Raw genomic sequence first — 144179 nt, 5'->3', positions numbered from 1 at the left:
CAGGCCTGGAGCCTGCATTTTGCAGTGATGTCAATGGTTCCGAGGGGATCTCTATGTTTGTAGAAGCACTGGCTTTTTTCAAAAAGACAGCTCTCATCTCCTTCCCTATTCTGGGAGGGGGACATAGTGCGATGGAATCCAGAGCTCTTAGCAAGCTACAAATGTGCTCTAGTGCTGAGTGACACCTGACCCTATTCAGAGCTCATTTTGTGAGAGAGTCATTTCATGGAAATCCTTGAAAGATGACCAAGATATAGGAAAGCAGACTCGGTGGGAACAGAAGACTTTGTAGAGCTCATACTTTTGAGTATCCAAAGACTTATTTTTCATGGGCCTTCCCAGAAGTTTTAAGTATGGAAAGTTATGGGTAGGAAATACTTCTGCGATAACACAGTCGACTCTTTCCCTTTGCTTTACCATACTTTGAGACTTTAATCTTACCATCCATTGTTTCATAGAACTGGGCCCTCTGTCTTCTCCTGTGATTGCATCAAGCAAGCCCAAGTTGCCTAAAGCAGAGGATGCAAGAAAGGAGGGCACACCAGTGTCCCCCGTGGGTATGGAAATCAAGAATGTTTTTAATGAGCCCTTCTGCTGAAAGTGTATATCTCAGCCAATCGGTGGAGGGAAAGTTCTTGGATCAGAAATGGATGACCCCTTTCACTGGACTCTACACAATTGGTGCTCACTGACTTCTAGTACAACTGGAGGAACAGCACAGGTGTTGGGAGTGCAGCGCACTGAAGAACTCCCTTATGTATCAACGAAGATATCTGCCATCACATCCTTCCTCACTGTGCCTCTTTCTGTTGGCATCCATTCGCTTTCCTCTTTGATTTATGGCTATTGAAAAGAGTCTCAGGGTTGGAAACTTCACTGCTTGTGTTGATTCAACCTACGTTTCTGCCCCTGTTTAAGGTGCTACCATGCAGCCTTGTGGTTTTGAGAACCCAAAACCAGGAAATATGCACACAAACCCTAAAGGGCCAAAGGCTACCAAAGTTAATCCCAAAGTGAAGCATGAGTGTCCAGCTCCTTCTTAATATGAGACCAAGGTATGGCTGGTTTTGTCACATGCATGGCTAATTGACTCTATGTCCCTTTTCCTTTTCAGTATCTCAGACGGCTCCTTCCTTGAAGGTAATTGCACCTTGCGCTTCTCTTCCTATGACCTACACATTGCAGTAAATACACAGCATTTATTGGATATCATTTTCCCAAACCCATCCAGCATCCCACTGGATTGAGACATTCTCGTGAAACTACAGACATAGAGATGAAGGGTGCCAGGAAGAAGGATGTCAAGACTATTACATCAGGTACATTTTGCACTAGGAGTTCTTTGCAAAGGCGTCTATGGAAACACCTGAAATGTTGGCATTAAGTGAAAACCTCTGAAAGGCTCCCATTCCTCATTCTTTTGTATCCCCCATTGGAAGGGGAGATTGGATACAGAAAAGGCCAATGTCCACCTGGGCATTCACGTTGGTACAGAATTGCCTTTATCAATGTAAGAAAAATACCATTGAAGGCAACCATTAACTCAGTTGTGTGTAAAACCCAAGATCCACCACTGTATTTAGGGATTTATAATCATGAATGAGGAAGCTTAGGCTAAGGTGCTGCAGAGTTTCCAGATGTGCAGTGGACAGCTAGGCGGTAGTGTCAGGCTCCTGAGAGACGGAGGTCCATATTGGACTTGGACACAAAAATAGATGGTGAGCCAGTGAGACATATGAAGAAGCCACGTAAAAACAATCAGATTGCGTGCTACCGTGACACCCAGCATATTCTTTGATGGCTCACAACCACATTGTGCTCTATGCACGGATTTACTCAGTCAGTGACCTCCTCCTTCTGTGTGCTTTATTCTGCACTCACTTAATATGTTACATCACTATACATTTCCCCTCTCCTCTTTCCTATAGAAAAAGTATTGTATTATTAGGACATAGGCAATAACTTCCTCGCATGGTCTCTGAGGCTGCCCATCCAAAGTTCCTCCTTCACGACATTGATGCCATGGATCCTATTCCTATTCATGCCTGTAATAATCATTTTCAAGGGAGGGAATTGAACCCAGGACCTTGACATGCGAAGCAGTTTCTCTACCACTGAGCCTGAACGCCAGCTCTTCTGATTCATTGAGGAGTTTGGCAATTCCAAGGCTCAGGACATCGCACGCCAAACATGAAGAACACTTTCCTCAGTGTAGGCAGCTGAGCAGGACAGAAACCAGATGGTGAACACAAAAACCTGAATCCTGTTCTCTATTTCATGTCCCTTCTGATTGGATAAGTTTTGTAGACTTGTGAAATGATGTCCCGTTCTAGGGACACAGATTTTTAGTTGAATTCACTTAAAAAGCTCTTTGTTCCCTCACACCGACGACTTCGTGTCCTCTACGTGTCTGCATACCTTCCCCCAGTCCAGGTGTGCATCGATATTTTATTGGGCGGTTGCCTTCTACACATTCGCCACCAATTTGGCACAGGCCCCTCGCATTCGATGTACCCAGGGGATTTGTCATGTGGTTCTCGCTACACTGCACATATGAGGCATGAACCTCGGTGTACCCATGCTGCCTTTATGCAATGATGTTTTATGCACGTGATGCTCCCAGTGTTGTCAAGTAAACTAGAAACCTTTCAGAGTGTAAATTGGGCCTCTCTCAGTGTATGCATCCCTGTCCCCTGTCCTTTCAGTCACTTGACACGACTCCAACTGTATTTGTTTTGAGCCATGCAGATGCCATTGAATCATGGTCTCTTTCTCTCCCTTGCAAATCCCTTCCTTGCTGTCACCATTTCCGACCCATGGCTGCCCCCCATGCTCACTCATTGAGACACTGCTCTGGCCCTACCTGCAGGAACACCACCACATCTGAAGTCTTTTATCCACACTAGCACTTACCAGGAGCTCAGTCAACTATCAGGTCAAGTAAATCAAGACTCTTGGCAATGGTGACTGATACCATTGACTGAGGATGGGACCCATAATGTTGTTCCCTGCAATCCAGAAATCATGATGATCCAGAACTAAGGGAATCATCCAGTGGAAAAACAAGTAAATTGCTAGCCAAAGAGCAATGCAAGAAACACCAATCTGTGTACCTAGGAAATTTATGTCAGGTTCATCCAATGGTTTTCCTAATACCTAGCGTAAGATCCCAAGGGAGGAAATCCGGTGGCAGAATGTTTGCCAAGCATGCCAAAGTCCATGGGTTCCATTCCAGGATCACTCACTCACACACGGTAGCAATGTAAGTACTAAAATCAGCATTCAGCTGAAAGTGAAGCTGCACGTAAATGCATGTGTGGGAAAAGAGAAGTGAATTACTGTTAGACCTATGTATTTCCATTAGGACACAGCATCACTGTTCAGGATGTTCTAATTCATTTATGTAAATCTGCATATTTGTCAGCAGAACCACATTTCAATGTGAAGGCAGAGGAAGCGGGCACAACCCTTGGTGGTTCCAAGAAGCGGAAGCCAAAGGTATGTAAACATGTCCATTTCCCTTCCTGGCTACCCAACATTTGCCTTGCTCTACTAATGGACAGTAGGCCCCATGAAATGACCTCTCTGACTATTCTCATCAAGCCGAGATCATCACTGAATCCTTAGGTCTAAAAACACTTGGAAAGTTTAAGAACGTGCAAACCATTTCAGAATTCATGGTACCTTATTGAACTAGTTGCTCCTTAGGTCTGAGGCCTAAAATTGCTTGGTGTTTTCTGCTTCCATTTGGATAACCTCCTTAAATGATCAATGACTTCTGATCAAATATTAGACTGATGTAACAGCTGGTTATTATGATGAACTAATGAAAAACACCAATGGCCACCGAATGGACTCATGTTCAAGGGTGGTCCCTACTTGTGGCCCAAAAGGTTAGGATTATACCACTAGCCTCTAATCAAGGGCCATGGATTTCAAGAGGCCTTGTCTTCAGTGTCTATTCCCCATTAGAGAACTGGGTCAATTCTGGAACACAGCTTCCTGAGCATTCAGGCAAGAGAGCCATGAGAAAATGGGGGAAGGGGCAAGAATAGGAAAGGAAGATGTTAAAATATTACTGTTGGCACAAGAATAGGATCTTGTATCTCGAAGATCCAAGAAACTCCCCCAAAGGACTGCAGAAGTAATAAACAAATTGACAAAAGGAGCAGGATAGAAAATGAATATTTAAAAAGAAATCAAGAAAGAAAAGAACAGAAAGAAACCTGTGCTTTCCCATAGAACCACAGTGAATGTTCGGAGTATGCAATCAGGAAAGCCATTTTCATTCCCATGATATTCTGAGTTGCCCTGCTACATTCTTCCGAACACTTTTTGTGCCTGTCTCCTGGCATATTCAATTTTCATGTACCAGGGGGTCTTGAAAATGTGTACTCAAAATCAATTTTATGCCTTGGTACCCTTTTCTGTCACTGTTTTTTTTTGACTAAAAAGTGCTGCCTACACAACCACATCATTAAGCCCAAGTTAGGTAAATGCAAAATGGAGAAACCTTTCTCTCCCTAATTTTATCATCATATGAGATGAATGGGTCTTCCTCTCAGTAAAAATTTCCCCAAACGTTACTTAGATTGCAAAAGTTTTTGTTCAGCTAAGCAGGCCCAGGTAACGCTGTTCTGTTTCCCTTCAGCATAGCATAATTCCAATTGTCTTACAAACCTACGTGATTCTATCACAAATGTCCTATCATCAGAATGTTGCCAGTGTGTAATGCTGGCTGATATCCGAATTTGTCAGAATGTGTTCCAGTATATTTTAAATATCATTCTCTCCTTTATGCTAGAAAACGTTGAGTCGGGTTAGGTGTTACAGGAGTAGTATGTCTGCGCAGTTTCGCGCATCAGATAGTATGTTTTGGGAGAATGTGTTTCTTCTGTGGTGGCGTTCTCCTTTCAGAGTCAGTAGCCATGTGAAGATGAAAGTTGGTCTTCATGGGGGAGGATATATGGAGATCTCTTTTCAATCGTTCAATTTTGGAAGATTAGACTTGTCTAGTTTGTTAATCCTTACTGACGTGCACAGCCCAAGTGACATGTCTGCTTTAAAATGCTGATTCAGAATCGGTTATTGATATTAATTTTAAATGCTATCAATTTTCATATTAATTTTACCAGAGAGTCTCTGAGATTTGCTCAGGAGAGAGAGTGGATGGTTCCTCTCAGGATACGATTGAAAAGGAAGCACATACTCTGGAAGGTAAGAGCCTTTATATTTTTCATATAAAAAATTACAGTGGACAGCATATTTATTTCAATCCTAAGCAGCAGTCTATTTGAATAGTGGAAGACAGGAATCTACTGAGTAGTGGAAGGTAACAATGGGTACATCTCCTGCCTTTTGAGGGACAGGTAACATCCAGAGTGTCATGAGGTGATTGGAACCAATGATTCAAAACCTGAGCAGACTAAGGTTGGGAAACACTGGAGGGGACAGTAGAAGGTGGATTGAAGAAGGAGCAAAACAGAGTACAGGGAGTCAATGGAGAGAAAAGAATCAAGCAGATGTGCACCGTGAAGGCGGGAAACTCAGATGACTGGCTAAGAGAGAGAAAGAGAGAGAGAGGGAGAGAAGCATATTAGAGATGCCAGAAAGCCTTGTGAGCTTCAGGAACAAACCTGGCATGAGATGTAGTGCCCGTTGTTCCAATCTTCCTATCTTCCTCCTGGTGAGAAAGGCGTTCAGCAACTCAGTCCCAGGTCATGCAGAGCTACCTTGATGGACCACCTGTAAACTGACATGTTCCCACAGCCACAAACAGAATTGAACATCCTAAGAAACGCTGGTATTCTTTGGAGCACCCTCGTGGACTTGGGAAGTGTAGGGTTGGTTATGGATTGACCACCAAGGCGCCAGCCTGACCGAAGATCCACTGGAAAAATTGACTCCTTATACATCTTTGGTTTGGGGGACCTGGTAGAGAGGAGACTGTGGCTCGATTCCTAATAGGCAGTTGAAGTTGAAGAATTTAGGGTTGGACTCCCACAGACTGCATCTCTCCACTCCCGTGGGTCATCTGTTGGGGACCAGGTTCAAGATACGCATTGCAATTCGGCAGGTCTTGAATTCTGCATCTGTAATGGGTTCTAAGGTGATTTCAATGCTCCTGGCCCTCGAGCACATTCTGAGGAGTCAGGGAATGGGCTTGTCCTTAATGTAGCCTCAGTGAAGAGCCATGGGGAGATAGCTGAGGACCAAAGGAGACGAATGGAAGGCCAAGGTTTTGCTTTCATCTCTGAGCATGGCTCTTGACAAGGGGGAAGGTCCTTGTAAGGTTATTTGAGAAAAGGGGGAGTGGGAGAAATCCATACAAGGCAATCAAGTGGACAATCAAGATGGAGACCACCGTAGTCGAGGTTCTTTCTGAAAAGCACAAGGGTAAGGGAAAGGAGGAAGGCAAGCATGAAGTTAGCTAGGTCCATTTGGAGACGGTGATGAGGAAGCAGGGAATGCATCTCAGCTGTCTTCCAATGAAAACTGGGGGTACTGTCTGTCCGTAGATTATTCAAAGTAGAGGAGAATGGTATATGGAGTCAAACTTGAGCAAGTCATTTCCGTGTGCCGCACTTGCAGGCCTGGAGCCTGCATTTTGCAGTGATGTCAATGGTTCCGAGGGGATCTCTATGTTTGTAGAAGCACTGGCTTTTTTCAAAAAGACAGCTCTCATCTCCTTCCCTATTCTGGGAGGGGGACATAGTGCGATGGAATCCAGAGCTCTTAGCAAGCTACAAATGTGCTCTAGTGCTGAGTAACACCTGACCCTATTCAGAGCTCATTTTGTGAGAGAGTCATTTCATGGAAATCCTTGAAAGATGACCAAGATATAGGAAAGCAGACTCGGTGGGAACAGAAGACTTTGTAGAGCTCATACTTTTGAGTATCCAAAGACTTATTTTTCATGGGCCTTCCCAGAAGTTTTAAGTATGGAAAGTTATGGGTAGGAAATACTTCTGCAATAACACAGTCGACTCTTTCCCTTTGCTTTACCATACTTTGAGACTTTAATCTTACCATCCATTGTTTCATAGAACTGGGCCCTCTGTCTTCTCCTGTGATTGCATCAAGCAAGCCCAAGTTGCCTAAAGCAGAGGATGCAAGAAAGGAGGGCACACCAGTGTCCCCCGTGGGTATGGAAATCAAGAATGTTTTTAATGAGCCCTTCTGCTGAAAGTGTATATCTCAGCCAATCGGTGGAGGGAAAGTTCTTGGATCAGAAATGGATGACCCCTTTCACTGGACTCTACACAATTGGTGCTCACTGACTTCTAGTACAACTGGAGGAACAGCACAGGTGTTGGGAGTGCAGCGCACTGAAGAACTCCCTTATGTATCAACGAAGATATCTGCCATCACATCCTTCCTCACTGTGCCTCTTTCTGTTGGCATCCATTCGCTTTCCTCTTTGATTTATGGCTATTGAAAAGAGTCTCAGGGTTGGAAACTTCACTGCTTGTGTTGATTCAACCTACGTTTCTGCCCCTGTTTAAGGTGCTACCATGCAGCCTTGTGGTTTTGAGAACCCAAAACCAGGAAATATGCACACAAACCCTAAAGGGCCAAAGGCTACCAAAGTTAATCCCAAAGTGAAGCATGAGTGTCCAGCTCCTTCTTAATATGAGACCAAGGTATGGCTGGTTTTGTCACATGCATGGCTAATTGACTCTATGTCCCTTTTCCTTTTCAGTATCTCAGACGGCTCCTTCCTTGAAGGTAATTGCACCTTGCGCTTCTCTTCCTATGACCTACACATTGCAGTAAATACACAGCATTTATTGGATATCATTTTCCCAAACCCATCCAGCATCCCACTGGATTGAGACATTCTCGTGAAACTACAGACATAGAGATGAAGGGTGCCAGGAAGAAGGATGTCAAGACTATTACATCAGGTACATTTTGCACTAGGAGTTCTTTGCAAAGGCGTCTATGGAAACACCTGAAATGTTGGCATTAAGTGAAAACCTCTGAAAGGCTCCCATTCCTCATTCTTTTGTATCCCCCATTGGAAGGGGAGATTGGATACAGAAAAGGCCAATGTCCACCTGGGCATTCACGTTGGTACAGAATTGCCTTTATCAATGTAAGAAAAATACCATTGAAGGCAACCATTAACTCAGTTGTGTGTAAAACCCAAGATCCACCACTGTATTTAGGGATTTATAATCATGAATGAGGAAGCTTAGGCTAAGGTGCTGCAGAGTTTCCAGATGTGCAGTGGACAGCTAGGCGGTAGTGTCAGGCTCCTGAGAGACGGAGGTCCATATTGGACTTGGACACAAAAATAGATGGTGAGCCAGTGAGACATATGAAGAAGCCACGTAAAAACAATCAGATTGCGTGCTACCGTGACACCCAGCATATTCTTTGATGGCTCACAACCACATTGTGCTCTATGCACGGATTTACTCAGTCAGTGACCTCCTCCTTCTGTGTGCTTTATTCTGCACTCACTTAATATGTTACATCACTATACATTTCCCCTCTCCTCTTTCCTATAGAAAAAGTATTGTATTATTAGGACATAGGCAATAACTTCCTCGCATGGTCTCTGAGGCTGCCCATCCAAAGTTCCTCCTTCACGACATTGATGCCATGGATCCTATTCCTATTCATGCCTGTAATAATCATTTTCAAGGGAGGGAATTGAACCCAGGACCTTGACATGCGAAGCAGTTTCTCTACCACTGAGCCTGAATGCCAGCTCTTCTGATTCATTGAGGAGTTTGGCAATTCCAAGGCTCAGGACATCGCACGCCAAACATGAAGAACACTTTCCTCAGTGTAGGCAGCTGAGCAGGACAGAAACCAGATGGTGAACACAAAAACCTGAATCCTGTTCTCTATTTCATGTCCCTTCTGATTGGATAAGTTTTGTAGACTTGTGAAATGATGTCCCGTTCTAGGGACACAGATTTTTAGTTGAATTCACTTAAAAAGCTCTTTGTTCCCTCACACCGACGACTTCGTGTCCTCTACGTGTCTGCATACCTTCCCCCAGTCCAGGTGTGCATCGATATTTTATTGGGCGGTTGCCTTCTACACATTCGCCACCAATTTGGCACAGGCCCCTCGCATTCGATGTACCCAGGGGATTTGTCATGTGGTTCTCGCTACACTGCACATATGAGGCATGAACCTCGGTGTACCCATGCTGCCTTTATGCAATGATGTTTTATGCACGTGATGCTTCCAGTGTTGTCAAGTAAACTAGAAACCTTTCAGAGTGTAAATTGGGCCTCTCTCAGTGTATGCATCCCTGTCCCCTGTCCTTTCAGTCACTTGACACGACTCCAACTGTATTTGTTTTGAGCCATGCAGATGCCATTGAATCATGGTCTCTTTCTCTCCCTTGCAAATCCCTTCCTTGCTGTCACCATTTCCGACCCATGGCTGCCCCCCATGCTCACTCATTGAGACACTGCTCTGGCCCTACCTGCAGGAACACCACCACATCTGAAGTCTTTTATCCACACTAGCACTTACCAGGAGCTCAGTCAACTATCAGGTCAAGTAAATCAAGACTCTTGGCAATGGTGACTGATACCATTGACTGAGGATGGGACCCATAATGTTGTTCCCTGCAATCCAGAAATCATGATGATCCAGAACTAAGGGAATCATCCAGTGGAAAAACAAGTAAATTGCTAGCCAAAGAGCAATGCAAGAAACACCAATCTGTGTACCTAGGAAATTTATGTCAGGTTCATCCAATGGTTTTCCTAATACCTAGCGTAAGATCCCAAGGGAGGAAATCCGGTGGCAGAATGTTTGCCAAGCATGCCAAAGTCCATGGGTTCCATTCCAGGATCACTCACTCACACACGGTAGCAATGTAAGTACTAAAATCAGCATTCAGCTGAAAGTGAAGCTGCACGTAAATGCATGTGTGGGAAAAGAGAAGTGAATTACTGTTAGACCTATGTATTTCCATTAGGACACAGCATCACTGTTCAGGATGTTCTAATTCATTTATGTAAATCTGCATATTTGTCAGCAGAACCACATTTCAATGTGAAGGCAGAGGAAGCGGGCACAACCCTTGGTGGTTCCAAGAAGCGGAAGCCAAAGGTATGTAAACATGTCCATTTCCCTTCCTGGCTACCCAACATTTGCCTTGCTCTACTAATGGACAGTAGGCCCCATGAAATGACCTCTCTGACTATTCTCATCAAGCCGAGATCATCACTGAATCCTTAGGTCTAAAAACACTTGGAAAGTTTAAGAACGTGCAAACCATTTCAGAATTCATGGTACCTTATTGAACTAGTTGCTCCTTAGGTCTGAGGCCTAAAATTGCTTGGTGTTTTCTGCTTCCATTTGGATAACCTCCTTAAATGATCAATGACTTCTGATCAAATATTAGACTGATGTAACAGCTGGTTATTATGATGAACTAATGAAAAACACCAATGGCCACCGAATGGACTCATGTTCAAGGGTGGTCCCTACTTGTGGCCCAAAAGGTTAGGATTATACCACTAGCCTCTAACCAAGGGCCATGGATTTCAAGAGGCCTTGTCTTCAGTGTCTATTCCCCATTAGAGAACTGGGTCAATTCTGGAACACAGCTTCCTGAGCATTCAGGCAAGAGAGCCATGAGAAAATGGGGGAAGGGGCAAGAATAGGAAAGGAAGATGTTAAAATATTACTGTTGGCACAAGAATAGGATCTTGTATCTCGAAGATCCAAGAAACTCCCCCAAAGGACTGCAGAAGTAATAAACAAATTGACAAAAGGAGCAGGATAGAAAATGAATATTTAAAAATAAAGAAAGAAAGAAAGAGAAAGAAAGAAAGAAGGAAATAAAGAAAGAATGAAAGAAAAGAAAAGAAACCTGTGGTTTCCCATAGAACCACAGTGAATGTTCGGACTATGCAATCAGGAAAGCCATTTTCATTCCCATGATATTCTGAGTTGCCCTGCTACATTCTTCCGAACTCTTTTTGTGCCTGTCTCCTGGCATATTCAATTTTCATGTACCAGGGCGTCTTGAAAATGTGTACTCAAAATCAATTTTATGCCTTGGTACCCTTTTCTGTCACTGTTTTCTTTTTGACTAAAAAGTGCTGCCTACACAACCACATCATTAAGCCCAAGTTAGGTAAATGCAAAATGGAGAAACCTTTCTCTCCCTAATTTTATCATCATATGAGATGAATGGGTCTTCCTCTCAGTAAATATTTCCCCAAACGTTACTTAGATTGCAAAAGTTTTTGTTCAGCTAAGGAGGCCCAGGTAACACTGTTCTGTTTCCCTTCAGCATAGCATAATTCCAATTGTCTTACAAACCTACGTGATTCTATCACAAATGTCCTGTCATCAGAATGTTGCCAGTGTGTAATGCTGGCTGATATCCGAATTTGTCAGAATGTGTTCCAGTATATTTTAAATATCATTCTCTCCTTTATGCTAGAAAACGTTGAGTCGGGTTAGGTGTTACAGGAGTAGTATGTCTGCGCAGTTTCGCGCATCAGATAGTATGTTTTGGGAGAATGTGTTTCTTCTGTGGTGGCGTTCTCCTTTCAGAGTCAGTAGCCATGTGAAGATGAAAGTTGGTCTTCATGGGGGAGGATATATGGAGATCTCTTTTCAATCGTTCAATTTTGGAAGACTTGTCTAGTTTGTTAATCCTTACTGACGTGCACAGCCCAAGTGACATGTCTGCTTTAAAATGCTGATTCAGAATCGGTTATTGATATTAATTTTAAATGCTATCAATTTTCATATTAATTTTACCAGAGAGTCTCTGAGATTTGCTCAGGAGAGAGCGTGGATGGTTCCTCTGAGGATACGATTGAAAAGGAAGCACATACTCTGGAAGGTAAGAGCCTTTATATTTTTCATATAAAAAATTACAGTGGACAGCATATTTATTTCAATCCTAAGCAGCAGTCTATTTGAATAGTGGAAGACAGGAATCTACTGAGTAGTGGAAGGTAACAATGGGTACATCTCCTGCCTTTTGAGGGACAGGTAACATCCAGAGTGTCATGAGGTGATTGGAACCAATGATTCAAAACCTGAGCAGACTAAGGTTGGGAAACACTGGAGGGGACAGTAGAAGGTGGATTGAAGAAGGAGCAAAACAGAGTACAGGGAGTCAATGGAGAGAAAAGAATCAAGCAGATGTGCACCGTGAAGGCGGGAAACTCAGATGACTGGCTAAGAGAGAGAAAGAGAGAGAGAGGGAGAGAAGCATATTAGAGATGCTAGAAAGCCTTGTGAGCTTCAGGAAAAAACTTGGCATGAGATGTAGTGCCTGTTGTTCCAATCTTCCTGTCTTCCTCCTGGTGAGAAAGGCGTTCAGGAACTCAGTCCCAGGTCATGCAGAGCTACCTTGATGGACCACCTGTAAACTGACATGTTCCCACAGCCACAAACAGAATTGAACATCCTAAGAAACGCTGGTATTCTTTGGAGCACCCTCGTGGACTTGGGAAGTGTAGGGTTGGTTATGGATTGATCACCAAGGCGCCAGCCTGACCGAAGATCCACTGGAAAAATTGACTCCTTATACATCTTTGGTTTGGGGGACCTGGTAGAGAGGAGACTGTGACTCGATTCCTAATAGGCAGTTGAAGTTGAAGAATTTAGGGTTGGACTCCCACAGACTGCATCTCTCCACTCCCGTGGGTCATCTGTTGGGGACCAGGTTCAAGATACGCATTGCAATTCGGCAGGTCTTGAATTCTGCATCTGTAATGGGTTCTAAGGTGATTCCAATGCTCCTGGCCCTCAGAGCACATTCTGAGGAGTCAGGGAATGGGCTTCTCCTTAATGTAGCCTCAGTGAAGAGCCATGGGGAGATAGCTGAGGACCAAAGGAGACGAATGGAAGGCCAAGGTTTTGCTTTCATCTCTGAGCATGGCTCTTGACAAGGGGGAAGGTCCTTGTAAGGTTATTTGAGAAAAGGGTGAGTGGGAGAAATCCATACAAAGGCAATCAAGTGGACAATCAAGATGGAGACCACCGTAGTCGAGGTTCTTTCTGAAAAGCAGAAGGGTAAGGGAAAGGAGGAAGGCAAACAAGAAGTTAGCTAGGTACATTTGGAGACTGTGATGAGGAAGCAGGGAATGCATCTCAGCTGTCTTCCAATGAAAACTGGGGGTACTGTCTGTCCGTAGATTATTCAAAGTAGAGGAGAATGGTATATGGAGTCAAACTTGAGCAAGTCATTTCCCTGTGCCGCACTTGCAGGCCTGGAGCCTGCATTTTGCAGTGATGTCAATGGTTCCGAGGGGATCTCTATGTTTGTAGAAGCACTGGCTTTTTTCAAAAAGACAGCTCTCATCTCCTTCCCTATTCTGGGAGGGGGACATAGTGCGATGGAATCCAGAGCTCTTAGCAAGCTACAAATGTGCTCTAGTGCTGAGTGACACCTGACCCTATTCAGAGCTCATTTTGTGAGAGAGTCATTTCATGGAAATCCTTGAAAGATGACCAAGATATAGGAAAGCAGACTCGGTGGGAACAGAAGACTTTGTAGAGCTCATACTTTGAGTATCCAAAGACTTATTTTTCATGGGCCTTCCCAGAAGTTTTAAGTATGGAAAGTTATGGGTAGGAAATACTTCTGCAATAACACAGTCGACTCTTTCCCTTTGCTTTACCATACTTTGAGACTTTAATCTTACCATCCATTGTTTCATAGAACTGGGCCCTCTGTCTTCTCCTGTGATTGCATCAAGCAAGCCCAAGTTGCCTAAAGCAGAGGATGCAAGAAAGGAGGGCACACCAGTGTCCCCCGTGGGTATGGAAATCAAGAATGTTTTTAATGAGCCCTTCTGCTGAAAGTGTATATCTCAGCCAATCGGTGGAGGGAAAGTTCTTGGATCAGAAATGGATGACCCCTTTCACTGGACTCTACACAATTGGTGCTCACTGACTTCTAGTACAACTGGAGGAACAGCACAGGTGTTGGGAGTGCAGCGCACTGAAGAACTCCCTTATGTATCAACGAAGATATCTGCCATCACATCCTTCCTCACTGTGCCTCTTTCTGTTGGCATCCATTCGCTTTCCTCTTTGATTTATGGCTATTGAAAAGAGTCTCAGGGTTGGAAACTTCACTGCTTGTGTAGATTCAACCTACGTTTCTGCCCCTTTTTAAGGTGCTACCATGCAGCCTTGTGGTTTTGAGAACCCAAAACCAGGAAATATGCACACAAACCCTAAAGGGCCAAAGGCTACCAAAGTTAATCCCAAAGTGAAGCATGAGTGTCCAGCTCCTTCTTAATATGAGACCAAGGTATGGCTGGTTTTGTCACATGCATGGCTAATTGACTCTATGTCCCATTTCCTTTTCAGTATCTCAGACGGCTCCTTCCTTGAAGGTAATTGCACCTTGCGCTTCTCTTCCTATGACCTACACATTGCAGTAAATACACAGCATTTATTGGATATCATTTTCCCAAACCCATCCAGCATCCCACTGGATTGAGACATTCTCGTGAAACTACAGACATAGAGATGAAGGGTGCCAGGAAGAAGGATGTCAAGACTATTACATCAGGTACATTTTGCACTAGGAGTTCTTTGCAAAGGCGTCTATGGAAACACCTGAAATGTTGGCATTAAGTGAAAACCTCTGAAAGGCTCCCATTCCTCATTCTTTTGTATCCCCCATTGGAAGGGGAGATTGGATACAGAAAAGGCCAATGTCCACCTGGGCATTCACGTTGGTACAGAATTGCCTTTATCAATGTAAGAAAAATACCATTGAAGGCAACCATTAACTCAGTTGTGTGTAAAACCCAAGATCCACCACTGTATTTAGGGATTTATAATCATGAATGAGGAAGCTTAGGCTAAGGTGCTGCAGAGTTTCCAGATGTGCAGTGGACAGCTAGGCGGTAGTGTCAGGCTCCTGAGAGACGGAGGTCCATATTGGACTTGGACACAAAAATAGATGGTGAGCCAGTGAGACATATGAAGAAGCCACGTAAAAACAATCAGATTGCGTGCTACCGTGACACCCAGCATATTCTTTGATGGCTCACAACCACATTGTGCTCTATGCACGGATTTACTCAGTCAGTGACCTCCTCCTTCTGTGTGCTTTATTCTGCACTCACTTAATATGTTACATCACTATACATTTCCCCTCTCCTCTTTCCTATAGAAAAAGTATTGTATTATTAGGACATAGGCAATAACTTCCTCGCATGGTTCCTGAGGCTGCCCATCCAAAGTTCCTCCTTCACGACATTGATGCCATGGATCCTATTCCTATTCATGCCTGTAATAATCATTTTCAAGGGAGGGAATTGAACCCAGGACCTTGACATGCGAAGCAGTTTCTCTACCACTGAGCCTGAATGCCAGCTCTTCTGATTCATTGAGGAGTTTGCAATTCCCAGGCTCAGGACATCGCACGCCAAACATGAAGAACACTTTCCTCAGTGTAGGCAGCTGAGCAGGACAGAAACCAGATGGTGAACACAAAAACCTGAATCCTGTTCTCTATTTCATGTCCCTTCTGATTGGATAAGTTTTGTAGACTTGTGAAATGATGTCCCGTTCTAGGGACACAGATTTTTAGTTGAATTCACTTAAAAAGCTCTTTGTTCCCTCACACCGACGACTTCGTGTCCTCTACGTGTCTGCATACCTTCCCCCAGTCCAGGTGTGCATCGATATTTTATTGGGCGGTTGCCTTCTACACATTCGCCACCAATTTGGCACAGGCCCCTCGCATTCGATGTACCCAGGGGATTTGTCATGTGGTTCTCGCTACACTGCACATATGAGGCATGAACCTCGGTGTACCCATGCTGCCTTTATGCAATGATGTTTTATGCACGTGATGCTCCCAGTGTTGTCAAGTAAACTAGAAACCTTTCAGAGTGTAAATTGGGCCTCTCTCAGTGTATGCATCCCTGTCCCCTGTCCTTTCAGTCACTTGACACGACTCCAACTATATTTGTTTTGAGCCATGCAGATGCCATTGAATCATGGTCTCTTTCTCTCCCTTGCAAATCCCTTCCTTGCTGTCACCATTTCCGACCCATGGCTGCCCCCCATGCTCACTCATTGAGACACTGCTCTGGCCCTACCTGCAGGAACACCACCACATCTGAAGTCTTTTATCCACACTAGCACTTACCAGGAGCTCAGTCAACTATCAGGTCAAGTAAATCAAGACTCTTGGCAATGGTGACTGATACCATTGACTGAGGATGGGACCCATAATGTTGTTCCCTGCAATCCAGAAATCATGATGATCCAGAACTAAGGGAATCATCCAGTGGAAAAACAAGTAAATTGCTAGCCAAAGAGCAATGCAAGAAACACCAATCTGTGTACCTAGGAAATTTATGTCAGGTTCATCCAATGGTTTTCCTAATACCTAGCGTAAGATCCCAAGGGAGGAAATCCGGTGGCAGAATGTTTGCCAAGCATGCCAAAGTCCATGGGTTCCATTCCAGGATCACTCACTCACACACGGTAGCAATGTAAGTACTAAAATCAGCATTCAGCTGAAAGTGAAGCTGCACGTAAATGCATGTGTGGGAAAAGAGAAGTGAATTACTGTTAGACCTATGTATTTCCATTAGGACACAGCATCACTGTTCAGGATGTTCTAATTCATTTATGTAAATCTGCATATTTGTCAGCAGAACCACATTTCAATGTGAAGGCAGAGGAAGCGGGCACAACCCTTGGTGGTTCCAAGAAGCGGAAGCCAAAGGTATGTAAACATGTCCATTTCCCTTCCTGGCTACCCAACATTTGCCTTGCTCTACTAATGGACAGTAGGCCCCATGAAATGACCTCTCTGACTATTCTCATCAAGCCGAGATCATCACTGAATCCTTAGGTCTAAAAACACTTGGAAAGTTTAAGAACGTGCAAACCATTTCAGAATTCATGGTACCTTATTGAACTAGTTGCTCCTTAGGTCTGAGGCCTAAAATTGCTTGGTGTTTTCTGCTTCCATTTGGATAACCTCCTTAAATGATCAATGACTTCTGATCAAATATTAGACTGATGTAACAGCTGGTTATTATGATGAACTAATGAAAAACACCAATGGCCACCGAATGGACTCATGTTCAAGGGTGGTCCCTACTTGTGGCCCAAAAGGTTAGGATTATACCACTAGCCTCTAATCAAGGGCCATGGATTTCAAGAGGCCTTGTCTTCAGTGTCTATTCCCCATTAGAGAACTGGGTCAATTCTGGAACACAGCTTCCTGAGCATTCAGGCAAGAGAGCCATGAGAAAATGGGGGAAGGGGCAAGAATAGGAAAGGAAGATGTTAAAATATTACTGTTGGCACAAGAATAGGATCTTGTATCTCGAAGATCCAAGAAACTCCCCCAAAGGACTGCAGAAGTAATAAACAAATTGACAAAAGGAGCAGGATAGAAAATGAATATTTAAAAAGAAATCAAGAAAGAAAGAAAAGAACAGAAAGAAACCTGTGCTTTCCCATAGAACCACAGTGAATGTTCGGAGTATGCAATCAGGAAAGCCATTTTCATTCCCATGATATTCTGAGTTGCCCTGCTACATTCTTCCGAACTCTTTTTGTGCCTGTCTCCTGGCATATTCAATTTTCATGTACCAGGGGGTCTTGAAAATGTGTACTCAAAATCAATTTTATGCCTTGGTACCCTTTTCTGTCACTGTTTTCTTTTTGACTAAAAAGTGCTGCCTACACAACCACATCATTAAGCCCAAGTTAGGTAAATGCAAAATGGAGAAACCTTTCTCTCCCTAATTTTATCATCATATGAGATGAATGGGTCTTTCTCTCAGTAAAAATTTCCCCAAAGGTTATTTAGATTGCAGAAGTTTTTGTTCAGCTAAGGAGGCCCAGGTAACGCTGTTCTGTTTCCCTTCAGCATAGCATAATTCCAATTGTCTTACAAACCTACGTGATTCTATCACAAATGTCCTGTCATCAGAATGTTGCCAGTGTGTAATGCTGGCTGATATCCGAATTTGTCAGAATGTGTTCCAGTATATTTTAAATATCATTCTCTCCTTTATGCTAGAAAATGTTGAGTCGGGTTAGGTGTTACAGGAGTAGTATGTCTGCGCAGTTTCGCGCATCAGATAGTATGTTTTGGGAGAATGTGTTTCTTCTGTGGTGGCGTTCTCCTTTCAGAGTCAGTAGCCATGTGAAGATGAAAGTTGGTCTTCATGGGGGAGGATATATGGAGATCTCTTTTCAATCGTTCAATTTTGGAAGACTTGTCTAGTTTGTTAATCCTTACTGACGTGCACAGCCCAAGTGACATGTCTGCTTTAAAATGCTGATTCAGAATCGGTTATTGATATTAATTTTAAATGCTATCAATTTTCATATTAATTTTACCAGAGAGTCTCTGAGATTTGCTCAGGAGAGAGCGTGGATGGTTCCTCTGAGGATACGATTGAAAAGGAAGCACATACTCTGGAAGGTAAGAGCCTTTATATTTTTCATATAAAAAATTACAGTGGACAGCATATTTATTTCAATCCTAAGCAGCAGTCTATTTGAATAGTGGAAGACAGGAATCTACTGAGTAGTGGAAGGTAACAATGGGTACATCTCCTGCCTTTTGAGGGACAGGTAACATCCAGAGTGTCATGAGGTGATTGGAACCAATGATTCAAAACCTGAGCAGACTAAGGTTGGGAAACACTGGAGGGGACAGTAGAAGGTGGATTGAAGAAGGAGCAAAACAGAGTACAGGGAGTCAATGGAGAGAAAAGAATCAAGCAGATGTGCACCGTGAAGGCGGGAAACTCAGATGACTGGCTAAGAGAGAGAAAGAGAGAGAGAGGGAGAGAAGCATATTAGAGATGCCAGAAAGCCTTGTGAGCTTCAGGAACAAATTTGGCATGAGATGTAGTGCCCGTTGTTCCAATCTTCCTGTCTTCCTCCTGGTGAGAAAGGCGTTCAGGAACTCAGTCCCAGGTCATGCAGAGCTACCTTGATGGACCACGTGTAAACTGAAATGTTCCCACAGCCACAAACAGAATTGAACATCCTAAGAAACGCTGGTATTCTTTGGAGCACCCTCGTGGACTTGGGAAGTGTAGGGTTGGTTATGGATTGATCACCAAGGCGCCAGCCTGACCGAAGATCCACTGGAAAAATTGACTCCTTATACATCTTTGGTTTGGGGGACCTGGTAGAGAGGAGACTGTGGCTCGATTCCTAATAGGCAGTTGAAGTTGAAGAATTTAGGGTTGGACTCCCACAGACTGCATCTCTCCACTCCCGTGGGTCATCTGTTGGGGACCAGGTTCAAGATACGCATTGCAATTCGGCAGGTCTTGAATTCTGCATCTGTAATGGGTTCTAAGGTGATTCCAATGCTCCTGGCCCTCAGCGAACATTCTGAGGAGTCAGGGAATGGGCTTCTCCTTAATGTAGCCTCAGTGAAGAGCCATGGGGAGATAGCTGAGGACCAAAGGAGACGAATGGAAGGCCAAGGTTTTGCTTTCATCTCTGAGCATGGCTCTTGACAAGGGGGAAGGTCCTTGTAAGGTTATTTGAGAAAAGGGGGAGTGGGAGAAATCCATACAAAGGCAATCAAGTGGACAATCAAGATGGAGACCACCGTAGTCGAGGTTCTTTCTGAAAAGCACAAGGGTAAGGGAAAGGAGGAAGGCAAACAAGAAGTTAGCTAGGTCCATTTGGAGACTGTGATGAGGAAGCAGGGAATGCATCTCAGCTGTCTTCCAATGAAAACTGGGGGTACTGTCTGTCCGTAGATTATTCAAAGTAGAGGAGAATGGTATATGGAGTCAAACTTGAGCAAGTCATTTCCCTGTGCCGCACTTGCAGGCCTGGAGCCTGCATTTTGCAGTGATGTCAATGGTTCCGAGGGGATCTCTATGTTTGTAGAAGCACTGGCTTTTTTCAAAAAGACAGCTCTCATCTCCTTCCCTATTCTGGGAGGGGGACATAGTGCGATGGAATCCAGAGCTCTTAGCAAGCTACAAATGTGCTCTAGTGCTGAGTGACACCTGACCCTATTCAGAGCTCATTTTGTGAGAGAGTCATTTCATGGAAATCCTTGAAAGATGACCAAGATATAGGAAAGCAGACTCGGTGGGAACAGAAGACTTTGTAGAGCTCATACTTTGAGTATCCAAAGACTTATTTTTCATGGGCCTTCCCAGAAGTTTTAAGTATGGAAAGTTATGGGTAGGAAATACTTCTGCAATAACACAGTCGACTCTTTCCCTTTGCTTTACCATACTTTGAGACTTTAATCTTACCATCCATTGTTTCATAGAACTGGGCCCTCTGTCTTCTCCTGTGATTGCATCAAGCAAGCCCAAGTTGCCTAAAGCAGAGGATGCAAGAAAGGAGGGCACACCAGTGTCCCCCGTGGGTATGGAAATCAAGAATGTTTTTAATGAGCCCTTCTGCTGAAAGTGTATATCTCAGCCAATCGGTGGAGGGAAAGTTCTTGGATCAGAAATGGATGACCCCTTTCACTGGACTCTACACAATTGGTGCTCACTGACTTCTAGTACAACTGGAGGAACAGCACAGGTGTTGGGAGTGCAGCGCACTGAAGAACTCCCTTATGTATCAACGAAGATATCTGCCATCACATCCTTCCTCACTGTGCCTCTTTCTGTTGGCATCCATTCGCTTTCCTCTTTGATTTATGGCTATTGAAAAGAGTCTCAGGGTTGGAAACTTCACTGCTTGTGTTGATTCAACCTACGTTTCTGCCCCTGTTTAAGGTGCTACCATGCAGCCTTGTGGTTTTGAGAACCCAAAACCAGGAAATATGCACACAAACCCTAAAGGGCCAAAGGCTACCAAAGTTAATCCCAAAGTGAAGCATGAGTGTCCAGCTCCTTCTTAATATGAGACCAAGGTATGGCTGGTTTTGTCACATGCATGGCTAATTGACTCTATGTCCCTTTTCCTTTTCAGTATCTCAGACGGCTCCTTCCTTGAAGGTAATTGCACCTTGCGCTTCTCTTCCTATGACCTACACATTGCAGTAAATACACAGCATTTATTGGATATCATTTTCCCAAACCCATCCAGCATCCCACTGGATTGAGACATTCTCGTGAAACTACAGACATAGAGATGAAGGGTGCCAGGAAGAAGGATGTCAAGACTATTACATCAGGTACATTTTGCACTAGGAGTTCTTTGCAAAGGCGTCTATGGAAACACCTGAAATGTTGGCATTAAGTGAAAACCTCTGAAAGGCTCCCATTCCTCATTCTTTTGTATCCCCCACTGGAAGGGGAGATTGGATACAGAAAAGGCCAATGTCAACCTGGGCATTCACGTTGGTACAGAATTGCCTTTATCAATGTAAGAAAAATACCATTGAAGGCAACCATTAACTCAGTTGTGTGTAAAACCCAAGATCCACCACTGTATTTAGGGATTTATAATCATGAATGAGGAAGCTTAGGCTAAGGTGCTGCAGAGTTTCCAGATGTGCAGTGGACAGCTAGGCGGTAGTGTCAGGCTCCTGAGAGACGGAGGTCCATATTGGACTTGGACACAAAAATAGATGGTGAGCCAGTGAGACATATGAAGAAGCCACGTAAAAACAATCAGATTGCGTGCTACCGTGACACCCAGCATATTCTTTGATGGCTCACAACCACATTGTGCTCTATGCACGGATTTACTCAGTCAGTGACCTCCTCCTTCTGTGTGCTTTATTCTGCACTCACTTAATATGTTACATCACTATACATTTCCCCTCTCCTCTTTCCTATAGAAAAAGTATTGTATTATTAGGACATAGGCAATAACTTCCTCGCATGGTTCCTGAGGCTGCCCATCCAAAGTTCCTCCTTCACGACATTGATGCCATGGATCCTATTCCTATTCATGCCTGTAATAATCATTTTCAAGGGAGGGAATTGAACCCAGGACCTTGACATGCGAAGCAGTTTCTCTACCACTGAGCCTGAATGCCAGCTCTTCTGATTCATTGAGGAGTTTGCAATTCCCAGGCTCAGGACATCGCACGCCAAACATGAAGAACACTTTCCTCAGTGTAGGCAGCTGAGCAGGACAGAAACCAGATGGTGAACACAAAAACCTGAATCCTGTTCTCTATTTCATGTCCCTTCTGATTGGATAAGTTTTGTAGACTTGTGAAATGATGTCCCGTTCTAGGGACACAGATTTTTAGTTGAATTCACTTAAAAAGCTCTTTGTTCCCTCACACCGACGACTTCGTGTCCTCTACGTGTCTGCATACCTTCCCCCAGTCCAGGTGTGCATCGATATTTTATTGGGCGGTTGCCTTCTACACATTCACCACCAATTTGGCACAGGCCCCTCGCATTCGATGTACCCAGGGGATTTGTCATGTGGTTCTCGCTACACTGCACATATGAGGCATGAACCTCGGTGTACCCATGCTGCCTTTATGCAATGATGTTTTATGCACGTGATGCTCCCAGTGTTGTCAAGTAAACTAGAAACCTTTCAGAGTGTAAATTGGGCCTCTCTCAGTGTATGCATCCCTGTCCCCTGTCCTTTCAGTCACTTGACACGACTCCAACTGTATTTGTTTTGAGCCATGCAGATGCCATTGAATCATGGTCTCTTTCTCTCCCTTGCAAATCCCTTCCTTGCTGTCACCATTTCCGACCCATGGCTGCCCCCCATGCTCACTCATTGAGACACTGCTCTGGCCCTACCTGCAGGAACACCACCACATCTGAAGTCTTTTATCCACACTAGCACTTACCAGGAGCTCAGTCAACTATCAGGTCAAGTAAATCAAGACTCTTGGCAATGGTGACTGATACCATTGACTGAGGATGGGACCCATAATGTTGTTCCCTGCAATCCAGAAATCATGATGATCCAGAACTAAGGGAATCATCCAGTGGAAAAACAAGTAAATTGCTAGCCAAAGAGCAATGCAAGAAACACCAATCTGTGTACCTAGGAAATTTATGTCAGGTTCATCCAATGGTTTTCCTAATACCTAGCGTAAGATCCCAAGGGAGGAAATCCGGTGGCAGAATGTTTGCCAAGCATGCCAAAGTCCATGGGTTCCATTCCAGGATCACTCACTCACACACGGTAGCAATGTAAGTACTAAAATCAGCATTCAGCTGAAAGTGAAGCTGCACGTAAATGCATGTGTGGGAAAAGAGAAGTGAATTACTGTTAGACCTATGTATTTCCATTAGGACACAGCATCACTGTTCAGGATGTTCTAATTCATTTATGTAAATCTGCATATTTGTCAGCAGAACCACATTTCAATGTGAAGGCAGAGGAAGCGGGCACAACCCTTGGTGGTTCCAAGAAGCGGAAGCCAAAGGTATGTAAACATGTCCATTTCCCTTCCTGGCTACCCAACATTTGCCTTGCTCTACTAATGGACAGTAGGCCCCATGAAATGACCTCTCTGACTATTCTCATCAAGCCGAGATCATCACTGAATCCTTAGGTCTAAAAACACTTGGAAAGTTTAAGAACGTGCAAACCATTTCAGAATTCATGGTACCTTATTGAACTAGTTGCTCCTTAGGTCTGAGGCCTAAAATTGCTTGGTGTTTTCTGCTTCCATTTGGATAACCTCCTTAAATGATCAATGACTTCTGATCAAATATTAGACTGATGTAACAGCTGGTTATTATGATGAACTAATGAAAAACACCAATGGCCACCGAATGGACTCATGTTCAAGGGTGGTCCCTACTTGTGGCCCAAAAGGTTAGGATTATACCACTAGCCTCTAACCAAGGGCCATGGATTTCAAGAGGCCTTGTCTTCAGTGTCTATTCCCCATTAGAGAACTGGGTCAATTCTGGAACACAGCTTCCTGAGCATTCAGGCAAGAGAGCCATGAGAAAATGGGGGAAGAGGCAAGAATAGGAAAGGAAGATGTTAAAATATTACTGTTGGCACAAGAATAGGATCTTGTATCTCGAAGATCCAAGAAACTCCCCCAAAGGACTGCAGAAGTAATAAACAAATTGACAAAAGGAGCAGGATAGAAAATGAATATTTAAAAAGAAAGAAAGAAAGAAAGAAAAGAACAGAAAGAAACCTGTGCTTTCCCATAGAACCACAGTGAATGTTCGGAGTATGCAATCAGGAAAGCCATTTTCATTCCCATGATATTCTGAGTTGCCCTTCTACATTCTTCCGAACTCTTTTTGTGCCTGTCTCCTGGCATATTCAATTTTCATGTACCAGGGGGTCTTGAAAATGTGTACTCAAAATCAATTTTATGCCTTGGTACCCTTTTCTGTCACTGTTTTCTTTTTGACTAAAAAGTGCTGCCTACACAACCACATCATTAAGCCCAAGTTAGGTAAATGCAAAATGGAGAAACCTTTCTCTCCCTAATTTTATCATCATATGAGATGAATGGGTCTTTCTCTCAGTAAAAATTTCCCCAAAGGTTATTTAGATTGCAGAAGTTTTTGTTCAGCTAAGGAGGCCCAGGTAACGCTGTTCTGTTTCCCTTCAGCATAGCATAATTCCAATTGTCTTACAAACCTACGTGATTCTATCACAAATGTCCTGTCATCAGAATGTTGCCAGTGTGTAATGCTGGCTGATATCCGAATTTGTCAGAATGTGTTCCAGTATATTTTAAATATCATTCTCTCCTTTATGCTAGAAAACGTTGAGTCGGGTTAGGTGTTACAGGAGTAGTATGTCTGCGCAGTTTCGCGCATCAGATAGTATGTTTTGGGAGAATGTGTTTCTTCTGTGGTGGCGTTCTCCTTTCAGAGTCAGTAGCCATGTGAAGATGAAAGTTGGTCTTCATGGGGGAGGATATATGGAGATCTCTTTTCAATCGTTCAATTTTGGAAGACTTGTCTAGTTTGTTAATCCTTACTGACGTGCACAGCCCAAGTGACATGTCTGCTTTAAAATGCTGATTCAGAATCGGTTATTGATATTAATTTTAAATGCTATCAATTTTCATATTAATTTTACCAGAGAGTCTCTGAGATTTGCTCAGGAGAGAGCGTGGATGGTTCCTCTGAGGATACGATTGAAAAGGAAGCACATACTCTGGAAGGTAAGAGCCTTTATATTTTTCATATAAAAAATTACAGTGGACAGCATATTTATTTCAATCCTAAGCAGCAGTCTATTTGAATAGTGGAAGACAGGAATCTACTGAGTAGTGGAAGGTAACAATGGGTACATCTCCTGCCTTTTGAGGGACAGGTAACATCCAGAGTGTCATGAGGTGATTGGAACCAATGATTCAAAACCTGAGCAGACTAAGGTTGGGAAACACTGGAGGGGACTGTAGAAGGTGGATTGAAGAAGGAGCAAAACAGAGTACAGGGAGTCAATGGAGAGAAAAGAATCAAGCAGATGTGCACCGTGAAGGCGGGAAACTCAGATGACTGGCTAAGAGAGAGAAAGAGAGAGAGAGGGAGAGAAGCATATTAGAGATGCCAGAAAGCCTTGTGAGCTTCAGGAACAAACTTGGCATGAGATGTAGTGCCCGTTGTTCCAATCTTCCTGTCTTCCTCCTGGTGAGAAAGGCGTTCAGGAACTCAGTCCCAGGTCATGCAGAGCTACCTTGATGGACCACCTGTAAACTGACATGTTCCCACAGCCACAAACAGAATTGAACATCCTAAGAAACGCTGGTATTCTTTGGAGCACCCTCGTGGACTTGGGAAGTGTAGGGTTGGTTATGGATTGATCACCAAGGCGCCAGCCTGACCGAAGATCCACTGGAAAAATTGACTCCTTATACATCTTTGGTTTGGGGGACCTGGTAGAGAGGAGACTGTGGCTCGATTCCTAATAGGCAGTTGAAGTTGAAGAATTTAGGGTTGGACTCCCACAGACTGCATCTCTCCACTCCCGTGGGTCATCTGTTGGGGACCAGGTTCAAGATACGCATTGCAATTCGGCAGGTCTTGAATTCTGCATCTGTAATGGGTTCTAAGGTGATTCCAATGCTCCTGGCCCTCAGAGCACATTCTGAGGAGTCAGGGAATGGGCTTCTCCTTAATGTAGCCTCAGTGAAGAGCCATGGGGAGATAGCTGAGGACCAAAGGAGACGAATGGAAGGCCAAGGTTTTGCTTTCATCTCTGAGCATGGCTCTTGACAAGGGGGAAGGTCCTTGTAAGGTTATTTGAGAAAAGGGTGAGTGGGAGAAATCCATACAAAGGCAATCAAGTGGACAATCAAGATGGAGACCACCGTAGTCGAGGTTCTTTCTGAAAAGCAGAAGGGTAAGGGAAAGGAGGAAGGCAAACAAGAAGTTAGCTAGGTACATTTGGAGACTGTGATGAGGAAGCAGGGAATGCATCTCAGCTGTCTTCCAATGAAAACTGGGGGTACTGTCTGTCCGTAGATTATTCAAAGTAGAGGAGAATGGTATATGGAGTCAAACTTGAGCAAGTCATTTCCCTGTGCCGCACTTGCAGGCCTGGAGCCTGCATTTTGCAGTGATGTCAATGGTTCCGAGGGGATCTCTATGTTTGTAGAAGCACTGGCTTTTTTCAAAAAGACAGCTCTCATCTCCTTCCCTATTCTGGGAGGGGGACATAGTGCGATGGAATCCAGAGCTCTTAGCAAGCTACAAATGTGCTCTAGTGCTGAGTGACACCTGACCCTATTCAGAGCTCATTTTGTGAGAGAGTCATTTCATGGAAATCCTTGAAAGATGACCAAGATATAGGAAAGCAGACTCGGTGGGAACAGAAGACTTTGTAGAGCTCATACTTTTGAGTATCCAAAGACTTATTTTTCATGGGCCTTCCCAGAAGTTTTAAGTATGGAAAGTTATGGGTAGGAAATACTTCTGCGATAACACAGTCGACTCTTTCCCTTTGCTTTACCATACTTTGAGACTTTAATCTTACCATCCATTGTTTCATAGAACTGGGCCCTCTGTCTTCTCCTGTGATTGCATCAAGCAAGCCCAAGTTGCCTAAAGCAGAGGATGCAAGAAAGGAGGGCACACCAGTGTCCCCCGTGGGTATGGAAATCAAGAATGTTTTTAATGAGCCCTTCTGCTGAAAGTGTATATCTCAGCCAATCGGTGGAGGGAAAGTTCTTGGATCAGAAATGGATGACCCCTTTCACTGGACTCTACACAATTGGTGCTCACTGACTTCTAGTACAACTGGAGGAACAGCACAGGTGTTGGGAGTGCAGCGCACTGAAGAACTCCCTTATGTATCAACGAAGATATCTGCCATCACATCCTTCCTCACTGTGCCTCTTTCTGTTGGCATCCATTCGCTTTCCTCTTTGATTTATGGCTATTGAAAAGAGTCTCAGGGTTGGAAACTTCACTGCTTGTGTTGATTCAACCTACGTTTCTGCCCCTGTTTAAGGTGCTACCATGCAGCCTTGTGGTTTTGAGAACCCAAAACCAGGAAATATGCACACAAACCCTAAAGGGCCAAAGGCTACCAAAGTTAATCCCAAAGTGAAGCATGAGTGTCCAGCTCCTTCTTAATATGAGACCAAGGTATGGCTGGTTTTGTCACATGCATGGCTAATTGACTCTATGTCCCTTTTCCTTTTCAGTATCTCAGACGGCTCCTTCCTTGAAGGTAATTGCACCTTGCGCTTCTCTTCCTATGACCTACACATTGCAGTAAATACACAGCATTTATTGGATATCATTTTCCCAAACCCATCCAGCATCCCACTGGATTGAGACATTCTCGTGAAACTACAGACATAGAGATGAAGGGTGCCAGGAAGAAGGATGTCAAGACTATTACATCAGGTACATTTTGCACTAGGAGTTCTTTGCAAAGGCGTCTATGGAAACACCTGAAATGTTGGCATTAAGTGAAAACCTCTGAAAGGCTCCCATTCCTCATTCTTTTGTATCCCCCACTGGAAGGGGAGATTGGATACAGAAAAGGCCAATGTCAACCTGGGCATTCACGTTGGTACAGAATTGCCTTTATCAATGTAAGAAAAATACCATTGAAGGCAACCATTAACTCAGTTGTGTGTAAAACCCAAGATCCACCACTGTATTTAGGGATTTATAATCATGAATGAGGAAGCTTAGGCTAAGGTGCTGCAGAGTTTCCAGATGTGCAGTGGACAGCTAGGCGGTAGTGTCAGGCTCCTGAGAGACGGAGGTCCATATTGGACTTGGACACAAAAATAGATGGTGAGCCAGTGAGACATATGAAGAAGCCACGTAAAAACAATCAGATTGCGTGCTACCGTGACACCCAGCATATTCTTTGATGGCTCACAACCACATTGTGCTCTATGCACGGATTTACTCAGTCAGTGACCTCCTCCTTCTGTGTGCTTTATTCTGCACTCACTTAATATGTTACATCACTATACATTTCCCCTCTCCTCTTTCCTATAGAAAAAGTATTGTATTATTAGGACATAGGCAATAACTTCCTCGCATGGTTCCTGAGGCTGCCCATCCAAAGTTCCTCCTTCACGACATTGATGCCATGGATCCTATTCCTATTCATGCCTGTAATAATCATTTTCAAGGGAGGGAATTGAACCCAGGACCTTGACATGCGAAGCAGTTTCTCTACCACTGAGCCTGAATGCCAGCTCTTCTGATTCATTGAGGAGTTTGCAATTCCCAGGCTCAGGACATCGCACGCCAAACATGAAGAACACTTTCCTCAGTGTAGGCAGCTGAGCAGGACAGAAACCAGATGGTGAACACAAAAACCTGAATCCTGTTCTCTATTTCATGTCCCTTCTGATTGGATAAGTTTTGTAGACTTGTGAAATGATGTCCCGTTCTAGGGACACAGATTTTTAGTTGAATTCACTTAAAAAGCTCTTTGTTCCCTCACACCGACGACTTCGTGTCCTCTACGTGTCTGCATACCTTCCCCCAGTCCAGGTGTGCATCGATATTTTATTGGGCGGTTGCCTTCTACACATTCGCCACCAATTTGGCACAGGCCCCTCGCATTCGATGTACCCAGGGGATTTGTCATGTGGTTCTCGCTACACTGCACATATGAGGCATGAACCTCGGTGTACCCATGCTGCCTTTATGCAATGATGTTTTATGCACGTGATGCTCCCAGTGTTGTCAAGTAAACTAGAAACCTTTCAGAGTGTAAATTGGGCCTCTCTCAGTGTATGCATCCCTGTCCCCTGTCCTTTCAGTCACTTGACACGACTCCAACTATATTTGTTTTGAGCCATGCAGATGCCATTGAATCATGGTCTCTTTCTCTCCCTTGCAAATCCCTTCCTTGCTGTCACCATTTCCGACCCATGGCTGCCCCCCATGCTCACTCATTGAGACACTGCTCTGGCCCTACCTGCAGGAACACCACCACATCTGAAGTCTTTTATCCACACTAGCACTTACCAGGAGCTCAGTCAACTATCAGGTCAAGTAAATCAAGACTCTTGGCAATGGTGACTGATACCATTGACTGAGGATGGGACCCATAATGTTGTTCCCTGCAATCCAGAAATCATGATGATCCAGAACTAAGGGAATCATCCAGTGGAAAAACAAGTAAATTGCTAGCCAAAGAGCAATGCAAGAAACACCAATCTGTGTACCTAGGAAATTTATGTCAGGTTCATCCAATGGTTTTCCTAATACCTAGCGTAAGATCCCAAGGGAGGAAATCCGGTGACAGAATGTTTGCCAAGCATGCCAAAGTCCATGGGTTCCATTCCAGGATCACTCACTCACACACGGTAGCAATGTAAGTACAAAAATCAGCATTCAGCTGGAAGTGAAGCTGCACGTAAATGCATGTGTGGGAAAAGAGAAGTGAATTACTGTTAGACCTATGTATTTCCATTAGGACACAGCATCACTGTTCAGGATGTTCTAATTCATTTATGTAAATCTGCATATTTGTCAGCAGAACCACATTTCAATGTGAAGGCAGAGGAAGCGGGCACAACCCTTGGTGGTTCCAAGAAGCGGAAGCCAAAGGTATGTAAACATGTCCATTTCCCTTCCTGGCTACCCAACATTGGCCTTGCTCTACTAATGGACAGTAGGCCCCATGAAATGACCTCTCTGACTATTCTCATCAAGCCGAGATCATCACTGAATCCTTAGGTCTAAAAACACTTGGAAAGTTTAAGAACGTGCAAACCATTTCAGAATTCATGGTACCTTATTGAACTAGTTGCTCCTTAGGTCTGAGGCCTAAAATTGCTTGGTGTTTTCTGCTTCCATTTGGATAACCTCCTTAAATGATCAATGACTTCTGATCAAATATTAGACTGATGTAACAGCTGGTTATTATGATGAACTAATGAAAAACACCAATGGCCACCGAATGGACTCATGTTCAAGGGTGGTCCCTACTTGTGGCCCAAAAGGTTAGGATTATACCACTAGCCTCTAATCAAGGGCCATGGATTTCAAGAGGCCTTGTCTTCAGTGTCTATTCCCCATTAAAGAACTGGGTCAATTCTGGAACACAGCTTCCTGAGCATTCAGGCAAGAGAGCCATGAGAAAATGGGGGAAGGGGCAAGAATAGGAAAGGAAGATGTTAAAATATTACTGTTGGCACAAGAATAGGATCTTGTATCTCGAAGATCCAAGAAACTCCCCCAAAGGACTGCAGAAGTAATAAACAAATTGACAAAAGGAGCAGGATAGAAAATGAATATTTAAAAAGAAATCAAGAAAGAAAAGAACAGAAAGAAACCTGTGCTTTCCCATAGAACCACAGTGAATGTTCGGAGTATGCAATCAGGAAAGCCATTTTCATTCCCATGATATTCTGAGTTGCCCTGCTACATTCTTCCGAACTCTTTTTGTGCCTGTCTCCTGGCATATTCAATTTTCATGTACCAGGGGGTCTTGAAAATGTGTACTCAAAATCAATTTTATGCCTTGGTACCCTTTTCTGTCACTGTTTTCTTTTTGACTAAAAAGTGCTGCCTACACAACCACATCATTAAGCCCAAGTTAGGTAAATGCAAAATGGAGAAACCTTTCTCTCCCTAATTTTATCATCATATGAGATGAATGGGTCTTCCTCTCAGTAAAAATTTCCCCAAACGTTATTTAGATTGCAAAAGTTTTTGTTCAGCTAAGGAGGCCCAGGTAACGCTGTTCTGTTTCCCTTCAGCATAGCATAATTCCAATTGTCTTACAAACCTGCGTGATTCTATCACAAATGTCCTGTCATCAGAATGTTGCCAGTGTGTAATGCTGGCTGATATCCGAATTTGTCAGAATGTGTTCCAGTATATTTTAAATATCATTCTCTCCTTTATGCTAGAAAACGTTGAGTCGGGTTAGGTGTTACAGTAGTAGTATGTCTGCGCAGTTTCGCGCATCAGATAGTATGTTTTGGGAGAATGTGTTTCTTCTGTGGTGGCGTTCTCCTTTCAGAGTCAGTAGCCATGTGAAGATGAAAGTTGGTCTTCATGGGGGAGGATATATGGAGATCTCTTTTCAATCGTTCAATTTTGGAAGACTTGTATAGTTTGTTAATCCTTACTGACGTGCACAGCCCAAGTGACATGTCTGCTTTAAAATGCTGATTCAGAATCGGTTATTGATATTAATTTTAAATGCTATCAATTTTCATATTAATTTTACCAGAGAGTCTCTGAGATTTGCTCAGGAGAGAGCGTGGATGGTTCCTCTGAGGATACGATTAAAAAGGAAGCACATACTCTGGAAGGTAAGAGCCTTTATATTTTTCATATAAAAAATTACAGTGGACAGCATATTTATTTCAATCCTAAGCAGCAGTCTATTTGAATAGTGGAAGACAGGAATCTACTGAGTAGTGGAAGGTAACAATGGGTACATCTCCTGCCTTTTGAGGGACAGGTAACATCCAGAGTGTCATCAGGTGATTGGAACCAATGATCCAAAACCTGAGCAGACTAAGGTTGGGAAACACTGGAGGGGACAGTAGAAGGTGGATTGAAGAAGGAGCAAAACAGAGTACAGGGAGTCAATGGAGAGAAAAGAATCAAGCAGATGTGCACCGTGAAGGCGGGAAACTCAGATGACTGGCTAAGAGAGAGAAAGAGAGAGAGAGGGAGAGAAGCATATTAGAGATGCCAGAAAGCCTTGTGAGCTTCAGGAAAAAACTTGGCATGAGATGTAGTGCCCGTTGTTCCAATCTTCCTGTCTTCCTCCTGGTGAGAAAGGCGTTCAGGAACTCAGTCCCAGGTCATGCAGAGCTACCTTGATGGACCACCTGTAAACTGACATGTTCCCACAGCCACAAACACAATTGAACATCCTAAGAAACGCTGGTATTCTTTGGAGCACCCTCGTGGACTTGGGAAGTGTAGGGTTGGTTATGGATTGATCACCAAGGTGCCAGCCTGACCGAAGATCCACTGGAAAAATTGACTCCTTGTACATCTTTGGTTTGGGGGACCTGGTAGAGTGGAGACTGTGGCTCGATTCCTAATAGGCAGTTGAAGTTGAAGAATTTAGGGTTGGACTCCCACAGACTGCATCTCTCCACTCCCGTGGGTCATCTGTTGGGGACCAGGTTCAAGATACGCATTGCAATTCGGCAGGTCTTGAATTCTGCATCTGTAATGGGTTCTAAGGTGATTCCAATGCTCCTGGCCCTCGAGCACATTCTGAGGAGTCAGGGAATGGGCTTCTCCTTAATGTAGCCTCAGTGAAGAGCCATGGGGAGATAGCTGAGGACCAAAGGAGACGAATGGAAGGCCAAGGTTTTGCTTTCATCTCTGAGCATGGCTCTTGACAAGGGGGAAGGTCCTTGTAAGGTTATTTGAGAAAAGGGGGAGTGGGAGAAATCCATACAAAGGCAATCAAGTGGACAATCAAGATGGAGACCACCGTAGTCGAGGTTCTTTCTGAAAAGCACAAGGGTAAGGGAAAGGAGGAAGGCAAACAAGAAGTTAGCTAGGTACATTTGGAGACTGTGATGAGGAAGCAGGGAATGCATCTCAGCTGTCTTCCAATGAAAACTGGGGGTACTGTCTGTCCGTAGATTATTCAAAGTAGAGGAGAATGGTATATGGAGTCAAACTTGAGCAAGTCATTTCCCTGTGCCGCACTTGCAGGCCTGGAGCCTGCATTTTGCAGTGATGTCAATGGTTCCGAGGGGATCTCTATGTTTGTAGAAGCACTGGCTTTTTTCAAAAAGACAGCTCTCATCTCCTTCCCTATTCTGGGAGGGGGACATAGTGCGATGGAATCCAGAGCTCTTAGCAAGCTACAAATGTGCTCTAGTGCTGAGTGACACCTGACCCTATTCAGAGCTCATTTTGTGAGAGAGTCATTTCATGGAAATCCTTGAAAGATGACCAAGATATAGGAAAGCAGACTCGGTGGGAACAGAAGACTTTGTAGAGCTCATACTTTGAGTATCCAAAGACTTATTTTTCATGGGCCTTCCCAGAAGTTTTAAGTATGGAAAGTTATGGGTAGGAAATACTTCTGCAATAACACAGTCGACTCTTTCCCTTTGCTTTACCATACTTTGAGACTTTAATCTTACCATCCATTGTTTCATAGAACTGGGCCCTCTGTCTTCTCCTGTGATTGCATCAAGCAAGCCCAAGTTGCCTAAAGCAGAGGATGCAAGAAAGGAGGGCACACCAGTGTCCCCCGTGGGTATGGAAATCAAGAATGTTTTTAATGAGCCCTTCTGCTGAAAGTGTATATCTCAGCCAATCGGTGGAGGGAAAGTTCTTGGATCAGAAATGGATGACCCCTTTCACTGGACTCTACACAATTGGTGCTCACTGACTTCTAGTACAACTGGAGGAACAGCACAGGTGTTGGGAGTGCAGCGCACTGAAGAACTCCCTTATGTATCAACGAAGATATCTGCCATCACATCCTTCCTCACTGTGCCTCTTTCTGTTGGCATCCATTCGCTTTCCTCTTTGATTTATGGCTATTGAAAAGAGTCTCAGGGTTGGAAACTTCACTGCTTGTGTTGATTCAACCTACGTTTCTGCCCCTGTTTAAGGTGCTACCATGCAGCCTTGTGGTTTTGAGAACCCAAAACCAGGAAATATGCACACAAACCCTAAAGGGCCAAAGGCTACCAAAGTTAATCCCAAAGTGAAGCATGAGTGTCCAGCTCCTTCTTAATATGAGACCAAGGTATGGCTGGTTTTGTCACATGCATGGCTAATTGACTCTATGTCCCTTTTCCTTTTCAGTATCTCAGACGGCTCCTTCCTTGAAGGTAATTGCACCTTGCGCTTCTCTTCCTATGACCTACACATTGCAGTAAATACACAGCATTTATTGGATATCATTTTCCCAAACCCATCCAGCATCCCACTGGATTGAGACATTCTCGTGAAACTACAGACATAGAGATGAAGGGTGCCAGGAAGAAGGATGTCAAGACTATTACATCAGGTACATTTTGCACTAGGAGTTCTTTGCAAAGGTGTCTATGGAAACACCTGAAATGTTGGCATTAAGTGAAAACCTCTGAAAGGCTCCCATTCCTCATTCTTTTGTATCCCCCATTGGAAGGGGAGATTGGATACAGAAAAGGCCAATGTCAACCTGGGCATTCACGTTGGTACAGAATTGCCTTTATCAATGTAAGAAAAATACCATTGAAGGCAACCATTAACTCAGTTGTGTGTAAAACCCAAGATCCACCACTGTATTTAGGGATTTATAATCATGAATGAGGAAGCTTAGGCTAAGGTGCTGCAGAGTTTCCAGATGTGCAGTGGACAGCTAGGCGGTAGTGTCAGGCTCCTGAGAGACGGAGGTCCATATTGGACTTGGACACAAAAATAGATGGTGAGCCAGTGAGACATATGAAGAAGCCACGTAAAAACAATCAGATTGCGTGCTACCGTGACACCCAGCATATTCTTTGATGGCTCACAACCACATTGTGCTCTATGCACGGATTTACTCAGTCAGTGACCTCCTCCTTCTGTGTGCTTTATTCTGCACTCACTTAATATGTTACATCACTATACATTTCCCCTCTCCTCTTTCCTATAGAAAAAGTATTGTATTATTAGGACATAGGCAATAACTTCCTCGCATGGTTCCTGAGGCTGCCCATACAAAGTTCCTCCTTCACGACATTGATGCCATGGATCCTATTCCTATTCATGCCTGTAATAATCATTTTCAAGGGAGGGAATTGAACCCAGGACCTTGACATGCGAAGCAGTTTCTCTACCACTGAGCCTGAATGCCAGCTCTTCTGATTCATTGAGGAGTTTGCAATTCCCAGGCTCAGGACATCGCACGCCAAACATGAAGAACACTTTCCTCAGTGTAGGCAGCTGAGCAGGACAGAAACCAGATGGTGAACACAAAAACCTGAATCCTGTTCTCTATTTCATGTCCCTTCTGATTGGATAAGTTTTGTAGACTTGTGAAATGATGTCCCGTTCTAGGGACACAGATTTTTAGTTGAATTCACTTAAAAAGCTCTTTGTTCCCTCACACCGACGACTTCGTGTCCTCTACGTGTCTGCATACCTTCCCCCAGTCCAGGTGTGCATCGATATTTTATTGGGCGGTTGCCTTCTACACATTCGCCACCAATTTGGCACAGGCCCCTCGCATTCGATGTACCCAGGGGATTTGTCATGTGGTTCTCGCTACACTGCACATATGAGGCATGAACCTCGGTGTACCCATGCTGCCTTTATGCAATGATGTTTTATGCACGTGATGCTCCCAGTGTTGTCAAGTAAACTAGAAACCTTTCAGAGTGTAAATTGGGCCTCTCTCAGTGTATGCATCCCTGTCCCCTGTCCTTTCAGTCACTTGACACGACTCCAACTATATTTGTTTTGAGCCATGCAGATGCCATTGAATCATGGTCTCTTTCTCTCCCTTGCAAATCCCTTCCTTGCTGTCACCATTTCCGACCCATGGCTGCCCCCCATGCTCACTCATTGAGACACTGCTCTGGCCCTACCTGCAGGAACACCACCACATCTGAAGTCTTTTATCCACACTAGCACTTACCAGGAGCTCAGTCAACTATCAGGTCAAGTAAATCAAGACTCTTGGCAATGGTGACTGATACCATTGACTGAGGATGGGACCCATAATGTTGTTCCCTGCAATCCAGAATTCATGATGATCCAGAACTAAGGGAATCATCCAGTGGAAAAACAAGTAAATTGCTAGCCAAAGAGCAATGCAAGAAACACCAATCTGTGTACCTAGGAAATTTATGTCAGGTTCATCCAATGGTTTTCCTAATACCTAGCGTAAGATCCCAAGGGAGGAAATCCGGTGGCAGAATGTTTGCCAAGCATGCCAAAGTCCATGGGTTCCATTCCAGGATCACTCACTCACACACGGTAGCAATGTAAGTACTAAAATCAGCATTCAGCTGAAAGTGAAGCTGCACGTAAATGCATGTGTGGGAAAAGAGAAGTGAATTACTGTTAGACCTATGTATTTCCATTAGGACACAGCATCACTGTTCAGGATGTTCTAATTCATTTATGTAAATCTGCATATTTGTCAGCAGAACCACATTTCAATGTGAAGGCAGAGGAAGCGGGCACAACCCTTGGTGGTTCCAAGAAGCGGAAGCCAAAGGTATGTAAACATGTCCATTTCCCTTCCTGGCTACCCAACATTTGCCTTGCTCTACTAATGGACAGTAGGCCCCATGAAATGACCTCTCTGACTATTCTCATCAAGCCGAGATCATCACTGAATCCTTAGGTCTAAAAACACTTGGAAAGTTTAAGAACGTGCAAACCATTTCAGAATTCATGGTACCTTATTGAACTAGTTGCTCCTTAGGTCTGAGGCCTAAAATTGCTTGGTGTTTTCTGCTTCCATTTGGATAACCTCCTTAAATGATCAATGACTTCTGATCAAATATTAGACTGATGTAACAGCTGGTTATTATGATGAACTAATGAAAAACACCAATGGCCACCGAATGGACTCATGTTCAAGGGTGGTCCCTACTTGTGGCCCAAAAGGTTAGGATTATACCACTAGCCTCTAATCAAGGGCCATGGATTTCAAGAGGCCTTGTCTTCAGTGTCTATTCCCCATTAGAGAACTGGGTCAATTCTGGAACACAGCTTCCTGAGCATTCAGGCAAGAGAGCCATGAGAAAATGGGGGAAGGGGCAAGAATAGGAAAGGAAGATGTTAAAATATTACTGTTGGCACAAGAATAGGATCTTGTATCTCGAAGATCCAAGAAACTCCCCCAAAGGACTGCAGAAGTAATAAACAAATTGACAAAAGGAGCAGGATAGAAAATGAATATTTAAAAAGAAAGAAAGAAAGAAAAGAACAGAAAGAAACCTGTGCTTTCCCATAGAACCACAGTGAATGTTCGGAGTATGCAATCAGGAAAGCCATTTTCATTCCCATGATATTCTGAGTTGCCCTGCTACATTCTTCCGAACTCTTTTTGTGCCTGTCTCCTGGCATATTCAATTTTCATGTACCAGGGGGTCTTGAAAATGTGTACTCAAAATCAATTTTATGCCTTGGTACCCTTTTCTGTCACTGTTTTCTTTTTGACTAAAAAGTGCTGCCTACACAACCACATCATTAAGCCCAAGTTAGGTAAATGCAAAATGGAGAAACCTTTCTCTCCCTAATTTTATCATCATATGAGATGAATGGGTCTTCCTCTCAGTAAAAATTTCCCCAAACGTTATTTAGATTGCAAAAGTTTTTGTTCAGCTAAGGAGGCCCAGGTAACGCTGTTCTGTTTCCCTTCAGCATAGCATAATTCCAATTGTCTTACAAACCTACGTGATTCTATCACAAATGTCCTGTCATCAGAATGTTGCCAGTGTGTAATGCTGGCTGATATCCGAATTTGTCAGAATGTGTTCCAGTATATTTTAAATATCATTCTCTCCTTTATGCTAGAAAACGTTGAGTCGGGTTAGGTGTTACAGGAGTAGTATGTCTGCGCAGTTTCGCGCATCAGATAGTATGTTTTGGGAGAATGTGTTTCTTCTGTGGTGGCGTTCTCCTTTCAGAGTCAGTAGCCATGTGAAGATGAAAGTTGGTCTTCATGGGGGAGGATATATGGAGATCTCTTTTCAATCGTTCAATTTTGGAAGATTAGACTTGTCTAGTTTGTTAATCCTTACTGACGTGCACAGCCCAAGTGACATGTCTGCTTTAAAATGCTGATTCAGAATCGGTTATTGATATTAATTTTAAATGCTATCAATTTTCATATTAATTTTACCAGAGAGTCTCTGAGATTTGCTCAGGAGAGAGAGTGGATGGTTCCTCTGAGGATACGATTGAAAAGGAAGCACATACTCTGGAAGGTAAGAGCCTTTATATTTTTCATATAAAAAATTACAGTGGACAGCATATTTATTTCAATCCTAAGCAGCAGTCTATTTGAATAGTGGAAGACAGGAATCTACTGAGTAGTGGAAGGTAACAATGGGTACATCTCCTGCCTTTTGAGGGACAGGTAACATCCAGAGTGTCATCAGGTGATTGGAACCAATGATCCAAAACCTGAGCAGACTAAGGTTGGGAAACACTGGAGGGGACAGTAGAAGGTGGATTGAAGAAGGAGCAAAACAGAGTACAGGGAGTCAATGGAGAGAAAAGAATCAAGCAGATGTGCACCGTGAAGGCGGGAAACTCAGATGACTGGCTAAGAGAGAGAAAGAGAGAGACAGGGAGAGAAGCATATTAGAGATGCCAGAAAGCCTTGTGAGCTTCAGGAACAAACTTGGCATGAGATGTAGTGCCCGTTGTTCCAATCTTCCTATCTTCCTCCTGGTGAGAAAGGCGTTCAGGAACTCAGTCCCAGGTCATGCAGAGCTACCTTGATGGACCACCTGTAAACTGACATGTTCCCACAGCCACAAACAGAATTGAACATCCTAAGAAACGCTGGTATTCTTTGGAGCACCCTCGTGGACTTGGGAAGTGTAGGGTTGGTTATGGATTGATCACCAAGGCGCCAGCCTGACCGAAGATCCACTGGAAAAATTGACTCCTTATACATCTTTGGTTTGGGGGACCTGGTAGAGAGGAGACTGTGGCTCGATTCCTAATAGGCAGTTGAAGTTGAAGAATTTAGGGTTGGACTCCCACAGACTGCATCTCTCCACTCCCGTGGGTCATCTGTTGGGGACCAGGTTCAAGATACGCATTGCAATTCGGCAGGTCTTGAATTCTGCATCTGTAATGGGTTCTAAGGTGATTCCAATGCTCCTGGCCCTCAGAGCACATTCTGAGGAGTCAGGGAATGGGCTTCTCCTTAATGTAGCCTCAGTGAAGAGCCATGGGGAGATAGCTGAGGACCAAAGGAGACGAATGGAAGGCCAAGGTTTTTCTTTCATCTCTGAGCATGGCTCTTGACAAGGGGGAAGGTCCTTGTAAGGTTATTTGAGAAAAGGGTGAGTGGGAGAAATCCATACAAAGGCAATCAAGTGGACAATCAAGATGGAGACCACCGTAGTCGAGGTTCTTTCTGAAAAGCAGAAGGGTAAGGGAAAGGAGGAAGGCAAACAAGAAGTTAGCTAGGTACATTTGGAGACTGTGATGAGGAAGCAGGGAATGCATCTCAGCTGTCTTCCAATGAAAACTGGGGGTACTGTCTGTCCGTAGATTATTGAAAGTAGAGGAGAATGATATATGGAGTCAAACTTGAGCAAGTCATTTCCCTGTGCCGCACTTGCAGGCCTGGAGCCTGCATTTTGCAGTGATGTCAATGGTTCCGAGGGGATCTCTATGTTTGTAGAAGCACTGGCTTTTTTCAAAAAGACAGCTCTCATCTCCTTCCCTATTCTGGGAGGGGGACATAGTGCGATGGAATCCAGAGCTCTTAGCAAGCTACAAATGTGCTCTAGTGCTGAGTGACACCTGACCCTATTCAGAGCTCATTTTGTGAGAGAGTCATTTCATGGAAATCCTTGAAAGATGACCAAGATATAGGAAAGCAGACTCGGTGGGAACAGAAGACTTTGTAGAGCTCATACTTTTGAGTATCCAAAGACTTATTTTTCATGGGCCTTCCCAGAAGTTTTAAGTATGGAAAGTTATGGGTAGGAAATACTTCTGCGATAACACAGTCGACTCTTTCCCTTTGCTTTACCATACTTTGAGACTTTAATCTTACCATCCATTGTTTCATAGAACTGGGCCCTCTGTCTTCTCCTGTGATTGCATCAAGCAAGCCCAAGTTGCCTAAAGCAGAGGATGCAAGAAAGGAGGGCACACCAGTGTCCCCCGTGGGTATGGAAATCAAGAATGTTTTTAATGAGCCCTTCTGCTGAAAGTGTATATCTCAGCCAATCGGTGGAGGGAAAGTTCTTGGATCAGAAATGGATGACCCCTTTCACTGGACTCTACACAATTGGTGCTCACTGACTTCTAGTACAACTGGAGGAACAGCACAGGTGTTGGGAGTGCAGCGCACTGAAGAACTCCCTTATGTATCAACGAAGATATCTGCCATCACATCCTTCTTCACTGTGCCTCTTTCTGTTGGCATCCATTCGCTTTCCTCTTTGATTTATGGCTATTGAAAAGAGTCTCAGGGTTGGAAACTTCACTGCTTGTGTTGATTCAACCTACGTTTCTGCCCCTGTTTAAGGTGCTACCATGCAGCCTTGTGGTTTTGAGAACCCAAAACCAGGAAATATGCACACAAACCCTAAAGGGCCAAAGGCTACCAAAGTTAATCCCAAAGTGAAGCATGAGTGTCCAGCTCCTTCTTAATATGAGACCAAGGTATGGCTGGTTTTGTCACATGCATGGCTAATTGACTCTATGTCCCTTTTCCTTTTCAGTATCTCAGACGGCTCCTTCCTTGAAGGTAATTGCACCTTGCGCTTCTCTTCCTATGACCTACACATTGCAGTAAATACACAGCATTTATTGGATATCATTTTCCCAAACCCATCCAGCATCCCACTGGATTGAGACATTCTCGTGAAACTACAGACATAGAGATGAAGGGTGCCAGGAAGAAGGATGTCAAGACTATTACATCAGGTACATTTTGCACTAGGAGTTCTTTGCAAAGGCGTCTTTGGAAACACCTGAAATGTTGGCATTAAGTGAAAACCTCTGAAAGGCTCCCATTCCTCATTCTTTTGTATCCCCCACTGGAAGGGGAGATTGGATACAGAAAAGGCCAATGTCAACCTGGGCATTCACGTTGGTACAGAATTGCCTTTATCAATGTAAGAAAAATACCATTGAAGGCAACCATTAACTCAGTTGTGTGTAAAACCCAAGATCCACCACTGTATTTAGGGATTTATAATCATGAATGAGGAAGCTTAGGCTAAGGTGCTGCAGAGTTTCCAGATGTGCAGTGGACAGCTAGGCGGTAGTGTCAGGCTCCTGAGAGACGGAGGTCCATATTGGACTTGGACACAAAAATAGATGGTGAGCCAGTGAGACATATGAAGAAGCCACGTAAAAACAATCAGATTGCGTGCTACCGTGACACCCAGCATATTCTTTGATGGCTCACAACCACATTGTGCTCTATGCACGGATTTACTCAGTCAGTGACCTCCTCCTTCTGTGTGCTTTATTCTGCACTCACTTAATATGTTACATCACTATACATTTCCCCTCTCCTCTTTCCTATAGAAAAAGTATTGTATTATTAGGACATAGGCAATAACTTCCTCGCATGGTTCCTGAGGCTGCCCATACAAAGTTCCTCCTTCACGACATTGATGCCATGGATCCTATTCCTATTCATGCCTGTAATAATCATTTTCAAGGGAGGGAATTGAACCCAGGACCTTGACATGCGAAGCAGTTTCTCTACCACTGAGCCTGAATGCCAGCTCTTCTGATTCATTGAGGAGTTTGCAATTCCCAGGCTCAGGACATCGCACGCCAAACATGAAGAACACTTTCCTCAGTGTAGGCAGCTGAGCAGGACAGAAACCAGATGGTGAACACAAAAACCTGAATCCTGTTCTCTATTTCATGTCCCTTCTGATTGGATAAGTTTTGTAGACTTGTGAAATGATGTCCCGTTCTAGGGACACAGATTTTTAGTTGAATTCACTTAAAAAGCTCTTTGTTCCCTCACACCGACGACTTCGTGTCCTCTACGTGTCTGCATACCTTCCCCCAGTCCAGGTGTGCATCGATATTTTATTGGGCGGTTGCCTTCTACACATTCGCCACCAATTTGGCACAGGCCCCTCGCATTCGATGTACCCAGGGGATTTGTCATGTGGTTCTCGCTACACTGCACATATGAGGCATGAACCTCGGTGTACCCATGCTGCCTTTATGCAATGATGTTTTATGCACGTGATGCTCCCAGTGTTGTCAAGTAAACTAGAAACCTTTCAGAGTGTAAATTGGGCCTCTCTCAGTGTATGCATCCCTGTCCCCTGTCCTTTCAGTCACTTGACACGACTCCAACTATATTTGTTTTGAGCCATGCAGATGCCATTGAATCATGGTCTCTTTCTCTCCCTTGCAAATCCCTTCCTTGCTGTCACCATTTCCGACCCATGGCTGCCCCCCATGCTCACTCATTGAGACACTGCTCTGGCCCTACCTGCAGGAACACCACCACATCTGAAGTCTTTTATCCACACTAGCACTTACCAGGAGCTCAGTCAACTATCAGGTCAAGTAAATCAAGACTCTTGGCAATGGTGACTGATACCATTGACTGAGGATGGGACCCATAATGTTGTTCCCTGCAATCCAGAAATCATGATGATCCAGAACTAAGGGAATCATCCAGTGGAAAAACAAGTAAATTGCTAGCCAAAGAGCAATGCAAGAAACACCAATCTGTGTACCTAGGAAATTTATGTCAGGTTCATCCAATGGTTTTCCTAATACCTAGCGTAAGATCCCAAGGGAGGAAATCCGGTGGCAGAATGTTTGCCAAGCATGCCAAAGTCCATGGGTTCCATTCCAGGATCACTCACTCACACACGGTAGCAATGTAAGTACTAAAATCAGCATTCAGCTGAAAGTGAAGCTGCACGTAAATGCATGTGTGGGAAAAGAGAAGTGAATTACTGTTAGACCTATGTATTTCCATTAGGACACAGCATCACTGTTCAGGATGTTCTAATTCATTTATGTAAATCTGCATATTTGTCAGCAGAACCACATTTCAATGTGAAGGCAGAGGAAGCGGGCACAACCCTTGGTGGTTCCAAGAAGCGGAAGCCAAAGGTATGTAAACATGTCCATTTCCCTTCCTGGCTACCCAACATTTGCCTTGCTCTACTAATGGACAGTAGGCCCCATGAAATGACCTCTCTGACTATTCTCATCAAGCCGAGATCATCACTGAATCCTTAGGTCTAAAAACACTTGGAAAGTTTAAGAACGTGCAAACCATTTCAGAATTCATGGTACCTTATTGAACTAGTTGCTCCTTAGGTCTGAGGCCTAAAATTGCTTGGTGTTTTCTGCTTCCATTTGGATAACCTCCTTAAATGATCAATGACTTCTGATCAAATATTAGACTGATGTAACAGCTGGTTATTATGATGAACTAATGAAAAACACCAATGGCCACCGAATGGACTCATGTTCAAGGGTGGTCCCTACTTGTGGCCCAAAAGGTTAGGATTATACCACTAGCCTCTAACCAAGGGCCATGGATTTCAAGAGGCCTTGTCTTCAGTGTCTATTCCCCATTAGAGAACTGGGTCAATTCTGGAACACAGCTTCCTGAGCATTCAGGCAAGAGAGCCATGAGAAAATGGGGGAAGGGGCAAGAATAGGAAAGGAAGATGTTAAAATATTACTGTTGGCACAAGAATAGGATCTTGTATCTCGAAGATCCAAGAAACTCCCCCAAAGGACTGCAGAAGTAATAAACAAATTGACAAAAGGAGCAGGATAGAAAATGAATATTTAAAAATAAAGAAAGAAAGAAAGAAGGAAATAAAGAAAGAATGAAAGAAAAGAAAAGAAAGAAAAGAAAAGAAACCTGTGCTTTCCCATAGAACCACAGTGAATGTTCGGACTATGCAATCAGGAAAGCCATTTTCATTCCCATGATATTCTGAGTTGCCCTGCTACATTCTTCCGAACTCTTTTTGTGCCTGTCTCCTGGCATATTCAATTTTCATGTACCAGGGCGTCTTGAAAATGTGTACTCAAAATCAATTTTATGCCTTGGTACCCTTTTCTGTCACTGTTTTCTTTTTGACTAAAAAGTGCTGCCTACACAACCACATCATTAAGCCCAAGTTAGGTAAATGCAAAATGGAGAAACCTTTCTCTCCCTAATTTTATCATCATATGAGATGGATGGGTCTTCCTCTCAGTAAAAATTTCCCCAAAGGTGATTTAGATTGCAAAAATTTTTGTTCAGCTAAGGAGGCCCAGGTAACAGTCTTCTGTTTCCCTTCAGCATAGCATAATTCCAATTGTCTTACAAACCTATGTGATTCTATCACAAATGTCCTGTCATCAGAATGTTGCCAGTGTGTAATGCTGGCTGATATCCGAATTTGTCAGAATGTGTTCCAGTATATTTTAAATATCATTCTCTCCTTTATGCTAGAAAACATTGAGTCAGGTTAGGTGTTACAGGAGTAGTATGTCTGCGTAGTTTCGCGCATCAGATAGTATGTTTTGGGAGAATGTGTTTCTTCTGTGGTGGCGTTCTCCTTTCAGAGTCAGTAGCCATGTGAAGATGAAAGTTGGTCTTCATGGGGGAGGATATATGGAGATCTCTTTTCAATCGTTCAATTTTGGAAGATTAGACTTGTCTAGTTTGTTAATCCTTACTGACGTGCACAGCCCAAGTGACATGTCTGCTTTAAAATGCTGATTCAGAATCGGTTATTGATATTAATTTTAAATGCTATCAATTTTCATATTAATTTTACCAGAGAGTCTCTGAGATTTACTCAGGAGAGAGCTTGGATTGTTCCTCTGAGGATACGATTGAAATGGAAGCACATACTCTGGAAGGTAAGAGCCTTTATATTTTTCATATAAAAAATTACAGTGGACAGCATATTTATTTCAATCCTAAGCAGCAGTCTATTTGAATAGTGGAAGACAGGAATCTACTGAGTAGTGGAAGGTAACAATGGGTACATCTCCTGCCTTTTGAGGGACAGGTAACATCCAGAGTGTCATGAGGTGATTGGAACCAATGATTCAAAACCTGAGCAGACTAAGGTTGGGAAACACTGGAGGGGACAGTAGAAGGTGGATTAAAGAAGGAGCAAAACAGAGTACCGGGAGTCAATGGAGAGAAAAGAAGCAAGCAGGTGTGCACCGTGAAGGGGGGATACTCAGATGACTGGCTACAGAGAGAGAAAGAGAGAGAGAGGGAGAGAAGCATATTAGAGATGCCAGAAAGCCTTGTGAGCTTCAGGGACCAAACTTGGCATTAGATGTAGTGCCAGTTATTCCAATCTTCCTGTCTTCCTCCTGGTGAGAAAGGCGTTTAGGAACTCAGTCCCAGGTCATGCAGAGCTACCTTGATGGACCACCGGTAAACTGACATGTTCCCACAGCCACAAACACAATTGAACATCCTAAGAAACGCTGGTATTCTTTGGAGCACCCTCGTGGACTTGGGAAGTGTAGGGTTGGTTATGGATTGATCACCAAGGTGCCAGCCTGACCGAAGATCCACTGGAAAAATTGACTCCTTGTACATCTTTGGTTTGGGGGACCTGGTAGAGTGGAGACTGTGGCTCGATTCCTAATAGACAGTTGAAGTTGAAGAATTTAGGGTTGGACTCCCACAGACTGCATCTCTCCACTCCCGTGGGTCATCTGTTGGGGACCAGGTTCAAGATACGCATTGCAATTCGGCAGGTCTTGAATTCTGCATCTGTAATGGGTTCTAAGGTGATTCCAATGCTCCTGGCCCTCGAGCACATTCTGAGGAGTCAGGGAATGGGCTTCTCCTTAATGTAGCCTCAGTGAAGAGCCATGGGGAGATAGCTGAGGACCAAAGGAGACGAATGGAAGGCCAAGGTTTTGCTTTCATCTCTGAGCATGGCTCTTGACAAGGGGGAAGGTCCTTGTAAGGTTATTTGAGAAAAGGGGGAGTGGGAGAAATCCATACAAAGGCAATCAAGTGGACAATCAAGATGGAGACCACCGTAGTCGAGGTTCTTTCTGAAAAGCACAAGGGTAAGGGAAAGGAGGAAGGCAAGCATGAAGTTAGCTAGGTCCATTTGGAGACGGTGATGAGGAAGCAGGGAATGCATCTCAGCTGTCTTCCAATGAAAACTGGGGGTACACTCTGTCCGTAGATTATTCAAAGTAGAGGAGAATGGTATATGGAGTCAAACTTGAGCAAGTCATTTCCCTGTGCCGCACTTGCAGGCCTGGAGCCTGCATTTTGCAGTGATGTCAATGGTTCCGAGGGGATCTCTATGTTTGTAGAAGCACTGGCTTTTTTCAAAAAGACAGCTCTCATCTCCTTCCCTATTCTGGGAGGGGGACATAGTGCGATGGAATCCAGAGCTCTTAGCAAGCTACAAATGTGCTCTAGTGCTGAGTGACACCTGACCCTATTCAGAGCTCATTTTGTGAGAGAGTCATTTCATGGAAATCCTTGAAAGATGACCAAGATATAGGAAAGCAGACTCGGTGGGAACAGAAGACTTTGTAGAGCTCATACTTTTGAGTATCCAAAGACTTATTTTTCATGGGCCTTCCCAGAAGTTTTAAGTATGGAAAGTTATGGGTAGGAAATACTTCTGCGATAACACAGTCGACTCTTTCCCTTTGCTTTACCATACTTTGAGACTTTAATCTTACCATCCATTGTTTCATAGAACTGGGCCCTCTGTCTTCTCCTGTGATTGCATCAAGCAAGCCCAAGTTGCCTAAAGCAGAGGATGCAAGAAAGGAGGGCACACCAGTGTCCCCCGTGGGTATGGAAATCAAGAATGTTTTTAATGAGCCCTTCTGCTGAAAGTGTATATCTCAGCCAATCGGTGGAGGGAAAGTTCTTGGATCAGAAATGGATGACCCCTTTCACTGGACTCTACACAATTGGTGCTCACTGACTTCTAGTACAACTGGAGGAACAGCACAGGTGTTGGGAGTGCAGCGCACTGAAGAACTCCCTTATGTATCAACGAAGATATCTGCCATCACATCCTTCCTCACTGTGCCTCTTTCTGTTGGCATCCATTCGCTTTCCTCTTTGATTTATGGCTATTGAAAAGAGTCTCAGGGTTGGAAACTTCACTGCTTGTGTTGATTCAACCTACGTTTCTGCCCCTGTTTAAGGTGCTACCATGCAGCCTTGTGGTTTTGAGAACCCAAAACCAGGAAATATGCACACAAACCCTAAAGGGCCAAAGGCTACCAAAGTTAATCCCAAAGTGAAGCATGAGTGTCCAGCTCCTTCTTAATATGAGACCAAGGTATGGCTGGTTTTGTCACATGCATGGCTAATTGACTCTATGTCCCTTTTCCTTTTCAGTATCTCAGACGGCTCCTTCCTTGAAGGTAATTGCACCTTGCGCTTCTCTTCCTATGACCTACACATTGCAGTAAATACACAGCATTTATTGGATATCATTTTCCCAAACCCATCCAGCATCCCACTGGATTGAGACATTCTCGTGAAACTACAGACATAGAGATGAAGGGTGCCAGGAAGAAGGATGTCAAGACTATTACATCAGGTACATTTTGCACTAGGAGTTCTTTGCAAAGGCGTCTATGGAAACACCTGAAATGTTGGCATTAAGTGAAAACCTCTGAAAGGCTCCCATTCCTCATTCTTTTGTATCCCCCACTGGAAGGGGAGATTGGATACAGAAAAGGCCAATGTCAACCTGGGCATTCACGTTGGTACAGAATTGCCTTTATCAATGTAAGAAAAATACCATTGAAGGCAACCATTAACTCAGTTGTGTGTAAAACCCCAGATCCACCACTGTATTTAGGGATTTATAATCATGAATGAGGAAGCTTAGGCTAAGGTGCTGCAGAGTTTCCAGATGTGCAGTGGACAGCTAGGCGGTAGTGTCAGGCTCCTGAGAGACGGAGGTCCATATTGGACTTGGACACAAAAATAGATGGTGAGCCAGTGAGACATATGAAGAAGCCACGTAAAAACAATCAGATTGCGTGCTACCGTGACACCCAGCATATTCTTTGATGGCTCACAACCACATTGTGCTCTATGCACGGATTTACTCAGTCAGTGCCCTCCTCCTTCTGTGTGCTTTATTCTGCACTCACTTAATATGTTACATCACTATACATTTCCCCTCTCCTCTTTCCTATAGAAAAAGTATTGTATTATTAGGACATAGGCAATAACTTCCTCGCATGGTCTCTGAGGCTGCCCATCCAAAGTTCCTCCTTCATGACATTGATGCCATGGATCCTATTCCTATTCATGCCTGTAATAATCATTTTCAAGGGAGGGAATTGAACCCAGGACCTTGACATGCGAAGCAGTTTCTCTACCACTGAGCCTGAATGCCAGCTCTTCTGATTCATTGAGGAGTTTGGCAATTCCAAGGCTCAGGACATCGCACGCCAAACATGAAGAACACTTTCCTCAGTGTAGGCAGCTGAGCAGGACAGAAACCAGATGGTGAACACAAAAACCTGAATCCTGTTCTCTATTTCATGTCCCTTCTGATTGGATAAGTTTTGTAGACTTGTGAAATGATGTCCCGTTCTAGGGACACAGATTTTTAGTTGAATTCACTTAAAAAGCTCTTTGTTCCCTCACACCGACGACTTCGTGTCCTCTACGTGTCTGCATACCTTCCCCCAGTCCAGGTGTGCATCGATATTTTATTGGGCGGTTGCCTTCTACACATTCGCCACCAATTTGGCACAGGCCCCTCGCATTCGATGTACCCAGGGGATTTGTCATGTGGTTCTCGCTACACTGCACATATGAGGCATGAACCTCGGTGTACCCATGCTGCCTTTATGCAATGATGTTTTATGCACGTGATGCTCCCAGTGTTGTCAAGTAAACTAGAAACCTTTCAGAGTGTAAATTGGGCCTCTCTCAGTGTATGCATCCCTGTCCCCTGTCCTTTCAGTCACTTGACACGACTCCAACTGTATTTGTTTTGAGCCATGCAGATGCCATTGAATCATGGTCTCTTTCTCTCCCTTGCAAATCCCTTCCTTGCTGTCACCATTTCCGACCCATGGCTGCCCCCCATGCTCACTCATTGAGACACTGCTCTGGCCCTACCTGCAGGAACACCACCACATCTGAAGTCTTTTATCCACACTAGCACTTACCAGGAGCTCAGTCAACTATCAGGTCAAGTAAATCAAGACTCTTGGCAATGGTGACTGATACCATTGACTGAGGATGGGACCCATAATGTTGTTCCCTGCAATCCAGAAATCATGATGATCCAGAACTAAGGGAATCATCCAGTGGAAAAACAAGTAAATTGCTAGCCAAAGAGCAATGCAAGAAACACCAATCTGTGTACCTAGGAAATTTATGTCAGGTTCATCCAATGGTTTTCCTAATACCTAGCGTAAGATCCCAAGGGAGGAAATCCGGTGGCAGAATGTTTGCCAAGCATGCCAAAGTCCATGGGTTCCATTCCAGGATCACTCACTCACACACGGTAGCAATGTAAGTACTAAAATCAGCATTCAGCTGAAAGTGAAGCTGCACGTAAATGCATGTGTGGGAAAAGAGAAGTGAATTACTGTTAGACCTATGTATTTCCATTAGGACACAGCATCACTGTTCAGGATGTTCTAATTCATTTATGTAAATCTGCATATTTGTCAGCAGAACCACATTTCAATGTGAAGGCAGAGGAAGCGGGCACAACCCTTGGTGGTTCCAAGAAGCGGAAGCCAAAGGTATGTAAACATGTCCATTTCCCTTCCTGGCTACCCAACATTTGCCTTGCTCTACTAATGGACAGTAGGCCCCATGAAATGACCTCTCTGACTATTCTCATCAAGCCGAGATCATCACTGAATCCTTAGGTCTAAAAACACTTGGAAAGTTTAAGAACGTGCAAACCATTTCAGAATTCATGGTACCTTATTGAACTAGTTGCTCCTTAGGTCTGAGGCCTAAAATTGCTTGGTGTTTTCTGCTTCCATTTGGATAACCTCCTTAAATGATCAATGACTTCTGATCAAATATTAGACTGATGTAACAGCTGGTTATTATGATGAACTAATGAAAAACACCAATGGCCACCGAATGGACTCATGTTCAAGGGTGGTCCCTACTTGTGGCCCAAAAGGTTAGGATTATACCACTAGCCTCTAACCAAGGGCCATGGATTTCAAGAGGCCTTGTCTTCAGTGTCTATTCCCCATTAGAGAACTGGGTCAATTCTGGAACACAGCTTCCTGAGCATTCAGGCAAGAGAGCCATGAGAAAATGGGGGAAGGGGCAAGAATAGGAAAGGAAGATGTTAAAATATTACTGTTGGCACAAGAATAGGATCTTGTATCTCGAAGATCCAAGAAACTCCCCCAAAGGACTGCAGAAGTAATAAACAAATTGACAAAAGGAGCAGGATAGAAAATGAATATTTAAAAATAAAGAAAGAAAGAAAGAAGGAAATAAAGAAAGAATGAAAGAAAAGAAAAGAAAGAAAAGAAAAGAAACCTGTGCTTTCCCATAGAACCACAGTGAATGTTCGGACTATGCAATCAGGAAAGCCATTTTCATTCCCATGATATTCTGAGTTGCCCTGCTACATTCTTCCGAACTCTTTTTGTGCCTGTCTCCTGGCATATTCAATTTTCATGTACCAGGGCGTCTTGAAAATGTGTACTCAAAATCAATTTTATGCCTTGGTACCCTTTTCTGTCACTGTTTTCTTTTTGACTAAAAAGTGCTGCCTACACAACCACATCATTAAGCCCAAGTTAGGTAAATGCAAAATGGAGAAACCTTTCTCTCCCTAATTTTATCATCATATGAGATGGATGGGTCTTCCTCTCAGTAAAAATTTCCCCAAAGGTGATTTAGATTGCAAAAATTTTTGTTCAGCTAAGGAGGCCCAGGTAACAGTCTTCTGTTTCCCTTCAGCATAGCATAATTCCAATTGTCTTACAAACCTATGTGATTCTATCACAAATGTCCTGTCATCAGAATGTTGCCAGTGTGTAATGCTGGCTGATATCCGAATTTGTCAGAATGTGTTCCAGTATATTTTAAATATCATTCTCTCCTTTATGCTAGAAAACATTGAGTCGGGTTAGGTGTTACAGGAGTAGTATGTCTGCGCAGTTTCGCGCATCAGATAGTATGCTTTGGGAGAATGTGTTTCTTCTGTGGTGGCGTTCTCCTTTCAGAGTCAGTAGCCATGTGAAGATGAAAGTTGGTCTTCATGGGGGAGGATATATGGAGATCTCTTTTCAATCGTTCAATTTTGGAAGATTAGACTTGTCTAGTTTGTTAATCCTTACTGACGTGCACAGCCCAAGTGACATGTCTGCTTTAAAATGCTGATTCAGAATCGGTTATTGATATTAATTTTAAATGCTATCAATTTTCATATTAATTTTACCAGAGAGTCTCTGAGATTTGCTCAGGAGAGAGCTTGGATTGTTCCTCTGAGGATACGATTGAAATGGAAGCACATACTCTGGAAGGTAAGAGCCTTTATATTTTTCATATAAAAAATTACAGTGGACAGCATATTTATTTCAATCCTAAGCAGCAGTCTATTTGAATAGTGGAAGACAGGAATCTACTGAGTAGTGGAAGGTAACAATGGGTACATCTCCTGCCTTTTGAGGGACAGGTAACATCCAGAGTGTCATGAGGTGATTGGAACCAATGATTCAAAACCTGAGCAGACTAAGGTTGGGAAACACTGGAGGGGACAGTAGAAGGTGGATTAAAGAAGGAGCAAAACAGAGTACCGGGAGTCAATGGAGAGAAAAGAAGCAAGCAGGTGTGCACCGTGAAGGGGGGATACTCAGATGACTGGCTACAGAGAGAGAAAGAGAGAGAGAGGGAGAGAAGCATATTAGAGATGCCAGAAAGCCTTGTGAGCTTCAGGGACCAAACTTGGCATTAGATGTAGTGCCAGTTATTCCAATCTTCCTGTCTTCCTCCTGGTGAGAAAGGCGTTTAGGAACTCAGTCCCAGGTCATGCAGAGCTACCTTGATGGACCACCGGTAAACTGACATGTTCCCACAGCCACAAACACAATTGAACATCCTAAGAAACGCTGGTATTCTTTGGAGCACCCTCGTGGACTTGGGAAGTGTAGGGTTGGTTATGGATTGATCACCAAGGTGCCAGCCTGACCGAAGATCCACTGGAAAAATTGACTCCTTGTACATCTTTGGTTTGGGGGACCTGGTAGAGTGGAGACTGTGGCTCGATTCCTAATAGGCAGTTGAAGTTGAAGAATTTAGGGTTGGACTCCCACAGACTGCATCTCTCCACTCCCGTGGGTCATCTGTTGGGGACCAGGTTCAAGATACGCATTGCAATTCGGCAGGTCTTGAATTCTGCATCTGTAATGGGTTCTAAGGTGATTCCAATGCTCCTGGCCCTCGAGCACATTCTGAGGAGTCAGGGAATGGGCTTCTCCTTAATGTAGCCTCAGTGAAGAGCCATGGGGAGATAGCTGAGGACCAAAGGAGACGAATGGAAGGCCAAGGTTTTGCTTTCATCTCTGAGCATGGCTCTTGACAAGGGGGAAGGTCCTTGTAAGGTTATTTGAGAAAAGGGGGAGTGGGAGAAATCCATACAAAGGCAATCAAGTGGACAATCAAGATGGAGACCACCGTAGTCGAGGTTCTTTCTGAAAAGCACAAGGGTAAGGGAAAGGAGGAAGGCAAGCATGAAGTTAGCTAGGTCCATTTGGAGACGGTGATGAGGAAGCAGGGAATGCATCTCAGCTGTCTTCCAATGAAAACTGGGGGTACACTCTGTCCGTAGATTATTCAAAGTAGAGGAGAATGGTATATGGAGTCAAACTTGAGCAAGTCATTTCCCTGTGCCGCACTTGCAGGCCTGGAGCCTGCATTTTGCAGTGATGTCAATGGTTCCGAGGGGATCTCTATGTTTGTAGAAGCACTGGCTTTTTTCAAAAAGACAGCTCTCATCTCCTTCCCTATTCTGGGAGGGGGACATAGTGCGATGGAATCCAGAGCTCTTAGCAAGCTACAAATGTGCTCTAGTGCTGAGTGACACCTGACCCTATTCAGAGCTCATTTTGTGAGAGAGTCATTTCATGGAAATCCTTGAAAGATGACCAAGATATAGGAAAGCAGACTCGGTGGGAACAGAAGACTTTGTAGAGCTCATACTTTGAGTATCCAAAGACTTATTTTTCATGGGCCTTCCCAGAAGTTTTAAGTATGGAAAGTTATGGGTAGGAAATACTTCTGCAATAACACAGTCGACTCTTTCCCTTTGCTTTACCATACTTTGAGACTTTAATCTTACCATCCATTGTTTCATAGAACTGGGCCCTCTGTCTTCTCCTGTGATTGCATCAAGCAAGCCCAAGTTGCCTAAAGCAGAGGATGCAAGAAAGGAGGGCACACCAGTGTCCCCCGTGGGTATGGAAATCAAGAATGTTTTTAATGAGCCCTTCTGCTGAAAGTGTATATCTCAGCCAATCGGTGGAGGGAAAGTTCTTGGATCAGAAATGGATGACCCCTTTCACTGGACTCTACACAATTGGTGCTCACTGACTTCTAGTACAACTGGAGGAACAGCACAGGTGTTGGGAGTGCAGCGCACTGAAGAACTCCCTTATGTATCAACGAAGATATCTGCCATCACATCCTTCCTCACTGTGCCTCTTTCTGTTGGCATCCATTCGCTTTCCTCTTTGATTTATGGCTATTGAAAAGAGTCTCAGGGTTGGAAACTTCACTGCTTGTGTTGATTCAACCTACGTTTCTGCCCCTGTTTAAGGTGCTACCATGCAGCCTTGTGGTTTTGAGAACCCAAAACCAGGAAATATGCACACAAACCCTAAAGGGCCAAAGGCTACCAAAGTTAATCCCAAAGTGAAGCATGAGTGTCCAGCTCCTTCTTAATATGAGACCAAGGTATGGCTGGTTTTGTCACATGCATGGCTAATTGACTCTATGTCCCTTTTCCTTTTCAGTATCTCAGACGGCTCCTTCCTTGAAGGTAATTGCACCTTGCGCTTCTCTTCCTATGACCTACACATTGCAGTAAATACACAGCATTTATTGGATATCATTTTCCCAAACCCATCCAGCATCCCACTGGATTGAGACATTCTCGTGAAACTACAGACATAGAGATGAAGGGTGCCAGGAAGAAGGATGTCAAGACTATTACATCAGGTACATTTTGCACTAGGAGTTCTTTGCAAAGGCGTCTATGGAAACACCTGAAATGTTGGCATTAAGTGAAAACCTCTGAAAGGCTCCCATTCCTCATTCTTTTGTATCCCCCACTGGAAGGGGAGATTGGATACAGAAAAGGCCAATGTCAACCTGGGCATTCACGTTGGTACAGAATTGCCTTTATCAATGTAAGAAAAATACCATTGAAGGCAACCATTAACTCAGTTGTGTGTAAAACCCCAGATCCACCACTGTATTTAGGGATTTATAATCATGAATGAGGAAGCTTAGGCTAAGGTGCTGCAGAGTTTCCAGATGTGCAGTGGACAGCTAGGCGGTAGTGTCAGGCTCCTGAGAGACGGAGGTCCATATTGGACTTGGACACAAAAATAGATGGTGAGCCAGTGAGACATATGAAGAAGCCACGTAAAAACAATCAGATTGCGTGCTACCGTGACACCCAGCATATTCTTTGATGGCTCACAACCACATTGTGCTCTATGCACGGATTTACTCAGTCAGTGACCTCCTCCTTCTGTGTGCTTTATTCTGCACTCACTTAATATGTTACATCACTATACATTTCCCCTCTCCTCTTTCCTATAGAAAAAGTATTGTATTATTAGGACATAGGCAATAACTTCCTCGCATGGTCTCTGAGGCTGCCCATCCAAAGTTCCTCCTTCACGACATTGATGCCATGGATCCTATTCCTATTCATGCCTGTAATAATCATTTTCAAGGGAGGGAATTGAACCCAGGACCTTGACATGCGAAGCAGTTTCTCTACCACTGAGCCTGAATGCCAGCTCTTCTGATTCATTGAGGAGTTTGCAATTCCAAGGCTCAGGACATCGCACGCCAAACATGAAGAACACTTTCCTCAGTGTAGGCAGCTGAGCAGGACAGAAACCAGATGGTGAACACAAAAACCTGAATCCTGTTCTCTATTTCATGTCCCTTCTGATTGGATAAGTTTTGTAGACTTGTGAAATGATGTCCCGTTCTAGGGACACAGATTTTTAGTTGAATTCACTTAAAAAGCTCTTTGTTCCCTCACACCGACGACTTCGTGTCCTCTACGTGTCTGCATACCTTCCCCCAGTCCAGGTGTGCATCGATATTTTATTGGGCGGTTGCCTTCTACACATTCGCCACCAATTTGGCACAGGCCCCTCGCATTCGATGTACCCAGGGGATTTGTCATGTGGTTCTCGCTACACTGCACATATGAGGCATGAACCTCGGTGTACCCATGCTGCCTTTATGCAATGATGTTTTATGCACGTGATGCTCCCAGTGTTGTCAAGTAAACTAGAAACCTTTCAGAGTGTAAATTGGGCCTCTCTCAGTGTATGCATCCCTGTCCCCTGTCCTTTCAGTCACTTGACACGACTCCAACTGTATTTGTTTTGAGCCATGCAGATGCCATTGAATCATGGTCTCTTTCTCTCCCTTGCAAATCCCTTCCTTGCTGTCACCATTTCCGACCCATGGCTGCCCCCCATGCTCACTCATTGAGACACTGCTCTGGCCCTACCTGCAGGAACACCACCACATCTGAAGTCTTTTATCCACACTAGCACTTACCAGGAGCTCAGTCAACTATCAGGTCAAGTAAATCAAGACTCTTGGCAATGGTGACTGATACCATTGACTGAGGATGGGACCCATAATGTTGTTCCCTGCAATCCAGAAATCATGATGATCCAGAACTAAGGGAATCATCCAGTGGAAAAACAAGTAAATTGCTAGCCAAAGAGCAATGCAAGAAACACCAATCTGTGTACCTAGGAAATTTATGTCAGGTTCATCCAATGGTTTTCCTAATACCTAGCGTAAGATCCCAAGGGAGGAAATCCGGTGGCAGAATGTTTGCCAAGCATGCCAAAGTCCATGGGTTCCATTCCAGGATCACTCACTCACACACGGTAGCAATGTAAGTACTAAAATCAGCATTCAGCTGGAAGTGAAGCTGCACGTAAATGCATGTGTGGGAAAAGAGATGTGAATTACTGTTAGACCTATGTATTTCCATGAGGACACAGCATCACTGTTCAGGATGTTCTAATTCATTTATGGAAATCTGCATATTTGTCAGCAGAACCACATTTCAATGTGAAGGCAGAGGAAGCGGGCACAACCCTTGGTGGTTCCAAGAAGTGGAAGCCAAAGGTATGTAAACATGTCCATTTCCCTTCCTGGCTACCCAACATTTGCCTTGCTCTACTAATGGACAGTAGGCCCCATGAAATGACCTCTCTGACTATTCTCATCAAGCCGAGATCATCACTGAATCCTTAGGTCTAAAAACACTTGGAAAGTTTAAGAACGTGCAAACCATTTCAGAATTCATGGTACCTTATTGAACTAGTTGCTCCTTAGGTCTGAGGCCTAAAATTGCTTGGTGTTTTCTGCTTCCATTTGGATAACCTCCTTAAATGATCAATGACTTCTGATCAAATATTAGACTGATGTAACAGCTGGTTATTATGATGAACTAATGAAAAACACCAATGGCCACCGAATGGACTCATGTTCAAGGGTGGTCCCTACTTGTGGCCCAAAAGGTTAGGATTATACCACTAGCCTCTAATCAAGGGCCATGGATTTCAAGAGGCCTTGTCTTCAGTGTCTATTCCCCATTAGAGAACTGGGTCAATTCTGGAACACAGCTTCCTGAGCATTCAGGCAAGAGAGCCATGAGAAAATGGGGGAAGGGGCAAGAATAGGAAAGGAAGATGTTAAAATATTACTGTTGGCACAAGAATAGGATCTTGTATCTCGAAGATCCAAGAAACTCCCCCAAAGGACTGCAGAAGTAATAAACAAATTGACAAAGGGAGCAGGATAGAAAATGAATATTGAAAAAGAAAGAAAGAAAGAAAGAAAAGAACAGAAAGAAACCTGTGCTTTCCCATAGAACCACAGTGAATGTTCGGAGTATGCAATCAGGAAAGCCATTTTCATTCCCATGATATTCTGAGTTGCCCTGCTACATTCTTCCGAACTCTTTTTGTGCCTGTCTCCTGGCATATTCAATTTTCATGTACCAGGGGGTCTTGAAAATGTGTACTCAAAATCAATTTTATGCCTTGGTACCCTTTTCTGTCACTGTTTTCTTTTTGACTAAAAAGTGCTGCCTACACAACCACATCATTAAGCCCAAGTTAGGTAAATGCAAAATGGAGAAACCTTTCTCTCCCTAATTTTATCATCATATGAGATGGATGGGTCTTCCTCTCAGTAAAAATTTCCCCAAACGTTATTTAGATTGCAAAAGTTTTTGTTCAGCTAAGGAGGCCCAGGTAACGCTGTTCTGTTTCCCTTCAGCATAGCATAATTCCAATTGTCTTACAAACCTACGTGATTCTATCACAAATGTCCTGTCATCAGAATGTTGCCAGTGTGTAATGCTGGCTGATATCCGAATTTGTCAGAATGTGTTCCAGTATATTTTAAATATCATTCTCTCCTTTATGCTAGAAAACGTTGAGTCGGGTTAGGTGTTACAGGAGTAGTATGTCTGCGCAGTTTCGCGCATCAGATAGTATGTTTTGGGAGAATGTGTTTCTTCTGTGGTGGCGTTCTCCTTTCAGAGTCAGTAGCCATGTGAAGATGAAAGTTGGTCTTCATGGGGGAGGATATATGGAGATCTCTTTTCAATCGTTCAATTTTGGAAGACTTGTCTAGTTTGTTAATCCTTACTGACGTGCACAGCCCAAGTGACATGTCTGCTTTAATATGCTGATTCAGAATCGGTTATTGATATTAATTTTAAATGCTATCAATTTTCATATTAATTTTACCAGAGAGTCTCTGAGATTTGCTCAGGAGAGAGAGTGGATGGTTCCTCTGAGGATACGATTGAAAAGGAAGCACATACTCTGGAAGGTAAGAGCCTTTATATTTTTCATATAAAAAATTACAGTGGACAGCATATTTATTTCAATCCTAAGCAGCAGTCTATTTGAATAGTGGAAGACAGGAATCTACTGAGTAGTGGAAGGTAACAATGCGTACATCTCCTGCCTTTTGAGGGACAGGTAACATCCAGAGTGTCATGAGGTGATTGGAACCAATGATTCAAAACCTGAGCAGACTAAGTTTGGGAAACACTGGAGGGGACAGTAGAAGGTGGATTGAAGAAGGAGCAAAACAGAGTACAGGGAGTCAATGGAGAGAAAAGAATCAAGCAGATGTGCACCGTGAAGGCGGGAAACTCAGATGACTGGCTAAGAGAGAGAAAGAGAGAGAGAGGGAGAGAAGCATATTAGAGATGCCAGAAAACCTTGTGAGCTTCAGGAACAAACTTGGCATGAGATGTAGTGCCCGTTGTTCCAATCTTCCTATCTTCCTCCTGGAGAGAAAGGCGTTCAGGAACTCAGTCCCAGGTCATGCAGAGCTACCTTGATGGACCACCTGTAAATTGACATGTTCCCACAGCCACAAACAGAATTGAACATCCTAAGAAACGCTGGTATTCTTTGGAGCACCCTCGTGGACTTGGGAAGTGTAGGGTTGGTTATGGATTGATCACCAAGGCGCCAGCCTGACCGAAGATCCACTGGAAAAATTGACTCCTTATACATCTTTGGTTTGGGGGACCTGGTAGAGAGGAGACTGTGGCTCGATTCCTAATAGGCAGTTGAAGTTGAAGAATTTAGGGTTGGACTCCCACAGACTGCATCTCTCCACTCCCGTGGGTCATCTGTTGGGGACCAGGTTCAAGATACGCATTGCAATTCGGCAGTTCTTGAATTCTGCATCTGTAATGGGTTCTAAGGTGATTCCAATGCTCCTGGCCCTCAGAGCACATTCTGAGGAGTCAGGGAATGGGCTTCTCCTTAATGTAGCCTCAGTGAAGAGCCATGGGGAGATAGCTGAGGACCAAAGGAGACGAATGGAAGGCCAAGGTTTTGCTTTCATCTCTGAGCATGGCTCTTGACAAGGGGGAAGGTCCTTGTAAGGTTATCTGAGAAAAGGGTGAGTGGGAGAAATCCATACAAAGGCAATCAAGTGGACAATCAAGATGGAGACCACCGTAGTCGAGGTTCTTTCTGAAAAGCAGAAGGGTAAGGGAAAGGAGGAAGGCAAACAAGAAGTTAGCTAGGTACATTTGGAGACTGTGATGAGGAAGCAGGGAATGCATCTCAGCTGTCTTCCAATGAAAACTGGGGGTACTGTCTGTCCGTAGATTATTCAAAGTAGAGGAGAATGGTATATGGAGTCAAACTTGAGCAAGTCATTTCCCTGTGCCGCACTTGCAGGCCTGGAGCCTGCATTTTGCAGTGATGTCAATGGTTCCGAGGGGATCTCTATGTTTGTAGAAGCACTGGCTTTTTTCAAAAAGACAGCTCTCATCTCCTTCCCTATTCTGGGAGGGGGACATAGTGCGATGGAATCCAGAGCTCTTAGCAAGCTACAAATGTGCTCTAGTGCTGAGTGACACCTGACCCTATTCAGAGCTCATTTTGTGAGAGAGTCATTTCATGGAAATCCTTGAAAGATGACCAAGATATAGGAAAGCAGACTCGGTGGGAACAGAAGACTTTGTAGAGCTCATACTTTTGAGTATCCAAAGACTTATTTTTCATGGGTCTTCCCAGAAGTTTTAAGTATGGAAAGTTATGGGTAGGAAATACTTCTGCGATAACACAGTCGACTCTTTCCCTTTGCTTTACCATACTTTGAGACTTTAATCTTACCATCCATTGTTTCATAGAACTGGGCCCTCTGTCTTCTCCTGTGATTGCATCAAGCAAGCCCAAGTTGCCTAAAGCAGAGGATGCAAGAAAGGAGGGCACACCAGTGTCCCCCGTGGGTATGGAAATCAAGAATGTTTTTAATGAGCCCTTCTGCTGAAAGTGTATATCTCAGCCAATCGGTGGAGGGAAAGTTCTTGGATCAGAAATGGATGACCCCTTTCACTGGACTCTACACAATTGGTGCTCACTGACTTCTAGTACAACTGGAGGAACAGCACAGGTGTTGGGAGTGCAGCGCACTGAAGAACTCCCTTATGTATCAACGAAGATATCTGCCATCACATCCTTCCTCACTGTGCCTCTTTCTGTTGGCATCCATTCGCTTTCCTCTTTGATTTATGGCTATTGAAAAGAGTCTCAGGGTTGGAAACTTCACTGCTTGTGTTGATTCAACCTACGTTTCTGCCCCTGTTTAAGGTGCTACCATGCAGCCTTGTGGTTTTGAGAACCCAAAACCAGGAAATATGCACACAAACCCTAAAGGGCCAAAGGCTACCAAAGTTAATCCCAAAGTGAAGCATGAGTGTCCAGCTCCTTCTTAATATGAGACCAAGGTATGGCTGGTTTTGTCACATGCATGGCTAATTGACTCTATGTCCCTTTTCCTTTTCAGTATCTCAGACGGCTCCTTCCTTGAAGGTAATTGCACCTTGCGCTTCTCTTCCTATGACCTACACATTGCAGTAAATACACAGCATTTATTGGATATCATTTTCCCAAACCCATCCAGCATCCCACTGGATTGAGACATTCTCGTGAAACTACAGACATAGAGATGAAGGGTGCCAGGAAGAAGGATGTCAAGACTATTACATCAGGTACATTTTGCACTAGGAGTTCTTTGCAAAGGCGTCTATGGAAACACCTGAAATGTTGGCATTAAGTGAAAACCTCTGAAAGGCTCCCATTCCTCATTCTTTTGTATCCCCCACTGGAAGGGGAGATTGGATACAGAAAAGGCCAATGTCAACCTGGGCATTCACGTTGGTACAGAATTGCCTTTATCAATGTAAGAAAAATACCATTGAAGGCAACCATTAACTCAGTTGTGTGTAAAACCCAAGATCCACCACTGTATTTAGGGATTTATAATCATGAATGAGGAAGCTTAGGCTAAGGTGCTGCAGAGTTTCCAGATGTGCAGTGGACAGCTAGGCGGTAGTGTCAGGCTCCTGAGAGACAGAGGTCCATATTGAACTTGGACACAAAAATAGATGGTGAGCCAGTGAGACATATGAAGAAGCCACGTAAAAACAATCAGATTGCGTGCTACCGTGACACCCAGCATATTCTTTGATGGCTCACAACCACATTGTGCTCTATGCACGGATTTACTCAGTCAGTGACCTCCTCCTTCTGTGTGCTTTATTCTGCACTCACTTAATATGTTACATCACTATACATTTCCCCTCTCCTCTTTCCTATAGAAAAAGTATTGTATTATTAGGACATAGGCAATAACTTCCTCGCATGGTCTCTGAGGCTGCCCATCCAAAGTTCCTCCTTCACGACATTGATGCCATGGATCCTATTCCTATTCATGCCTGTAATAATCATTTTCAAGGGAGGGAATTGAACCCAGGACCTTGACATGCGAAGCAGTTTCTCTACCACTGAGCCTGAATGCCAGCTCTTCTGATTCATTGAGGAGTTTGCAATTCCAAGGCTCAGGACATCGCACGCCAAACATGAAGAACACTTTCCTCAGTGTAGGCAGCTGAGCAGGACAGAAACCAGATGGTGAACACAAAAACCTGAATCCTGTTCTCTATTTCATGTCCCTTCTGATTGGATAAGTTTTGTAGACTTGTGAAATGATGTCCCGTTCTAGGGACACAGATTTTTAGTTGAATTCACTTAAAAAGCTCTTTGTTCCCTCACACCGACGACTTCGTGTCCTCTACGTGTCTGCATACCTTCCCCCAGTCCAGGTGTGCATCGATATTTTATTGGGCGGTTGCCTTCTACACATTCGCCACCAATTTGGCACAGGCCCCTCGCATTCGATGTACCCAGGGGATTTGTCATGTGGTTCTCGCTACACTGCACATATGAGGCATGAACCTCGGTGTACCCATGCTGCCTTTATGCAATGATGTTTTATGCACGTGATGCTCCCAGTGTTGTCAAGTAAACTAGAAACCTTTCAGAGTGTAAATTGGGCCTCTCTCAGTGTATGCATCACTGTCCCCTGTCCTTTCAGTCACTTGACACGACTCCAACTGTATTTGTTTTGAGCCATGCAGATGCCATTGAATCATGGTCTCTTTCTCTCCCTTGCAAATCCCTTCCTTGCTGTCACCATTTCCGACCCATGGCTGCCCCCCATGCTCACTCATTGAGACACTGCTCTGGCCCTACCTGCAGGAACACCACCACATCTGAAGTCTTTTATCCACACTAGCACTTACCAGGAGCTCAGTCAACTATCAGGTCAAGTAAATCAAGACTCTTGGCAATGGTGACTGATACCATTGACTGAGGATGGGACCCATAATGTTGTTCCCTGCAATCCAGAAATCATGATGATCCAGAACTAAGGGAATCATCCAGTGGAAAAACAAGTAAATTGCTAGCCAAAGAGCAATGCAAGAAACACCAATCTGTGTACCTAGGAAATTTATGTCAGGTTCATCCAATGGTTTTCCTAATACCTAGCGTAAGATCCCAAGGGAGGAAATCCGGTGACAGAATGTTTGCCAAGCATGCCAAAGTCCATGGGTTCCATTGCAGGATCACTCACTCACACACGGTAGCAATGTAAGTACTAAAATCAGCATTCAGCTGGAAGTGATGCTGCACGTAAATGCATGTGTGGGAAAAGAGAAGTGAATTACTGTTAGACCTATGTATTTCCATTAGGACACAGCATCACTGTTCAGGATGTTCTAATTCATTTATGTAAATCTGCATATTTGTCAGCACAACCACATTTCAATGTGAAGGCAGAGGAAGCGGGCACAACCCTTGGTGGTTCCAAGAAGCGGAAGCCAAAGGTATGTAAACATGTCCATTTCCCTTCCTGGCTACCCAACATTGGCCTTGCTCTACTAATGGACAGTAGGCCCCATGAAATGACCTCTCTGACTATTCTCATCAAGCCGAGATCATCACTGAATCCTTAGGTCTAAAAACACTTGGAAAGTTTAAGAATGTGCAAACCATTTCAGAATTCATGGTACCTTATTGAACTAGTTGCTCCTTAGGTCTGAGGCCTAAAATTGCTTGGTGTTTTCTGCTTCCATTTGGATAACCTCCTTAAATGATCAATGACTTCTGATCAAATATTAGACTGATGTAACAGCTGGTTATTATGATGAACTAATGAAAAACACCAATGGCCACCGAATGGACTCATGTTCAAGGGTGGTCCCTACTTGTGGCCCAAAAGGTTAGGATTATACCACTAGCCTCTAATCAAGGGCCATGGATTTCAAGAGGCCTTGTCTTCAGTGTCTATTCCCCATTAGAGAACTGGGTCAATTCTGGAACACAGCTTCCTGAGCATTCAGGCAAGAGAGCCATGAGAAAATGGGGGAAGGGGCAACAATAGGAAAGGAAGATGTTAAAATATTACTGTTGGCACAAGAATAGGATCTTGTATCTCGAAGATCCAAGAAACTCCCCCAAATGATTGCAGAAGTAATAAACAAATTGACAAAAGGAGCAGGATAGAAAGTGAATATTTAAAAAGGAAGAAAGAGAAAAGAAAAGAAAAGAAGAGAATGAAACCTGTGCTTTCCCATAGAACCACAGTGAATGTTCGGAGTATGCAATCAGGAAAGCCATTTTCATTCCCATGATATTCTGAGTTGCCCTGCTACATTCTTCCGAACTCTTTTTGTGCCTGTCTCCTGGCATATTCAATTTTCATGTACCAGGGGGTCTTGAAAATGTGTACTCAAAATCAATTTTATGCCTTGGTACCCTTTTCTGTCACTGTTTTCTTTTTGACTAAAACGTGCTGCTTACACAGCCACATCATTAAGCCCAAGTTAGGTAAATGCAAAATGGAGAAACCTTTCTCTCCCTAATTTTATCATCATATGAGATGAATGGGTCTTCCTCTCAGTAAAAATTTCCCCAAACTTTATTTAGATTGCAGAAGTTTTTGTTCAGCTAAGGAGGCCCAGGTAACGCTTTTCTGTTTCCCTTCAGCATAGCATAATTCCAATTGTCTTACAAACCTACGTGATTCTATCACAAATGTCCTGTCATCAGAATGTTGCCAGTGTGTAATGCTGGCTGATATCCGAATTTGTCAGAATGTGTTCCAGTATATTTTAAATATAGTTCTCTCCTTTATGCTAGAAAACGTTGAGTCGGGTTAGGTGTTACAGGAGTAGTATATCTGCGCAGTTTCAAGCATCAGATAGTATGTTTTGGCAGAATGTGTTTCTTCTGTGGTGGCGTTCTCCTTTCATAGTCAGTAGCCTTGTGAAGATGAAAGTTGGTCTTCATGGGGGAGGATATATGATGTCCTCTTTTCAATCGTTCAATTTTGGAAGATTAGACTTGTCTAGTTTTTTAATCCTTACTGATGTGCACAGTGCAAGTGACATGTTTACTTTCAAATCCTGATTCAGAATCGGTTATTGATAATAATCTTAAATGATATCTATTTGTTATTAATTTTACCAGAGAATCTCTGAGATTTGCACAGGAGAGCGCTTTGATGGTTTCTCTGAGGATGCATTTGAAAACGATACGCATACTCTGGATGGTAAGTGCCAAACTCTTTCAAATTTTTTCAGTTGCCAAAATATTTACTTAAAACCTAATTTGAAGTATATGAGTATTTTTAGACATGAATCTTCTTAGCAGTGCTTTCACAATGTGGAAGGTAACAAGAGATATATCTTGTACCGTTTGTGGAACAGGTAAACCCATAGTGTCATCAGATGATTGGAGTAACTGATTCAAAACCTGAGTAGATTGATGTTGGGAAACACTGGAGGGGAGAGTAGAATGTGGATTGAAGAAGGAGGATGGCAGCTTGCAGAGAGTCAATGGAGACAAAAGGAGCGGGTGTACAGTGTGAATGGGGGAAACTCAGGTTAATTTTCAGAAATAGAGAGACAGAGAGAGAGAGGGAGAGGAACATATTGGAGATGCCCGAAAGCCTTGTGAGTTCAGGGACCAAATATGGCATGAGATTTAGTGCCAAGTTGTTTCACTCTTCTTGTCTTCTTTCAGATGTAGTGCCAAGTTGTTTCACTCTTCTTGTCTTCTTTCCAGTGAGAAAGGCATTCAGGAATGGAGTCCCTGGTCATGCAGATCTACCTTGATTCAATACCTGTAAACTTATATGTTTCAACAGCCACATATAGAATTGAACATCCTATGAAATGCTCATTTTTTTAGCACTATTGGGGATTAGGGATCATAGGATTTGTCATGGACAAATGTAGATCCCTGTGGTAGTGGTTCTTTTTGAAAACCAGAAGGGTGGAGAATAGGAGCAAGTCAAGAAAGAATGTAGCTAGGTACAGTTATGAAATAATGTCATTTTCCAGAGACATAGATTTTTCCTTGAATTCATTTGACAACTCTGTAAAAGCATCTATAAAAACACTTGAAATTGTGGCCCTATGTGAAAACCTCTGAAAGTTTTTCATTCATAGTTATTTTGTATCCCCAATTTGAAGTGAATATTGGGTGCAGAAAGACCAATGTCAATGTGTACATTCATCTTTGTACAAAATTGCCTTTATGAGCATAAGAAAAATATTTTTAAAGGCAACCATTGTCTCAGATACATATCAAATCCAAAATGCACCACTGGATTCTTTGCATGTTTTAGTGTGAATATCCCTGAAGTATAATTTTATGAAGAGGAAAGCAGTAGAGATAGGAAAGTAGAAAAGTGTTTGTAATTTCATATGGTTATTAGGGCAAATGAGGTGGTGATGTAGGATGTGTTGGTTATGAGGATGGAAGAGTATATAGAGAAGTAAAAATTTCAAGGAAGAATGAAAGAGTATAGTAAAATTTGTCTGTTAGCAATGAAAAGAGAAAAGGTGTGAAATAGAGTAGTGAAATAAACAATACCAAACAAAACAAAAATTGACTACTTCAAAACCCTTAACACTCAAAAAGCTGAGCAAGAAAAAATGACTAGTTTCATTTAAAAAGCCCAGAAATGGGAAGACAGATATATATGTATATGTATGTATGTATATATATATACATATATATATGACACACTCAAAAAAATAAAAAAAAATGAAAAAATGGTAAGAATTTTAATTTGTTTTAGTTATACATAACACTAGAATGCATTTATATAGTTTCATAGATCATACAAAGATGGGATATAATTTCTCATTTTTCTGAGTGTAGAAGTTGTAAAATCACATTGGTCTTGTAGTAATATATATATATATATATATATATATATATATATATATATATATATATATATATATTATATGTATATTTATATATATAAATTAATAATGTCTGTTTTGTTCTACTATCCTTTCTATCCTCACATCCCCTCCCCTCCCTTTACTTCCCTCTATCTAATCTAAGGTATATCTATTCTTTTCCAGTGCCACATACCCCTTATTGTGAATTAACATCTGCATATTAGAGAAAACATTTGACCTTTGTTTTCTTTTTTGCAATTTAGTTTATTTTGCTTAACATGATATTCTCCAACTCCACCATTGTCTGGCAAATGCCATAATTTCATTCTTCTTTAAAGCTTAGTGATATTCCATTGAAGATACATACCACATTTTCTTTATCCATTCATATATTGCATGGCACCTAGGTGTGTTCCATTGTTTAGCTATTGTGAATTACTATTCTGAAGTAGAACATAGTAAACAGTGTGGATCTTCATGTTTCTATGGTATTTTAAAATTTTGTTTCTGAGAACTTTCCACTTGTCTTGAGTGGTGAATCTTTGAGATGCTTGTGTGCACTGATATGATGACATCTAGTGTCTCCCCAAAAGATTTTTTGAAGTTTTGGATGAGTAAAAATACTTCCTTCAGAAGTCAGTATTTGCTGGAGACATTGAGAACTTCTGTAATCACAGTTGCTTGGGGGATGACTGCAGTTTCCAGACAGCCTGAGTACTTCAGAGAAGCAAGATCTCAAAATAATATAAAAGGTCTAGAGATGAAATTCAGTGCCAGAATATTTGCCAGACATGCATAAGCCTTGAGTTCAATTCCCAACCTAAATAACGGCAATATAAATTACAATCTAAACATGCAGCTAAAATTTAAGCTTAATTTAAATGCATATTTGGGAAAATATAAGTTAAGTTATTATTAGAGGTATTTATTTAATTTTGATAGAATACTCTCTTTAAAAAAAGTGGTCTAGTAGTTTACATAAATCTATACATTTGTCAGCAGAACCACACTTAGATGTGCCACCAGAGAAAGGTCAAAAAAGTCTTGATGGTAAAGAGAAGAAAAAGGCAAAGGTATGTAAACCTGTGACTTTAAATTCCTTGTTTCCTATAGTGTTCCTTGCTTTGATAATGAAGAGTTGGCTAAATGAAATTAGTTTTCAGAAGAGCCTTAGAATCTGATACTTAAGTCTGAACTTAAGCATTTAATTGGTTATGAATTTACAAATACTATAAGAAACCATTATAATAGAAAGTTTTATTTCTGATGGTTACTATGCTTCCTTTTGGATAATCTCCTTATATTATCAATGAAATAACATTAAATATAAAACTTATTAACAACGGTTGAAATTTTGAACAAATATAACAGCCATGGTCACTGAGCACTACCATGTGAAAGGCTTTTAATTCCCAGTGACTCAAAGATTTCATTGAACCTTGACTTTAGTGTCAGTGTCAAGGTAGGGCAGAGGCTCCTTATAGAAACACAACTTCCATCATGGATATTACATTCCAGATTGGACTTTGCTGTTAGGGAACTTATAATAACTTCCCAGCTCATTTCCTTTCCATGTAGAAAATCAGTAATAATTATGAAGGAGTCTACTTCAACCTCTTAGTGAATGGAAGTATACCATGTAGTTTGGGGGCAACTCTGAAATTTTTTAGGTATGTTATTGCCCTGTTTTCTCTCATAAGCTGTATTGCTATGATGAGGTTTGTGTATGAATTTGGATTGATTTCTCTTCCAAGATATATGTTGGGTCATTTTACTGAAGCAATTTCTCTGTGGAGAAATTGACCTTGGCAGGGGTTATATCATCTCAGTGTCAGAGCCCCACTGAGATTGACCAAAGTGCTAGGTTTACCCATCAACATCTGTTCAAAGTAGAGAATAATTACCAGCAACAACTACAACTTAGAAAAAAAATCAACTACCAATGAAATACTTTGCAAAATGATCTCCATGCCTCAAGTAACAGAAGAGAAAAACTATTTTAGATTTCAATGTGCTGATGCAATTCACATAAATGTGTCTCTGCCTAGGAATTATAATTTTAGAATCCAATAACTTTAGGGGATTCTTGTAAGGAAATGTAGTTCTGCTTGTTCTCCTGAGCTCAAGTCCAGATAGAACAATCCTGGTGGTGAAGTATGAAGACAGATCTCTCTCACTCTCAAGGGGTGCTGAGGGAAAGTTTTCATTTACAGAGGAATAGTCATACTTGTTTTATACCCAGGGATGTGAGTCTGGGGAAAACTGGAACTGCCTGAAAAACCCTGCCACAACACGGATCCTGGGGACTGATCTGTATTGCAATCGCCACTTCTGGAATCCTTTTAGCAAATGTGCTCAGGAGTATGCAATTCTCAAGTCCCTGTAGGATTTCCTCCCTCTCTCTCTCTGATTAGGACAAAGTTGGCTTCCTTACACATCTGTTCTTGGGTAGCGTACTGCAGGAATGAAGCTTTCCACCAGACCCTGTCTCAGCACTCTTGGAATCTTCTCCCTCTTGAAAGCACAGAAAGCTGTTTTCCCTGTCACTAAACTGAAAGCACCAATTTGCAATGGGCCGTGGCCCAACTGCTCTGCACTCCATAGACTGGCCAAATAGCTTACCAAAACTCTTACTGTCCTTACACCCCAGTCATTCTCTCTTCTAATGTCATAGAGATGGCCGCTTTGTGTTGGAGATGCAAGTGTTCTTGACCTCTGACACAGACAGACTCAGCTAAAGAGCATTTCTAACTAGGTTTCCCTCTCTGGGATCCATCAGAGACCCCAAGGACATCCCTGAACCAATGTCAGTGGTGGAAATGAGGGCAATCCCCCCAGGTGCCTCTGAAATTTAAGTATGTCCATAATTGGGATATCTGCTCACCTGTGTGAACAGTGATTCTTACCAGACGATGGTCTATCCATAGCTACAAACATCACATTGAAATGAAAGTCCGTCTTTATTTTCCTTGGGTAGACTATAGGTGCATTTCTTCAGCTGCTCAGAGCTCCCAGCACATGTGCACCTTAGGTTTCTCTCCTATAACCCAGCATGACTCTTGTGAATACCTCATGACACAGTGAATTCATGTCAGAGTTGAGCCTTGAAGTCAAAATAAAAAGTTTGTGATTTCTGATCTCTCATGAAGAAATCTGAGAATAGGAGCCCTAGTGAATGAAGTCTCCCAGGCAGGCACTCTGAGAAGCTGCAGGAAAGAATCCCAGTACACTTATCTTCCCTTGACACATCAGGCAGAATCCAAGTCTCTCCTTTGCTGAAAATGATTGGTTGACTGTACTGGACTTCGCTTTTGTTAGGATTGCTGGGATTCTCCCATTGAGATCACCAGAGTGCAGCTTTCCTCTTCAACTCAGCCAGGTTTTGCCTGGTGCTGCTGCAGTCCATTTGTCTTAGGAATGCCTTTGTTATTCACTGGTTCCCTCTAATTGCACTCTGGTTATCCCATAGCCACACTATATCTTGGCATAGCTGCACACCACTCAGGTATCAGTCAGTTTTGTGTCTGTCTGTGTACCTCTTTCCTTCCTTGGGGAACTTTTTTTAAAAATATTTTTTAGTTTTAGATGGACACAATACCTTTATTTTATTTATTTATTTATTTTTACATGGTACTGAGAATCTAACCCAGTACCTCACATGTGCCAGGCAAGTGCTCTATCACTGAGCCACAACCCCAGCCCTCCTTGGTAAATGTTTTGTTGTTCTTCCTTAACTGGAAATCATTTCATGCTCAACCTGATGGTTATGCACTGTTGGTTAAAGGGAATAGATAGAAACCTATTTCTTAGTACTATGCCATTTTTTCAAATAATTTTTTATCAGGAAAAATTTTAACAAAAGATAATTAGACTTTGTAAATTCTTGCTGATCTAAAAGAAGCAACATCAATACTATATTATTTCTTTTTAATATGACATAATCCTGACTCTTTTATCAAAACCAGTTTCTTATTCATACACTAAAATAAGTCAGTCACTGGAATGAATTCAATATTCAATGCTGAATAACAGCATGTGTATTTGTAAGAATTTTTTTAAAATCAGTTTTTATTAAATATCCTCTTTTGGTGGGAAATGAAGTGTTGGATCAGGTACACTGAAGTTTGTTCCTTGTGGGAATATGCACATCATCTATTGTTTTGTCAGTAAATATGTCTCTTTGTGCTTCGTTTTGGTTTTACAGTGTCAGTTTCCATATGGAGATAAAAGTGCAGCTTAATCTGGAGAGTGTATATGAGGTTCTGGTTTGAAATATTTTGATTTTCATTAGGCACTTGTCTAATTTTTACTCATTGATCTCAAAACTATAAATTTCGATGTCTTATTAGATTGTGATTAGAAATCTTTATGCCACTCATTATTGATATTCACTTTACCAGGGTTGTTTTGGGAGGCTTCTGAAGATGTTTCATATTCATTCATCTGAAAATGATGATGATGCAAATCAAAGAGAAAAACACAAAGTAAAAGAACATATAGAAGGTAAGAATTATATATGAAAATAATTCATGATATGAGATGTTTATTTTCAACCTGACCACCAGTATATTCTAATAGTTGAATAAATGTACTATTGAAATTGTATTGAGGAAAAAAACAGAAGTTAAGTTTTATAGCATCAATTTGTCTGGCAGGTAGGAGGGTTTTCGATACTTTCACTGTCTCTTACTGTTGCAAACCCATTGAATTGATTCTGATCACACAGAGCAATGTTTTGTTTACCATAACTACATATAAACCCATATAGTCCGCTATGTATGTATATTATTTAACATCATCATCTAAAATGTTACTACTTCCTAGGACAGAAAATAGCAGAGAGAAACAAAATGCGAAAGAGAAAAAACAGATTGCTTTTTGGGTGAATGCAAAGTCGTCATTTGTTCAAATGTCTACTGAAAAGTGTGATTTGTATACAGCTTACAACAGGGATGTGAACAGGAGGAGTCTGGGGCTAACTCCAAATAGGAAGTTGAGGTAGAGAACTTAGAAATGAATCAGTATAGCCCAAGAATCTCAACATTTGATGAGTCATCAGTCATTCTAATGTCCAGAATGCACATTCAAATTCAGCAGTTCTTTGATTCTACCTTTCTAATAAAATCAAAGGTGATTACAATGTTCCTGTTCCCTAGACCACATACTGGGTAGCAAGGGAACAAACCTCTCTATAGAAAAAGTATTGAGAGAAATGTCAGTGAAGACCATTGGATCATAGTTCAGGCTATAACTAGATCATAGGGAAACATCAATCTTGTTTATAATTTGAGTATGTCTCTTGACAGGTAAGAAGGAAGCAGAAATTAAGAAACTGAGAGGATGAATTTCATTTGGCTTAAGTATATTTGCATCAGTAAAAAATGATATTTTCTTGATCCTGAGTTTATTGGAAGATGTAGGGCTGCTAATATTGTGTAATCTACAGCTACTCATTTCTCCTCTCCTTAACAACAACCAGGCATTGGGAATGGGTGTTGCATCATGTATTTGTTCACCTGAGATATATATATCATTTTAGAAACTTTGGTTATCTTATTAAAGTTTCTAAAATTTTTTCATTTAGGGGAGTGATGGTACTATGAATTGACCCCATGGTCTTGGGCCTGCTATGGTTATACTCTTTTGTGAGTGACAGTCTCATTCTTAGATAGCTAATTTTCTGATAAGATCCTTTAAAGACTAACATGATATATCAAAAGAGTTTAGTTTTTTAAGCAGAAGACTTTGTAGAGTTAATTCCTTGAACACAATAATTTTTATTTTAAATATAATTATTTTGAATTATAATTGTTCTTGATATGTGATAACTCTGACACATGCTTTCTTCTTTGTGATTACCACATTTTAGTAATTTTTTTACTTTTATTTTTTTATTATTATTAGTTGTTCAAAACATTACAAAGCTATTGACATATCATATTTTATACATTTGATTCAAGCAGATTATGAACTCCCATTTTTACCCTGTATACATATTGCAGATTCACATCGGTTCCACATCCACTTTTTTACATACTGCCATACTAGTGTCTGTTGTATTCTGCTGCCCTTCCTATCCTCTACTATCCCCCCCTCCCCTTCCCTCCCCTCTCCTCCCATCTTCTCTCTCTACCCCATCTACTGTAGTTCATTTCTCTCTCTTGTTTTTTTCCCCTTTCCCCTCACTTCCTCTTATATGTAATTTTGTATAACAATGAGGGTCTCCTTTCTTTACCATGCAATTCCCCTTCTCTCTCTCTTTCCCTCCCCCCTCTCGTCCCTGTTTAATGGTGATCTTCTTCTCATGCTCTTCCTCCCTATTCTGTTCTTAGTTGCTCTCCTTAGCTTCCTATGTCTTCTCTCATGAGTGGATCAAGAAATGATAACATGGCTAAACCAGAGGAAATAAGAATTATCAGTGTACCTATGTCTCCCATAGGTATGGAAAAACAAGAATATTTTCATTAGCTGTCATTCTAAAAGTATGTCTGAGCTGACCAGTGCAGAGAACTTCTTTTAATGAGCAACAAATTGTACAATTATCTGGGCCCTTATGACAGCTTTGTACTATTAAACTTGTAGAAGAAATGGAGGGATATGACACACAAATATAATGTGATGGATTAAATATTTTTTAATTATATTAAAGATACACACTGTTACATTCTGAAATCAACTTTCACATTTAGCCTGTCAAGGTCCTGCTTTTGTCCTCTGATTAGAGGTCACATTTTTCTCCATCAGTCTGCATGTTTAGGATTGTAAATACACATTCCTAATTTATTTTGGTCATTGGAAACATAATCTCATTTTTGAAACATAACTACATATTCCTGGTGTTCTTCAGTACATTTTGGTCATGTGACTCTACCAACCACAAAAAGGAGACACACCCAAAAGTGTAATAATCATTATCAAAGCTAAGCACAGTGATTCAGCTCCATACTAATTCAGCAGGAATGGATGAGTGGTTTTTGTCCTATTTTAATGGTTAATGATATATGTCCCTTTTGCTTTTCAGTGTCTCAAGAGAAATTTCCTAAGGTAAAAGTAATTTGATTTTTATTTATATCTTGAATTAGTGATTGCACATGGTATGAAGAATGTAATATTTATTTTCTTTTCCGAATACATCCAGCCTACCACTACCATGAAAGATTCTTTTCCAAATGAAGCAGGAGGGATCAAGGCCATAAGGACACTCAAACCTGGTAAATTTCACAGTATAAATTCTCTAAAATGAATTATATTATATTAAAACTTGTGAATTAGTATGCTCTTCCTTTTCCTAATTCTTTTTTCCCTTCATTTGAAATGATGATTTTGCACAATCATGGCCAGTGTCAATCTTGGCACCCATGATTAAAAGTATATATTAATAAGAAAGATTTTTAAGTTGTAACATTTATCTCAAATATTTCTATGTTTTAAGCTCTGCTATTGGAGTCACTACACTTTTTAGGGCTTCACAGAGGTGGATTATTGGGCCATAATTTTTCCCCAATATTGAAATATTTTTACTGCAGTGAGGTAGGCAGTGAGACCTTGTATAATTCCAGCTTCTTATGAGATTGAGGCAGGATTTCAATGCCAGTCTGGGAAATAGGAAAACTCATCTCTTCAAATAATTCATTTTATTTCCATTATGACATCCAGCCTATTGAGAAATTGCACTGAAAATGTTGTATATTGTGTCACACTTTATGTGATGCCCACAACACTCATGTGATCAGGACTGCACTTAGAAAATCAAATATATTGTTTGATTTTCTATCTATTTAATTTTCTCAGACCTTTAGAATTGTATTGTATTTTATAGAGAACAATCATTCACGTCATTGAATAGTGACCACAAGTGATAAATTCAAAGTTACTTATGTGTACCACTGATGTTTTTCCTCTCATTTTTGTCACTATTCCTTTGTTTTGTTTTATTTCTATGGTGGGGATTGAATCCCATTTATTTTTCAAACTAAACAGCTCTTTGCCACTAAGATTCACCACCAGTCTTCTATCCTTTTTTTTAATTGGCTGTTTTTATTTTTTCATAAATTAGGATTCATTTGGACACAATTATGAAATTATGGAATATTTGTTGCTCTAGTTCAGATCCCAGTATTTGACTTTTCCTTCTTGACTTTCTTCCCCTGTTACTAGGTCTTCTTTTTCCCCTCTATTCTATTATTTTGTGTATTTGTGTTTATCTTGTCTATTTATTTATTTGTGGTACTAGGGATTGCCACATTCCCAGCATTTTTTATTTTTTATTTTGAGACAGGATCTCACTAGGTTGCTTATACTCTCACTAAGTTGCTCAGGCTGGTTTCAAAAGTGCCATCCTTCCACTTCCTATTCCTGAGCCATTGGGATGACAGGCATGCACTAACACACCTGATTATGTTTGTTTGTTTGTTTTTTTGTATTAGAGTCTTGCGAATATACATAATGGAGAGATTCCCTGTGGTATATTCATATATGGACGTGAGAAACTTATGTCAGATTCATTCTGCTTTTCTTCCCTTATCCTATCTCTTCTCCCTTACCCCTAGCCCCCTTCATCTAATCCATGGGTCTTTCTTCTACTTTAATGGAATCCTCCTCCCCCGCCCACCCACACCTTTTTCCTTTCTTTCTCACTTTCCCTTTTTTTCCCTATTATTTTGGACTAGCTTTCACATGTCAGAGAAAACTTTTGACCTTTGACTTTTCAAACCTAGTTTATTTCACCTAGCATGATAGTCTCCAGTTCCGTCCACTTACCAGAAAATGCCATAATTTTGTTGTTCTTTATGGCTTACTAATACTCTGTTATGTTTAGTTACTACATTTTCTTTAGGAATAACCCAATCAGCTAATGGGCAAAAGATCTAAACATATACTTCTCAAATGAAGACATTTAAGTGGCCAACAAATATATGAACACATGCTCAACATCTCTAGCAATAAGGGAGATGCAAGTCAAAATTACACTGAGATTTCATCTCACTTCTGTTAAAATTGACATCATCAAGCATACAAATAATAATAAGTTTGGGGAAGAATATGGGGGGGGGAGGTACACTCAAACACTGTTGTTGGAATTGCAAATTAGCACAGCCTCTCATGAAACTATGAAGGTTTCTCAAAAAACACTATGAATGGCATATGATCCAGCTTCCCACACTTTGGAATATATCCAAAAGATCTAAATTCAGCACACCATAGGGAAATAGGCTCACAGTATAATAGCCAAGTTTGTAATAGCCAAGCACAGTTTGTAATAGCCAAGCTATGGGGAATAAACCAAGGTAACCTTCAAGAGATGAATGTTAAGGAAATGTGATATATATACACAACTGGGGAGCACTGGGCTGGCTTCCTGTGTTCACAAACCCTCATCCACCAGGACCCCAAGACTGCTGGAGTGGAGCATGTGTCCCTCCCTCTTTGGGGATGAGCTGACTCCATGAGTCACCATCATGAAAGGGCTTCTAGGCCTGGCCACTGATGGGGTTCATCCTGAGAAGCCATTCAGAGCCAGGGGATCACAACACAAATGTAGCCTGCTCCCTGGGCTTGTGGGGTATGCACACAACACAATATCACCATAATAAGGGAACCCTGGGCCAGGTCAAAGGGCATTTCATTCCCAGCTCTATTAATAGTCATGAGTAGAGTCTCATTTTCCACAGACTTTGATTTATACTTTTAATAATTTAGTGAAACATAATCTTCCTGGGGGCTGAAAATGTAGGATCCTATGTGATCCTGAGGATGTTCCCTCCATTTAGGCCCCTGTCATCTTTATTTTGCTCTATTGTCTTATACTTATTTATCTCCCTCCATTTATGCTTATACCCCTCATTTCCATCCTGCCCACAACATTAGAGTGATTTTGTTTTGATGCATGTATACCTATGAACCACCACTCTTGAGAATACTCATGTCAATCACCTTAAACTCACCTAGAAAACGTTGATAGAATGAGTTCTGTTCAACTATTTTTATCCTTTTCTTCATTTTTCCCTGTCCTCTGCCATTCCTCCTCACCATCCCAATATTTTTGACAAACACAGACCCTACTTAAGAGGTGCCACCCTCTCTTGTAACGGCTTTCATGTTCTCTTCCTTTATTTCTTTCTGGCTAGTATGCTTTAACTCTCAGCTTAGGACTAATTCAAGCAAAATCATCCCCCACACCATTTATCTACATTAGCACTTACCAGGGACTCAAAATATAATTATGGGGTCAAAGAAATAAAGGCTGGGTACACAAAGATGACTAAAAAGATTTTCTCCTGTTCACGAGTAAAAGAAATTTACATGTAGAGAAATAATTTACAATTTAAGCCATAAAGGTGTAGAAACACGCTGAAGTGTGCCCTAAGGAAAGAAACTTTTATTTATTTATTTTTATTAAGAGACCAACAGCCCAAATCAAGGAACAATTCAGAGAACACCACATCTTTAGAGTAGAAAAGAAATTTGTCAGAAGTGTGGACAAACAAAAGGGGCAGAGTGTTCATTGCAAAGGAGTAAAGTAACAGGAACTTTGGAAACCATTAAAGATGCACAGGGCCTGATTGAAACTTACTATTAGGAAGTAGAGAATAATGTAGTGTGTGGATTTTTATGTTTCTATGGTATTGAAAAGTTGTTTTCTTTTTTCTGAGGATTTGTCATTTTATGTTCAGTGGGTGAATTTGTAGATGAATTTTTGGGGGTATTTGTTTGCACTGAAGCTAACAACATCCAATTCTCCCCAAGTGGTTTGTTTGGGTCAGTAGAAGTATTTTCTAAAGAAGTCAGCAGAACATATCTGTATAGCCTAGGTGTTCAGGTGGCTGAGGCTTGGTGGACAATTGGTGTCAGGCTATTCTGGGCACCTTAATGAGACCCCATCTCAAAAGAAAATCAAAATTACTCTCAGCAGTTGAGAGTGTGCTAAGAATGCAGTGGAATAAATGTGACATAGTTTTCCTGTGCATATATGTGAAAACACCATGGTGAATCTCACCATTGTGTACATCCACAAAAATGGCATCCTGATTAGAATAAGATATAGCCCATATGATTATATAATAATACTAAAATCAATTTGCCTGTCAAAAAAAAGTATGCACAAGTCATTGATTTTAGTACAAAGCACCACATTATAAATAATAATTATGCAGGTAATGTTTAAATTCAATTTCTAATTGATAAAATAAATGTTATTGTTATTAGTACTAGGCATTTTCATTTTACTCTATGATTGTTCTTCTAACTATTTAAAGTAGTGTAAATAGACTAATACATTTGTTGGCAGAACCATCTTTAATAGTGAAAACAGAAGAAAAGAAAAGCGTGCTTGATGACCCTGAAAATAAGCAGCCAAAGGTATGCAATCATGTAAACTTCAAACCCATTTTTCATGCTATTTTCCTTGCTTCAACAATTTAGATGAATCCAAATGAAATTGTCTTTCAGAATAGTCTTTTAGTATCCTAAGGTGAATGAAAACTCTAGAATATTAAAAAAAGAAATTGATTCTTAAGGTAGCCATACTGTCAAAAATTCAATACAATTCAATGTGATACCAATCAAAACACCAATCATGTTTTTCACAGAATTAGAAAAAACAGTTCTAAAATTCATTTGGAAGAAAAAAGGACTCAAAATGGCCAAAGCAATTCCAAGTTAAAAAAGCAATGCTGGAGGCATCACAATACCTGATTTCAAATTACACTACAGAGCTATAGTTAACAGAAAAATAATCATATTGGCATAAAAAAGACACATAGATGAATGGTACAGAGGAGAAGACACAGATAAACCCACACCCATGCAGGCATCTGATCCTGCATCTCAGAGGTTGTAAATCACTACAACCTCTGAGAAAAGACAGCCTTTTAAACAAAAGGTGCTGGGAAAATTGTTTTTCCAAGCGTAGAAGAATGTGACTAGAAACTTGTCTCACAGCCTCTCCCCCAGATCAACTCAATAGTGGATCAAAGACCTAGGAATTAGAACAAAACCTATGTAACTTCTGAAAGAAAACATCAGGTCAACACTCCAAGATTTAGGCACAGGCAACTGCTTTCTCACTAGGACCCCTAAAGCTCATAAAATAATGCCCAGAATTAATCAAGGGGATGGCCTCAAATTAAAAAGATTCTGCACAGCAAAGAAAACAATGAGGAATGTGAAAGAAAACCTACAGAATGGGAGAAAATCTTTGTTACTCTTCTGACAGAGGATTAATACCTAGAATATAGAAAAAAAAACTCAAAAAGAATTTACTCCACAAAATTAGAAGAGCCCAATTAATAAATGGCCAATGAATTAAACAGACACTTCTCAAAAGAAGAAATAAAATGGCTGACAAATATATGAACAAATGTCCAACATAGTAATAAGGGAAATGCAAATCAAAACTACACTGAGATTTTATTTCATACCAGTCAGAATGGCAGCTGTCAATAATATAAATAATAATAAATGCTGGAGAGGATGTGGAGAAAAGGAACACTTTATTTTTTTTTTGGTGGGGGGGGATTGTAAATTACTACAACCTTTATAAAATCAGTATGGAAGCTTCTCCAAAGAATAGGAATATAATCACCACATAACAAAGCTATACCATTCCTAGGTTTATGTCCTAAAGGAACCAAAATCTCATACTGTACTGATGAGCACAAGACGCAATGGTTCACACTTTGGAAACAGCATAGCTATCTGCCACACACACATGTGACACTGCTATACTACTCCTCGGTATTTTTTCTAAAGAATTAAAATCACCATACTACAGTGATGCATACATGCCATGTTTATAGCAACACAATTCATAATAATCAAACTATGGAACCAGCCTAGGTTTCCATCAGTGGATGAATGGGTGAAGAGAATGTGGTGCACATACACAATGGCATTTGATTCAGCCATAAAGACAAATAAAATCATGTCATTTGCAGGAAAATTAACAAGCTAGTGACCATTATGTTAAGTGAAATAAGTTACTCTCAGAAAATCAAGGGGTATATTTTTGCTCTCATGTATGAAAGCTAGAGAGAAAAAAGGAAAAGAAAAGTGAGGGGAAAATCTCATGGAAATTAAAGAAAGATCCTTAGAGGAAAAAGGTAGGTGAGGAGGGAGAGGAGAAGTGCTGGGGAGCAATACTGATCAAATTATATTGTTATATTTGACATATATATGATTGTGTAACAAATCCCATCATTATATACAACTATAGTACACCAATAAAAAGTGTGGGGGAAAAATCAAAGTGGAAGAGACTTTCCAATTTCCCATGTATACATTAGTTTTACTCCCACGTAGATAATGGGGCTAATTGCTAATATATCCTGCTATAGTTATGGAAAGTGAAATCTGTATTTGAGTGAGCTCCTTCACTCTTGATATCCCAGGATCCAAATGAGAAAAGAACATCCAATGACAATGAGGGAGAAAGTGCTCAATGCAACAAGGGGAAATCTTCCTACTGTTACTGAGGCCAAGAATGCCACATCCCTAATCCTGGCTGTTTAATATAAAATCCAAGGAGTAAATATTGAACAGAGCACATCCTGTGTCAACTTTTATTAATTTCTTCCAGTCATGTAGGGTATACAAATATTAGGTAGCAAAGAGTGGACAAAAATAAAAGCACAGAATGAAGAATTGTTCTTTTTGTAGTTTTGAAAAAAGTTGTTTGTTCAACTCAAACAGAAATGACAAAAATTCAATGATGTTGTATAAAATTAAAAACCAAAAAGATTATTAAGAACTAATGTCATGACGACCAAACTAAATCGATTAATGAAATCAGTGATGAGAACAAAATCTTAATTCTTCTTACTAAAAAGTAACTATTATCCTTGGTCTTTCATTAAAGGTGGAAATAACAAGGAAGAAGTATAAAATTAATCAGATGGAAGTGTCACAAATCCTGCATCATAGTGAGGAGGACACTGATAACAATGGTGATGAATTCATTGAACAAAGAAAGAACAGAAATGCTGATCACCAAAGGTATTTTCTTAAGAAAAATGAAGAACATGATGGGTAAGGCAAATACTCCCAGTAGTAATTAAGCCATTAGATGCCATTTTTCATATATATATTGACACATTTATTTTAAAATGATAACCAAGTTTGGCAATTATGAGGGTAAATACATTCTTCTGTCCTGTTGATAAATGAAATTTGTCAGTACTTTTGCAAGGGTGATTTATTTACATGCACCAAAATTTCAAATATTATTCCATAAATCTACCAGCTTCACTTCTGTTACTTATCTTTCTGGAACAAGAAAACATGATTTACCAATGTACATGAACACATTTATTGAAGATATGAATTCTATATCATACAAAATGTACAAAGGTGAATGTATCTGATATATGCAACGTGTCCATTGAAGACATGCAATGCATATGCTGAGAACATTTATGGAAACAGTATATATTAAATGTGTATTAAGAGCATTCAGTGTGGCATTGTCATATCAAATAAGGGTTAGTTTAAATTGTCTTCAATAATGAAACAGATAAATTGTCATATCTATAAAATAATGAACCACACAAGCACTTAAAATGAGACTAGCTCTCTAGTGTACTATTTATTTCACAAGTAAAGTATATTTAAGGCAGTTATTTTAATGACACTTCTTAATCCTAATTTTGTTTTTGTACTCACTTTGAGTTACAAAAAGAAGCTGCCTGCTGCACTGGCACTCTGCCTTGTTACAGTAGTGCTACTCACCAGTAGATTTGGGGTACCTGTTCCCAATGCCCAAGTGCTCAAATAATGAATCATCAGATTAATCTGAATATTGTGAATGCATTGCACATGGGGGTCAATGTTTCATCAATACTTTATTATATTGGGTAAAATCTATTAAAACTTCTATCAAATCTTCAATATACTGAAGTAGGAGTTGGCAAACTTTTTCTGCAAAGAGACAGTAAATATTTTAGTCTTTGTGGACAAGAGTGTCTTTGTGACTATAAGAGAATGGAAATATGTCTATGGGAAGTATTTGTTCAGCATGCCCTTGACTCTGGGTTTTATTCCCAGCACCACAAAAATAAAAACAAAACAATAGAACTTTCTTTAGAAAAATATGCAAAATGATGGATTGGGCCCACAGGCACTAATTTGTTGACTTTTGTGCTAAATTCAAGATTAGCTAATGAAGTGAATCTTCCTTGTAAAGGTCAATTGCATCTATGCCATTATCTTTTTTAAAGATAATATATTGGAGCATGCATCCCACCTCATTTTTCAACAGAGACTTAACACACAACTTAAAATGTTTGAGTTTATACATTAAATTTTGCTATCTTTTTATTACTTATATTTTATTACTTTATATTAAATATGTATAATATACATAATAACTTTGTATTTGCATACTACAAAATATCCTAGAAATAGGTTTGCTTTAAGCAAGAATTAGTGCCCTTGAAATATTTTGTCTTTTTCTGTGGTGATTATCTATCTGTATGAGCAAATGGTAATCAGCTTATATAATATATTTCTAAAATATATTAAGGGTTATTTTAGTTTAGTTTATAGTTTTATGAACTAATGATTTAATAATAGTGTGTTTTGATGGCACATACGTAAATGAAAAAAATTAATGCGTCACAAACATACTATGAAATCATTATGTGAGGATTGAAAAATGCACTTAAATAGTTCATAGCCAACTATGCCACTTAGCTAGTAGGTTATAGAAAGAAGTATCTGTACTCACTGAGCTACATTCCTTTTCCCTTTGTTTATTTTTTTCTATATTATTTGTTCTCTGTAATTCCAGGAATAGAGCCCAGGACTTTGAGCATACTAGGCAAGCCCTCTACCATTGTGCTACATCCCCAGACCTCCATTCGTGTTTGAACTCCAATATTTTCACCCAGCCTTTCCTCCAAAATTGTTTTTCCCAATTTTCCCTCCAATTTTCACTTGCATATATCTAGAAACAATGTCTTCCATACAATCTTACTTACCCTATTAGCAATATTGGACCCCTTGGAAACCTCCTCTAGCACACTTTTTTCACCTGACTTTCAGGATGTGACTCATCCCCCTGGGTTTTCTCCCACCTTTTGTGACCCTCCAGCCTAGTCTGTTTATTTGTTTCTCTAAATACTCAGCTAATGGGTCTCCTTGTCTCTTTGTAAATCCTCTTTCCATTGATTCTTATCACAGTGGACTAGTTAGATCAAGTTAGATTGTGATTTCTCTGCTCACAGCATTTTAGAGGCCCCCATTTCACTTGGAATCCATGTAAAAACTCTTCCTAATATGTACCAGATATGTCATTCTTCTCACCACACCAAGCCCACTGCCATCTTCTGCAGTATCTTTGACTAGGACAGATAGGATTGAGCCAGGACGGGTGCCGCCACCATCAGGTCATCCATGCATGGGGAGAGGCAGGTGCTTGGTCCCTCACATCCTTGGTGAGCCAGTGGGAAGTCGCTGTGGGAGCTCCAGGTGTCTGCCAGGTAGAAACAGAGGCTTGTCCCAACGGGGACCCCAGCATCCTCTGGCTTGGTGCCTGAGGAGCCCAGAGGGCTCAGGAGCTTACTGGGCTCCACTTCTCATCATGCTCTCAGTCAGTCAATACTTCTTGTGTAAAGAAGAGAGAATAATGTAGCTTAGGACAAAGAAAGGGAATGCTCTGAATATCAGTGCTGCTAACAGTTTGACAAAGATGAAAACAAGTGACTTTAACATGGAATAGTTTCAATACATAGTCACCATGAAACCCGGACTTCAAATGATAATTGTAGGAAACTCCTTAGAGAATTTTTCTAGAAAAAATGGAAAAGTGAACAATGACTAAAGAAGAAGTCGAATTAGAGAGTTAAAAAAAATTACAAGATTTCAATGTATTTCATATGCCCTTAGAAATGATTCATTAGAGGACAGGCTTATTCAGTTAACTGAGTTTGCATATCCAATATTAGAAAGCTTCATAGGGTTCCATTGAAGATTTATAGTAAATTGTCTTACAAATATCTATGAATTATCTATACAATTCAACTATAAAATTGTAAATTCTAATGGTCCTTAGAATTTCTATTTACTTGTACATTTTCTATAATAAGGGTGGTTATTCATTGAGTTTTGGTTCAATATTGGATATCCTAATGTTATTGAACATGCAAATGATGACCCAAAATTTCAACTATCATAGAGTTTTAAAAACTTATGTAATAGAAAACATCCAAATATAGATATATAGGAAATATAGGTCATACTCAAGAAAGTGTAATCATGCCTTCTGCCTTGACAGTATCATCAGGCATTGCTATGATTTTTTTATAGTACTCTAAAATATCATGGGTATCAAAATAGTAAGTACTTAGAATCTGTGTGCTGTGTTTGTGTACAATACAAAAGTAAAATATTGACCAAAGAGTTCAGATTATTCCTTTTGGATTATGAAGTTTTAAAGTATCAGAACCATGTTTCCCTGTTCCAACAACACAATTGAATGTGCATTATGTGCTCTCTTGGTTGCATGCTTGAGTAAATCATTGAATAGATGAATGATGCATGATGCATGATGATGAATTTGATGAAGAAAAAATAAACCTTTAATTTATTGAAACTAGATTTCCAAAATTGCCAAGGTATATAGTCATTTTATTTTTTAAATAATGGCAAAATGCAGAAATTATTATTTACAATTATATCCAGATACAGAGTGATAATATAGATTGTCTTTTATTATTTCTTTCAAACACTTGATGAGGAATATTGCTTTCATAATTTGCCACTAACCAGATGCATGGATTTGGGGAAGTTATTTGGCCTTTCTTTGACTAGTTTCTTTTTTTATAAAATACCTAATGTTATCTACCTCAGAGAATTGTTGGGAGAATGAGAATTATACCAAGTTTGGCTTATGTACATTGCTTAGAATTATGTACAGTCATTTCACTGTATGTCCTGAAATAAGAACCTATAATTATTGCAGCAGGGTTCCCCTCCTACAAGGATTTAAATCATCTTTTACAAATGGGGTTTAGTAAGTTATATGAGTTTTATTTTTTTGAAAATGACAATAACAAAACACTATCACATTTCTATCAAATAAGGCAAGTGCTATTATTCATTTTGCTTTTACTGTCAGAAGGTGTGATCTAAATTTAATTATTTGTTTTGAGACTATTAGTAGTAGTGTTCTTGATTTACTAATGCTGTTCTTTTTGTTTACACTTGAATACCCATTGTGGAAACTGATCATAAAATTTATGGGTACATGAAGTAAATTAAAAATATAGAGATTTTGTGTATTAAAAAAATAATAGTCTTATTGCATTTTACATATTTGGTGTTTGAAAGAATATTATGTGTTTCATTCTTTCTTTTTCTCATTTAGGCACACAGAGAAAACATCTAATGAAAAGAGCAAGGTATTGTTACAAATAACACGAGATAATATTTTATTGATAAAGTGCATTATTAAGTGATACAATACGAAAATATAAATTAAAAATATATTGTAAAAGATAAAGTGAAAGAATAGAACATTTTTTTGTTATGTACAGACTTTGAAAATGAGTGAGACAAAATAAACTTTGATAAAGGTTTTCTTTTGTCAGAAATCAGTTCTTTGAAAAACTACATGTGGTAGATAATTGTCACCTGTATGTATTGAGTATATGTTATATGTATTTGGTGTAAATTTTGATATTGGATTATTGTTTTATAGGTCAAAAAAGAAATAAATGCTATGGAAGACCTTGATGAACCACAGCCAACTGTAATAGCCTCAACAGCTTTTCAAGTGACGTGCCCTAATTATAAGGATATTTGGGCATATGTTGAAAAACCAAGCAGGTCATATGAAGGTAGAACCTTTGCATAATGATGTATACTATAGTAATAGATGCACACATTACTTAGCACTGAACCATAGAACACTGATGTGTTCCAGTATTGTTCATTTCAGAAAGGTGCTTTGCATTAAAATATAATGAGAAGTGTGATACACTCTCAAGTACACCCCTGGATCATCCCCACTGCACTTTCCTTTGTGAATGGCACCCCACTCCTTTTTTGGCTCTGTTGTTCCCTGGTGCCTGGAGGATGATCAGATCAGCTTACCATTATCTCTCCCTGAATTCTGTAGTAACCTTAGATCTCCTTTCCCTGCTACACACTTCCTAAAACTGTGTTCTTCTCTGCAACCAAATCATACTTTTTAAAAATTCAGTTCTGATATTGCTTACCCCTTTCTTAAAACCCAAGTACTACTTCTCTTTGCTATAAGATTAAAGACCTCAAGCCTCTAGCTTTCTCCTGTGTCTGGATCCCAATCACTAAAGTGTTTCTTCTTACAATACAGATTTTTGTTTTCAAAAGATTTAATGAGGCATTATTGACATAAGGTAAACTGCACATATAAAAATGTGCAACTTGACAAGTTTTGACCTATATATTAAACACATGTTGAATCACCATAATCCAGATAGTTAAGAAATCCTGTAAAAGTCTTCACATGTCCCTTTATATGCCCTTAATAAGATACTGCCAAATTATTTTTCAACATATTTGTACCATTTCCATGCTCATCAACATGGATTAGTGGGGTGGTAATCATAGTCAAGTAGGGTGTGCTTGGAGAAGGTAGGTCACTTGGGGACTCCCTGTTGAGTGGCGCTCTCACCGCTTCCTGGTGGGTGGCCATGTTCTGAACTACTTTCCTTTACCAAGTCTTTCTGCCATGATGTTCTGCCTCACCTTGGGCCCAGAGCTGTGGAGTCAGCTGGGCATGGACTGTGACTTCTGAAACCCTGAGCCCCAAATACATTTTCCCTTCTCTACATTGTTCAGGTCACTTTGTGTCACAGTGAGAAAAGCTAAGTAAAACAATTCCCAGGCATTTTAATTTTTTTAATTTTAATGGGATAGTTTTCATGATTTCTTTCTTAGCAGAATTATGTTTCGTGTACAGGAAAGCTGTTGATTAATGATTGTTGATCTTGTTACCAGCTCTAGAAGTCCTCTGGTGGAGTTTTTGGGGGTTTTCTAGATATAGGATGATGTCAATAGCAAAAAGATAATTTGAATTCTTCTTTTCCTATTAATAGCCCTGTCATGTCCTTCTCTTGCCTGATTTTCTGCCTTAGTTTCAAAAAGTATATAGAATAGGATTGATAAAATTAGACATATTTTCTTTGATCCTGATTTTAGAGAAAATGCTTTCCATTTTTTTCTACAGTATAATGTTGGCTTTGGTTTTGTGATTTATGACCTTTATAATGTTGTAGTAAGTTTTCTCTATGCCTAGTTTCTCTAACATTTTTAATATGAATAGGTGCTAAATTTTATCAAAGCCTTTTCTGCATCTGTTGAGATATTCATATGATTCTTATCCTTCATTCTATTTATGTGATGAATTACATTTATTGATTTGCCTATGTTGAACCAACCTTACATTCCTGGGATAAAAGCAACTTTTTCATGGTATGTTAACTTCTTGATGTGTTTTTGAATGTTGTTTGCTAATATTTCATTAAGAATTTTTACATGTATTTTCATCAGGGATATTGTTCTGTAATTTCCTTTCCTGAATATGTCAGGATTACACTGGCTCCATAGATATTTGGGAGTATTCCCTTCCCCTTTAAGTTTTGTAGAAGAGGCTGACAAAGATTGGTGTTAGTTCTTCACTAAAGGTCTGTTAGAACTCAGCCAGGATTCTATCTGGTCCTGGGTTTTTCTTTGTTGGAAGGCTATTCATTGCTGTTTCAATTTCATTACTTTATATTGATCTGTTTTGGGTTCTGATGTCTTCCTGGTGTAATTTTGGCAGCTCATATATGTCTAGAAATTTGTCAAGGTTTCTAGATCTTCCAGTTTATTACAGTACAAACTTTAAAAATAGTTCCTAATGATCCTCTGGATTTCAGAAATATTGCTAATGGTATCTCATTTTTCATCTACAATTGTTGATTTGTCTCCTTTTTTTTGTCAGTTTGGCTAATGGTTTATTGGCCTTATTTATCTTTTGAAAAAGCTGACTTTGTTTCATTGGTCCTATGTCTTTTTTATTCTCAATTAATCTTAGTCTAATCTTGATTATTTCCTATATGCTACTTACTTGGGAATTAGTTTGTTCTTCCTTTTCTAAGACCTTGAAAGTTGGAATATTAGATTATTTATTTGGAAACTTTCTATTTTGTTAGTGAAGGCACTCAGTACTATGAATTTTTTCAAAACCAACTTCATGATGTCCCAGAAATTTTGATATGTTGTATTTCTATTCTGATTTGTTTCCAAATATTTCTTTGTTTATTCTTTCTTTTCTTTTATAATCTACTCCTCTTTTAAAAGAGTATTTGTTCTATTTATGTGATTTCTCTTATTTTTCTTGCTATTGTTTCATTTCATTGTGATCTCAAAGAATGCATAGAATTATATGAGGATTTTATATATTTGCAATGAATTACAAAGATTCATTGAAAGATTCCATGCACTTCTGGGAAGATAGTGAAATTCAGCTATTTTGTGGTGAAATATTCTGTAGTTATTAGGTAAATTTCAATTATACTATTATTTATGTCAAAATGTCTATTTTTACCCTTGTATGTCCTATCTATTGGTGACAAGGATGTTTTGAAATTCCCTAGTGTTATTGGGGTCTATCTGATATTTAATGTCAAGAAGCATTATTTATTTATTTAGGTATATATGACAACAGAATGCATTTTAATTCATTGTACACAATCGCAGTATGACTTTTCATTTCTCTGGTTGTACGTGATGTAGCATCGCAACATAGGTGCAGTCATACATGTACCTAGGGTGACGATGTCCATCTCATTATCCCATGCCCCCTCACCTTCCCTCCCTCCCATTTGCCCAAAATTCCTCCATTTTTCCCATACACCTCCCCACCCCCCATTAAGGATCAGCATTCACTTATCAGAGAGAACATTCAGCCTTTGGTTTTTTTAGGATTGGCTTACTTTGCTTAGCATGGTATTCTCCAACTCCATCCATTTACCTGCAAATGCCATAATTTTATTCTCTTTTAATGAGGAGTAATATTCTATTGTGTATGTATACCACAATTTCTTTATACATTCATCTATCTAGGTTGGTGCCATAGTTAAGCTATTGTGAATTGAGTTGCTATAAATATTGATGTGGCTGCTTTACTATACTCTGCTGATTTAAAGAAGCATTGTTTTATGTAATTAGGTTCACTATCATTTGGGGTATACATACTTTCTATTGTTATATTTTCTTGTTGAATTGAAATTTTACTAGTATGTAAAGCATTCCTTGTCTTTTATGAATTTTGCTCCAAATCTGCTTTGTCAGATGAGAATAGCTACTCCTGCTTCTTTTCGGAATTTAAGAATGGAAAAATTTTCCAGTAGTTTACATTCAGTCTATGAGTGTCTGTCATGGTTTGGATATGAGGTGTCTCCCACAAGCTCATGTGTGATACAGGGCAAGAAGGTTCAGAAGACAAGATTGAGTTTAAGAGTCTTAACACAATCCATGGTTTAATCCCCTGATTGGGATTAACTGTGTGGTAACTGAAAACTGGTAGGGTGGAGGACATGAGAATTGGGGAGTGGCTTTGGGTATATATTGGCAATCAACAAGTGGACTCTTTCTGCTTCCTGATCATAACTTGAGCTGATTCTCTTCAACACATTCTCCCACCATGATATTCAGCCTTGCCCCAAGGAATGGATCTGGCCTTCTATGTAAGCCCTTCAATAAACTCTTCCTCCTCTACAGTTGTGCCGGTCAGGTCATTTAGTCAGAGCAGCAGAAAAGCAAACTAATACAGTAGCTTTGCATATGAGATGAGTTTCTCAAAAACAACATCAGTTGGATCTTGTTTTTGAATCCATTCTACCAATAAGTGTATTTTAACTGGGGAGTTGAGAATATTTACATCTGGAGTTATGGTTAAAGGTTTGCTACTTTCTGCCTTTTTCTTTGCTATATTTTATTTTGTCTTGACTTCCAGTAGTTGATTGCTCTTCTATGTGACAACCCACAGAGTTCAAACCTGTGAATGAACGGGTCACCATGCTCTTTGGTTACTTTCAGTTTGCCTCCTAAAAGTGTAATTTGTTTTGAAAAATATCTTTCAGGCCTCTTCTGCTTTTTCATTATGTTTTGGAATTCAGTTAGGCTACATATAAACAGCTTGACCCTTGATCTTGTTTTAATGCTTTATTAGGTCATCTGTCTAGGCTGAATCTTCCACTGTAAGTCATCTCTACTAGACTTTAAACTAAAGGAGAGCAGAGTTCTCATGTGTTTTATCTGTAGAACTTAGTATAATGGCTTCCATGTCATAGGTACTCTTTACACATTTGTTCAGTGTGTGAGGGAGTACATGGAAAAATGTAGAATCCTTCACGGATGAAAATACTTAAATATTTTATTTCTATCTTGTTTTCTCTATGATGCAGATTCTCATAGCCTACCAAAAATCCAAAATGCAGTTGATTCATGTCAAAGAATAATAGAACTTGAAAAAAGTCACTGTTCACAGTGTTTATTACATACACAAGAAGTAGCAAAACTGGAAAATAAACTTTGTGGAATGAAAGAGGAGTTATCAGAAATGGAAAATGCAAACTCTAAGTTAGAGAAAAGAGAAATAAAATGGAAACAAGAACTCTGCCACTTGAGGTATGATACCCTAGATTGAAAGAAGGTTTGAACTCTTTTCTTCACACTGAAGATACATAGGGAATTTTTTAATTGCTGACTTACCTGCTGGTATTTTGCAAGGGAGAAAACTACTTATACTTGTAGAATCTGAAATCCTTACAAAAAGGAAACATATGCAAACTATGATTCTTGCTAATAACTAAATTCACGTTATTTTCAATCATAATTTCAATGGCTATATAGAAATCTCACTATCAGAAGGATCACACTATTGATTTAACAAGTGGAATTTGGGATTATTTTTCATTCATTTTTTTTTTGGTATTACAATCAATACTTCACAGAACCTCATTTACAAAAAATATTCCACATTTTTATTGATGCATTATACTTGTTTAAATGGTGGGATTTTATTACATATTCATGTGTACACACTATATAATAATATAATTTGGTCTGTATTATTCCCTTTTTTCTTTCCCTCCCCTTCTCCCTCTACTCCAATGAGTTCCTTTGATCTCCCTGAGACCGCCCCACACCTTTCTTTTCCTTTGCCTTTCTAGTTTCCACATGAGAGAAAACATATGAAACTTAACCTTACAAATGTGACTTATTTTGATTAAAAAATTGCTCAGTTTCCATCCATTTCCTGCAAATGACATAATTTCATGGAAATTAATTTATATTTCTGTTTAGTTTGAATAATTTTGTCAATATAGAATTATTTGTTCAAAGAAGAGTAACTTCATGAAAAGACATTTCATCAATATTTCTAAATTGTTCTCAAGACAGTTTATATTGATTTATAATTCCACCAAAGAGGATAAAATGGCCATTTTTAAAAAATTTGTTCTAAGTTATACATGACAATAGAATGCATTTTGACACATTATACACAAATGGAGCACAAGTTCTTCCTATGGCTGAACATGGTATAGAGTCATGCCAGTAATGTAATCATACATGTATATGGAGTAAGAAAGTCCATCTGATTCCACCATTATTCCCAACCCCACAAACCCTCTCCTTTTTTCACTTACTTCTATACAATCTAAAGTCCCTTCATTCTTCCCCACACATCCATCCCCCATTATGGAATAACATCCAGAGAAAACATTTGGCCTTTTGTCTTGGGGGTTTGTCCTATAAAATAGCCATTTTTGTGCACCCCAAAATGTGTTTTTAAATATTTATGCAGGGTTTTTTTTTTCCTTTTTTCTGGTGCTTGGGATCAAACCCAAGGGTTAGTGCAACTAAGTAAGTATGCTCCTGTGGAATTACACCCTGGGTTATGGTTTGAATCCTAACATCCATTAAACCAAATGTGAAATGGAAAATAATTATTATTTTTTTAAAATTTCTCCCTCATATGTAAACAAAATTTGGTCAAATTTCTATGTTGAAAGGACATATATTCGTTATCATTGGACTAAATATTAGGTTGTGCCTTATTCCAAAGGGGATTTTGAATTGTTTATAAAATACATAATGATAAACAAGCTAAATTGAAAGTGTTATCTAAAAGAAACATTAAAAGTTGTAACAACAGGAACTGGACTCTTTAAATTGGTCTTGCTAATATGCAGACATATGCTATGTGAACAACTTCTGAAAGTGGCATGTTACAATGGCATTCAATTGCAGTGCTTGCTGTTTTATTTCAAGAATATAAAGGCTAAGTACTAGTGAATTAGTCTTTAAAACTCTTTTGCCTAAGGAAGAATTATAACAGTGCAAAAATGATCTTTGTTTTGTTTGTTTGTTTGTTTGTTTTGGCAATGCTGGGGATGAAACACAGGGCCCCCAGCAGGCAAGCACTCTGCCATTGATCCACATCCCAGATTCCCCACCCCAAATCATTTTAAACACTCAATTTATGGATCCATATCAAAAGTCCCTTTCCATAGTATCTACTGGAGTTACTAGTAACAGCCATTTCCCAACTGACAGAAAGATCTTTCATTATTAACTTATATGTTTTTTAAAAGTTTGAAGGAGAAATTTAAAAAGGTGAGCTAGAAAGGAAAAGAATCTTAGAACATAGAATTTTTATTAGCCTAATGAATCAACCTATGAAGAACCAGAACACAAAATGCACATTTGTTTTCTGATAAAATGAATTTTAAGATAACCATATTGAACTGCAGGCATGATTTAAAAGGAAAAGAGAAGAAGTTAAGAGATTTTGACCAGCTTTTTGAAAAAATGAATAAGCAGTTAAGAGAAAAAGATGAGGAACATAATAAAAAAATTGAATTGAACAAAGAATTTCAACTGTCTTCTGGGACATTAAAAACAGAATTAAAGACTGTAAGAAGTAACTCAAATCAGGTAAATTAGTCTTCAGTATAGCTTCATATTTCTTACTCTATTCATAATATCCCTTTAACATAATATGTGTGGTCATGTTTCACTTAATTATGGGGACATGATCTGAGAAATGTGTTGTTGGCATTCATTATGCAATCATTGTAGGCATGTGCTTATACAAAATGCCTATCTCTTCCACAAACTTCTGGGACCACTATTGAAATATGCTGTTGTTACACAGTATGTGACTCTCTATTATTGGGGTTTAAACCAAAATGTCATCTCTCCCTAAGATGAAATCATAACATTTATAGCTAAATTCATTTATTGCTTATCTTGGCATCATATAGATGCTCAGCATATGTTTTGAAAAGGTGAGTTGAGTTCAATCAGTAGCATAAATGTTAACTTAGGGAATTTTATGTTCAGATACAGGATAAAGGCTTTGAAAATATCATGGGACAAGTTAACTGAGTTTTTAAAAAATTGTTTTTTATAATTCTGTTTTATGTTTTAAAGACAATTTTTTCTATGTGACAAATTTACCTGTCATTTTTACAGTTAAAATTTGAGTAATTTATTTGAGATAAAGGTCTGTATAGTTTAATAGATTCCTTGTTTTTAGTAGTTTTTTTTTTAATTTGCAGATACTGCTCTTGATTAAGATTTTAGACTTTCTCCCCACTGCTAATATGAGACCAATACCTTACTGAAATGAATCTTTAGGTGTTAGCCAAACTTAAGGACTCCCAGAGGCAATATATTCTTAAGAATATAATGTCAGAATTTATAAGATAGAATTCTGTCAAATCATCTTTGCAAATAAAAGGAGAGAGGCATGGCAAAAAATAAAAAGAAATTTTTTTTCTTAAACTATTTTGTGTTGTTTTCAAGTGCTTGTCTCTTTGTGTGAATGTGTTGCATGCATCTGTGAACATACATAGAACAGTATCTAGATCCATCGTGGAAAAGTATAGATAATTTTAAAGCCATATATGTATATTTTTAATGTATCTATTCTGGGGTTGAGGGTGGCATTTTGGTCGCATTGGCCTAATTAATGCTCTTAATTCAACTCCATTTGTCAGCAGCAGTCCAATAGTGACTTTCACATTGGCCACATCCAATAATAATTTCCATAGGAATTGATGACTTTCATAATCTCAAAACCCTTGTTACTAACATAAAGTTCTAGTTTGGGGCAGTGATTTCACCCTCTTGGTATATTAATATGGAGGTTAGCTTATTATTCCCACCATTCAGTAAGCAGGCAAAGCACAGCCAGCAGAGACCCTAGTTAAGATAGCATTTCCTCATGTAGGAGAAGAGAAACAGTTTTCTCCAAGTAATCTCCTATTTCAGTACAAAAAAAACTTTTGGAGACTATGATATTTCATAATATTTTACTTAGTAATTGATAAGGATGTCATCCCTGATAAATGAGATCAGTTCATTTCCTTTATTTCACATTTACTCGTGTTCCAGACTTTACAAAAAAAGAAACAAATCTTAATAAGCAGCAATCTCATGATTTTCTGAGAACACACCAAATAGGATCTTATTTATGATTAATATTATAAAACACAAACCTTCTTTTGTGTTTTTATTTTTACAGCAGAGAAATGACTAGTTTGATGAAAGAGCACTAGAAGCAGCTTGCTTACATTTATATTATTCCTTGTTTCAGATTGTGATAAAAAGTTAATTGGTGTATGTAAAATGCTTAATTAAGTACAGTGCCTGGATTTATCATTCACCAATAGCTACAATTATAAGAATTGATTGCAAAAATGTTGAAAAAATAGAATACATATAGAATATTTTCAGAAATAGGGAACTTAAAGAACTTTGGGAAATTTCATCTGTCCAAATGTGTGTAGAGCTAAGGCCCTTATTATGGATTGGCTGGCTGTATATATGAGGTATCAGTATCAGAGTGCAAACTTTATTAATTTATTTATTTTAGTTGTTGAAGGACCTTTATTTTATTCATTTATTTATGTGTGGTGCCTAGGATTGAGCCTAGTGCCTCACACATGCAAGGCAAGCACTCTACTATTGATCCACAAACCCAGCCCACAAACTTCATGCTTTAACATGGTCAAAGTTCCTAATCACTTACCTGATGTCTTCAATCTGTTGTAATTTAGAAAAAGGCTTCTTCAGTTTTGAAATTCTATAAAATTATCATTTTTTACACTCATAGATTGATTTTCTTCAATACACCTTGTGAACTCTTAGAAAGTTTTGCTTCTCTAACCTCTGAAATTCACATCTAATTTTTCTCCACTTGGATATCCATGTATTGCAACCCTTTCATTGCATAAATGTACATGTTCAAACTTTAGTTTCAGAGGTATAGTGACATCTAATTTCATTGAGTGCTAGCTAAAGGTCTCCTTGATTTTCCTTAGGTTTCTACCAGGAATGAAACAGAGAAAGTGCCCTTGCATGAATTCCACATGTTGAAGGATAAATGTGATATGCTGAGTCTGGAAATGAACCAAATGAAATGTCAGAATGAGGAAGACAAAAAGAAATATCTTGATGTTTCAAGAGCAGAGTGTCATGACCTTCATAGGAGAATCAAATTAATGGAGGAAACATTTAGGAAAACAACATTGCAATATAATAAACAGATTAATTCTCTGAAAACTGAGATTACAAAGCTAAATATTAAGCTGAAAAATAAAGAACAAAACACCGAAAGACAGGAAACAGAAGCCAAATCATACCCTGCCAGTCAGGCTGTTGCTCCACACCCTTGTGATGAAAGTCAGACATCATCACAAAGAGAACAAGAACTTCTTTCCCAGACAGCAAGAGATGGGTGCCCTGATTTAGAGGACAAGCGTAATTTCAAAATATCAAAACGAAATGTTAGGAGGCTGATTCAGTCCCCAAAGTTTTCCAAGCCTGGAATAAAATTCAGAGACCAAGAAAAAGGCCTCTGTATTCAAATAAGGCATGATCTTAGAAAAGTGACTATGATATTGAACCAGGTACAAAGAGACCTAAAACAAAACCAGTGCCAAATGAATGAAATGAAGCACATGTATCAAGATGAACAGAGTCAAAACTACAAAGAACTGGAACCTATAGATGAGAGATTATCTCAAATGGAAAGTAAAATTATATTTCTAAGACAAGAGTTCCATGACTTCAACAACAAATCTGATGATACAGAAGGCTTGCCTGTTTATACCCAAGAGCAACGGGATACCATAAAACTAAGTCAGGATGAGGATGAAAACTCCAGTCACAAGCTACAAAACAGACATATGGAGTTAATGAATAGAAATTGTCACTTAAAAGAAAAATCAGATAAATATAAAAAGAACTCTGAGAGAAAAGTAAGTATTAAGCAAAATATATGGATTGTGTTTGAAGGAGAATTCAGTGAAATTTGATGATGGCAAACCTGATTTCCAACACAATGAAATGATTCATGTTTGAAGTAATAAATCTGCCAATGATGGTTACACATTGTATACATGTTTTAGAGTAACACACCCTATCTGATGAATAGTAAAATGTGGGCCAATTAAAAGGAAAAAGTTTCGCCTTATGTGAAACTGATTTTAACATTTAAAAATGGAAGAAACATTTAAAGCTTTAGAACTGCAGATGCTTTATTTTGAGTAAAGACATTGTGTATTTACCAGGAATTATTTCTTTACATAGGAATGAAGTTTCAAGAGGATAAGTCATAGATTTTTAGTAGAGATATGCTGATATTAATAATACAGAATTAACATTGCTGAAACAATATCTGTTTTTGCTGTTGGGGATGGAATCCATGGTCTTGTGCAATCTATGCCCATGTTCTAACACCAGGCCTACACTCCAGCCCTCAATACTAACTTGAAAGTATTCATGTTGCCATACTTTTTAAGACCATGATGAAACAGATAAATGGGAATGCTCATATGTAGATTAAATTAAGTGGGTTACTTTAATAATCCATTCCAAGTTTCCAAGCTGAAGTGAAATGTAGATGATATAGTTTTAATAGACTTCCTTCACTAGCATTTTATACATTTCTAACTGATAATTTGATTTTATTCACATAAGTTTGACTTAATTCTGAAAATAACTGGCTCAATTTTTTTATTCTCATCTCCTACCAACACTATAAAAAAATCTACTATCATTAATATAATTTGGGACAAATGCAATGCATTGCAGCAAAACTGATGTGGATTTAATTTTCCTGCTGACTCTGGAATTTATTGCCTATCTTCACAGATAACTTGCTAATACTTTTCATTTCAAGGTTCAATTGCTATCATGTAACAGATAGGAACTATTCTAGTACAAAGATAATTGCAGCTCCCTGATTCATTAATTTGGCATTGAATTCCCATTTTCAACAAAGTAATTTAAATTCCCATTTAAACAAGTAGATTTTTGTACAGTGAGAATGGGGTGAGGAGGGGAGAGAGTTGAAGGAGTTGAAGAGAGTGAAGAAGGTAAAGGTCAGGTTGAGTGGGACCTCACTTTTTTAGGAGGTGGGAATCTATTGGATTCACACAGAGGATTGAATATAGTTAGAGCTCAGTTTTTTAGTTGAGCCTCTGTTAAAAAAGGGATGATTTTCTGTACAGTTTTCACTACTCCTAGCAGACCTGCATAACCATTTCTGTTTGAGAATTTGGTAGGTTGTGATGCATTTCATCAAATGTGAAGTCAATACAGGGCTGAATCTATTGTCTAAGGGATATGATGGTAACTAGGCAAGAAGAAAGCACCTTCCGTGTCCTTGTTAGAATTCAGAAATAAACAGAATTTACACATGAGGAAAAGAAGATGAATTAATGATAATATTTCAGTTTTAAACATTATTAACAAAAAGTGAAGTTATTTACAAAATCTTTAACAGACATATCTCCTCAGGTAGTTGTGAGACAACTTCCACAAGAACTGGCTGATAACCTGACAGAGCAACCTATGTCAGAGGCTTCACTAGAACATTCATCCAGTAATCACCTTGAAGTAGAATATGAGGCACAGGGTTTGAAGAAGAAACTAGATCAAATCAATTGTAAAGTATGTATTAATTGTATTTGTCAACCATTGATCTGCACCTGTTTCAATTATGTTAAATGTTTAAGGATAAAAACGTCAGTGGACAGTGTTATTTGTATTTTTATTATAATTAATTTTATTACACTTTCTTTATAGTGCATTTTTTTATAAATTCTGAGTTTTATTTTTACATTTTTTGTAATATCATGCATGTTTTCTCACTTGCAATCCAGTGACTTGGAAGACAAAGGCAGGAAGATCACAAGTTTAAGGACAGTCTCAGCAACTTAGTAAGGCCCTAAGCAACTTAGCAAGTCCCTGTCTCAAAAAGAAGTGGGGATATAGCTTAGTGGTTAAGCACTCCTGGGTTCAATCAGTGTTTTTTTTTTTTTTTTTTTTTTTTTTTTTTTAAAAACTACTTAACTACCCTCAGGAATGCTGAGAATTGTACATCAATCCTCACATATGTTGATTTTTTTTTTTTTCCGTTAACTAGGATTTTTTTAGTGCTACCTCCATTGCCATGGTGTAGCAAGGCAGATTAAATCAGAGAATACCATTTCATGGAATGTTCCAGGGAATTGAGTTATTTCATACCTTCATTTCTATGATTGGATACAGAATCTATGTGTAATTGTTAAATGAATTTCTAGAAAACTTGCACAGAAAGGCTATTATGCTTTTCTCAAATTTCAGGTTAATTTTAAAATAATGGGAAAACTCAGTGTTTTTTTAAAATTTAAACAGATTATAAAAGCATGCAAATGTTTCGATCATGTCTGGTACCTCTATCCAAAGCAGAGAGTGTAGATCTTTGAAAAGGCAAACTTACTGGGATTTGTTGGACAAATTTGTGCTCAAATATTCTCAAGATGCTTCTTTTTTTATGAAACACTGTTGTTTTATTCATGCAGGTCGATAATCTCAATATAAAACTAGAAGCTACAGCTTCAAAATATTCACATTTGGATGAACAATTTGAACTTGCTTTGGAAAGCCTACAATATACATGTGAAAAAGTACAGAACAATCAAAAGAAGTTGGAAGAAGATGTAGCAAACCTCAAAATTTATGTGCAGGACAATAAAATAAAAAATGGTCAAGGAGAGCCTCATAGATGGGAGATTGAACAAAGAACAAGAGAGATTTTAGAGGAAAACGAAAAACAAGCATCTCCATTTTCAGAGGTTATTTTATTTATCTGTAATGTGTTTTAATTAATTTCACTGAAAATTTTATTTTGGAAATTTCCATTTTATGTGGGTCATCTACATTCCTTGAGAAAACTTCTTTTATAGATTTTTCAGAGTAAGATGTCATTTTTAAATATCTCATTTTCCCATCATTGTAAAAACTGACTTCATCTTTCAGAAAAAATGACTTTATCAGAGAATCATTCAATATTTAAGGGTAGTTGTATTAATAAGACAATTAGCAGGAAACAAAAAAAAAATGTGAAGTCAGAGTGTACCATTCTCTTGATTTTTTTCAATTATTAAATGATTTTATACTTTTTTATTTTTCACATTACTGATGCTAACATGAGAATGATTCATGGCTGAGGTCCTACTTCAGTGGTAGTTTGTGTAGCCTTTGCAAGGCCCTGGGTTCTAACCCTAAAGAATAGAGAAAAAAAAAAAAAAAGCAATTGACTTTGATGATAAAACTCCACCATCTTTTGTCCACATGTTTAAAATTGCTCTCTGAGTTACTGATTCTAAATTAAAGTAACAAAATATACAAATAATTATTTGGGTAATAATTATTTTAAAAAATATGTCATTTATGGCTGGAGTACCTAGCACATGTGAGGCACAGGGTTCAATCCTCAGCACAACATAAAATTAAAATAAAGATATTGTGTTCATCTACTATAAAAATATTTTTTTAAATATGTTCTTTCAATTTCCTTTAGACATTTGATAGAGCTTCAAATGAAAATAATAATGTTTCATTAATGAAGTTGATGCAATTCAGAATTGAAAAGCTAGAATCTCAAGTGTCTGAAATTAAAAATGAAATTTCTGATAAAACACCAAGGTAAGAATATAATGAACTCTGTGTAGAAGAACACAAAATCCAGAAGTATGTCCACATATACACCAACAAAAAATAGCTTAATCTCCTTAATTTGTCTCCAATGCATAACTTTTAGTGAGAAAAAAATATGAGATTAGTAGGATGCAAAATCTAATCAGACAATACAATTTTCAGAAGTAATTTTATTAAATGAACTTACTTTTGAAATATTGGTCCAGGAAGTTTATATCCCTCACACTTTTTTGTGTCTGTATGGCTTTCTCTCCTATTTTCTATTTCTACCAGACTTTCACCTCAGCACTTTTGAAGCTTTATAATTCAGACAGTTATATTGTGACCAAGTTACTTACAGGCCTTTCTTTACATAGAATAGTAAAAATTTAATTATTGGTTGAAAGTGTTCAACTTAAACCCTAAGGGTATTGGATTGCTAGTTCTACCCTCTTAGCACATTCTGATACTCAGTAAATTAACCATTTTTTATTGTGATACTTGATATTACCCCAGATGTTACCTAGAGACAAAATGACCTTTGCAGTGTTTCCTCTCTACGTAAGGTCTTCTTTTGATACAGGGAAAGAATATCACAGGGCTCAAAGGAAGTTTACTTTGCAATGTGGTTAAAAATAATTCCATGGTCAGTGTTGGGGGCAATTAAAATGAGAATTGACAGGTCCCACCTCTGATATCTCAGTAACAAAATTATGAGCTGATTGTCTTGAATTCTTAATCATCAACTCATCTATCTTGTTCTGCCCCTGTGGTTGTTGCTGTGAATTATTTCTCAGTGCCCAATGCTTGATTTCTCCAGGTGATAGTTAGAATATGTAGATGGTGAGAGCAAATGCTTGAAAATCTCTTTAAGGGATGGTTTTTAAATTCTTCAATTGGTCTAATAATACAAGTATTTCTAGTTTAGCTTCACTCTTATTTTCTAGTTGTATATGTTTAAGGAGTACATGATGCTTTAATACAATTTAGCAGAGTGAAATGTCTTTGTAGTCAAATAAACTAAGGTATCCATCATCTCACACGGTTACTGTTTAAATACCAGTATTTCTAATGGTGTCCTCAAGAAACCCTGAAGGAGAGCCTTTCAAGAAGGCAGAAGTGTTACCCTTTAAGTCACACATCTCTGCCTGCCATTACTCTCCACATGTATTGTTTGAATTTCTTGTTAGGAGGCCCCAAGAAATATGGATATATCTTCAAAACTCTTTAAAACCTGTAATTATATGCCCTACTCTATTTTGATGGATTTTCAATGTTAAGATTCTTTTCACTGAGAAATTCTATTTATTCCTATGGCATTTTTTTTTTAATGCAAGTGGAGGAAAAAAAAATGAAATACTAAGAATTTGCCTTTTGAAATCCTCACAGAATCAGTATGAGGCTTCAGGAGGTTAGTAGCAGATTCCCAGTGAAAACACAGAGAGGTTGTTTACCCTGTGCTCACTGTGGGAGGCCAGTCCCAGGGTGTCCTTGTGTCAGACTTAAAAGGGACAACTGGGTACACAACAGAAGTTTTAACCTGGGAGAAAACATAGCAGGTGCTACTTCCAACCCACAGCCTTCATGTCAAACCCTTGAGGACTATCTGGCTGAGGTGAGTTATGCTTTGTTTATCTTTTGGGTTTCAGATTTCTGATTTGTCTTGTTTTGACTTTGTTGAAATACTGAGTTGTTTAGTTGACTTATGAATATTAACTGAAGGTCATGATAATCTATAACTATAATGAATTACAAACAGATTTTCAATTTTTATAAAGTATCTGGAGGTCTTATTTTTAAAAGAAACTTGTTAACTTTATTCAAGTTAAATGATATTTTTAACTGTCCTTTAACTTAAAGTAGATTTTTTGATTGAATTGAATATTTGAAATTAATAAACCTTGGTTTAGGGCTCTGAAGGAGTTTTCATGATCTTCTTAACTCACAGAAAAATAGTGCAGGTCTATGTTAAGTCAGGCCTCAATATGATGTTTTCTTTTGCCTTTGCATTCTAGTGAAATCAAGAGAAGAGCAAATCTAAGATTTATAAAAATCCATGTAGTAAAAGGTGCTGAAATGGGGAACAAATTACATAACTTTTAGTATGTAATTATAAGATCCTAGCTAGCTGATATTTTTTGTCCATCAGCTTGTTGGCTTACATGCATATTTTTCTGGAAAAAAAAAAAAAAACTGAAAGGCCCAGGATTGAAGTCTCTCTCAACCATGAAATTAGAACATTATGCACCAAAAAAAATTGTGAAATATTTCTGTAAATTGTTAAAGATGATATGAATACAAGATGTTCTCATTCATTCATACCAGAAAATATCAGGCAGTGTATCATTTAATAAGACATTGATGAATGAATGTGTAAATGGAGACACAATGCAAAGGAATATTTTTGGGGGAGGGGAACATTTTCCATTAATTTTTCTGGGAGAAAGACATGTTTATTTTTTAGTGCTTATAAATAGGTTGAAGAATACTTGAAAGTTACTCTAGTACTTCCTCTAGATATCCTTGCAGAGCATTAGTTTGCCAAAGCAGGCCGACTTTAACAGTAGTAAAAAAGCACTATTCTATCAAGATGCAAAGTCAGATCTCTGTCATCCCTGCAGAATGCCTTCAATGGGGAAGGGAGGAGAGGGAAAAGAAAGATACTGAGGAAGAAGGTTGATCAAATTATTTTATCTGCATGTTTGACTATGTCATTATACATTCCACTAATATCTATGACTATAATTCACCCAAAGTTAGTACTCAAGTCATTTCATTTTGAAAAAGAGAAGAAAAGCCTGAGAACCCTGTCAGTCCAATTACTTACCTTCACATTTAAACTGTATAAAGGCTTTGGACATCACAGTATTTTTATCACCTCAAAGTACTTAGTATGTTCAGTATTCTCTTACTTTTTGGACCTTGTTTGAGGAATCAGTAAGAGAATACGGTTTTTATGAAGAACAGTCTAGATGGGGTACAGTTTGAAGCTTTTCCACATGTTTGTAAACACATAAGTGTAATTAGCAAAAATGTTTCAAAAACTTTGGTCCCAAATCCAGGGAAGAAATCAGTTACAGTTAAACAGCTACATATTGTTTACAAATCTGGAAAGTCACAAATCAAAGAAACATAAGTTTAAACTGGCTCTAAGTAATATTTATACTGCATGTGCGTGTGTGTGTATGTGTTTATAGTGACTGAACTCAGGGATGCTCTACCCCACCCCCAGCAACATCCCTACTCCTTTATAATTTTTGTTTTGTGGCTGGCCTCAAACTTGCCATCCTCCTGCTTCAGCCTCCTGGGTCACTGGGAATTACAGGCATGTGCCATATAGCACGTGGCATTATTCTGTCTCTCAATAGAATTTTCTGGAATCTTTGTGTACCATGTTAATAAAAGATGGTTAGTCATATTCCACATAACAATATTTTGAAACTTTGACCAGATTTTCACATGAGGCTATGATAATACCTCTTTCTTCACATATGTATTTAATTTAATGGGCTGAAAATTTGATAGCATTGAGAAGATGTTAAATGTTTAATTTTCTGAAAGTAGATAATGGAAAATTTATTTTAAGGAAAATGACATTGAAGTGAAAAATTTGATAAGAAGTTTCTAAAGGGCAGAGTTTTGCTAAGAATCATACTCTATTGCCATCTAAAAATAGGAGTCCAATTGTTGCCCGTTAGTTAGCTAAAGCAGCACCATCTGAAATGACTTACATTTAATAGACCAGTGTGGATTCGGAAGTTTAACAGCATTGTACATACTTATTCTCTATATAAACTTAAAATAAGTGGACTTTTATTTTGTTTGTGTGATTATTTTAAGCCATCTTCAAGTTAGTTCTAGTCCCTTAAAGTTCTTTTGAAAAAGCTACATTTTCTAAGTAATGTATCATATTCATGATAATCTCTGTTTAAACTAAGCAATGTAAATAATAATTGCCTTATTTCAGATGAATGAGAAGTTGGCCAGAGGCTTTATCTAGAAAAGCTAGAGCAGGTATGTTGCCAAACTATGGTTGAATTTGGATTTATTAGTTGATTTCTGAAAAACACAATACACAGCAGATGGCATGGCTTTCCTTGGATTGGTGAATAGATTTCTACGTGAATTCAATTGTTTTTCTTAAAAACAAACATCAAATGAAAATTTTGGAAAAAAAATACCAATGAAGAATAAACTCATTTATCATTTACTCACATTCATGGCCTGTAAAGGCTCAGACTGTCTGTACATACCTTTTTCTGGATTGACTTTTTTTTTCACTTCTGCCACCACTATGAAAACAAAGGCATCACCCACTTCTATCTGGTTGTGGCCAAAAGCCCAGACTCATCTAGGAACACTTGGTCAAGCATTTCAAATGCCCTGACATTGACTTTGTCATTGGTTTTGCTCTCAAGAAAAGTTCCAGCTTTCCTAGCAAGGAATTCAGATATCCAAATCAATTGAATTCCATCAGGTCATTCAGCTTATCTCTTGCACACACCCTACTCTGCCCCTCTGCTCTAGCTTCAAGTCACGCTGTGATACTTGTATTCCTCACCTCTCACTCTTTGCAGGCACCTCTTCTCTCTCTCTGTCATACTTCCTTTTTATCCTTCAGGTGTCACCTCAACCCACAACCTATACTATTGACCTAAAATGGGGACAGAAGTCACTTCTGTGTTCCAATAGTATACCCTTGTTTTATACCTCTCATAGCACCCACCACTCTAAGGAAGTATCCTGTCCTTGTGTTTTTAAACTTAGGGGGTCTGATTGGTGACAAGATGAAGATGATGATGGCTTTCATCATCTTCATCTTGTCACTCAGAGCTTGCCAAATGCTTTAACATATAAGGCTGTTGAATTCCTGAATGCAGGGTGGAAAACCTGAAGCTCTGATCCTCAGCCACATTGATAAATCAGTGGGCAACTCTGGGCAAATTATATTTCAGAGTTACCTTGTAGTCATGCACACATGGTTTTCACTATATTAACATGGAAAAGTTATTAAGTTTTTGTTTACTAATTCTTGCTTAGTTAACTATGAAGTGTTTGAGATGAAGAATATAATTATTTTTCTTTCCACTTGCTACAGAATTTGTTCTTGACCCACTAGAACTTCTGCCTTAAGATCTACTGATAAGCCAAGAAAAGATCTACTTTGGGAAGCATCACAGGAATACACAGAAGTTTTAAAGGGAAAATATTTGATATTAATGATAGCATCATATCTGTCAGACCATTGGCATTTTAATTGTTTCCCACTAAATGTGTGATGTGGAAAATTTATTGAAGGAAAATATGTTTGTCACATAGATATGTGAGGGAATTCATACAATATTTGAAATTTCTTTGCACGTATCACTAAATTTGAAGTACAAGTGTGAACTAGTATCTCAGATATTAATGTCATCAAACTGTCTAAATGCCAGATATTTAAAAGGCACCTAAACAATCAAGGGATCAATATTACCTCCATGTATCTAAATATAATATTAATGATGAATTATTTGTATGATACAAATTGTATCACCACATATGGACCTAGAGATTTAGACAGACAGCATTTTGGTGGGCCAGTACTACTTTAAAGTATTACAATTATTATACTGTCATCAAACTTACATACTTTTAATGGTTTATGCATTAACTTATATCCCTTTCCTGATGAGAAACAAAATGCGCTTAGGGCTTTTCACCTTTTCTCTTTGTTCATTTATACAATTTTGATGTTTTGTAAATACTCTTAATATTCAAGAAAATTTCCAGGCTCTAGTATAAGAACCATTTCCACCCTGAACCATTTGGAATTAAATTGCTGACATACACCACCATTCATGATTACTTTAGTATTTCCTACAATTCAGAATATGCTACAAAAATGCAATACAGCTTTCATAAATGATACATTAATACTAATACATTCTATTATAATATATTCTACCATCATCAGATTCTTTCCAGTTTTGCTACTTTCCTAATAATGTGCTTCATAACAACAGTGTACCATTCAGATTCATGAAATGTACCCAATTGTCGCATTTTGTTGACTCCTTCAGGGTCAAACATTCCTCAGTCTCTTCCTTGACCTTCATGATCGTGAATCTGATAAGGAAGAATGCTCATATAATGTGCCTCAGATATACTTTTCTGTATTTTTATGACTGAAACCAGATTACATGTTATTTGGCAAGAGTATTGCCGAAATGCTTCTATGACTTTCCCCTTGAATCCCATTACTGATGATGTTAGCATTGATCCCTAAAGGTGGTAGGGTTTCTGTTCTGTAATGTTGCCTTTACTCTTTGTAGTTATTTAGCATTTTATATGAAGATAATTTGAGACTGTTACATATATCCCTATGCCTCATCCAACTTTCCCTTTATTCAATTAATAGTATCTATATAGATCTATGGCTTATTTTATTGAGTGTAATGTTACTTGTTGATTTTAAAATTTTATGTTTCTCTTAGAAATATTCTATTTTGATAATTTCAAACTTCTTAGATGTTTTGTAATGTTAGTACAAAGAATTCCTAGAAAACATTCCCAAAATGTTAACATTTTACTAGCTTTGCTTTAACCCTTGTCCTCCTGTCTTTCTAGATAAATATAAGTATATAACAAAGATAATTTTCTCTCAACCATTTGTGAGTTGGAGACATGATACCTCTTTATGACAAAATGCTTGTATTTCCTAAAAACAAAATTACCTTATGTAACTATAGCATAAAGACCAAAATCAAAAACATCAAATTGTGTTAAATGTTAATATGTAATCTACAAAACTTATTCATAATTTGCTAATTATTTCAACAATGCCCTTTATAACCAAAATAAAACCTAGCTTGGGGCTGTTTTTAAATCCATAATTCATTGTGTCCAGTGGTCCTGTTTCTTTAGTCTCCTCTAGTCTGGGACAGTTCCTGAGTCTTGCTGTGCTTCTAACTTGTTGCTGACATTTAAGTTGTTGAATGGTACATGTCAGTTTTGTAGCTTTGTCTTCAGTTTGGGATCAGGTGATGTTGCCTCATGACTGGGTGCAGGATATGCCATTGGCAGGAAAGTCATGTATATGATACTGAGTTCTTCCAATGCAGTAGATTTCAGCTGCACTGACAGACCCTCCTGGCTTGACATGGAGGAAGTCCACAGACTAAGAACTGGGTGAACAGCCTCTAGGAAGGCAGGCTTTCCCTAAGACCTAGAGTTAACCTCCAGCCAAGAGTGAGCAAAACTGGGGGCCTCAGGCACACAGATATGAAGTGTATATTATTACTTGATTCCATGCCTGGCTGATACTGACTTTGATTCTCTTGTTAAGCGGTATCTGCCAGGGGATAGTGGTAGAGTGCTCAGTGGGAGAGTGCTCACTTAGCATTAATGAAGCCTGGGGTTCAACCCCAGCACTGCAAAACAAAAACAGACACACTATTGACAAAAACAGGCTATTAGTTGTATTTTTGTTCTGGGTACTAATTCAATGATCCTTCAATGATCCAAGGTGCCCCTGATACAATTCCTCTTCAGTGGTACACTGTTGGCATGTCATTGACCTTTTCATAGAAAATATATTTTACTGTGCACTACACCATTTTTATAGAGGGATGTCCTATGAAATTCACAATATTTGTTTATAAATTAAGATCATTTTCTAAATTTATCCCCACTTGGTAGTTATTACATTCAACATTTCAATATGAGAAAAGTCTAAAATGTCCTAGAATTACAGGACAGCTACTTATCAAATGCTGTCCTTAAAACTATTATTCTTTCTGTGATCTTTTTTTTAAGAAAGAAGTTATTTAAATATAAAAATTGGGTTTCATATATAAAAAGGTTTCATACATGTGTTTTGTTACAATCACATTTTTAATAAACTTTTTATTTATATATGACAGTAGAATGCATTACAATTCTTATTACACATATACAGCACAACTTTTCATATCTCTGGATATATACATAGTATATTCACACCAATTTGTGTCTTTATACATGTACTTTGGGTAATAATGTCCACCACATTCCACCATCATTTCTAACCCCATGCCTCCTTCCTTCCTCTCCTACCCCTCTGCCCTATCTAGAGTTCGTCTATTCCTCCCATGCTACTTCTCCATACCCTACTATGAATCAGCCTCCTTATATTAGGGAAAACATTCATTCAGCATTTGATTTTTTGAGATTGGCTAACTTCACTTACATTAACTTCTCTAACTCCATCCATTTAACTGCAAATGACATGGTTTTATTCTCTTTTATTGTTGAGTAATATTCCAAACTGTATCTTCACCAGGGTGAAGAGAGCTGGTAAGAGAATAAAAACAGACCCCTGCTTTGCTTGCTTCAACCTCATCTGCTGTTTTCTCTTCCTCTTTTCCTTTTTCCTTCCTCCACTGTTTAGCTATCTCCTTGCTGCCCAACCAACCTTGAAAAACAGCAAAGATTAAAAAAAAAAAAAAAAAAAAAAAACTCTTGAAAGCAGTGTTCTGACAGTTGTCAGGAGGGATAGAATTTTTTTAAGGTCCATCCCAAGCAAGAAGCATAAAAGTGAGGACAATCTCCAATCAACTTGCCTGGAAGTTAGGCAGAAGTTAAAGATGAAGATTACCTCAAGCTGGGCTAGACTCACAAGTACAATACACCTCTCCTTCCCTTGCACCCTAAAACTCCTATCCTGCTTTGGGAGAGGAGTTACTTGATCTTCAAGTCTTTCCTGATATACACCAGCTACATAAGATTTTTTTTAAAAAAAAGAGAATTTTTAATATTTATTTTTAGTTTTCGGCAGACACAACATCTTTGTTTGTATGTGGTGCTGAGGATCGAACCCGGGCCGCACGCATGCCAGGCGAGTGCGCTACCGCTTGAGCCACATCCCCAGCCCCTAAGTAAGATTTTTAACTTTCATTTGACTTGCACTGTCTTTCCTTGACAGTATCCATATGGAAAAGGACATCATAATTCAGTGTGAGATGCCAGACACTGGTGGGGGCAGCATGTTGTGGGGCATCAGAGCTTGAGTTGAGTATACAAGGCATCCTTGCAGAATCTAGAATTAGGGATCTTATTTGTGATTTAGAAATCTGGAGACTACAAAAGTAAGGGATTTTATATGTTGTTTTGATGCCTCTCCTAGCATCTAAACAGTGCCTGGTAACTAAAAGACTCAGATGCTAAGTGTTATGTGATAAATGAATTAATGAATAAATAAATCACCTGAAAGATGGTTAAGAGCATAATCATACAAGGACATCATTCATTCTATCATAGATGATATTTTCTTTTTAAATAGTGAAAGCTTTTTTTGTTTTATAAGGCCAGAAGTTATTGCACATGATGAGAGAGCTCTGCTGTTCCATGAATGTTAACCCTCATTATACAAATCCTATTCTAAAAAAATACTTAGCACCACAACAATAAGACAAAATCCCAAGACAAGACACATTCCAGACACCTTGAGAGTTAAATGGGAACCTGGTAATAATTATCTTATTTATAAAAAATAAATAACATGGAAAATATAAGCGGTGGGGAAAGACTTCCTCTTTTAAGCAGTATTGTATTTTTTAATGTTTTAGTTGAAAAAATAATATTTAACTAAAATATTTTAAAATGTAAAACAATAATACAATGATTCTTTGACATTGAATATTATTATTTTCATGATCCAGCTTTATTTAAAAGTGTTCATTAAATATTAAATGATGATAATCCTATTCATCTTCTAATTGTATAATTTAAATTAGATCACATTGTATATTGAATCATTAAATTTAAACCTATAGGCAAATAGAGATTAGCATATGTTTTGATGATGGATGACAGGTCATACACATATATTTGTATGTGTATATTATATTCCTAGCCATATTATATTCTGCTGCCATGTATAACTAATTAGAACAAATTAAAAACTCAAATAACCCAATTTATAAATGGAAAAATGAATTAAATTTCTCAAAAGTAGAAATACAAATGGCCAACAAATATATGAAAAATGTTCACCGTCATTAGCAAGTAAGGAAATGCAAACATTCAGATTCCATCTCACACTGGTCAGAATGGAAGTCACCTATAAACAATAACAAATGCTAGAGAGAATGTGAATAAAAGGAAGGCTTTTGCACTCTCGTGGGATTATAAATTAGTATGACCACTATGGAAATCAGTGTGGAGGCCCCTTAAAAGACTAGGCATGAAACCACCATATCACCCAACTTTATCACTCCCTGGTATTTATCCTAAAGAACAATCATTATACTATGGTGATGCATGCATGCCCATGTTTATAGAAGCTTGATTCACAATAGGCAAACATGGACCAGCCTAGGTGTCCATAAACAAATGAACAATTAAAGAAAATGTGATGTAAAGGGTGAGGATATAGCTCAGATGGTAGAGTGCTTACTTTGCATCCACAAGGCCCTGAGTTCAATCCCCAGCACCAAGGAAGGAAGGAAGGAAGGAAGGAAGGAAGAAAGAAAAAATGTGAAGAAATGAGAGCTTCTGGGCTCGAGTAAATCTCCAGACTCTGGACCCAAAGCCTGCTGCAGTCCTAGGTCACGCACAGCTCACAAGCTGCTTAACAGAAACACCTATCAAAAAAAAAAAAAAAATCCAAATTCAAGAAACCTACAGGACGCCAAATGTACAAAATCATAACAGACCCACACCAAGGCACATTATAATGAAAATGCCCAACATACAGAATAAGAAGAGAATTTTAAAAGCCACAAGAGAAAGGAATCAGATTACATATAAGGGAAAGCCAATTAGGATAACAGCAGATTTTTCAACACAGACCCTGAAACAACATATATCAAGCTCTGAAAGATAATGGGCACCAACCAAGAATCTTGTATCCAGAAAAATTAAGCTTCAGATTTGAAGATGAAATAAAAACCTTCCATGACAAACAAATTTGGAAGAATTTATAGCTAAAAAACAGGCACTACAAAACATCTTTGGCAAAATATTTCATTAAGAGGAAATGAAAAATAGCAATGAAAATCAGTAGAGGGAGGTAGTACACTGAAGGAAAAACTAATCAAAGAGGAAAACCAATTCAAGTAAAATTTAAAAAAATAAACAAATATGGCTGGAAATACAAACCCTGTCTCAACAGTAACCCTAAATATTAATGGATTAAACTCACCAATCAAAAGACATAAGACAGCAGATTGGATTTTTAAAAAGATCCAAAAATATGCTCCCTTCAGGAGACTCATCTGATAGGAAAAGACTTATACAGACTGAAGGTAAAAGGTTGGGAAAAATCATACCACTCTCATGGACTGTGGAAGCAAGCAGGGATTTCCATACTCATATCAAATAAAATAGACTTCAAGCCACGACTAATCAAAAGGGATAAAGATGGACATTATATACTGCTCAAGGGAACCATACACCAACAAGACATAACAATCATTAATATATATGCCCCAAACAATGGTGCAACTACGTTCATCAAACAAACTCTTCTCAAGTTCAAGAGTCAAATTGACCAGGACACAATAATCTTGGGTGACTTTAACACACCTCTATCACCACTGGATACATCTTCCAAAGAAAAGATAAATAAAGAAACTATAGAACTCAATAACACAATCAATAACTTAGACTTAACTGACATATATAGAATATTTCAACCTGCATGAAGCAGATACACTTTCTTCTCAGCAGCACATGGATCCTTCTCTAAAATAGATCATATACTATTCCACAAAGCAACTGTTAGTAAATACAAAAAAGTAAAGACACTACCACGCATTTTATCAGATCATAATGGAATGAAATTGGAAATCAATGACAAAATAAAAAATAAAAATTTCTCCATCACCTGGAGACTAAATATGCTACTGAATGAACAATGGGTCACAGAAGACATCAATGAGGAGATTAAAAAATACTTAGAGGAAAATGAGAACATAGACACAACATATCAAAATCTCTGGGCCACTATGAAAGCAGTACTAAGAGGAAAATTCATTGTATGGAGTTCATTCCTTAAAAGAAGAAAAAGTCAACAAATAAATGACCTCACACTACATCTCAAAGTCCTAGAAAAAGAACAAACCAGAAGCAAAAGCAGTAGAAGGCAAGTAATAATAAAAATTAGAGCTGAAATCAATGAAATTGAAACAAAACAAAAAACAATTGAAAAAATTGACAAATCAAAAAGTTATTTTTTTGAAAAAATAAAATTGACAGACCCTTAGCCACGCCAATGAAGATAAGGAGAGAGAGAGAACTCAAATTACCAGCATATGTGATGAAAAAGGTAATATCACAACAGACACTACAGAAATACAGAGGATAATTAGAAATTATTTTGAAATCTTATACTCCAATAGAAGACATTGAAGGCATCGACAAATTTCTTATATTATACAATTTGCCCAGATTAAGTCAGAAAGATATACACAATTTAAACAGACCAATATCAAGTGAGAAAATACAAGGAGCCATGAAAAGACCACCAACCAAGAAAAGGCCAAGCCTGGATGGATACACAGCTGAGTTCTACAAGACCTTTAAAGAAGAACTAATACCAACACTCTTCAATTTATTTCAGGAGATAGAAAAAGAGGCAGTTATTCCAAACTCATTCCACGAGGCCAACATCACCCTGATACCAAAACCAGGCAAAGACACATCAAAGAAAGAAAACTTCAGACCAATATCTCTAATGAATGTAATGCAAAACTTCTCAATAAATTTCTGGAAAATCGAATACAAAAACACATCAAAATGATTGTGCCCCATGATCAAGTGGGATTCATCCCAGGGATGCAAGGTTGGTTCAACATAACAAAATCAATAAATGTAACTCATCACATCAATAGACTTAAAGATAAGAATCATATGATAAATTCAATAGACACAGAAAAGGCATTTGACAAAATACAGCACCCTTTTATGTTCAAAACACTGGAAAAACTAGGGATAACAGGAACATATCTCAACATTGTAAAGGCTATGTATGTTAAGCCTCAGACCAACATCATTCTAAATGGAGAAAATTGAAGGCATTCCCTCTAAAAACTGGAAAAAGACAGAGATGCCCTCTTTCACCACTTCTATTCAACATAGTTCTTGAAACACTGGCCAGAGCAATTAGACAGAAGAAATAAATCAAAGGAATATGTGTAGGAAAAGAAGAACTTAAATTAGCACTATCTGTTGCCAATATGATTCTATACCTAGAAGACCCAAAAAACTTCACCAGAAAACTTCTAGAACTAGTAATTGAATTCAGCAAGGTACAGGATATAAAATCCACACCCATAAATCAAAGCATTCTGTATATCAGTGACAAAGCCTCTGGGAAGGAAATGAGGAAAACTAACCCATTCACAATAACCTCAAAAAAAATGAGATACCTGGGAATCAATTTAGAAAAGAGATGAAATATCTCTACAATGAAAACTACAGGGTTCTGCAATCTGTATATGGGGTAAAAATGGGAGCTCATAACCCACTTGAATCAAATTGTGAAATATGATATATCAAGAACTATGTAATGTTTTGAACAGCCAACAATAAAAAATTTAAAAAAAAAATAAAAAAAAAAGAATTTAAAAAAAAAAATAAAAAAATAAAAAAAAAAAGAAAACTACATAACCTTAAAGAGAGAAATCAAATAAGACCTTAGAAGATGGAAAGATCTACCTTGCTCTTGGATAGGACAAATTAATATTATCAAAATGACCATACTACCAAAAGCACTCTACATATTTAATGGAATTCTGATCAAAATCCCAATGGCATTCTTCATAGAAATAGAAAATGCAATCATGAAATTCATCTGGAAAAATAAGAGACCCAGAATAGCTAAAGCAGGAAGAGTGAAGCAAGTGAGATCACTATACCAGACCTTAAACTATACTACAGAGCAATAGTAACAAAAACAGCATGGTATTGGCAGCAAGACAGACTGGTAGATCAAGGTACAGAATAGAGGACACAGAGACTAACCCACAAAATTACAATTATCTTACATTAGACAAAGATGCCAAAAATATGCATTGGAAAAAAGATAGCATCTTCAACAAATGGTGCTATGAAAACTGGAAGTCCATATGCAACAAAATGAAATTAAACCCATATCTCTCCCCATGCACAAAACTTAACTCAAAATGGATCAAGGACATAGGAATTAAACCAGAGACTCTGCGTCTAATAGAAGAAAAAGTAGGCCTTAATCTTCATCATGTGAGATTAGGCCCCAACTTCCTTAATAAGACTCCTATAGCGCAAGAATTAAAACCAAGAATCAATAAATGGGATGGAATCAAACTAAAAAGTTTCTTCTCAGGAAAAGAAACTTCCTGGGAGCAAATCTTTACCCCTCACACATCAGATAGAGCACAAATCTCTAGGGTATATATTGAACACAAAAAGCTAAGCACCAAAAAAAATAATAATAATAAATAACCCAATCAACAAATAGGCCAAGGAGTTGAACAGACACTTCACAGAAGAGGATTTACAATTAATCAACAAATATATGAAAAAGGCTCACCATCTCTAGCAATCAGAGAAATGCAAATCAAAATCACTCCAAGATATCATCTCACTCCAGTCAGAATGGCAGCTATTATGAGACAAACAACAATAAATGTTGGCAAGGATGTGGAGGAAAAAGTACACTCATACATTGCTGTAAATTGGTGCAGCCAATTGGAAAGTAGTATGGATATTCCTTGGAAATATGGGAATGGAACCACCATTTGACCCAACTATCCCTCTCCTTTGACTATACCAAAGGATTTAAAAACAGCATACTACAGGGACACAGCTACATCAATGTTTATAGCAGCACAATTCACAATAGCTAAAATGTGGATCCAACCTAGATGCCCTTCAGTAGATGAAAGGATTAAAAAAAATGTTGCATATATACACAATGGAATATTACTCAGCAATAAAAGAAAATAAAATCATTTGGTAAATGTATGGCGTTGGAGAAGATAATGCTAAGTGAAGTTAGCTAACCCAAAAAAACAAATGTTGAATGTTTTCTCTGATATAAGGAGGCTGACTCATGGTGGGGGTAGGGAGAGGGAACATGGGAGGAATAGATGAATTCTAGATAAGGAAGAGAGGTGGGAGGGAAAGGGAGGAGGCAGGGGATTAGCAAGGATGGTGGAATGTGATGGACATCATTATCCAAAGTTCATGTATGAAGACACAAATTGGGTGTCAACCTACTTTATATACAGAAATACAAAAAATTGCGGTATATATGTGTAATAAGAATTGTAATGCAAAAAAGTACATGTATAAAAACATGAGTTGGTGTGAACATACTTTATATACAAATATATGAAAAATTGTGTTCTATCTGTGTAATAAAATTGTAATGCATTCCGCTGTCGTGTATTTAAAAAAATAAAATCAATAAGAAAAAAGAAAACAATGATCCTACTAAGAAAAAAAATGTGATACACACACACACACAAAATGGAGTTTCATTCAGCCATAAAGAAAAACAAAAAGTATGTCATTTGCAAGAAAATGGATAGGTTGAGACTATTATGTTAAAGGAAATAAGCCAAACTCAGTACTTCAAGTTTTCTTTCAAATGTGGAAGCTATTGAAGCAAAAGAAAAAGAAAAGCAGGGGCGGGGAGTGTTGTGCAGGAATATCGTGAGAATCAAAGGAAGATCAATAGAGTCGAAAAAAAGGGAGCAGGGAAGGAAGGTGAGGAGGGAAAAGAGAAATACTGGGGAATGATAATGTTCAAATTATACTGTTACATTGTATGCATGCACAATTACATAACAAATCCCATCACTATAATGCACCAATAACAAATGTGGGAAAAACACACACACACACACACACACACAATGGAAACAAATATCAAAGTTGCATTTGATGACCAAGGTGAGAGTAAATGGAGTTATTTTATGAAATAAATATCACAGTCTATTAAAATGCAACAGAAATAACATGGCAAGGGATTAATCTGATACAGGATTATGATCTGGAACATAAAAGTTTGGAATTACATTGCAATATGTAATGGTACTTCAAAGGCATTTTTTTTAGGAAGCTGAGATAGTTTCATTGGTAAAAATCACACTTAAAGAAATATATATCAGAATTCCATGCACACATTTCCAGAAAATTAAAGAGATGTGAAAAACTCTCAAATCTGAAATCATAATTATCATGTTTATCAAAATGTCTATAAAACAATGTAAGAAATATGCAGATCAACACCCAAATGAAAATGGATGCAAAAATTCTTCATACAATTTTGGAAAGCCTATCTTAATAATGTGTACAAATAATGCACCAGAACAGCTGGGAATTTAGCCTGGAATGCAAAGTTGATTTAACATTTGAAAATCAGTCAAAGTAATTCACAATATTAAGATGTTTATGAAAAGAAACCAACAAATAATCTCCATGAAGGCAATATAATGACAAAAATCTCATGTCAAGTCATATTTAAAACTCTTGGCATACAAAACTTGGAAACTTTTGAACCATATTGTGCCTCAAGAGAACATGACACTAACATTGTGGTGAAGGAATAGACAATTTCCCCTTAAGCTCAGAAACAAAGCAAAGCTATCTACCCTACTTCTATCCAACATCTCTGCTGTAGGGATTAGCCAAAAACACAATAATAAAGGCAAATAAGTTTTAAAACAGACAAACAAAACATAATTGACTCAGTAGAAAATTTTTAGCATCCTACAAAAAGTTATAAAATCTACGTGCAATTCATAATATCGAAAGATGTGTGATCCATATACATAAAATAATTTTATTATTGAGTAGCAATGAAATTCACAAACTAAAATAAGAAACACCTTTTATAATAATATACGGGGAATGCATTTATAAAACATGAATGATTTATGTAAGAAAAACCATAAAATGTTCCTCAGATAAAACAAATGCCTAAATATGTTGAATAAATGCCATATTTATGATCAAATTTCTTTTTTATCTATAAAATGCTCTATATTAACATACTTTGTACACTTCTGAACATCTAAAAACACGAGATATTTTCAATAAGGACTCCAACTTGCCACTGCGCACATAGTATTGTCAAATGACTTACCTACCCGCAGTCTGGTGCAAGACCTTCTTCTCAGTCTCCTTGTTCCCTTTGTCCTCTTCTTCTAGAAGGTGGGGGAAGTTGAGAGCAGAGGTGGGTTTCTTTTGTTTTGTTTTGTTTATGTTATAGAGGCAGGGCCTTCAACAAATGGGCAGGAAGTCTTCCAAAGGGTGGTGGACCCTTGCAGTCGGCAAATATGGCGTGTCCCTCTACCTTTTCTCTTTTTGGTAGAACCAAGACCAACTGCCGTGGACCAGGGCTTCCTCACCTTCCGGGACCCTTAAGGCCTTTACTCGCGGTTGTGGGCCCAGCAAGGTCGCGCAGGGCCCGGATGTGCGGGCTCCATGGGCTCCCGGGCAGCCCCTGCCACTTACCTCACCACGCGAAGTCCTTCCTGAGGGGACAGGATAGGGTCTGGAGACCAAGCCGCACGCAGAGTCTGGGTCCCCACAGGCCGCTGCCATGGGGTCCTCAAGCCCGAGGGCCTCGGCTGGCAGGCCAGTGGGCAAAAGCTGCCAAACAATGGGTGTCCGCAAGACCTATCCCCACCCCCAACTCTCCCTCCCAGCGGAGGAGGAGCACCCCAGATGGCCCACGGAGCAGGCAGCACTGCAGTCTTTGCCACTTGGCTGCTGGAACTAGCAGACACTTCTTTTATTGCTGTTAGTCATACCTTCCTCATTCTTCAATAGACTTCAGATATCCCTTTTTTCTGCATAATATCCTGAGGATTTTATGTAGAAATCTACAAATTCTAAAGTCTGTGTGCAAATGCAAGGAATTTAGGGGAAAAGTGTGAAAAATTATGAAGAAAGAAAAAGGACTTATGCTTCCCAATATGCTGTTAGTTTATACTGATCAAAACAACCCTATTGCCATAAAGACACATAAATCAATGTAGTGGAAAACATTGAGAGTCCAGAGTAGACCCACATTTATATGGCCAATTGATTATCAAAAAAATAAAAATGTTAAAGTACTTTTGTGGAGAAAAGAATACGGGAATATACATGGGGCAGGGGGACTTGGTCCACATTGTACACAATGTAAAAATGTTAGACAACTTCAATGGGAGACTTCATGTAATGTCATAAATTATATAACTTTTAGAACATGACACAAAGGAAAACCACATAAACTTTTAGAACAAGACAGAAAGTGTGTGGGTTGGCAATGATTTCTGAAACACAACATAAAGAGCATTAATCAGAGAAGAAATAATAAATTGTAATTTATCAAAACGAAAAAGAAAAGTAAACTGCTGTTCAAATTAGAAAAGCAAGTAATATATGAATTTTTAAAACATATAGCTCTGGGCTGGGTTTGTGGCTCAGAGGTAGAGCACTCACCTAGCACGTGTGAATTGCTAGGTTTGATCTTCAGCACCACATACAAATAAACAAATAAAATAAAGGTATTATGCCCAACTATAACTAAAAATAATTTTAAAAACCCATAGCTCATAAAGAACTTTAATCTATAGCACATAAAGAATGCGTTCAATGAAATAACAAGGCAAGCAAACTTAAAGAGGGTGAAGTGTTTGAATAGACTTCACTAAATAACACATACAAATGCAAAAAAATACATAAAATGTTCAAATCATTGGTCATTTGAGGAATAAAGAATAAAATCAGAATGTCTTACAACTATCATCTTAATAGTGGTTGTCATATTTTACATCAATATTTTATGATACTTTGACATTAGAATATTGTGTTCTTAGGAAGCAAAATTGCCCTTCACATGGTTTATGAATTCCTAGAAAAAGAAATAATTTACCTATGATCATGCCTTTGATATGAAAACCAATCAGTCCTAAATAAATATTGCTGTCTGCCCCTTTTTATCAGATTTCTGCAGTCTAGAATATTGCCTTCCTTTTATAAACTACTCAGAACCAGGAATTAGACAATCAGAGAACAATCTATTATGGTTTGGATATGAGGATTCCTCCCCGCCACACACACACAAAAAACAAACAAACAAACAAACAAAAAAACTCCTGTTGATGTAGGAATATTTGGAGCTAAAATGATTTGATTGTGAGAGCCCTAACTTAATCAGTCCATTCTGGTCTGCATGGACCGACTAGATGTTAAATGTAGTCAGGTGGAGCATAACTAGAGGGGAAAAAAAAGGGGACTATAGTATAGAAAGAAGGGATGGGAGCAAAGCAAAACAGAAACCCAGCAGGCCAAACATTACATATGGTAGCTCAGGTCAAGCATCTGTGGCATGTGGTAATAATATATGCACCTCAAAATGCTTCACCAGCTCTGTTCCTACAGCCTTGCCAGTTGCAGCCCACATGGACTAAGACTGCTAGGACATGGTCTGCTGCATTTCTGAAAACATCAGATAAGGAAAGAGCAATTTGAAACTATCTGGGGCTCCAACCAGCAGCCCTACCAAGCAAGTGCCTCCTCCCACTCCCACCAAAGCACCTGGTCTGTTGGAGATCAGTCCAGGACAAAAAGGATGCTCATGACTGTCACCATGAACTCTCAGCAACTGTTTTGAATATTTGGTTTTTGCAGAACTGAAAGAGTTCATTGCCTCAGCATGACCTGCCCTTTGGAGAAACACTACCAAGTCTTTAAGTCAAGTACTCTGCAAGCTGGCATTGCATAGGAGGCTACCTTCTGGAAAAATCTGAAGCCACCACCATGAGGGGGACTGTGCTGCTAAATAGTTTGAAGGTAAAGCTAAAGCCCTTGTCTCTAGGAATACGTGCCTCATGAAAATGTATCCCAGGTTGAATTTGCCTCATTCTAGGCAATTTCCCTCCTTCTATAAACTGAGTTTAGATAGGTTCCACCTTCCCAGCCCCCCATGTCAGGGAAAGGCAGATGTTGCCAATAAGGCCTTAAATGGCAGAAAAGACTCCTCTTCTTGCCTCTAAACTTCCTGAGAATTTTGTCAGTCAGTGATTATGTCCATCTTATCGTTTGAATTTTGCACCAAGATCGTTCTCTCTGTAAAACCCATCACTTTGGCATTGCCAAGATCCAGTTCCAGAGTATACCATGAAATGAACAATATGGTACATAACAAGTTATGATCTCAGTCTACACAAAATGCAGAACCCACACTGTGAATCTCACTTTATTCATTGCACCTAAATTTTCAAATGCATTGGCATGGTTTGAATATTATTTTTTTAATGATGGTAAGATGTTTAGCAAAAATTCTCCCCCATAATTCCTGACATTTGTGTTCCTTCCTTCCTTTTTTTCTCTTTTTTCTTTAGCAGTCTTTCCAGGTAATTGTGTGTTTTATTAGTCTTCTCAGATAGTTGGTCTTTGGACTCTTGATCCTCTTTGGTATGTTTACTTTTCTAAGTCATTAGTTTTAGCTTTTATTCTGGGTTTCATCTTAACTTCTGCTTTCTTTGGCTTTCTTTTCCTGTTCATTTTTAAACCTCTTTAGAGAGACTCAGCTCATTGATTTATAGTCTTTATTCTTTTCTGATTTAAGCTTTCAAGTTTATCAAATTTTTTCCAAGTATGACTAGCTGAGATCTAAAGGTTTGGTACAAAATACTTCATCATAGTTAATTTTTAAGTATTTACTAATTTCCATTATGATTTCTCTGTTGCCCTGAAAAATACTACTTAATTTTCAAACAAATAAAAGTTTCTGCTTATCTGTTTATTGGTGATTTTAGCACGATTATATTGAGGTGAAAAATTTCCCCTGTTTGATTTTAATACTTTGAAATTTTGGATACTTCAGCATATCATCAATGTGTCACTGAGTCCTCAATAAGATGGTATGTTCCACAGTTGTCGAGTGTGCAATGCTCCACATGATTTTTAGAACAATTTGGCTAATTGTTGTTCACACTTTCTATATTCTTACTAATTTTAAAATCTCTTTGTTTTACCAATATCTGAGAAAAGAATGTTAAAATCTCCCAAAACAGCTGTGATCTTGTTCTTTTCTCCATTTCAGTCCATAAAATTTTGCTTTATCTATTTTTAAGCTATGTTGTTTTCTGTGCCTAATTTAAGCATTATTATATCTTCCTGGAAAGTTAAACCTTTTATGTTATGAAGTGTTGCTCTTGATGATAGTATTGATTATGCATTTCATCTTAAAGAATAATATTTCTAATATTAATAGAGCAACATTAGTTTACTTTTGGTGTTTTTATGCTACATCTTTTGAATTTCTTTATATAAAATTTTCTGTCCCTTCCCTATTTTAGATGTGTCTCTTCTGAAAACCATATAGCCATGTTGTGTTTTTGTCTGGCCTAAAAAAAAAAACAACAAAAACTTTGTGTTAGTTAGAACAACTGGCCCATATAACTAATGAAATTCTTCATTTTAGATTTTTCGTATTATCTAATTTCAATACAATTGTCTAGTGATTACTACATTCTAGATACTAAGTCTGATACTAATGGGGTTGCCTCCTTATTCCTGCTGTGATTTGTTTCCTGCATCATTTTCCTCTAAAGCCCTGGATTGTGGAATGTGTTTCACTGGATGTAGTAGGTGGAGCATAGTCTCAGTCTTCATCTACAGCTGGCACCTTGACACTCACAGACCCATCTGATACTCATGATGGGAGTAGCCAATGACAGATTTCAGAGGATACATCAAAGCTCTTTGTATAAAATGTTCCTCAGGAGTGGAGAGACTGGGAAAGACACATAGATACTCTCCTGGTCAAGGATCAACAAGATGTTAGTGTTAGACCCACTCTAGGCAAGACCCTCTGGCCACACGTGGACTTTAGGTGGTTATGCAGCCTAAGGAGGTGTTGGGCTCCCTGCCAGAGTGGGCCCTTATCTTAGGTCTGAAGGGTACCACTGACTGGTAGGAAGTGAGAGTGGATTCTGTTGTTTGCAACTAAATACTGACCAGTATATCAGTATGGGGGATATAACATTCAGATATGGAGTTAAAGTGAAGGATGGAGCGAGATGTCCTGGTCACTTCACCACATCCACTCCCACTTCACCCCACAGCCATGAAAAACCAAAGTCATAGGTACCATCAGATCCATTGTTATTCCCTTTGGGGGTGAGAGGTTAAGTAACAGTTTGCTCTTGGAGATACAAAATCTGACCTCTAGGCAAGTGCAGGCTTTAGTTTTCCAGTTTCTGTAAAAATGTCCAGGGACCAGACATGGAGGCAGCTGAGTGTATCTGCTATATTTTCCACAGATGTGTTTTGGCTGCAGATAAAGAAAATCCCCCAAATGAGAGAGGCTTAAATTGTAAGAACATTTGTCATCATGCATAGTAAGGAATGCAGAGAGAGGATTTGTGAATTCAGTGGTTCCATAAACACCAACTTCCTGTTGAGTACTGCAGAGGGTCTGATACTTTATCCTACTTGCAATTTCATTGGTTAGTCTGACACATTTTCATGGATGCTGGTTGCCTGAGCTCCTGCCTTCAAATGATATCTAAAGTTGAAGGAAGACAGACTACTAGTGATACAGAGCTGAAGAACTTATATATAGTTTTGGGTAATGACAAAGTACATGAATTATTAATATCTCTCTTCAAGCAACTCAATGCTTTTTATCAGGTGACCAAGCATCAGACCTCTACTGTCAAATCAGCATAGACTTGAAATGTCTGCCACTACTCATTCATTTTATAGCCTTATCCCTGAAAGCTCCAAGACCACTTCTTCCAGATTCCATTTGCTAAACCATCACTCTAACTCTAAACCTTTGTTTCAAAGTTAACTCATACCTCTGGTGCTAAACCTTTGCTCCAATGACATACTACCACTGGTATAAGTAATGGGCTTCATTCCTTGAAGCTCCAAGAAGGAGCACCATTCTCTGAGCATATAACTTCCATACCTGGAAGAAATCAGAATTTTATGTTCAGGAAAGAAGGCAACCAGCAAGGTTTCCCGTGGGTTGTTTTTCAAAGAAGCTGGAGTTGAAGCCCTTTGTGATCTTACCCTCTCATGCTGGGTCTGCTTATTCACTTACCTATTGTCAGAGAGCCATGCCTGGGATCCCACTCAATCCCTACATCTCCAAGATTTTGCAGTTTGTGCTTTTGTTTAGTCCGAAAGCCTTAGAGGACACTGACTGAGTGCCACATAATACCCTGGTGGGGTTTGGGGGACCACCTCCTGCTTCTGAAGTGTCATCTACAGTCTAGTTACACTTGCCTTAATTCTAAGTATTGTAGATGTGGCACTTGTGATTCTCATAGCAGCACTATTAAGCGCATGCTACATATGCTCATTTTGCAGAATGAAGACATAAGGGTTGAGTAACTTCCCAACTTTACCCAAATAGTCCGTGGCAGAGCTGGGTCCAAACCCAGGTGATCCTGGCTCCAGAGCCCATCACCCTTACCTACCCTGACATGGGCAGGAGATGATCCTGCAAACAAGGATGGAAGTCAAAGATGGAAAGAAAAGAGGGGTGGGATGAGGAGAAACTCTACCCAGGACTAGAGCAGAGGTGGAAGTGGTAGTGGTAAGTTTAGAATCAACAGTCAACATTTACTCTGCAATTAATAACTGCCCAGTATTGTGCCAGGCACTTTATATGACTAAACACTTTCCTCTTCACACTCACCTTGAGGACAAGGTATGACTTTTATTTCCATTTTCATTATGAGGAAATCAAGGCAGCATCAGGTCCACTGAATGCCTGTCTATTGCATTCCACATTTGGAAATGGCAGGAAATCTGTCACCATGGAGTCTTAACATTATACAAATTGATGAGCATTACAATTAAAGGATTTTGTAATTCTTTGTTTCTACTTAAGACGTGGAACTAAATATCTTTGGTCACACCTCTGAGGCCAATTTGCCAGGGCCACCCAGTGAAAAAACTGCATTTGACTCTAGATGGGCACTTTGTGGAGGAGGTCAAGGCATTGGATCCCAGCCTGTTAGGCTGCATCTAAACCTAAAAGTAAGCACCTTTCAGAGGGAAGGGGACAATGAGTTAAACACCTGTTCCTTTGGAGTGAAGAGCCAGGTAGAATAGTGTTAAGGTAAGGTTGCAATAAATCACAGAGTTGATCTTAAAGCAGGAGATAGAAACTTTATTCACCAGCTGGCGGACCAGATCCACCAGCTGACAGGCCAAGGGGCAGGCTGCAAGTCTACACCCTTCGACCCTCTCCCAGGGTTTGAGTACACCTTTTATAGTCCAAAACCATCTTCACTCCCTCTAATCATGTTAAAGCATAAGTTGCTATTGCTATGATTCAAACCATAAACAAACGTCATGATATCTAAAATCATAAGAAGAAAAGGAAGAGGGCCAAAATGTCCCTAGTTGAGTACAAATTAGAGAAGGGTCACTAACATCTAGCCAATCATTCTCTGACAGGGTACATTGTCCAAGACAAACGGGAACCAAAGACAGAACATGTTCACATTTATAAGAATTGCCACTTTGTGTTGCCAAATGTGCTATGCTAAGCAACTGTTGATGGGTACAGAAGTGGGGCTTTCCATGGAAGACGTATTTCTTATATGATGTGGAGTCTCAGAGCAAAATGGAGACTGTTTGATCATTGCCCATACAGCCTGGCCCACAACAACAGAAGTACCTGGAACCAGAGTTTATTCCCTACCCCACCCACCCCACCTCCACTCAACTTCCCTTTCCCAGGTTCCACCAAATTTATTCCATTTGGGGGGGCTGGGGTTGTGGCTCAGTGGTAGAGGGCTTGTCTTGCACGTGTGAGGCCCTAGGTTGTACCCTCAGCAACACATAAAAAAAATAAACATTCCATTGGAAGGAAGCACCTGCTTTTTAAAGAGATGGGCTTGGGGAAGCAGCAGTTTTAGGCAGAATCACTCTAATTATGTGCCCTTCAATGAGGTGATAGGTGAATAGAGGCCCTGGGGTTTTCAGTGTTGGTGCTCACCTGAGGATTTAGGCCACCAGGTAACTTGAAGGCAGGAGCGGGAGAGGCAGGTGAAGTGGCACAGTGTGTTGAAGAGGCCTGGTCCTGGAAGACCTGTGTCCTGGACCCTAATACCTGTAGTCCCTCATGTTAGTCCTTGCAGTCATATTTAGACACAGGGATGCCTCCAAGCCACCCTGAAGTACCACTGACACCTTGTGGAAAGTCTTTGAACTTCTCTGTAAACTTCCCAGAAGGGCTGGCACTGTGATCTAACCTCACAGTAACTAGCATCATGGTAACAAAACCATGCCTGTATTTGCTCTGTAGCCCCCCATTTAGCCCAGGAGGAGGCCTCATTTGTCATTAAATTTAGGTTCATTAATGTTCACGACCACATAAGGGGATAGATAATTTTTTCACCACTTAACAGATAAGACACCCAAAAAGAAATAGTGGGGACCTACACACAGGGCCACGCAGAGGAGCAGACACATGACCAGTCTGGGTCCCTTTTTTCTCTCATACTACCTCCACAGCCTCTGTCACAGAATGCAGGCTGAGCCTCTGTGCTAAGTGACAAATGGCTGGAACACACACATGTATGTGTATGCACCAGCACACACACACACACACAGTCACATGTATGCACACACATGCAGGAACCACATACCTGCCCATAGGCTCACACATATGCATACATACACACATTCACAAACACGCATGCATTCAAGGCTTACACATTTATTTACTGAACTTGAGTCTTTGAACTCTTCTCTCTGGGTGGCCTTGTGCCAGGCCCCAGAAGCCTATTTTCTCCCCTAGGAAATATTACTTTTTCTCTCTAGCAAATTTGTGACCCAGAGCATGAAAGCCAATGCAAACTTTTGCCAGTAGCTGTCAAAATGGAAATGACTGATAACACTGTCATACAGCTTCCTTACCTTCAGGAGAAGCTGTGCAGTAGTGGTAAAAGACTGCCCTTCCCTCTGTGCTGGATCATCAAGGCTCCCCAGATCTTTATCAGCCCAGGGAGAGAGTGCAGAGACCTAATCATCTTCCCCACAATGCAAGATCATTCATAGCCCTCTGTAAGCCCTGCTCATGGGAGTATCCATTTGTTTAACATAGTGTTAGGAACATAGCAAACACTAAAGAGACATTTGTGGAAGGCAGGCAGGCAGAACACCTGGGAGAAAAGCCGCAAAATCCAAGTGAGAGAAGAACAACAATGAAACTTTGGTGCCATACATCAAAGAAGCTGAAGTCTAACCAGCAATGTCCTTGGACCAATGGCCACCATGGAAAACAGAGTTTTAAATACTGCACTAACACACATTGCAAGTATAACTGCCCAATATCTCACAATTCCTTCATCAGATGCATGTTTGGGAGGTTTTTATTCTCCTATCTGTGACTTGTGCTCCACGCCATGATGTTTAATCTTACTTCAGGCCCAGAATCAACAAAGCCCAGTAATCATGGACTAAAACTGTGAGCTGGAATATATCTTTCCTCCATTAAGTTGATTTTCTCAGGTTTTTTTTTAAGAGGAAGGAAAAGTTTATTTTTGTCTCACAGTTTCAGAGGTTCAGTCTAGTAACTCCATGATTCTGGTCCGCAAATAAGGCAGAATATGATGGCAGAAGAGTGTGGCAGACAACATGGCAGCCAGGAAGCAGAGAGAGGGCTCCAATCACCAGGGACAAAATATAAACCCAAAGGCACGCACCACCCCCCCAAGTGACCTGCTTCCTCCAGGCACTCCCTACCTACCTACAGTTACCACCCAGTTAATCAATAACTGTGGATTAATCCACTGATCAGGTATTTTGACACAGCAACAGAAAGCTAACACAGTTCCCAACATCAAGATATGATAAATGTTTGAGGTTACTGATATGCCAGTTAACCTGATTGGATGATCATAACATTTGAAAATATGACTGGGTCATTGTACACATGTTTTGAAATATCACACTGTTTCTCACTAATATGTACAACTACTATGATTCAATAAAAACCTAAAATTAGTGCTTGGGTTGTGGCTCAGTGGTAAAGCACTCACCTCGCACGTGCGAGACCCTGGGTTCAATCCTCAGCACCACGTAAAAATAAATAAATAAAATAAAGGTATTGTGTCCAACTACAACTAAAAATAAATAAATAAATAGCCCTAAAATTATATAGATCTATGTGTATACATATATTCATATAGATATATATCTGCACATATATTGATATATTCATACGTATCCTATGTACATACATATTCCTATCCAAATAACTTGTGTAGTTTCTGTCTCTTCATTAGACCCTGACTGTTCAAGCTTCCTATTAGTTTAGCAGAACAAGGAGATGCTGAGTACACCAGGAATGCAGCTGCTGGAGTCCCAGATCTGGTATACAAACAGAATGTGGAAAGGGTCATTTGGAGCTGAGAGATAATCACTATCTTGAGGGCTGATAATAGAGGATTGATAAGGATAATTCAGATGAACATGAGTTCGCTATCAGCAGAACCCTATTATAGAAAATTTCAGAATAAAATACTTCATGAGAAAAGAAAATAATCCTAAATGGGAGGTATGAGAATCACAGAAACATTTAGCAAAAATAATGATAAATATTGGGCTAAATATAAAAGAATATTGACTGCATGAAACAGTTCTATCTTATGAAGTCAACAACAACAACAACAACAAAAAACCCATGAAGTCAGAAGGAGAGGTGAGGAATTTCATTAGTGAGCTATTTGTCACCATGACCAAAATACCTATTAATAACAACTTAAAGGAGGGAAATATTATTTGGGCTTATTGTTTTGGAGGTTCTGTCATGATTTACTGACTGTAAAACAGAAATATCATGGCAGAAGGGTGCTGTGGAGAATAGCTGCTAAGCTCATGGCAGCCAGGAAACAGAGAGAGAGGGAGAAAAGAAAGGGCAGGGGCAAGATACAGTGCCCAAGGGCAGGTCCCCAGTGATCTACTACCTCCAACTAGGCCCCACCTACCTAGTGTTTTCCACCACTTCCCTATGGTACATTCAGCTATCGATGGATTAATCCACTGTGGTGTCAGAGTCCTCATGATTCATCCCTTCCCAAACGTCCAACTCTAAACCTTTTTGCACTGGGGACATGAGCCTTTGGGGACATTTCAGATCCAAACATAACAGGAGAGGTTGATCAATGGGTCCTGAGTTACAATTAAGAGCAAGAAGCTCCAGTGTGCTATTGCCCAGTGAATGATATGAATAACAACAATGTACTGTATGTTTCAAAAAGCCACAAAAAGGATATTGAAGTTTTCACCATGGGGCCTTTGGAAGGGGTTAGGTAGGACCTCTATGATGAAATTAGTGTCCTTATAAGAGGAGACACCAGAGAGTGCTCACACTCTCTGGCAGGTGAGGACATAGAGGAAAAGTAGCTGTCTACAAGCCAGAAAGAGAGTCCTCACCAGACATGGAATTATCTGCACTTTGTTTGCAGGATTCTAACTTTTATAACTGTGAGAAAATATGCTTGGGTTGCTTAAGTCCCAGACTGTGGTATGTTGTCTTGGCAGCCTGAGCAGACTAAGACAGAGGCAAAGGAAGTGAAGGCCCTCATGTTATCCCAAAGAAAAGACAGGGCCTTTATCCAGGCAGGATGTCTCATACATCACAGAAGTGGCAGTATGTGTTCCAGTTGGTTCATGTGTGAGCAACACTGGCTATTAACAAACATTTTTAATTGCCCCAGAGTAAATAATTGATTAACTTTAGACTTTGATAAATTAAGTTTCCATACTGTAATTTTTAAAGATTTTTTTTAAAAGAAGCATTATATTGTCGATACAGATGTTTTATGGAAATTTATATAGATGTCAGTACTCAAAAGCTGCATGCCAGTGGTCTGCAAAATAAAATGTGTTGAAAACCTCTGAGTAAAAAAAAGAAGCATTGTATAAGGTCCTGATTTTTTGAAAGAAGAATTTGCATGGATTTTTAAAAAAGGTAAGAAAGGAAGAAAATGATGAAGCAAAGAGAAAGCACAACCTAAATTGTTATCTGAGAACAAAATATATTTAATATTAAACTTGAATATTTCCCATGAAAACATAAAAGCTGTCAGAATGAAGAACAAATCTGAATAGTTGTTAACAAGAGAAAATATCTAAAACATATGGACACAGAGTGTTGTAAATACTAGAAAAGAAAAACACACTAAGACAATGTTAATTAAGAGAAAGAGGGTGCATTAATAACATTAGACAAAATAGATTTAAGGCAGGGAAAGTACTAGAAAGAAACTAATGTCATCATGATAAAAGGTTATCCACCAGAAATATGTAATAATTAGGTTAAAAGAACAGACTTCAGACAGCCTAGATGTTCAAATCCCAGCTTTACTTGTAGTATTTGATATCTTCAACAAATTCCTTACATGTGAAAAAGGAAAATGATAGTACCTACTTTTTAGGCTGGTTGTGAGGATATAACTGAGTTAATACGTATTGAAGCTTATCAGAACAATGCCTGGTATGTGTACACAGTGAGCATTTCATAAATTAGACCCAGTAAATATTTGCATGGATGTTATGGCTTGAATCTTGAATGTTCCCCAAAGGCCTATGTGTTAAAGGCCTGGTTGTCAGTCTGTGTTACTATTGGGAATTGGTGGAACTTTTAGGAGGTGGAGCATAGTGGGAGGAAGTTAAGTTACTAGAGGGAATGGCCCTGAAAGGGATTGTGGAACCCTGTTCCTTCTTTCTTTTTAATTCCTGGCCTACATCAGGTGAGCACTTCCTCTACCCATGTTACAATCATGATGTGCCTCCTTGCTATAGGTTCAGAATAATGAGAGCAAGTTACCGTGGATTAAAACCTCTGACATCATGAGCCAAAATAAAGCTTTCCTTCTCATAAGCTGATCAACTTAGGTATTTTGTTTCAGTAACTGAAAGCATTATAATTAGGGTTTAGTATGTATATATAGCATATACGTCATATAAATAGGTCATTAATTAACAAGGCTAGTAACAGACAACAAAATATGTGAGGCAAAGGTTGACAGAATATACATGTGAAGAAATACTTGTCAAAATTCTTAATGTGTGTGCATGTGTTTGGATACATTCTTTTAGTGATTTTAAAAAAAAATCAGTAAGGATTTAAAAGATAGCAATACAAAAAAAAAAAAAAAAAAACAAGACCCTTAATAAATACACTGATATAAAACAGTACATCCAAAAATTCCACTTACACTATTTTCTAAAATTGGCCATATACTGGATCTTAAAGTAAATCTCATCAAATTTCATACAACATATGTTTGAAATGATGTCAAGTATGTTATTCACTGCAATAAAGCTAGAAATAAAAAATAAAGACATAAGCAGAAAATCCTCATATTTGGAAAGTAAGAACATGCTTCTAAATAAATACTTCACAGATACAAATTAGAAACTATCTTGAACTGAATATTAATTAAAACACTGCATGTTACAACTTACAGAATTCAATTAAGCAGAAATTTTTGAAAGTTATAGCCATAAAATGTCTATACTTGAAGAGAAAAAGAAAAATTAAAAATAATGAACCAAGCCTCCATCTCATGAATCTAGAAAAAGAATGGAAAAAAACCTGAAGAAGGAAATAATAAAATTCTGAACAGAAATAAATGAAATTTAAAACAAATATAATAGAAATCAACAAAGCCAAAACTTTTTTGGCAAAAAAAAAAAAAAAAAAAAAAAAAATGAGAAGCTTCCAGTAAGACTGATTAGGGAGAAAGAGAAGAAACAAACCTTTTTCAGTAATGAAACAAACAGAGGTCACTAGAATTGTTGCTGGAATTCAAAAAGATAATTAGAAGCTGTTATAAACAACTCCCCTGCCCCTGCCAAAATTTGGAAGAAATAGCTGAGCAATTTATAAATAATAGAAATTTATGTCTTGAAGTTCCAGAGGCTGGAAAGTTCAAGCATGATTTGGTGCCATCAAGGGCTGCTCTTTGCTCCACAGTTGGGGCCTTGTTTCTGGGTCCTCTTATGACTGAAGATGCAGATGCTGTAGCCTCATGAGGCAGAGGGGAGAAGGCAGCTCCTATCTATAAGAACTAATCCTATTTAGCCCTCAGGACTTAATCACTCCCCCACAGGCCCCACCTAAACATTGCTGCAATCCAGATAGGTTTCAACTAAATTTTGGAGACCATCACAAGCCATCTAATGTCTAGAGAACTGTAACTTACCAGAAATGAGTCAAGAAGAAATAGAAAAAAATACCTGAGGTGTCCTATAATACTAAAGAAATCCAATCAGCATCAAAAAAAACCTTTCTACAAAGAAAAGTCTGAACTTAGAGGGCTTCACTCTTGAGTTCCTCCAAACCTTAAATTTAGAACTTCAAAATCTGATAATAATTTAAGAAAGGAGCCCCAGAGGAGGAAGGCTCCCACCTCGGGCCAAGCCAGCCCCGGAGGAGGAAGACACCTGGCGCCAAGCCAGACAGGAGGAGGAAGTCTGGCCCAGCCCCGTGTGCTTGTCTGGAGGAAGCCCATCAACCCTCAAAGCCCATCAAAGGGGGTGTGGCTTCCAACACCGTTCTGCGGCTGATCCAGGTACCCGGTTTCCAACTCCCCCACCCTTAGCTGCGATAACTCAAAATATTTCCCACAAGCTTTTGGGGGTTGTAGCTATCAACGCAAAACAACAACTGTACAGGCACCTGGTTTCTACCTCAGAGACTAGAGTAGGGAAGATACAGGTGGAAGCTCGTTTCCTTTCATACTGGCTATGCCCACCACCCTGAATACAGAGGCTCAAGCTAGGAATAGACAACGTCACCTACTGGAAGCAAGGAAAACAGAGTTCTGAGAGACTTTTATTTTTTCTTTCTTTCTCTCTTTTCTTCTCTCTCTTCCACAACTTCAACATATGTGAAACTAAGAACTGTGCATGAACAACCGAATTACCAAGTAATATAATATAGAGGAAATGCATATACCCCACCTTCCCCCCATTTTTTTCTTTATTTCTATCTTACTTTCCTTTCCCTTCTCTTATTTCTCTTTTCTTCCTTGTTATTTTTTTTTCTACTTTCTCTTTCGTATTCTCTCTATTCCACTTTCAATCTCCTAACTTTTGCTATCTATACGTAGGGTAACTATCTAAATACAGATAGGAGGTTGAATCTATAAATTCTTCCATAAATTACCAGCCTATTGGTTAGAATTCTCCAAAGGTGCTAAGTTAGTTTAACCTCATACCCTCACTCCTTTCCCTCTAAGTATAACATCCTTCGTCTGAAATTAAGTTTTCTATATGCCACCATATATGGTACGCCTTTTATGAAACTAATGAATATATTCTTAAGTAATAATTAAAACCAATATCTATAGACTTAGAATCTAACTATAAATGTATTAAGAATGAAAATTTGTGCGTAGATAATGTGCTGTTGATATTGGGAACTGTTAATATTGTCTTTCTCTGCAAAAGAGGGATTTTGGAGCTATACAAGGACAATACAAATATATAAGGGGAAAAACATTAACACAACAGTTTCACAAAACTAGAAAGAATCATAAGCAGTATGAAAAGACAAGGAAAGAAAGCACCACAAACAATACAGGTCAATTCAACAATAGACGAGGTAATATCTGCAGCTGATGGAATGTCAGACAAAGAGTTCAGAAAATACATGCTTCAGATGATCTGGAGTTTCAAGGAAGACATTAAACAGCAAATTCAGACAATGAAATATCACTTTGACAATGAACTACATAAACAAATCCAAGAAGCAAAAGATCAACTCTATAGGGAGATAGAGGATATAAAAAACAAACAAACAGAAATCCTGGAAATGCAGGAAATAATAAACCAAATTAAAAACTCAAACGAGAGTATTACCAGCAGACTAGAACACTTAAAAGATAGAACTTCAGACAATGAAGACAAAGTTTTTCAACTTGAAAAGAACATAGACAGCTCAGCGAGAATGTTAAGAAATCATGAGCAGAACATCCAAGAATTATGGGATAACATCAAGAAACCAAACCTAAGAGTTATTGGGATACAAGAGGGTATAGAGGTCCAAACCAAGGGAATGAAATAATACTAGAAAACTTCCCAGACTTGAAGAATGAAAAAGAAATCCAAATACTAGAAGCCTACAGGACACCGAATGTACAAAATCATAAGAGATCCACACCAAGACATATAATAATGAAGATGTCCAACATACAGAATAAGGAGAGAATCTTAAAAGCCACAAGAGAGAGGAAGCAGATTACATTTAGGGGTAAACCAATCAGGATAACTGCTGATCTTTCAACACAGACTCTGAAAGCTAGAAGATCCTGGAACAACATATTTCAAATGCTGAAAGAAAAAGAGTTCCAACCAAGAATCATGTATCCAGCAAAATTAAGCTTCAGGATTGAAGACGAAATAAAAATCTTCCACAATAAACAAAAGTTAAAAGAATTTGCAGCTAGAAAACCAGCTCTTCAAAACATCCTTGGCAAAACCTTACAGGAAGAGGAAATGAAAAATAACAAAGAAAACCAACAGTGGGAGGTAGTACAGTAAAGGAAAAACTAAGCATAGAGGAAAAACAAATCATGTTAAATAATATACATAATCAAATATGGCTGGAAATACAAACCATATCTCAATAGTAACCCTAAATGTTAATGGCCTAAATGCACCAATCAAAAGACATAGGCTAGTAGAATGGATTTAAAAAAAAAGATCCAACAATATGCTACCTACAGGAGACTCATCTGATAGGAAAAGACATACACAGACTGAAGGTGAAAGGTTGGGAAAAATCATATCACTTATATGGACCACGGAAGCAGGCAGGGGTGTCCATACTTGTATCAAATAAAATAGACTTCAAGCCAAAGTTAATCAAAAGGGATAAACAAGGACACTACATACTGCTCAAGGGAACCATACACCAACAAGACTTGACGATCATTAATATATATGCCCCAAACAATGGTGCAGCTACGTTCATCAAACAAACTCTTCTCAAGTTCAAGAGCCAAATAGACCACAACACAATAATCATGGGAGATTTTAACACACCTCTCTCACCACTGGACAGATCTTATAAACAAAAGTTGAATAAAGAAACCATAGAGCTCAATAATACAATTAATAATTTAGACTTAATTGATATATACAGAATATACCACCCAACATCAAGAGGATTCACTTTCTTCTCAGCAGCACATGGATCCTTCTCAAAAATAGACCATATATTATGTCACAGGGCAATCTTAGCAACTACAAAGGAGTTGAGATACTACCATGCATTTTATCTGATCATAATGGAATGAAATTGGAAATCAATAATAAAATGAGAAAGGAAAAATCCTACATCACATGGAGATTAAACAATATGCTACTAAATGAACAAAGGGTTACAGAAGACATCAAAGAGGAAATTAAAAAATTCTTAGAGGTAAATGAAAACTCAGACACAACATCTTGAAATCTCTGGGACACTATGAAAGCAGTACTAAGAGGAAAATTCATTTCATGGAGTTCATTCCTTAAAAGAAGGAAAAGCCAACAAATAAATGACCTCACACTACACCTCAAAGCCTTAGAAAAAGAAGAACAAATCAGCAGCAAATACAGTAGAAGGCAAGAAATAATTAAAATTAGAGCTGAAATCAATGAATTCGAAACAAAAGAAACAATTGAAAAAATTGACAAAACTAAAAGTTGGTTCTTTGAAAAAATAAATAAGATTGATAGACCACTAGCCACGCTAACAAAGAGAAGAAGAGAGAGAACCCAAATTACTAGCTTACGGGATGAAAAAGGCAACATCAAAACAGACAATTCAGAAATACAGAAGACAATTAGAAATTATTTTGAAACCCTATACTCTAATAAAATAGAAGATAGTGAAGGCATCGATAAATTTCTTAAGACATATGAACTACCCAGATTGAGTCAGGAAGATATAAACAACCTAAATAGACCAATATCAAGTGAGAAAATAGAAGAAGCCATCAAAAGACTACCAACCAAGAAAAGCCCAGGACCAGATGGATATACAGCAGAGTTTTACAAGAACTTTAAAGAAGAACTAATACCAATACTCCACAATCTATTTCAGGAGATAGAAAAAGAGGGAGAACTTCCAAATTCATTCTATGAGGCCAATATCACCCTGATTCCCAAACCAGATAAAGACACCTCAAAGAAAGAAAACTACAGACCAATATCCCTAATGAATTTAGATGCAAAAATCCTCAATAAAATTCTGGCAAATCGGATACAAAAATATATCAAAAAGATCGTGCACCATGATCAAGTAGGATTCATCCCTGGGATGCAAGGCTGGTTCAATATACGGAAATCAATAAACGTTATTCACCACATCAATAGACTTAAAGATAAGAACCATATGATCATCTCAATAGATGCAGAAAAAGCATTCAACAAAGTACAGCATCCCTTTATGTTCAAAACACTAGAAAAACTAGGGTAACAGGAACTTACCTCAACATTGTAAAAGCTATATATGCTAAGCCTCAGCCTAGCATCATTCTAAATGGAGAAAAACTGAAGCCATTCCCTCTAAAATCTGGAACAAGACAGGGATGCCCTCTCTCACCACTTCTATTCAATATAGTTCTCGAAATACTGGCCAGAGCAATTAGACAGACAAAAGAAATTAAAGGCATTAAGATAGGAAAAGAAGAACTTAAATTATCACTATTTGCAGATGATATTATCCTATACCTAGAAGACACAAAAAGGTCTACAAAGAAACTACTAGAGCTAATAAATGAATTCAGCAAAGTGGCAGGATATAAAATCAACACGAATAAATCAAAGGCATTCCTGTATATCAGCGACAAATCTTCTGAACTGGAAATGAGGAAAACCACCCCATTCTCAATATCCAAAAAAACAAAATAAAATACTTGGGAACCAACCTAACAAAAGAGGTGAAAGATTTATACAATGAGAACTACAGAACCCTAAAGAGAGAAATAGAAGATCTTAGAACATGGAAAAATATACCCTGTTCATGGATAGGCAGAACCAACATCATCAAAATGGCGATATTACAAAAAGTTCTCTATAGGTTCAATGCAATGCCAATCAAAATCCCAGTGGCATTTCTTGTAGAAATAGATAAAGCAATCATGAAATTCATATGGAAAAATAAAAGACCTAGAATAGCAAAAGCAATTCTAAGCAGGAAGTGTGATTCAGGTGGTATAGCGATACCAGATTTCAAACTGTACTACAGAGCAATAGTAACAAAAACAGCATGGTACTGGTACCAAAACAGGCAGGTGGACCAATGGTATAGAATAGAGGACACAGAAACCAATCCACAAAATTACAACTATCTTATATTCGATAAAGGGGCTAAAAGCATGCAATGGAGGAAGGATAGCATCTTCAACAAATGGTGCTGGGAAAACTGGAAATCCATATGCAACAAAATGAAACTGAATCCCTTTCTCTCACCATGCACAAAAGTTAACTCAAGATGGATCAAGGAGCTTGATATCAAATCAGAGACTCTGCGTCAGATAGAAGTAAAAGTTGGCTCCGATCTACATATTGTGGGGTCGGGCTCCAAATTCCTTAATAGGACACTCATAGTACAAGAGTTAAAAACAAGAATCAACAAATGGGACTTACTCAAACTAAAAAGTTTTTTTCTCAGCAAGAGAAACAATAAGAGAGGTAAATAGGGAGCCGACATCATGGGAACAAATCTTTACTCCTCACACTTCAGATAGAGCCCTAATATCCAGAGTATACAAAGAACTCAAAAAATTAAGCAATAAGAAAACAAATAACCCAATCAACAAATGGGCCAAGGACCTGAAAGACACTTCTCAGAGGAGGATATACAATCAATCAACAAGTACATGAAAAAATGCTCACCATCTCTAGCAGTCAGAGAAATGCAAATCAAAACCACCCTAAGATACCATCTCACTCCAGTAAGATTGGCAGCCATTATGAAGTCAAACAACAACAAATTCTGGCGAGGATGTGCGGAAAAGGGTACACTTGTACATTGCTGGTGGGACTGCAAATTGGTGCGGCCAATTTGGAAAGCAGTATGGAGATTCCTTGGAAAGCTGGGAATGGAACCACCATTTGACCCAGCTATTGCCCTTCTCGGACTATTCCCTGAAGTCCTTAAAAGAGCGTACTACAGGGATACTGCTACATCGATGTTCATAGCAGCACAATTCACAATAGCTAGACAGTGGAACCAACTTAGATCCCCTTCAATAGATGAATGGATTAAAAAATGTGGCATTTATACACAATGGAGTATTACTCTGCACTAAAAAATGACAAAATCATGGAATTTGCAGGGAAATGGATGGCATTAGAGCAGATTATGCTAAGTGAAGCTAGCCAATCCCTAAAAAAAAAAAATGTCAAATGTCTTCTTTGATATAAGGAGATCAACTAAAAACAGAGCAGGGAGGAAGAGCATGAGAAAAAGATTAACATTAAACAGGGAGGAGAGGTAGGAGGGAAAGGGAGAGAGAAGGGAAATTGCATGGAAATGGAAGGTGACCCTCATTGTTATACAAAATTACATATAAGAGGATGCGAGGGGAAAGGGGAAAAAATATCAAGGGAGAGAAATGAATTACAGTAGAAGGGGTAGAGATAGAAGATGGGAGGGGAGGGGAGGGGAGGGGGATAGTAGAGGATAGGAAAGATAACAGAATACAACAGTCACTAGTATGGCAATATGTAAAAACGTGGATGTGTAACCGATGTGATTCTGCAATCTGTATACGGGGTAAAAATGGGAGTTCATAACCCACTTGAATCAAATGTATGAAATATGATATGTCAAGAGCTTTGTAATGTTTTGAACAACCAATAAAAAAAAAAGAAAGGAAAATTGTAGACTAATCTCATACATGGGCATAAATACAAAATTTCTAAGAAAAATATTAACAAAATAATGCAGTCTGTAGTTGACAGATTAAGGGGAAAGATCACATGTCTAAGTAAACACAGAACTACATTTACAAAATTCAACATCTATTTATGATTTAAAAACATAAGGGAACTTTATTAACATTATGAAGGTTTTAAAATAAAGACTAGAAAAGAAGAAATATTTCAAAAGATATAGAATTATTCACCATACATATATGAATGTGGATACATGTACATGAGTATGTAAAGAATATTTAACATAAAAGAATATAGAATTTTTTTTGAGAAAATGTGTTTGAACATATCCAAGGCAAATATAAACCAAGAGAAAACTGCACATCATTTTACTATCAAGATAAATTTAAGTCCAAAATTTGAAAAATCAGAAATAAGAGAATATTATTTTTAAAAAGAAAATTAAAAATTGAGTTAGAGATTTTAATATTTTCTTTTTGTAATGTTAATCAAGCAAGCAAATAATAACCAAAGGCATGGAAGTTTTGAATAATATGCCTAATAAGCTCATTTAATTAAATATTAGAGAAAAACATCCATTGCCTTCAAGTACACACAAAAAATTCCCAAATATGGTTTGTATATAAAACTAAGGCTCAATATATTCAAAGGATCAACACTATTGAATATGTTCCCCAAATGTACATGTGTTGGAAACTTAATCCTCAAATTCACATGTGAATGGCTTTTGGAGAGGTGAGACCTTTAGGAAGGTGAGGCCATGAGGGTGGGTCACAATGTTGCATTAGTGCCTTTATAAGAAGGGGAAGAGAGACCTGAGCTAGCATGTGTGTTGTCTCACATATAGTACCCTGCACCATGTTATGATGCTCCAAGAAGGCCCTTGCTGGAGAGCAGCATCATGCTCTTGGACTTCCCAGCCTCCAGAACTGGAAACCAAATGAACGTCTATTGTTTATAAAGAACTTCTCCAGAATTTCTTTATGGCAACAGGAAACAGACTAAGATACCAGGCTAAACACTTGCTGGGTATGTCCACAGAGCAATCCACTTAAACTGGTGGACTTAGCAAGGCAAATGGCCCTTCTCAATGTTAGTGGGCATTATCTAATAGGATGAAGGCATGAGTAGAGAAAAAGGAGAAAGTTGCCCTATTTGCTTCTTGCCTGCTTGTTTGCACAGGGATATAGAACTCACTTCATCTTCTCCTGCCCTTGGGACTGGAATTTTATTATATTCCTGTGTCTCCAGCTTGCAGACAGCAGAACATGGGGCTTTCAGTCTCCATAAAATTGTATGACCTAATTCCTTATATAAACCTATAGATAGATAGATGATAGACATGGAGATATAGATATGTAGATACATTGTCTGTGTCTCTGGAGAACCCTTAGTAATACAGTCCGCATGGGGAAACAGGATATGATGGTGAGCAAGAACTATGTCTTTCATCTTTATATTACAATGTTGAGTAAATTAAAGAAACTTTTTACATTTAAAAGTAATTAGAAAAACATTCAGATAAGTAAGCATTCACAAGGTTAAAGGTACTGAAAAGGCCTTCAGGAGAGATTTTCCTTCAGTCTTGTCCCCTGAGATACATAGGTGGCCTCCCTTGAGGTTACATGCCACAAAATGACACTTTGGTCATTGTTTGTGTGTGCAACAGCAGTTCCAAAAGATTCCAGTGGAGCCGAAAAGTCCCCATTGCCTAGTGACATTGCTACCATCATGATGTCCCAGAGCAAGATTTTCTTCATGTATTTGTGGTCATGCAGAGGTAAACACACCAATTTTGCTGCCAGTCTTTAAAAAGTGTAGAATATACAGCTATGAACATAATATTTGATAATCATGAGTGATAGTATTACTGTTCTAAGTATTTGATAACCTAAATCTTTTATCATTATTTTAGAATATACCACTTCTACTTTTAAAAAATGTTACTGAAAACAATATATGCTGAGTTACTCCAGCAACAGGCTCATATGCATCCTGTTTACTCTGTCTTTTTATTTTAAATAATACACATTACATAAAATTGTACATATTAATGGGGTACTTGTATACATTGCAAGTTTGAACCAGGTTAAACATATTTATCTCCTCAAACATTTATCATTTCTTGTGGTGAAAACTTCCAAAGTTCTTTCTTCTGGCTTTTTGAAATGTGCACTACATAATTATGATCCACAGAACTCTACTGAGCAACAATACTTCACACCTTGTGTCTTGATTGCATTCAGAGGTTATGTCTTGGTCTTATGATTGACCTAGAACATCTAGGTTTGTGTAAATGCACCCTAGGATATTCACACATATTTCTTAATAACACAATTTTCAGAATATATCTCTGGTTACTATATTCTTTAAAAAAACAAAGAGCATATAAACATATTTTCCACTCCTTTTTTCACTTTAAAACTATATCCTGAGCTAGGTTATGGGGATGCATGCCTGTAATTCCAATGACTCAGAAGGCTAAGGTAGGAGGATCGAATTCAAAACCAGCCTAAGCAATTTATCAAGGTCCTGAGCAACTTGGCAAGATGCTGTCTCAAAATAAAAAAAAATAAAAAGGGCTGGGGAAGTGGTTCAGTGGTTAAGCACCCTGGATTCAATCCCTGATACCAATAAAATAAAATAAAATAAATCCTGAAGATCATGCTGATTAATTGAAAACCTCCTTGTTCTTTTTACAATTGCAATCCCACTGTGTAGAGTATGATTTAATCAATATTCTGCTGCTAGAACAGTGGAATGTTTCCAGTCTTGTTATTTCAAATAATGCTGAGGTGAATGTCATTTTGTGCATGTGAAAATACATATCTGTTGCAGTTAACCACACTTATTTCTGCTCATGGATTTTCCACTTCCACCAGCAGAACTCAGTGAGCTGAGTGGTCTCTGACCCTGAAGCTTGCTTACCTCTGGTTTAGCAGGGGATGCTGGCTGGCTCCCCAGCCAAGACCTTAGCTGGCAGGAGACCCTCATATGTGACTAAATTATGGTGGCCTTCTCTTCCTAGACAGGCAAGGGCTGCAGTGCAGAAATGGCATTCCAAAAGGAGAAGCTTTCTGTTCTTTCAGGGTTTCAGCTGTTCAGCAAGCAGTTCAAAAGGTTTCCAGGAGAGGGAAACAGAGTCCACGTTTTGATAAGGAGAAACAAGATTCTGGAAGAGAATGTAAGTCCAAGAATACTGCCGTCACCATTTTGGAAGAATCCAGTTTACCTCGGGTATATTTCTAGAAATGAAATTGCGTGGTCTTGGATATGTACAGTTTGAATGTTAATAGAGGTTTCCTAAACTGCCCTCCAATTAAATTGTACCAATTCACTTCCAACAGCAACATATGAGAAATACATATTGTTTAATGAAGGCGCAGAGGAGGATTGGACAGAGAGGACTGGGCGAGGGAACAAGTTGAATGACTAATTATGAAGCTGTTCTTCTGAGGACGCACTTCTGTCACCTGGACACGGGAGAGCATTGTTGCCCTACGGAAGCGCAGGGAGTCCCTCCTCTGAAAGGCTTGAAGCACTTCAGTGACTTTGGAGGGGAAGGAAGAAAAAAAAAAAAAAACCTCCCCAACATCCGAGTTAGGGATCATTATCCCTAACTTGGATGCCTTAATATACTATTAAAGGGAAGGCAGAAATGGCAGCTTACTGTTTCTTTTGCTTTTGACAGTGGGCCCTTGCCCCTTGGATAAAATCCTTTTTTGGGGAAACCACAGGCGACCTGTTGGTCAAGCAGCGGCCGGGAGGCCCTGCTGCAATTCTTTCAAAGGTAGGTTTCCAAACGGTTTTAGTTTTAAGCCCATGAATGCCCACACTCCACCACAGCCCTGGGAAAACCAGAGATGCTGGCTGCTCTTCAGGGGGAGAGGAGGTGGGTCTGGTGGTCTTTGAGTGGCAGCCCCTTCTCCATCAGCCCCTGCAGCACTCCCAAAGCTGGAACAACTCCTCCTCCCTGTCCTGGGAGGTCACAGGAGCATGAGTGGGACATCCCAGGGGTGGGGGAAGGGATCAAGCAAGATTTCCCCATCATCAGGGCTCCCACCTGGCTGACCCATGGAGCATCTCTGTCCACTGCTGCCTGTCTCTTGACATCCTGTTCTCCAACACTTCACTCTCCTATGCTCCAGGTATTCCCCCAGGGGGTTCAGACGCGCCTGTCAGAGCAAAGCAGGGCACTTCCACAGTGCAACTTAATGGCAGGAGGATTCCATCCTGCACGATTTCTAAAAGATCAAGTGAGAAGGACCAATATCCCCAACCTGTCTTTGTCTGGGATGTTTAAAGTCAACCATTGCGATCAGGGTGAAACTCCTGGAAGGACCAAAAGTCAGGCCAGGGCAGCAACACCACACTCTGGAAGCTGAACAATCGGTTTTGAGGCCAGATTTGGAGCAGGATGGCCTCTTGAGCTAGCTCAGCAGCCTGACATTGAAAGAGGCTATGTTGTCCCCTTCTTGGAGTACACCACTTCTGGGATTCCAGTGGGGTCTCAGCCTGTCACCTTCAATGTAGCAGCATAGCTCAGAGTTTCCAGGAAGCTGCAGCAAAGCAGCTAAGGTCTCAAGCTGACACCAACTTCCTTCTTCAGAGTCCAGACAGCTGGGATGGCATGGGGTGGGGTCTGAGCACAGGGAGCTCTTGTCTGGCATCAGGAAGTCCTGGCTTGGAATCTCAATTCTCTGACCCTGGGCAAATGACTTGTCCCCTGTTTTCTGCCTGTAAGATGGATGACAGTTGCCATTTCATTGAAATGGTTTCTGTGCTTGATGAGATAGAAAATGCATAAGTCATAGCCAGGTGCTGGGCATAGCAGGATAGCATGTGGTCACTATCCACACTCTTCTGTCCCTTTTCTGACTTCAAAGCCCATAGCTAGAACACTACCCTGCAAAACACTCCTTCTTCCACACAAGGCACACAAGCGAGCATTTTGGTCACACTCCCTGCAGACTTACCCTCTGGGGGCCACAGATCTCCTTCCAGCAGCACCATCTACACTTCTTTTCCTGCCCTGCTATGAGTACATCTGAAAGCCCCTGGGGATGCAGTGATCAATTTTTATGTTCCATGTGTCCCTCCAGGGCAGTAGTTTGAAAATCCAGCATACAGTGATCTGCACTTATAGGGCCCAATCACCAAGCCAAGACATGCTGGATTGCAGGGGACTCTGGCTCGTTCCCTCATCCCCAGATGATGCCCCAGACCCCAGAAAGGTGGGCTTGTCCCCATTTCCTCACCCGGGCTATACTTGTCACTGCTCCCTGAAAATATCCACTGAGGAGCTAAGTACAGGAAACCCCACCCCCTGTTCTCTCCAGTCCTGGAGGGAGACATTTGTCCTAACCTACTTTCACAATCTCTTCCTTCCAAAGGCCTCAGAACAAACAGGCTGCTCCCTTTCAGCACATGGCTGGAAATGAGTCCAGCAGGAGATGGGGGGGGGGGGGGCAGGCTCTAGCTTCAGTCTGCTTGGCCACCAACTCCCTGTAACATCCTGGGCCACCAGGGTGAACACAGATGAGGGCCTTTTTCAGAGCGAGGTCGAAGGCCCATCAGGGTGTAAATCAGTCTCTGCCATTTGTCTTAGCAGAGGGCAGATAATCAAGAACAATTATTCCATTTCCCATTTTAAATCAATGAGCTGAATGGGAAAGCCAATCCCTGGGTAGGGCCCCTTCAGTACCTTTCAGTTGATGCCCAGGGAAGCAGGGTCAGGAACAGTCTGATTGCACTTGAAGGAGAGAAAAACTCCCCTTTCCACCTCCCTGCTCAGTGTGACAGACCATAGCCAGCCCCCAACAAAAGCATCTTTGTGAAATGCCTGACCCAGAGAAAATCAATGCAGGCCTCTGTTTCATTTAATGTGTCCTTTGATGCTGCTGTCCCAGTAGGGGCCGAGGGCTGGAGGTCCTGCCACTGCGGGAGCTGACTGCATGGGGAGGGAGATCCATGAAATGAATAGAAGAGGGAAGAAGTCAGGGGGAAGGAAATATGGGCCAGGATAGAAGACAAAGAAGGCGTGAGAGTGTTGTGGTCAGGGAGTTCATGAGAGAAGCCCTGGGAGACTGGAAAATGGTACTGACTTGCAACTGCCTGTCTGAGGCACACCAGCCAATATTTCTGCTGCAAGAACCACAGTGATAGAAATAGAGTAGAGAATAATGCTCCAGTTAGGGAAGGCCCATCCAGTGATTGACACTGATGGGCCCAGCCCTTGGGCAAAAGTCACAACTCTTTTCCCCAGGTAGGATGACCAGAGATGAAATGACTTCTTAAACAATCTGTTCCAGGGCTGCTATGGTTTGAAATGTATTCCCCAAAGAACTTGTGTTGGAAATGTAATCTCCAATAGAATAGTGTTGAGAGGTGAGTAAGCTATGAGGGCAGAATGAATGGATTATTGCTGTTATCCATGTTATCCATAATGACAGTGATCTCATTAGTGTAGGAGCTGGTTTATTGCAAAAGGTAATAAACAAAAAGTTCAGGCCCTTTTTAAATCTCTCATCATCCCTTTGTCCTTCTGCCTTCCACCATGGGATGATGCAGCATGTAGGTCTTCACCAAATCTCTGCACTCTGATGTTGGACTTTGTGGCCCCTAAAACTGTAAGCCAGTACATTTTCTGTTCATGATAAATACCCCATCTCGGGTATCTCGTAATAGCTGCACAAAATTAATTAAGAAAAAGACCATGAACTCTCCCATGTGTTTTGTGAAGCCAAGACTCATCAAAAACAAAACAAACAAAAAAACCCAAAATAAAAAACAAAACAAAACAACAACAACAAAAAAAACCCAAAACATATGAGAAGCATGAGTTGTTTTGGAAAAGTATTAAATTGGAAAACCAGATGTGGCATTAGAATGGCAGTTCTGCACCCCTGCACCTGAGGTCTGAAGGTGAAAATGAACAAGTCATTAGCTCAACCATGTGGGGAAGGCCCTGTCTTTCACCAAGCAGGAAGCCTAGCTCTGGACAGTCTGATGGACC

At 39.5% G+C, this 144179-nt stretch overlaps 1 protein-coding gene and 1 long non-coding RNA gene across 2 annotated transcripts; both read left to right on the top strand.

Annotated features, from left to right (window-relative positions):
• The first annotated feature begins 59173 nt into the window (after positions 1 to 59173).
• LOC139705508 (ankyrin repeat domain-containing protein 26-like) lies at positions 59174 to 99599 on the top strand. Its single transcript, XM_071611737.1, has 21 exons — positions 59174 to 59216; positions 59867 to 59965; positions 60523 to 60548; positions 60640 to 60727; positions 62772 to 62905; positions 64551 to 64632; positions 67283 to 67353; positions 70681 to 70783; positions 73302 to 73324; positions 73419 to 73491; positions 77568 to 77638; positions 80136 to 80305; positions 84642 to 84675; positions 84975 to 85113; positions 89710 to 89932; positions 92062 to 92245; positions 94639 to 95577; positions 97121 to 97273; positions 98167 to 98439; positions 99168 to 99292; positions 99578 to 99599. The coding sequence occupies exons 1-21, from the start codon at positions 59174 to 59176 to the stop codon at positions 99597 to 99599; spliced, it is 3075 nt and encodes a 1024-aa protein (XP_071467838.1).
• A 1080-nt stretch (positions 99600 to 100679) lies between these two features.
• LOC139705374 (uncharacterized) lies at positions 100680 to 105695 on the top strand. Its single transcript, XR_011707244.1, has 3 exons — positions 100680 to 100898; positions 103251 to 103297; positions 104382 to 105695. It is a non-coding gene; the product is annotated as an uncharacterized lncRNA (long non-coding RNA).
• Positions 105696 to 144179: the final 38484 nt, after the last annotated feature.

This window comes from Marmota flaviventris, chromosome 4, assembly GCF_047511675.1.
Source record: "Marmota flaviventris isolate mMarFla1 chromosome 4, mMarFla1.hap1, whole genome shotgun sequence".
In the NCBI taxonomy this organism is placed as follows: Eukaryota; Metazoa; Chordata; class Mammalia; order Rodentia; family Sciuridae; genus Marmota; species Marmota flaviventris.
The sequence above is the reverse complement of the archived record's forward strand: the minus strand, read 5'-3'. Positions and strand labels throughout refer to the sequence as shown.

What these genes read in the sequence shown, in the direction of transcription:
- LOC139705508 (XM_071611737.1), top strand. Translation starts at nt 59,174, where the DNA reads ATGGAGACCACCGTAGTCGAGGTTCTTTCTGAAAAGCAGAAGG. An exon ending in TCTTTCTGAAAAGCAGAAGG is followed by an intron (nt 59,217 to 59,866) that starts GTAAGGGAAAGG and finishes ATTGTTTCATAG; the next exon opens with AACTGGGCCCTCTGTCTTCT. An exon ending in TAAGAAGTAACTCAAATCAG is followed by an intron (nt 92,246 to 94,638) that starts GTAAATTAGTCT and finishes GATTTTCCTTAG; the next exon opens with GTTTCTACCAGGAATGAAAC.